This window comes from Agelaius phoeniceus, chromosome 4 (genome assembly GCF_051311805.1).
Source record: "Agelaius phoeniceus isolate bAgePho1 chromosome 4, bAgePho1.hap1, whole genome shotgun sequence".
Lineage (NCBI taxonomy): Eukaryota > Metazoa > Chordata > Aves > Passeriformes > Icteridae > Agelaius > Agelaius phoeniceus.
In genome coordinates this window covers 50,129,839-50,273,112 of record NC_135268.1, presented here as the reverse complement: position 1 = coordinate 50,273,112, position 143,274 = coordinate 50,129,839, and the positions used below count along the sequence as shown (strand labels likewise).

The 143,274-nt window shown below is 42.7% G+C and overlaps 5 protein-coding genes and 1 non-coding gene across 6 annotated transcripts; 5 read left to right on the top strand and 1 right to left on the bottom strand.

Moving 5' to 3' along the window:
* The first annotated feature begins 86,144 nt into the window (after positions 1 to 86,144).
* Positions 86,145 to 90,529, top strand: LOC129120141 (uncharacterized). Its single transcript, XM_077176628.1, has 3 exons — positions 86,145 to 86,179; positions 87,320 to 87,463; positions 89,464 to 90,529. The coding sequence occupies exons 1-3, from the start codon at positions 86,145 to 86,147 to the stop codon at positions 89,861 to 89,863; spliced, it is 579 nt and encodes a 192-aa protein (XP_077032743.1). The 3' UTR covers positions 89,864 to 90,529.
* A 3,263-nt stretch (positions 90,530 to 93,792) lies between these two features.
* LOC143693869 (uncharacterized) lies at positions 93,793 to 98,047 on the top strand. Its single transcript, XM_077176627.1, has 7 exons — positions 93,793 to 93,915; positions 94,112 to 94,360; positions 95,409 to 95,585; positions 95,821 to 96,138; positions 96,386 to 96,488; positions 96,748 to 96,804; positions 97,127 to 98,047. The coding sequence occupies exons 1-7, from the start codon at positions 93,793 to 93,795 to the stop codon at positions 97,312 to 97,314; spliced, it is 1,215 nt and encodes a 404-aa protein (XP_077032742.1). The 3' UTR covers positions 97,315 to 98,047.
* Positions 98,048 to 101,367: 3,320 nt separating this feature from the next.
* Positions 101,368 to 105,622, top strand: LOC143693868 (uncharacterized). The gene is made up of 7 exons (XM_077176626.1): positions 101,368 to 101,490; positions 101,687 to 101,935; positions 102,984 to 103,160; positions 103,396 to 103,713; positions 103,961 to 104,063; positions 104,323 to 104,379; positions 104,702 to 105,622. Exons 1-7 carry the CDS (start codon positions 101,368 to 101,370, stop codon positions 104,887 to 104,889), a joined length of 1,215 nt encoding a protein of 404 aa, XP_077032741.1. The 3' UTR covers positions 104,890 to 105,622.
* Positions 105,623 to 108,959: 3,337 nt separating this feature from the next.
* On the top strand, positions 108,960 to 113,192 carry LOC143693867 (uncharacterized). The gene is made up of 7 exons (XM_077176625.1): positions 108,960 to 109,082; positions 109,279 to 109,527; positions 110,576 to 110,752; positions 110,988 to 111,305; positions 111,553 to 111,655; positions 111,915 to 111,971; positions 112,294 to 113,192. The coding sequence occupies exons 1-7, from the start codon at positions 108,960 to 108,962 to the stop codon at positions 112,479 to 112,481; spliced, it is 1,215 nt and encodes a 404-aa protein (XP_077032740.1). The 3' UTR covers positions 112,482 to 113,192.
* A 3,352-nt stretch (positions 113,193 to 116,544) lies between these two features.
* On the top strand, positions 116,545 to 121,958 carry LOC143693866 (uncharacterized). Its single transcript, XM_077176624.1, has 7 exons — positions 116,545 to 116,667; positions 116,864 to 117,112; positions 118,161 to 118,337; positions 118,573 to 118,890; positions 119,138 to 119,240; positions 119,500 to 119,556; positions 119,766 to 121,958. Exons 1-7 carry the CDS (start codon positions 116,545 to 116,547, stop codon positions 119,984 to 119,986), a joined length of 1,248 nt encoding a protein of 415 aa, XP_077032739.1. The 3' UTR covers positions 119,987 to 121,958.
* A 17,093-nt stretch (positions 121,959 to 139,051) lies between these two features.
* On the bottom strand, positions 139,052 to 139,164 carry LOC129121084 (U5 spliceosomal RNA). Its single transcript, XR_008534368.2, has one exon. It is a non-coding gene; the product is annotated as a U5 spliceosomal RNA (small nuclear RNA).
* Positions 139,165 to 143,274: the final 4,110 nt, after the last annotated feature.

Genomic DNA, 143,274 nt, shown 5'->3' with positions numbered 1-143,274 from the left:
TCTATTTCTGCTCTATTTCAGTGAGCAGAATTCAGAGCTTTGAAGAAAGTTTCAGTTGCCAAGGTAATAGGCACAGGAGCAGTAAAAGTTTTGGAATTAAAAAAAAAAAAATTAGCTTGCTGCAAACCAATAAAATTAACCAAAGTGTTGGTTTGAGTGGGCTTGCTCAGATTTAACCATGAAAGCCTTGGCAATGTGAGGAAATGCTTAGCATGTATAGCATTTCAAATTTTTAATAAGTGATTTATCTTGAATGTTGCAATCAATGTTTTTGTAAAAAAATATTGATTTTCAGTTAAGGAGTTGAAGGGATGTCATTTTGTGCTGTTTCAGCTTCTGCCTAACTCATTATTACATACACACTGGTCTCTGTAAGAGATTTTTAATTTTCAGTAAGTTTTACATGGTCATCTGGGATCAAATTATTCTTACCAAACGATTTTGACAGAATGCAGATGCAAACAATCAGAACAGATTTCAGAAATAGGGCTGATAGTTCATCTTCTCCAACTTACTCATACGCTATGAGGAGTGGAAACATGAGAGAAAAAAATCTCTGTGAAATATCAAAATCAATTGGAGATTCAAACTGACTTTAAGAAATTTTGAATCATAGATCTGTCTGTAGATAGTTGCCTTATAATTTACCTTTTGCATTTCATATGACTCATAAACACTTTTTGAGTCTCAGATCTCAGATGAAAATTTACAGCATGATTGTGCATTCCAAAAAGAGTGTATTAAAAATAATTGAAGAATTTAATAACTTTCTCCCTACTTATCTTTCAGCTGTTGTAGAATCTTTAATTTAGAAACATCTTTAAACATCAAAAATTTTGCTTGAGCTCTTGTCATAAGGTGAAAATGGTAAGTGAAAAAGAATATAGGATCACTTAACAAATATTGCTATAACTAAGCTAAGAATGTATTTAAATGTTCTTTTTGTGAAAATGCATTTTATTCTGTATTTATATTCATATCAGTAAGAACTTATGAATCAATTGAGCTCTTCAGTTTCTGTTTGCATTCTTTAGTTTTCATTTAATAGTTTGTTTTTTATTTTCATTTTCCTGGGAAAGTTCCTTTCGAAATAAATGTTGACCAGGATATGTCTTTAGTTTTGAAGTATTATTATGAGATTAATATACTTATTAAACATATCAGCTTGAAGAGAAAAAGGAAATTGGAGATACCAGTCCTAAAATTAAAAAAATCAACTATGTGTTTGTTTACTATGGCACAGTTGAAAAAAATGTGTCAAATGGATATAACATGTAAGTCTCATTATACTCAATGGAATTTTTAAGGAGAACAGTTGAAAACCAGTTCATGGCCGTGTTTTGGCTTGCTTTTTTCCTGAACTCCTGTATACAGTTTTTCACAATGTGTCAACAGCAAAAAATAAAAGTTAAAGCTGCTTTTAAGGACATAGCTGAAGTGAAAACCAGATTTAATTGAATAAATGAAATTCATTAATTTACTATTTCAAGTGAAGGTAATGCATGTGGGATTCCATCAAGGTTAATCAATTTACCTGTCTGAAGGGACACAACAAAATGGTGTGTATCAGATGATGGCGTTGAAGTTTGTTTCTTATTGTCAATAGAAGTTAAGGGATTTGTAAATAATTTAATCTCATTTTTGTAACAAAATGACAACATTATTGACTAAAATGACAACATTATTGACAAGTGTCAAGGCACCCCATCTCTGCAATTTTAATAGTCCAGGAAAAGTGTTAAATATAATAACCACAAATAACTGATTTATGATAAATCCCAGAATTATAGCAGAGCTCATTATTTGCCTGAACCAATCTTTTATAACTTTGTTTTCAGTTGATTGTCCTATTAGCAATTTTAAAGATGTTCATGCTGGGTGTATCCTCCCCAGTACTTCAATGGCATCTGTTGAGCTTGCAGCCCTGATTGAAAACTTGCATAAAAATGGTTTCTTCACTTCTGAGAAAGTTATATTTAACAGTGCTGCAAATAAAGCTGGTCAGTTTTGATTTAAAGCATTTGAGCTTCCCATTTGGGGCACAAACTTTAATAGGGCTCGATCTGGGGGGTAGGCTGGTGCCAGCTTTTATTTTGATGTCCTGCAAATAATGGTCCAAACCCAGGCACTGGGGGGCTCCTCCCATGCCAGTAACTTTAACTTGCTAGGAGACATCCTCAAATGCTGGAATTCAATCCCTTAAACACGCAGACCAAGACAGTGTCTGTCATGACTTTGGCTTGTGTCAGATAGCATGGGTCAGGGACCACGACCAAGGACATCTTGCTTGCTGCAGCCCTGCTTTGGGGGCTAATACGAGTTAACAGCTTGGACAAAAATGCTTCCATTCCAGTCTGGCCTCTGTCCACGATGCTCTCCATCAAGTTTAAATGTTTTTAGCCTTTAGAAATTACACTTTATGAATGCTTGTACAGTTAAGCAGCCAACAAATCAGATCTCACTAGGAAAACTTAAGCTCTTAATACCTCAAGTAATGAAAAATGTTTATGCATGTGATGGGATTAAAACATTTTCAGGGGTAGATTAGACAAATATTGCCAGCCAAGCATTTTAAAAATAAAGAGTTCACATTCAAACCTTTAGCTACAGTGATTTGCCTAGGAGCTATGGTTCCCTTAGGCAGTGTCCTGTCACCCTAATCACGATGTTATAAGTTTACTTTTCTCTTGTCCTTTCAGAGCATTTTTTTTTCTCATTCCCCATTGAAAGTCTGCAAGAAAGGAGTCAGACATCAGTCTTTTCACTGCACATTGACTGCTTTCCAGAAAGCAGCTTGTCATTCTATGAGGCAGGGGAAAGAATGGCATGACACAGAGACATTTACTGAAAAAAACAAAAGTTAAATTCTCCAAAGCTGTGCAACTTTTGCCTACAGGACAGCATCTTAAAATGTGACCTATATTAAAAAATATTTTAAAATTATGCTTAGCAAAGATCACACCCTAAACCTTGGACCACCTAACGCACAGCCTTAGGCTTACCCCCTAGATTAGTTCTTCATTTTAAATATTCTTTAGATTTACAAGAGTTAAACATACAGAGAGGTTGCATGAGGTATGCATGAGAAATACATAATTTCTGTGTCTATGTGTGTTTATATGGCATGTCTAGTCAGTGGTAAGAAAGACATAAAATGGAGTTTTTGGAACTGTAGCATGGAGTTTTTGGAACTATACCTAAACATTTGTTTCCTCCATTGTTTTCCTCCATACACAATGAACTGAGTGATGTTTTTCCAAAGTTTGGCATTTCGATACTAAGAGAATAAGCAAGTGGTCAAACATATTTTAGAAGGGAGAGATGTAACTGCTTAGTTGTATCTTGCTGAACACATATATGTGCAAAAAAAAGAGATTATTGTCTGTGGTATATAACTTTTTAAGAAAATGGTGTTTTATTACAGAAATTTCAAGCAAAGTCCATGGTATTTAAGTGTAAATGGTAGTCACTCCACTTTCCCATCTTCTAGTTCCAGCATATACTTGGGTTTTTTAAACTGTCCCAGTTCTCCCTCTGCTGCAGAGAAAGGGGGTGGAAAATTTAGACTCAAAGTCAGCCAACTGTTTAGTGCTGATTTACATTGAGTGAGTTACTCTTTACATGAGCAAGATGCTTTTAATTAGTCTTTGCACACAGTTAAATTGTTCCTGTTTTGGACTTACTGCAATGTACCAGATTGATCAGCATCTTTTATTTATATGTACTGTAAAAAAAAAGAAATAAAATATAGGTAGGGCTCATATGATCTGACTTGAGTTCCTGAGAGTCTGAAACTCAGTGTCAATCTGTAGGACCTGTTTGTGTAGAATATTTTGTGTTTACTTTCATTCTGGAAATGTCATGTATTTCCATGTAACAATATTCCTCCTAAAAGTGCCATAAAACACTGGCTGTGCTTGGCATGGTAGTAACTGAGAGCATAAATTAGTTTGCCTTTGGGTATCTTGGGTGTTTTCTGAGTATTGGGATTAAATACATTCTATTTTTCAGAACACACAAATGAACTAACATTTTCTTACTGAAGACTTTCTCTCCTTCAAAGATTTATCTCACTTTTAGGAGTTGTTACATATGGTCTTATTCAGTTCTCAAGCATAGATGTACTTTTGTAGAGGCTTTGAAATTTCTCAAATGCAAGGCTCTTAATTTACTGGGAAGTATAATTAGCAGAGGGGTAATTTCCTTTAGCCATCCTTAAAAATGCCTGAGACACTATGAAACTAAAGGTGTTTTCATAGATTGTAAACAGAATGCATCTAAGTCAGACCTACAGTTAAGTTTACATTCTCTGTTAAGGGAGTATATAAAAATATTTTATATTGGAAAGGCTAAATCTGGGTGTACTGTGAAATGGATAAGGGATAGACATTTAATGAAAGTTTTCACAAAAGATATTAGGGAATGCTCATATAGTTGAAAATGACCAAGGAACCAGGATAAACTGACAGTAATTGACAGTGTAGGTGCTTTGTCCAACTCAGGTTTAAACAGAGCTAGGAGAGAAAGCTGCAGAGATGCCTAAGCCAGGCTAGCTCCATTGCTTTCAGGTGTGCCTATGTGACCTTTTACATGAGAAAGGGACAAACTGTCAATCCACGTGATGCTGTTGTGTCTGGAAAGTTTACTCCTCACTGACCATCTTGTCATTCTATTTTTTTTTTATGCTTGATTTGATATTGCTAGCAACAGCTGCAATATCTGAGCATCAGATCACCAACAAAGCAGTCCTCAGAAGTCTTGATGGAGTCTCTGATATCAGATGTGATAAAATCAGAAGTGTCAAACTTTGACTAACTGCAAGAAATGCTGAGAAAACTTGGGCATCCTAAGGAGGCATTGGTGGCTGTTCACTGAAAGTCTCCTAAGTCTGAACAGAAAGGCAATTTGTGGACTGAACTTGAAAATTATTTATGCTGTGTATTATATTGTAGCAAAACTCTGGGGATCTGGGTACATATCTCTGTTAAAGCTGAACCAGGAAATCCTAGACTTCCATTGTGCACCCTGCAGAAGCATCACTGTGTCTCACTGGCAGAAAGAGAAAGAATTATCATAAATTTCATGACTGATTACCTGTCTGGAGGCACATAAAAATTGTTGCTTGTCAGCCAGATCCACTGCTTTTTCACCTGACTGTGGGTTATTGTCTTCCTTCTGCATTATTCCTAGTTTAAAGCCCTCCTCACCAGGCTGCCCAGCTGGTTGCCAAAGATCCTTTTGTCCCAGGCAGTTGGGTGAATGCTGTCTCTCCCTTTCCAGCCTTGATACACAGGGGTCGTAAAAATCAAATCCCTGTTGCTGACACCAAGTACACAGCTAGGTGTTGACCCCAGGGGCTCTCCCTATACTGTGAATATTCATGAATGTTTTGTACTTTCCTTTTGCTAATAGGAAACAATGATTGCTCTGAAATAAAGAACTGTGTCTCAAGAGACTTACTCAGCTGTCATGAGTTTTTAAGAAAGTAATTAAGATGTTATTAAAATTTTGCTTTGTCATTTCTGAGATTTGAGAGTGTGTCTGGACCACATTTAGAAGTTTTCTTAAGCCTTGAAGAAATAAGGCTAATAATAATAATAAATACTTCCAAGACACTTTGAACAATGCAAACTGTAGCACACAGCTTTTGTATCACTGATGTCTTGAGGGAGAAGGCAAGGAATCCTCGGTCATAAAGTCTGTCAATCAGCTTTTGATTTGCAGCATGATACATTGCTATACCATCAGTAGTGAGCATAAGATTTGCATTCTCCCCAAATTTGAGGGTGTTGTGGGGCAAGTTGTTTTCTTGATGTGGGGGCTTTGATAATTTTGCAGTGAAATAGTTGTCCAGACTGAGGATACTTTCATTGTTGTCAGGTATTCTGTAAGTTTTAAGGTCTTTATACTGTGGAGTGATGAGGTGGAGTGATGTCATCCTTTCACTTAGTTTGTGTCCTTAATTCCTGCTTTTGTTTTTTGAATTCTTCCTGATCTTTAAAACAGTAAACAGCTGTTTCGTTTATTTTTTCCAGTTTTTAAAAACAATTTATTGACCTGGAGAAGGAACACTGTTGGGATCTCCAGTTCATCACATTTGTGATAGCTAGACATAGGTAAGGTTTATTGAGATTGGACTGTTTACTTTTGATCTAAAGTATCCACAAAGTACCCAGTATTTTTACAGGTGTATTACAACTACATTTTGAATGGCAGCTTCACCAGAAGGTCAAGAATTGGAGACAATAAACATAACATGTCTAAAGGGTTTTTCCCCCCACCAAAATGTGATACTTACATATGTTGACAGTATGGAGAAAGCTTGTGCTATTCTGCCTGATGCTAATAATAATAGACATGCATTTCCTTTCTAAAAACAAACTTTTCTTGCAAGAAACTTGGCTATTTGGAGTGTGTTAAACATCTTATTTGAATTAAAAATAAAACATGTTTGCTTATTTTAACTGAGAGAAGCAGGGTGTAGAGACTTAAATTATAATTCATTTTAAATTATATCAATTTGCTCAGAAACAGGTGAAAATAAACCATGGCTTCCTGTTTCAGCCTTTTCTTTTGACTTGAGCAGAAAAAAGGGAAATGAAGTGGAAATAATTCTACCACCACAGAATAATCAAATTCTCTCTGAGATCTGAGATGGCCATCTGGTTTTGGATAACAGGACACAAAGGTAGAAAATTTATGAAGGCAGTAAGAATGAGAGCAAATTTTAAAAAAAGGAAAACATCAGTGCAATACATGCAGACAACTTAAAATGACAATATTGCCTGTCTGTATCTGAAATTGCTAAAATTTCAGGAAGACGCTTAAGATTGAAAGTACTCTGTCTTTTTATGAGAGAAAATAATTTCCACACAGATCTGGATTTGCCTTAAAAGTTGTGGAAAAGTTAACTTTTCTACAAGAAAAAAAGTTTTCATTATTTTTCTTTACTATGTTACCTAAAAACAGTGTATAAAATAGTTTGAGGTAAAGTGTTAATGATTTTATAATTAAAAAGGCATGATATGTCTATATGAGCCATTTAGAGCAGCAATTTTAAATTTTATATTTGTTTTGTGTAACTATAAAAACAAATCAATGTTTCACAGTAGATGCTTTGCTAGCAATGGAAGAATAGTTATTCAAAATAAATGTTTCTTTCTGCTTTCCCAAATTGGTCTATAACCAAAAATATACATGATAGGTGCAGAATTGCTTCCTCCAAATTCCTAAGATTATTCCATATTTATCAAAAGGATTGTGCAAGAAAAGTGCTGTTGATAGAAAAATTGCTCAGAATGCAATAAAAGATTTGAGGGAAAGCATCTCCAGCATTTCAGATACTGACTCTAATTGCTGGAGGCTGAGAAAACAGAAACTGTTGAATTTCAACAGATAAAGACAAAACAGAGATGAATAAAACAAAATATTCTTTTCTCATCTAATTTTTTTCATTTAAGAGCATGTGACAGCTACAATTTATCTTGTGTAAAATAATTGGCAGCTGGTAACAGATGGAACTTTGGTTATGTGTATTCTTTTTTATGCATGACAATTGGGAAGACTGGATGAAGGATTACCAGAATGTGAAGATATTACCTGACTTGCAGCAGAAAAGGGATTATTCTCACCTCCAATTCCCTTTTTTTTCTGTGTTTGCTCATGATAAAGATGGAATTTGAGGTTTGGGAGTGAACAAGGCAAGGCTGCATGCTTAATGTCACAGAGAAGGCTTAAAAGCAGTAGCTCAGAGAATTTCCTAGTGCCTTATCTTCACTCTTATTTTGATTTCCAGTTATTGGCATTATGCATTGATAAAACATACAGCTGGCTGAATGTATTTTTATTTTTCCTGGTGAAAAAACTGTTGAGCTGACCTCTGTTGATACTAACTGCATTTTTTTAAAAATCTTACATACTTTTCTATACCCTAGAATGTGCTGTATATATAAGCAATGCAAATTTTTTTCTTGTCTATACATACATATCATTTCCACTACAGCCATCTTTGCAATCTATTGATGTTGGAGGCAAATTCCACCTCTCCTGAAGAGAACACACTTCAGAGTGCTGCTGCCATTCTCCCTAATCTGTGTTTCTCTTCTCCTCATGACCTGGGTGTTATTAATAACTTTTATGATATAGGAGGATATTCTGTCTCTTTTGCTTTGTGACTCCCTTTCTCACTCTCAGTTTGGGTGGATGTGTCTGTTCCTGCCTCCATGGATCAGAATCTCTCAGGTTCTCCGCTCCAGCTGTGGAAGGGCAACAGAGGGGCTTGGGTGAGGAGCTCATCTGGCAGATAGGTCAGTATGAGCTATCTGTGTTTCACTGAGAAAACCTGGAAGCTGGGACAAGGAGGAAGTAACTTGCAAGATTTGCAGTCATCTGAAGGAACCTGTTTGTTTTGGGAAGGCCTATCCAAGGTCACACACCTGTGGCTGTTAAACCAGAGAAAAGAGATTTCATTTGCCATTCCCCAGCTTAATCTGTTTTAATATTTTTTATTAATAAAGACATCCATTTTACCTTCCAAAAGCTATAAAACCAAAAAAGACAGGCAATGAGAGTCATTTCAGACATCTGTAAGCAGAAGTGGCTATTGTCTATGGCTTGTGTTATTGTCTGACTTACACAAAGAAGCAGGTCTTGGAATTACAGACCTGCATTGTTTTTTAGACTACCTTATAGTCATTTATGCTTTTATCCCCCAGATTTTTTTCTCTGTCATAGATGAATTAAAAATTCATAGCCAACTGTTACTTACATCCCTGTACTGACATGTATAACTGTTTTATTACAATTAGCAATGAAAAGCTCCATGCCAGTAAGTCCCAATCTTGTCTCAGTGGATTCCTGGTAGAAAAGAAAAGCTTTGTCTTGACAGACTAGGGGCTTTAAAAAATGAGTCCTTGCCTAGGTGATGCTGAGGAGACAGTGGAGCAAATGCAAGAGACAGAAAGCTAAAGCAGTAATGGTCAGGGTCAAGCTCAGTGGAGAAGTAGACCATGAGACTCCTTTAAGACAACGTAAGAGCTGTTGATTGCTGTCAGGACAGGAAAATTACTTCAGAAGGTACCTTTAGCAGGTTAAAAAGCAAAAGCATATTAATATTTAGAAATGTTATGAAGGAAGAAACCTTCAGGTTTAGTCAGGCCTGGGGTTGTAAATTCAGAAGCTGAATGGGTTTTCTCTAAATATGAGGCTGTGTGACTAGCTGGTGGTTTCAATGACTGGGATCAGCAGGAATGCAAAATCTGAAGCAGAGTGACTACCAGCCCCCTGGTATACAGTGTACAAGACACTTCTAGCAATGAAACCAGGTGATTTTTAAATTTTTGCCATTACCAGATTAACTTATATGTTTCCTTAACTCTGACCAGCAAGTTGGGTAGTGCAAGACAAACTGTATTTCTATGCTTCAAGCACTAAAGTGTGTAAAATACCAAAATTAAAGAGAGTCCTGGAAAATAACTTGAAATTCAGCATAGTTTTACTTTTAGTTCCTGCCTAGAATAGCCACTATCTGAAGAGGCACAGTGTCTGACTGTACACAGGACCAACAACATTCTGCATCAAAATGTGAGCATGCCCAAATGAATCAGAAATTCTGCAGCTTGGAAAGAAAATACTCTCATTAATTATTCATCTTACATATATATATATATATATTTAAATAAATCAGCTCCTGTTGTCTTTGAAATCATCTCAATTCTCATTCAAATGCAGTAGTTCTTGATTTGTAGTAAGATGACACACAATATGATAATGGTAGAAAAGCTATCATGGGGAACAGATCAGTAAATGGCTTTTCCAGATGACAAATGATCCTCCACTTGTGATTCATCTAAGAATATGTGTGTTTACTGTGTTAGTCTCAACATTTGAATGCTGTATGTACACAGACATCTGGGAAAAGGTTGAATTGTGACATATATTCCAGATTTTCAGTCTGTTCTGGGCATCCTGTTATTTATTGGCACAATATACTGGGCTTCCAGGTGATCTCCTTTAAGTATTTTCATTAAATGGGAAATGGGAATGGAGGGTGATATGTAGGCAGGAACAAATATACAGAGAATAGCATCTGTCATCTGCTGGAAGAGAAGGTGGGGCACAATAGTTCAAGTGAAAGTGACTCCAAAGCTTTCTGAACTGCCATGTTTGGAGCATGAACTTCCTTCTGGTTATTGTGAGAAGGGGCTATAAGAGCTCACTGAAGTGTCTGAGTAGAGAGCAGGAAAACCTTGTAGAATTTGTGCAATTTACCTGACTGGCAGAAGCTTGTTCTTTACTTCAGATTTACCAAGCTCATCCTGGTTTGGTTTTCTTTATCAATTTTGCTGAAGACACTGCAACCTTTGTGATCTTCTGACTATATATAGATATGTTGATACTGAAGTGAAGTGAAAAAAAAAGGAGGTTTTGGAGATTGGGTAGAGGCAGTATGTCAAAATGTGTGATCTGAATACTTTAATTCTCAGTGTTGTTGTGTATTAGAAACTTAAAGGGAAAAAAATCCCCAGATATGTGTACTGGGTGAATCAAAAGGTTTGGCTTTCAACTTGTCTTGGCCCATTCAAGATTTATTTAGATTGTATGGAGTCTGATTTAGAATTATGGCAAAATGCCATGTTAGAGTGCAAACCCTTTCTCTGGGAGATGCTCTGGAGTCTGCTATGTGTCTCCATTCATATATGAAATTTTGGTTAAGGAGAATGAAATCAGGATGGCTGTAGGCTTGAGCACAGGATCAGATCCTACTTGAATAAATCACAGTGCAGAGGGAGCAGCAATTGACTGGCTTTAATTCCACAAGAAGAAAGTTCTCTGTGAGCTGTCTGTTTTCAAGGACAGTCTAGTTTACTTTAAAAGCATTAAAAGAGGTAAAGAAATCTGCTGTACGTTTCCTTTACTGATTTCTTCCCAACAATTTAATCCAAGCAGATTTAGCAGGTTCAAGGTGGGAATTATTCCATGTGCCAAGTGAAGCTGACAGAAGTTAATATGATTGACTACAGACAGGTGCTCCCCCCCAAAAAATGGATGCTTCTTTTCACAATGACTGTGGACAGTCAGGGGTGCAAACATGTTTCACATTTTTAGTATTTCTCTGGCTGTCCATAATAGAAAGAAGATACTTGTTATTGAGTCATGCAGTTTCAGGCTCCTAAACAAAAATGTTAGCAGTCTTGACAACATACTTTTGCTTCTAAGTTAGTTAATTTGTGATATAGACCCACATTTTATTCAGAGGCCTAAAGGAAACTAAAAGTGACCAGTCCCTTTGCAGTAATAGCTTTTCACTATAAAATGCAGACAAGTATAACTCCCTATTAAAATTTAATGCTATGCTTTAGATAGATTTCCCCCTCTTATGTTCTAATTGCACTCATTTGAAAGTACCTTATAGTGGTGTAATAGAATTAATGTGAATGTAAGGTCTAATGCCCTCTCTCAACACCATTAGACAGCTCTACGTGCTTTTGCAGGCAGGCATGAGATCAGTGCTGCCCCTTCAGGGATGCCTGCTGGAGCCTGTCCAGCTGTGCTGTGCCAGGCCATTGGCAGCCTGAGCCACTTTGGGCAGCATTAGGGGAGAGGCAACCTCCCCTTAATGACCTTTCTCTTTCCAGTCACTCCTATTAAATCTACCCCTTTCATTGTCATACGTTTTTAGCAACTCACAGCAAGTACATGAACAGTACTTTTTGGGTTACTGGTGAAGGTTATCCCTGCTTTATAGAGGAAGACCAGAGCTTAAATGATTCCATGAAGGTCACAGTATGTATGATCAGGAAAAGTGGTTGTTTTGTTCCTGTCTCAGCTTTCTCCCTTGCATTAAGGGAAAAGTTCAGGTGAACCTTTTCCTTTCACAGCGCTCTCATTGGGGAATAAGTGTGTTACTCAGCAGTGTTGACCTGAAATCTTGATAAAGAGCTTATTGCAGAAAACCTCTCTGAGGGTAAAAAACAGACTTGAAAGAGCACTTCAGCAGGCAGTTCAGAAGTCAGCTGAACACCTGCAACTCTCCCTTATAATCAATACTTCAAAACATTCAGTTAGAGGAGATTATGCCTGTAGTTTCTACATTTGTCTTTCCCTTGCCAGCTGCAGAAGGAGGCATGGCTTTTTTATTGCCGCCATATAATCTCTGATCAAAAATAATTTAGTTTTCTTTCATCATGCCTCTCTGTACCTGGATACTCTGGAAGGAGGTATGACCACTGTTTAACTTTCTGTGAAAATTTTACATGGATGGCAGGAGGAAGGTTGATCCAAGTTTCACCTCTGTTCTCTCTCCTTTTCTTCAGTGATGCGTCTAGTTATAAACTGGGAGACAATGATGAAATTTTCCCTTTGCAGACCTCTGATTTTTTTGACACAAGGTTGATTTTTCATTGTGTATTTCTAAGGAATGTAATCTAGAAATTGTGAACATTTAGTTCTGCTAAATTTGTCTATAACTAAATAAAACAAGGTGAGTAATTGACTTAGAAAAGTTTAATTGTGGAATGCCAAAATACACGCTATTAGGTTTTTGCTATGGTGAAATAAATAAAGTTTGACTATAGCCTAAACAACTACATTTCTTGTTTTTTGAAGTCTGTGTCATGTGCCTGAAATTAATTTGCAACTGTTTCTAGCAATTTTAAGATTGCTGGTTTATATGCTTTTAAAGATATTGCTATTGATTGTTATTTTTATTAAAAATCTAGCAGAAAAGGAGAGGAAAAACTAGTTAAAACTTCATTTTTCCCCATAAAAGCCACTCATCATTTACAGAATCCCTAAAATTTCTAGAAGAAAATTAATTAATTACAGGTGATATTTATTTTCACGGAGACTATTTGATTTCAGTCCTGTTACCTTAGAAAGTTGGCAACAAGACAGTTAATAAATGCTTTTATTGATCAATATACCTCAAGAAGACAGCAAAAGGCAAGAGCTTTATTTACACATATAAAATTATAGGATTTTGATTTAACAATTTAACAAATAAAATAAAGTATCTGGTCTGGGCTAACCTGAAATGTTACCATGTTTTATAGAAGTCAACGTGAATTTTTTTTTTCCACTAGGAACAAATATTTCCTTACAATATTTGAAAGTGTTCATACTTTTACCCTTAAAACTTCAGTTTTAAAGAATAAAATAAATGTTTGATTGTGAAATGAAATGACCAGTTAAGAAATGAAAAGTCAAAATAACCTAAAAATCAATAAAATATGCTTTCACTTTGTCATTTCTTATTTTATATTTTTGTTAAGTACTTTTTTATTATTCTGCATTTTTTCTTTATTCAATAGAACCCAATTTTCCAAACAATTTTAGAAAATCTATTTAGGTCAAATTTTCCAGCTTCCAAAATTGCTATTCTGCACATCAGTCTGCTCTCCCTTCTCCTTTGTTTTCCAGTCACATGTGTTGTTACAGTACTACCTTTCTTCATACGTTTAAAAACCAGGGAGGTCAAAATGGACAAAGAGAAACTGAAAGGAATTGAGTGTTGACAGGGGGAAGCTTGCCATGCATCCCATGGGATGGGACAGATAACTGTGTTTCAAGCTAAGCTACCTCTGAGGGAAAAAGAAATTTAAAAAGTCCTTGGGAGCAAACTTTCTTTCAGAAGAAGGCAATTTGATTAAACAAGCATCTGGGACTACAAAATAATAAATCTAGACACTTCAGGTCTCAGTAGTGAAGCTGCATTTTTTTTTCAGATCTAATACCAGAATACAGTAGCAGTTGAAAGAGCCACTGCAGCTTGAAGAAGGGTTCCAAGGAGTGCTCTCAGCAGTGCTCTGGTCTGCAAAAGGCAAATATTGTCCTCTCCAGTTACATGTGTATTTTACCAGAACAGCTGCTCCACAGTGCTCTGTGGCTGGTTGGTGACAGCCCTCTTTGCAATTTATCTTAAATGGACAATCTTTGCACTAATTTCAGTTAGAGTTTGTTTAGCTTTCATGCTTCTGGATCAAATGATTTTCCAAGATTTCTAAGCGCTTTCCATCAAAGTTCATTTAAATAGAATGATGTTCAAGATTCTGGACACACCCAGGCGTACACTCATACCTGTCCAGTCACCTTGCTGTGCTAATGATACATTACCCTCCAAAGCTGAATATTCTACTCCTAATACACTGTTCTATGTCAGTTTAATGGTAAAAGTTTTCTAAGTATGTAAAATAAGTCACATTGCCGCTTTGAAATATCAATAAAAGAGATGGAGTAATATGTTTTCTTTGATAATTTTCTTCCTCTGAAGAGAAAAAAAAAAATTCCATCTTCTGTCCAGGTTCTCATCTCTGTTCTTCCAGTTTTACATTGTTTAAAAATGGAGTTATATTCTGAATTCCACGAGGGATGCAAGCATTGCTTCAGGTCCTAACACGGTACCAGATAAAAATGGTAAGTAACTGGAGCAAGAGAACAACAAGGAGAAGAAAGTTTAAAAATCTTGGAGTTTACCACACTTGCAAGTTCCTAAGTTTTACTTCTGTAGATACTGTCAGAGACCAAACTGAGAATTAAAGAAATGGAACTTTCAAAAAAAAACCCCACAAACAAAATAACCCTATCTGAATGTACCTATTCTATTCCTGAGAAACTATTGTATGATTATTGCAGTGAGGTAAAACATTGTCATATTAATACCTTTATTGGCTCTGCGGTCAATCATTGCATATTTTGAATATTCATGTAAAACCCTAGAAAGTTAACATCAAATTATGACTGCTCTTGGGCTTTTTTTCTTTCCTCTTTTATCCATTAATTTTTCCTCTGTGAATGTCTGCCTACATATCTTCCACACACGACTAGTGGTGAAGGAGGTCTCTTCCTTCCCAGAGGCATCTGCTGGTGAGCAGTACTGTCCCACTGAGTCTGGGCACACCAGCTGAACAGCTGTCTTCTTCCCCAGAACTGTGTTATCAACTCTGTGGGTTTGTTTTCTGCAGAGGAGCTGTGGCTGAGGGATGTCTCCATGTAGAGAAGGCATGTTGCACACTTGTATATAGGGGCCTACATCAGAGACATCTCAAGAAATCTTCATCATGTGGGTTTTACAACTTCTATGGCAAATGAACTCTTTGCTGTTTGGTAAGTAGGGGAAGATGATATTTACTTGAGGGAATCTAGCTGAGTGTTATGCAAAGCTAATATTATCTTTTTTCCAGTTAGTATGTAGCTTAAAAGCTTGAATATGTGACTTACTGTGTAATAACCCATCAAGATCATTGCTTGAACTGGCCCATGGTCACCCCTCTGGGCACTCGGTCCCCTTTCAGTTACTGGGTTTTTATGTCACCCAACAGCATCTAGCTGCATCTTTTTCTATTAATAGATAAAACACCATTGAAGTCACACACAGTCATGCAAGATTAGCAGAAATAAAGCTACAAAACTCACAGAATACACTTAATCTCTTACTTGTTTGAGACACCCTTGAAAAAAGTGTCTCAGAAAGAGGTACTGACCATAATGCTTACAGATGAGAGGCCTCTGACCTTTCACTGAACAACAGCATTAATGTATGCGTGTGTCACAGACATCTTTTTCACTAAAAAGCCTTTCTTTAGGATTTTCCCTTCTGGGAAGCTGAGGCCCCAGAAAAAGAATGTAAACAATGGTTATCTGCTGCTGTGGAATGCAACAGGTGGATTTTTGATTGGCCCATCTTGAATGTTTATAATTAATGGCCAATCAAGATGGAGCTATCTCGGACAGAGTCCTAGAGAGCTGCCTTTTGTATTCATTCTCTTCTTTTCTCTTCTTAGCTTAGCTAGCTTCTGAGAAAACCTGTCCTTTTTCTTTTTAGTATAGTTATAATGTAATACCTATATATTATAAAATAATAAATCAAGCCTTCTGATCATGGAGTCAACATTCTCGTCTCTTGCCTCATCCAAGAACCCCTGTGAACACGGTCACATGTGTGTGTACTGCCATTCTGCTCCATCCCCTAACCCTTGTTAGGAAATCCAATGACCAGTGATGCTCCCCTATCCATACTCCTGCTTGGCTTTTTAGCTATTGTAAGGACCTTAAAGCTTGGCTGGTTTCATCCCTTCATCCTAAGCCACAGCATTTCCCAGCTGTGGTATGCAGAGAACTTCCCTAACAGTATGTGCCTTATCTGTTCTGCAATCATTTATCCAGAGTACTGAACAATTTATCTGTTCTGCAATCATTTATCCAAAGTACTGAACAATTACATTCTCTCTAGACAAAGGGGACTTGATATATACTAAACAGAGGGTTGCACTCTCTGACTTTATTGAGTTTTTTATTAAGATGTGACACCTAATGAAATGTTAGGGATTTGGGTTTAGTAGCCTTTTTTTTTTCTGTTCAATTTCCCTCTTTTTTTATTTTGCATAATGAATATTAAACTTCTAACTTTATTTGCTTTATTGATTTTTACATTACTTATTTAAAGCATTTACATGAGTAAATAACAAGTATTTTAAATCCTTTGCTTCTGAATAGGAGTTGTAACAAAGAAGCACACAATGAAAAACAGTGCTTAATAAAAGGAAAATAATTCAAGCTCAACAAACTTATGTTTGTGGAAAATTAAAATCTGAGCAATGGTTATGTATTTCAGCAAGGTGGGATATGATCAGGAGTCAGCACTTGTTTAAAGGCAATCAAAATGGAATTCTTGTTCTTCTCTAGTCTGACACTTGCTTAAATGTGCTCACTTAACTCCCATCACCATGAATAAAAACATTACTGCTCATTTTTCTTATTGCAGGCTGATGTCTGCCCAACTCTGGCTCCCTTATCCCACAGTTCTGAGATCCATGGGAATACACCTCTGGTTTCTTCTTTCCTGTGAACTCAAGAGTCAACCCAGTGTCAACTCAGCAGTATCATATCTCAGAACAAATCTCTGGAACTAGTAAGAAGGAAACATTCCTGAATTACCCCTCCATAGCTTAAACTTTTTTTGAAACTGAGGGAACAACAAGAATTTGTACAATTCTTTTTTAATAGATGATTTAATATAATTTTAATTCATGGTATGCTATCTAAATTATTTTAGTGTCTTTTTATTTTCCCTCTAAGCCATTATTTAAAACTTTAAAATGCTCTTCAGTTAGTAAAATTGCATACTACATTAATCTGCCCTAAAAATGCTGAGGTTCGTTATATAGTTAGGGTAATTAAATATTTTTAATTTCTGCATTCATGGCAGGTGGTTCAGGAAAACAAGAAATGGTGCAGAGACTTCAGATAACTTCTTTCATTAACAGGCAAAAGCTCCTTGAAAAGGTGCCTTTCTGACTTCCCTGCTGGAATGTTGGCAGAAGGTTATCTTCACACACAGAGGCAAGCAGGCAGCAGACACAGGGCAGACAAAATTGCTGCTCCTCACAGGAAGAGCTCTAAGCTGAGCCCTAAGAAAGCTACACAGAGCTCTGTCAAATGTAGGCAGTGGGGATCCAAAGGCCAATTCCAGCCTTTAGAAACACAAGGAATGAGAAAAGAACACCACAGGCACAAAATCATAATGACAGAGTTTTCACTGCCCTGAATCATGTTTCCACACAAGCTGGCACTTTTCATCTTAAGTGAGAATCCTCAAAACCCACAAAGGTGGGTTTGAGAATAAAATGACTTACATCAAAGTAGCAGAGAAACTTCCAAATATAAAGATCGTATTATTATTCTTACTTAGTACAAAGAAATGCATTGGCAATTAGATGACAGGATATTTCTTAAGGTCTCACATTTCCTTTAGTAAATACTTCAATCAAAAGTATTAAGGAGCGCCTAAGAAATTTTTTCAATATTTTCATTTTTTATTCTGAAATTAATATTAGGATTGTTTACTCTTTTTTTTTTTTTTAATAACAAAGTTCATCTCAACAAGTAGACATTTCAAAGAGTGTGTAACATTTCCTATTAATAATGCCTGTGTGCTGTTTATTGCTGTGTGCCACTTCCCTCATCCTTAATGAAGTTCACTTATCTCACCCCCAGCACCTGTCCCTCTAGCTCTGACCTTGCAGGCCACATCTGCTCTGCTCCTACTAATCTGTCAACAGGGAATTTGAAACACACCTGCTAAATTCTGGGGAAGCTCTGGCCATGTGGCCAGCAGTAGAAGTGCTTAGAAAAGTTTTTGTGGAATTTCAGAATAGTCTTTCAGTTAAGACAAATGTCACAAATAAAATAACCCTCAAATCAGATCCAGGTCAACTTTATTAGGATTCTTTTTGCTAATTTTTGTAACTATGGGACACCTCTTTTTGGTATAATCTCTCAGTTCACATTAGAAATCACTTTCCTGAAATAAATTCATTAAGATTAAAACTAAACCACATGAGGTTTTCCTGTAAACAATGCCAAAATGTTTTTTCATTATTTCAGTAATGTTTTATCCAGATTTTTTTAACTTAAACCAAATCCTTTACAGCATAGCAGGAATATAAAATATACAAGTGTAATGCTAAGACCATAAATAATTTTTATAATTTCATCAAACCCCATTTGAAAACAAGTTAGGTTTCCTGACCATCTTATTTCATTTACAAGGTGGTATGGAACTTCTTGCACAAAATATTAGAACATTTTCTATTTCTAAACTGAAAAATTTATAACCACAAATATCAATCTGCTTCAGTCTGTGAAATTATTCTGAACAAAAGCCTAAAAAAAGTACCACTGTCTTTTTCTCTGAATTTAATCTGAAATTCCATTTTTTAAAAACATCTTACCCTGAATATGAATCCATTCTCTTGGAATATAATGAAAGTTTTTCCAGTGATTTTTTGGGAGGATGCACCTAGATACAAGGTTTTCATTAACAGTAGAAAACATATTTAATTTCTTTTCTCTCAAACAGAATTCAATACACAGGAAATATGAAATTCATTCCTTTCTGTCAGCTAGCCATGACAGCAGGTTTCCATTCTGGATCAGAGTGATTGAACCAGATGATGTCCAGAGACCCTTTCCAACCTCAACCCTTCTGTGATTATGTATAAAAATGGCTTCACAAAATTACTGCTGAGTAATCTCCTGTCCAAATCTAAAACCAAGTGAGTAACTAACCAAAAATTAATTCAGAGGAAACATGGTTTTTGAGTCAGACTGTGATCTATGCTTTCAAAGGTAACACTGACTGAGTCCAGTCTGAAAGCTCAAAGAGTTTCCTCTCCAGAGCAGTTTTATTTTGTTTTCTTTTCCTTTCTCTTTTCACTTTATTTGTATTGATCAATTTATCTGCATTGACTAATTCAAAGTTCTCGTTAATTCTGCCCAAAGAGGTTTTACTAAATCTGTCCTGGGATTTATTCAGCACTTGACAGGATATGACCCTGAGGAATGTGGTAAAACTTTGAAGTTGAAACTGACTTTGGGAATGCTTTGGCAAGGCAGTTGGACCCATGGGGATTCCTTCCAACTTGAATTCCGCTAATTTTATTTTTTCCCCTTCAGTTTTGCACTGAAAACTTAGTATGACATTAGAAATGATGTGACATTCTTTGGTACATCCCTTTCTCAACCACAATCACTGACAAAAAAGAATCAGATATTTGTCCTCTCAGCAAAACCAATCCTCTCACAATGCTGACAACTTTTTTGAGATCCTTATATGTCTAAGTTAAGGTATCAAACTATTCCTTACTGTTCTACTGTTTATAATCAGTGTAACTACTGATTGTAACTGATTGTTATAGTGGGGCTCAAACTAGGTAATTTTTAATGTCCCTTTCAAACCAAACCATTTTTTGATTCTGTGATTCTATGATTCTATTCAAAGATGTAGATATGGACTGCCACTGAGCAAATTGTTAGGTATGCCCATTTTATTTAAAGTAATTTTCAATTCAAATGAATGGAAAATGTTCTATTTTGTGGTAAGGAAAATCAAGGCCATCTGTGCAATAATTGGTCCAAGTTATTTTCAAAAACTGTTTCAAAGAGCAAATGATAGAATAATTAGAAACAGATAACATCTTTCTTTTCCTTTACAGGATCATATATGCCATGTTGGCTCAAAATGGTATGAAATAGCCTTGGGATTTCCTAACTTCAGTTTAGCTGCATAGATCTTAGATTAGCCAGGAGTTCTTGGAGAATTTCTGCTTTCTGCTCTGTTTTTGTCTTCCTCTTATGTCCAAATAGTAATAAGGAAGACAGCACAATCCTCAGCTCATGCAGTCAGCTGAGAATTCTCCTTCTGCATTGGAACCGGTAGTTGAACAAAGGCAGAAAAAACCTTCAAACTCCTTGATGGCCCCTTATTTATGAGGATGTTGTTTTAAGTCATTCAATAGAGTTGAATAATTAAATACATACATTTTTGCCATTCAGTCATTGAGGTGTGAAAAAATTTCTAGGCAGTCAGTTTATGTCCAGAAAAAGGAATATTGCAACAAAATATGCAATATGCACACAGAGTCCCTTTTATGCTTGGTTCTTCACCATAAAATTGTGAGGAAGGTTTCTCTCTGAAACATTAATTAAAATGCTTTTTTAACCACTCTAAAAGACAACTCTGAATAAATTAGAGCATACATGGATTTGAAAAATACAGCAAAAATTCATTTGTGCACTTGTGTGTTCCTGGGAGAGGAAGGGGTCAAACCAATTTGAAACGTGTAGAGCATGAAGTCTAAATTATGTAAGCTTTACAATGCATAAAAGCTATGCAGTCTGACTGCACACACCTGCTGAAAGCAGGTGGGAAAGAGATAAAAATGTTGCTTCACTTTTTTTCTTGCAGACTTTTCAATGCTTTTAAAATTCTCCAAGTCCTTTGAGCTATTTCAGAGTTAACAAATGTAGTCTAGAGAAATGGATGAGGAACTCTAATGCCCTGGAGAAGCAAAAAGGATCCTTTTCATATAAATTGCAGCTTATTGTGTTAGCAGTTCCTCTATTTTTTAAAAAAAGTTTTAATAATTTTCTTATTTTTCTACCAGAAAAATAGTTTTATTGTGAGGAGGACAGTCATATTTCCAGCAAATATTATTATTTGCTTTTTACTTCTATTTCAGACACTCTCACAATTTACCAATTTTATTTAATGAAATTACTTTTCATGGGTAGGGTGCCAGCAGTTTTTCTGTCCACACTCCCAACATCAGGCATGGTGGTCCATGTGGTTTTATTTACAAACACTCATATTGCAAGACTGCCTAGAGAAACAGACCCAGGAGGTCAGAATAAGAAAGGAGGGATGTAACATATTCTTTTGTTTCTCAGTCAGGATTCAGGGCCTAAGTAAATCTGACTGCTTTACCTGTTTACAATTAAAACACATATCCAAGTTCTAAACCCTTTCTAAGGGCCAAATTAATAATAAATGTTTTAAAAGGCTCATAACCAGGAGACAGTAGGACTGTGCCTCTCCTTCTTCCCAAAATCTTGTGAAGTTGAGGAACAAACCATGGGGTGGCTTGTCTTTGCTGCAGCTATATTTTCCAGTTCTGCAACCTACCTCAAGGTGATACTTTTGGCTCCAATTTGCCTTGATTATGGGATGTGTGAAAGCTTTAAAATAATGTCCCCATTACAGATGGGTGCCATCCTATCTGTGGTCCAGGCTGGCTGACTGCCACTCATGAAGCTCTGGATGTGCTCTACAGTGGCCACACTCACCTACCTGCCCACTGTCAGAAATGGCAACTCTAAATGGAGTATGCACTAAGCCAAAGGACTATAGTCCAATTTTTTGTGCTACAAGAGCTTTTTTCTTGTGCTTTTACTGCCTTTTTATCAGAAAGGACTCTGCAACTTCTGAAAAACCTCTTGTCCACTGCAAGCACCAGGGTGGGTCCTTCAGTAGGCAAGAAACCTGCTCCTGCAGATAAATTCCCAGATGTTGATTGCTTGGACATGAAATCATACTGGAGAAACAGCAAATATAATTTCCTAATGATAAATTGGCCATTGAAAAGAGACCTCTGGACACTGTGAAGTAAACTTCAGTAAAGAGTGATATGGTGTGAAATAGGTGAGGTATCAGGAACCAAGCATTTCTTCTTTGATGCCAAAGAAATTTGTGTCTTGCCTGCTGAAGATAGAAATTTGTTAGGATGAATTTCTAATCCATCCTAAAAAAAAACTTTAAGGATGTTCTAACAGGTGAGATAAAGGAACTGAAAAATTTCCATAATATTTGACCTCTGTAAAATGTGACTTCTGCAAATAACTCACAGATTCTCTCTGCTCTCTGTTAAATACCATCTTATGTTTTCTGGTTATATTTAATCCTGGCATATACATTCATGTTTTGTTGACAGAACTGCATTTGCACTTGAAGGTGTATCAGGCATTATGTGTTTTTTAAACCTTTTAAACCTACTTTAAGGAAAAAAATTCCCTGAAGGTGAGAGAGGAAGCAACTAGCAGAAACTATCATTTACCCTGGAGGAACCAAATCTTAGAGGAAGTAAAAAACTCCTGGGGCCCTTTCATGAATTTCAGGCTTAGGAATTCTGCAGTCTGGTAGATGACATGATTTCAAATATGGAAAACAGTGGCCAGGTACTTATTACAAATTTAATAAACTTGATTATTAAATGATGCATTATTATTTCTTGTTAATATATTTAAGGTATTAATCAGGTAATCTTTTAGTTTTGTTCAAGTATACTTTTTAGACTATGACCTGACATATCTTCTCTGCAATGCGGTTAAGATAAGAATTTGAAAAAAGGTTTCCTGGTGAAATCAAAGATCCCTTTAGGTAAGTCTGGAAGTGGCTTTACATCCTGTTTGGCAGTGACCATTTGTGGATGCTTAGCCAAAAAAATAACAAGAACAGGACAATTGATACATTGGCACTTTCCCCTGTGTGTCTTTCCAGCTTTCAGCAATCCATAGTTTAGGGACTTCTAAAGCCATCAGTGCAGAGACTTAATAATGTTTAGTGGATTTTTCTTTCATTAATTTGTTTTACCAATTACTTTCTGAGCCTACTTATATTCTGGCCTCTGCAACATGGTGTGGTGATGAGTTACTTAATTATAATGTTCATGGTAATTTCACTCTTCTTTCCCTCATGTTCCCTCAGTTCTTTCATCATGAGAAACTATAAGAAGTGTCAGAAAAATCTTCTGCTAGCCATCTTTTTAATATCTTCTCTTTTCTAAGCTGAAGAGTGTTAACTTAATTTTTCTGGATACATAAACTGCTGTATATATCTGGTAACCCCTGTAGCCTTTATCCACCCATTTTTTAGTTCTGGGCTGTTTTGCAGATGAGATAAGAAAAGCTGGAAGCACTGAGGCTGTAGGTAAACAGCATTTAATCCATGAGCTAACAGCAGAAGGAATTATTCCCCGTTCTTTTCTTAATATATTTTACATTTTATTTCCTTTCTGAATTGCCATTGAGAATTGAACAGATATTTTCAATCCTCCTGTAAAGACTTCATGTTCTGTTACCTGCACAGTAATTGTCATTTTAAAATACATCATGGTGTACATGCAGTTCTTTTACTCCAAGTATTTTTCTTTGCACACAAAAATTTCAAGTCTGCCATTTTTGCTGGTTTTCATTTTTTTCTTTTCTCTGTTTATACAGTGCTATGAGAATGTTTTGCTACACTTCTCAAAAATTTGTTTTCTCCTTTTCCTAATTATTTTTTGTGTTGTCTACAAATACTGTGGCCTCTATAGTCAGTATCTTTTCAAAAATATGATTTGTTAATCATACCACAGGTCCTAACACAAATCTCTGCAGGGCATCTCTGGTATTCTCCAGCACTGAGAATGTCAGTCACTCATTCTTTTCCATAGTGACATGGGCATCATGGTCACAAGCTGGCTGATGTGATACAAATCTTCTAGCTGCTTTTTAAGGTTTGTTTTGTTCAGCATATAAATAATTTAAAAATAATATATCCTTGCAGGAATATTTTAAATGATAGTTTAAAATTCCAAGGAACACATGACCACAATTAATTTTTAATATATCCTGAATCAGTCTGTGTTGAAGAAAAACATCAGATTTGATCAGTCATAAAGTAAGTCTGAATTCAGTTTTAAATGTATCATCTTTGTTTTGAAACTATGCCTGACAAGCATGAAATATATTTTATTGTTCTCTTTAACTAGACAGAAATCATTACTTGAATCTATAGCATGTAATTTCGTGCAGGAAGCTGAGTTATATTTTGAGATTAATGAGGGAGAAAAGAAGCTGACAGTTTTAGGTCCTAATGTCTGGGGTTTATAAGATATTATGACATGCTTAATTTGGAGAATCACTTTTTTATTTATGTGTGTATGCACACACATTTTATCTCTTCGAAAGGACAAATATTCCTTTCCCATATCCAGCAGATGTTTATTATACCTGTTCTTCCAGCATCAGGCAAATGACACTCCATAATATTCCTACAGAGCCTGGTCTGGGACTGATGTATCAATCCTTTTGAAAATCCTTTTTAAAAATCCAACCTACCACTGATTTTGGGCAAGTAAGCCAATCAGCCATCTTATCTCTAAAAGACTTTAGTGTAACTGATAATATTGTCATTATAAAACCCTTTCCAAACAGAAATCTCTTTTTGTTTCCATTTCAAGCTTTCCTAGTGCTGAAGATTGCACTGCAAGTTGTTTTCCATTACCATCTGTATGGCAGATTACCTTTGTCAAGTGGGCAGTTTGCTTTATCTCTCTCTTTGAGTGACCACACTCACACCTCCCTCGGGAGGGGACATTGCTGATAACAGCTATTGAATGTCACTGCCTGACTGATAAGAACTATAATATCCCATTGTGAGATGCTCTGCCCAGAGGGAGGAGCCAAGCATTGCTACCCAGATATAATCCAGAGGTTTTTGAAACACCGGCACGGTTTTCTCCACGGGACTCCCCAGAGGAGCATCAGCTGTCTCTTCTTCCACTGGATCTTCAGAGGAAGAATACATCCTTCTCTACAGGACCCCCTTGCTCCTGATACTTCAGGAGGGCTGCAGCCCCATTTCCAATTGGACTGCCCCCAACACCCTGACCCACAGGGTGTCAGGTTGGGTTTCTGACTCTGTCAGTGTTGTTCTTGTGTACTGCACTGTTTATTTTATCCTTTTTTTTTTTTCCCCTTTCCCTGTTAAAGAACTGTTATTTCCCACTCCCATACTTTTTGCCTGAGAGGCCCTTAATTTAAAATTTATAGCAATTCAGAGGAGTGGGGAAGGGCTTACATTCTCCATTTCAGGGAGGCTCCTGCCTTCCTTAGCAGACTCCTGTCTTTCCAAACCAAGACACCTAGTCAAAAAATATGCCTTTTGTTATTCTCCCTACATTGAATTTTCCAATACTCCATCCCATTCTTAAAACGAACAGTTCAAATCCAGCTGAAGCTTTTCCCTTTTTTTTTTTTTCACCAAGGTTATTTACAGGTCTTACTCCTGTTTTGCATTCACACATCTTCCTATCAGCAGAATGCCATTTTGACCATGAGCATGAATACCATACTGTGACCAGGGTTATTAATGCATTAATGCTCTCTTCACTCTGTGCTATCAATTGACATTCTCATGACAAAAATGAGAGGTGTCATAACACCACATGAAAGTAAAAATTCTCATTTATCATCACAAACTAGTGTAGATCAAGTGCTAATAGTGGAAGAACTAAAAGAAACACACCAGCTGTGCTTTAAAAATCCTTCTCAGTCAGTTCTATATGGAGAAGGAAACCCCAGAATATAATTGACCTTTTCTGTACACCACATTAATACTATTGATGTTGTATAAGGTATTTACTTCCCACAATTTGCAGCCAATTAGAAACAAAGTACATTATTTTTAAACTTTCCTGGCAACACCAAACTTCTTTGCATAGCTTGATTTTGGGAGAGAAAACATCCTGCTGCTAAAGGATTTAATTCTTTTTTTTAATAAGTTCTTCAATTTGATTTCAGAAAAGAATGTTGAATAAAACTAGTTACTGAAGCAGATGATCTCAAATCCTTAATTTTATTTCTCAGTGTATATGTTTGCTTGCTTTACATTTAAATTCCTTCTGCTTTTTCTTACATTGTTTTTAATAAGCTTAATTGTTGATACAAGTTGTTTTCTATTTTTATAGCTTCTTTTAATGGCTTTGTCTGGCAAACATTGTTCATATATTCTAGACTGATAAAAGATATATGTGTACTGATGGGAAACATTCATAACAGTTATTGTAGGTCATGAAAATAAGTTATGGTAGCAAGCAAGACATTTTTATTATCTTAGCTAAACATTTTTGGATTATCATTAGTGCAGGGAGATTTATGACTTCCTGAACTGAAGTTTAGGATGGTTTTTGAAAGTTATTTCCTCTCATTTTTTCCTTCCTTCTTATCTTTTAAGTTTTAAATGTTTGAGATAACTTGCAATATATTAGTTTGTACAAAATGGATTAATTTCCTTGCCTCAGTGAGAGAAGGAAATATACACTAACTATAATTATGAAATGTCATTCATTAATTAGCACAATGTTTGTGGATCCCTTATTGCCACTCTGCAATCTGTATTTTTCTGTATTTTATGATGAAATCACACCCACATTGCTCAATCAGGTTGTAACTCCAATTTAGGAGGACAGGGTGTATCAATTACAAATATTTGTGGGAGAACTGGAGATGCTCTGAACAGTGACACAGCCTCTTATTCTAGGAGATAAATGTGCAGCCCAGTGCAGTAAAGAATCTCCCAATGAAGACTGTACCATTGCCATTTTTCTGTTTCACTTTTGTTAGCTGACATTGTACTTCATGTATATCAAAGCTAATAACAAAATAATTATTTTAGAAATAAAACATGCAAACATTCTCATTCTATTCTATTCTATTCTATCACTAAAAAACTAGTAGAGAAAATGTATCCTAGTAGAATAACAGAAATTATTAGGGATACATAATTTTTCTGTTCTAGATCAAATCCCAAGACTGATTACTGTTTTCATTCAGGGCAGAATGACCACTGGAAAAATTAATTTGAAATATTATTATATTGAAAGTAAGTTTGAAAAACTGTTTTGAAATATTTGAAACAAAAACTAAGATGTCAATCTATTTCTGTTTTCCATTTTGAAACTAATATGATAAGAATGACCAAAACACAGAAGTCTCTTTCATTCATGCACACAATTTCCACTTGTTCAGTCTGACCAGGACCAATGTTCTGTGACACCTGGGAATGATCACATACAAAAACAGTCAGTAAACAAAGAGTCAGTAACAATCTGTGTAAAATGATCCATTATGTATTACTGTGAAATGCTGATTTACAAATTTAGCTTTTTTTGCTAATCATATTTTATCTGTCAAATATTATCAGGCTCTTGTTACATGTCCATTTCAAGGTATCCAAAATATCTGTTAATAATCATGTACTCAATTCTATTGCCTCTGAACCTGCTAAAAAAAAAAATAATCAAAATCCTGGACTGATGTATTGGACAAGAGGAGGTAGAGCAAAAGTTTCTCCAATTCTGCCAAAAAATATCTCTACCATATTCATAGACACCCTGTGAATATACTTACACCTGCCCTTGTCTCAACTGCCTTGCTTCCAGCAAGCACTGAGGTCTGGGCAAAGAAATTCAATATAGCAGCCACTCTGTGTCCTCCCATCTAGTTCTTTAAGGCTCATAATTTATTACAGTTCAGCATAATTACAATCTAGACTTGTACCATATATTTTTAAGATTTTCAGTTGTACTATTTGCTTTACATAGGAGATGTTTGGGTTAAAAAGAGTTATAAAAATGTGTTTTTCTTTAGAGAAGGTAATAGTGGTTCTGCATCTGGGAAGCATCTAGAAGCACAGGTGTAATTTTTTTTTGTGTGTGTGTGCATGCACAGGATACAGCTGAATGTGCTGTGGATTCTCTCCTATACTGTGAAGGGCTTTTCCCTTTCCCTTTTCCTGACTGTATTCATGGACTTCATAGACCTATGGCAATGTTGAATTGATGTTTTATGTGTTCTGGTATAATTCCTGCTATCACACACATACACATGTCTATCCATAATCATGCCCCCAAATTTGGAAGCCTGGCCATGAACTTCATCAGAAGAAATCCCACTATCACTTTCCTTAGCAAGAATGCAGCCATTGCTGTGGGCTGTCCAAGTGCAGGGAGAAGTCAAATCTACCTGACAGGCTCACTTTTTACCTGAGAGTGTATAGTTCTGAGCAGTACAGAACAGCCTTACTGAGGATTTTACTTCTTGCCCCTGCACTTGTGCCCCAATTCTTGTCCCAGAGTTATCTAGCCATTGCAACCAAAAAACAGCATCAAGCTGTCCTGTTAGATTCAGCATGAAGCTGAATCCGTCAAATTGCACAGGTTTTCCCATATATAAACCTCTACAACACCCTTGAATATAACTGGTAAAAGAAAAGGTCTGAAACATAGGACACATTCTACACGCTCCTCACACTGTCACTAGGACTTCTGGTTTGTATGGGAAATGCCTTTAAAATAAATTACTGTTTGCAGCTGCTTGTCTTCCTTGTCACAGCAGGGTGTCTCACTTCATGGGCTCGAGAAAGCTGAAAGAAAGGTAAGGCAAAGAGGTATAAAAAGAGGTATATTTGTTGCAGAAAAAAAAAGAGTATAGCTTATTCCAGCTCTATCAAAAGTTTCTGGAAATCAAAGGAAAAATCTATTGCCTTGAGCTGAATATACATCACTGGGTTTTATGGCCTCTGTGTTATTTCCTGCCCAGTTGTGTCTAATTAATGACAAAAGAAAGTGTTTTATGATTATGATGATGCCAAGGTTCTTTGGTTTGCTCAGACTGGCAATAAAGCTGTGTATGCTGAGAATGGAGAAAAAGGATCAAATGACAAATGATCTCATTCAACATAACCTGAATTTGAATGATTTTGAATTAAACATTGGCAGTTAATGTATTTTAGAAAAAGAATACCTATTGTGCACAACCTGCAGTATTTACTGGTTTTGGATCTGATCCTGACTACTGCCTGAGTAGTGAAAGGTACTCTGAGGCAACATTAAATGGGACAGCTTGGAAGTTTTGTGGAGTTGGGACCCCATGGAGTAGGTTAGGGTGGAAACAGAAGATATGGCCAGGGAATGAGAAGTACTGCACTGACAAGTTCTGCTTCAGACACCTCAGAGGCTGAGGTAATTAGCTCTTGCCGTGTGTAACAGCCAAGAGGGGACTAAAATTTGTGACTGAAACTTAAGATCTGTGTCCAAAACCTTTTCTTACAATGTTAGAGGTAACTTTAAAGCACAGTCAGCCTCCCTAGAGTACCTGCTCCAGGAAACTCAGGACTGATGCTTTCTTTTTTCTTGCTCAGCTCAGTTTGAGCTGCCTCCAGGCTGCTCCATGGCATGGACTGAGCAGCATTACCCTGACTGGCTGAGTCAGCAGCAGACACCACTGAGGACCACAGGGCAGATCCCACACTGCTGCTCTGGCACTGCTCCCCAGCACATCTGTGCTACCAGATGAGGTGTGCTCCTTTGTTTATCAGGGAAAAATTACACAGATTGCACCACAGAAATGTTTATTCCTGATGACCCTAGATAGAATAGAGGGAACTTTCCTGGAAATCCTGGACCACAGGGATCTGAAGACAGAGTCCTAACTCCAATCTTCTGAAAGTGAAATGACTCTGCATTTTTCTTTTTGCTCTAGGTGAAAACTTTGCAGTAAAATGAGTATGTTTAAACATATTTTAAAGACTATTTCAGCTAGATACTATCTTATTACTTGATCTGCATAAAATCAGATTTTTTTTTATTCTATAGGTGTCTCACTCAAAAAAATTCCATAGTATACTGAAATTTCCAGTGACTAGAAACTAAGATAAAGGCTTTCCTCTTTCAAAAAAAAAAAAAAAAAAAAGATTATCCCTTTTTGTCCATAAGGTGAATCAAGGGATTCAATCACTCATCTTCCCAAGAAATGGCATGAGAATATGACAAATCGTAAGACAAGACATGACAGATAGCCTGTGAAGGATTACACCAGAGAAAGTCTCTGCACTTTGGACTTTAGCTGAGATTGTAGTGTTTTAAAGTTAGCAAAATAACACAATTTTAATTCTTAGTTCTTCACTTTGGAAGAACAGTTATTGGAGCCTGATGCAAAATTAAAACCTTCATCATCCTCCATTATACAGCCATACATAATTCATCAAAAATTCTGTATCACATAAGAAAGCTCAGTGTTTAAGTGTATGGCAAATTATCATATGTATTTACAGCATTCCAGGCACTAATGAGGTAATCTTGCTTCATATGTTAGCATTCAGAAAAAAAAGCAGCCAGATCAGAAGTTCATTACCTGAGCCACTTCAGAGACTCATAGTCACAAGTCTTTGACAGGATTTTAAAATTAACTCAGTGGGAATAGGAGAAACAAGGGCTAGAAGGAGAGAAATTAAGGTGTGAACAACTGTTTGTAATATTGACTAATCAGAGCATAGGTTGATTCAATGTTCCTCTTTATTAATTATATAAATAAAGATATTTGGAATGTTAGCAATTTTAGATGGCCAATTGCTGCTTTGAGTGTTCAGTACTGAGCATGTGATATTGCTGCTCTGACTTTACATTGTTACAGCAATATTATCAGTGCCAGATCCAGCCATTTCAAAATAAAACCAACCTTGCTGCCTTATATTTTTTAATTGATTAAAATGATGTTAGACTATAAACACAAAAGTCCATTTTGTAAGTACCTGCCTTACAAACCATATTTGCAAGCTTTGCTCCAAATCTGTGAGCTTTTTCTCCTCCCTGAATATTAATTTATCTAGCAATCTAAAAGGAACAGCTGAATAGCTTTTCTGATGATTAGCACCATTGACATCACTGAGAGAGAGCAGCCTCATCTTAAGCCATGCCCTGCATTATATTAAGCACAGCTGTCAATCTACTAATGGCCAATTTTTATTTTTTTTAATAAATGTTATCCAATATGTTGATTTGTTTAAAATGATCTTACAGGAGACATTATTCATGAGATCACTGGTTTCTCAGGGTGGAATTGGACACCCAGATTCCTGCAGACCTTTCTGAACTTCACAGAAGAAGGAAATCTGGCATCAGGGACAACTCATGACTGCCCTGGAATGGCAGCCTCCAGGATGAGAAGCATTGTCTTGCTTCAGGCCATTTGGTGAATTTATTTGAAGAGGGTCAGCTGAACACCAGGTTCCAACTAAGCCTCTCAAACAGCCCTCCAGGCTGGAAGGCTGCTTTGGCTTTGGAGATCTCCAGAACTGTCTTTCCTGAAATTAAACCTTTTCCATCAGTGTACTGCAAACACCTCAATAGACTAAAGAATTCATTTACCAGGTTTTCTCTGCATCACACCCATATATCTCAGCTACTTCACAGAACAAACAGAGGTTCCAGGTGTTCACTCACTACCCCCCATGCACATGCAGCAATACCATGCCCAAACTGGGGGCTCAGCAAGGGCTCACACCCTCCTGGGAACGAAATGTGAGCTATTGCCCAGAGCCCTGCAGGCTCAGGCCAGCCTGAGCACACAGTGAAGTGCTGCAGGCAGCAGTGCCAAGCTTTGCTCTTCCTGAGCAGCAGGAGGGTGCCTGGAACCCCAGCTGTGACCTGCAGGCAGCATGGAGGGAGGAAACACAGGTAGCAAATCCACAAACACTCTAAGGTCCTTGTTGCTGCTATTTCACTACTGATGGAAAGACAAGCTAAATTTTCATCTGACAGCTCATCCTGGTTTAATTGTGACAAATTAATTTCTGCCTCTCTGCTCCTAGAAATGGAGCTGTGTCCATTTCAAGGTGGATTTCTACACCGAGCCACGGCCTGGCTTCCCAGCACTCATGGCTGTTTGCCAGCCTTTTAACTCCAGCCTGTGGTTGGGAGAGGCTTGAAAAAGGCATTTAGAACCCAGCCAAGGGTAAGACCATGAATGAGGCTTACTAAGCAGAAACCCTTTGCTAACTATAATTGTGCCAAGCATTGATTAGATAGTTTCATGTATTTTTGACATATCAGACTATGCCTCAGTTATATCAGAAAAAAAAGGGCAAAAACTTCACCTTCACTACCTGCAGCCTCATGGCTTGAGTACATACGGAGATGTTCTCCATCCACAGCTTCTACTGTTGGCAGAAGTACTTCAAATTCTTGTTAACTTTAAATATCAAACAAAAATTATAAAGGATTTTTAAAGGATTTACATGACTGCCATTCCTAAGGGATAACATATTGACCTTTTCAAAGGGGGTATGAGAAACATTCCCCTCTTTCTACTATGTTTAACTGCTTTAGTTAATAATAGAAGTTGCTACAAAGAAGAAGAAAGCCTCCTAGGCTACCATCACTAGATTTATGATGCAATGTTAGTTGTTTCTTCATGGCAAAGATTAAAGTACAAATTTGATTGAAAAATGTATTCTTTAAAATATTACTCTTGAAACGTATGGCAGAAGTTTGCTCTTCTCTGCTGGAAACTACACTTGTTACCAGACAACTGCAATTGAAATTTGCAAAGATGTACAGCTCACTTGACATTTGATGGTCCTATGTTTGAAGCCACACCTGTGGTTCCAAGAAACAAATGACTACAACAGACAAGTCCAAAGTTTCCATGTATAGCTTCCTCTATGGGCAGTTCTCTTATTAAATATTCAAGCACAGAGAGCTCATGTTTTATCACAATATGAGCATGAACAATTACATTTACAGGAAGGAAGCTGCAGTGACAGCTTTTCACTAATAATATTTTTTTTTACCTTGCCAGTACGCATACCTCTGCCTCCAATGGAGGCAGCACCAGCTATTTTCCTTTTCCAGACCACAGAGCCACTATTATGCTGCCCATTTAGGGATTTCAATGATTTTCTGTATGAGAGGTGTTATGAGAACAACTGAATTACTGTAACTATGAATTTTTTTTTTCTGTTGAAAAATGGTTTAGGGTCCATTTGCAGGATAAAAAAAACCCAAGATTTTAATGAGTCTGAGTATTAGCTAACATTGCTAATGCCATGGCATAGATGGTGGATTACTGCAAAGTATCTGTGATGATAATCTTGCTCCTCATCTTTCTAGACATGAGAACAGGAAAAATGTTCCTTTCATATTCACATCTGAGAGTGGAAGTCTCATCATTCTTTTCCTCTTTTGGTCTTTGAAGTTTTACTGGTTTTTGCCTTGAAGTCTTTCAGATGCCACAGAGGATGCAAAAACGCACTTTTTTGGAGAGAGTCATAAATATTACAGCAACTTCATACAAAGGTAATGGCACATTTTAGAAGGAAATGTGAAATATTTTCAACAGGTGTACCACCATAAGAATGAAAATAAAGAGCAGAAGGCATTTGTTGTACCAATAATACAGCTTTGTATGTTACCTTTGTAAAAATAATAGCATGTATAAGACACATTCCCATTCCCATCAGGACAGTAGGCAATTGTTCTCCTGCAGTGAATTGACTTTTGTAGTCTCAAATACTCTCTATGTATGCACCTACTGATTTTTTATAGTAGTCAAGAATATTCTTGTGTTAATTGATTTAATCTTTCCTTTAGTAATGGCAAGATATCATATGGGTATAATCTATTGGTTTAGACCTGGCACATTAGCCTCACACTTTGTGCATCTCTAAAGCAAAGGCATTATTTCTCTGATCACAGGCAACAATCTGTGACTGAAATTCTGAACAACTTTCAGCACTAGTAGGAAAGAACTACAGACTATAGCCTTCCTCTATCTGTTCTTGCAGAATCACATCTCCAGTAAGGACACCCACTTTCACCACTCCTGCCCAGGCTGTCCCTTAGGCTCCTTCCAGGGGAATATAGCTGTAACTGAACTGAAATATTCCCAGAGAGCTAGAATTGGACATTTGTTTGGTATTTTGTTCACTGGAAGCCTTACAGATGTCAACAGGAAAATTTAAATACGTGTTGCTTAACGTGAACAAAAATAATGGTGCCATGCTCATAAAGAACATGCTTTAGCTATCTCATGATCATCAAAAGGACAGAATATGAAATATATAAAGTAAATATAAAGTATATAAATAGCCACTTAGATGGTGGGGGCATGGAGAGGAGTATGGTGCCAAAGTTGGATACCACAACTCATTATATGTGTGGACTGCTTGTTTGGCAATCATTCCTTTGAAACTTATTATGGACTGTCCTTTTAATATTTTGGACATAAAAGTCTGCACAAATGGAAATTAAACAAACAAACAAACAAACAAAAAATCCCAAACAGAAAAAGCCCTTTTTCCCTCTGGTACATTTTAAGGAATTAATATCTTCTGCTCACAAAGCATTTAAATATGTAAGATGCCTAAGTATTAAATGAGAAAAGTGTATGAATTTATATTGACCAGAACAGAACTGAATTCAGCAGTGAAAGACATTGTTTATTAGAAAATTTGCTGCAATACAGTTAAGAAACACTGTTTTTCATCTACCAATATTATTATTTTACTTTAGTGTAGAAGTTGCTAATATATAGCCCAAGAAGCACATACTTCTCTTCAAAGAAACTGACACTTGTTTTATTCAGAATAGTTTTCAGATTTAAGCGAATTAAAAAAAAATCTTGATCAGTGTTTTCTTGTGTGTAGAATGTACACTACAATATCGTGGTTTTATTTTATCTGTTAAAAGTAGGTCTTCATTAGTTAGGCTTTTAAAGTTTTGCTGAAGATTATGCTATATGATTCTGACTGGAGAGTAACACAATTTTCCTCAGCATCATGCCAAATGTGATATCTAACAGCCACTTTCTAAGAGGATATTTATAGTTCAGCAGACATATCTTATCATAGAAGGACTATAAAACAAATTGGACAGGGTTGTTTAAGCCTGAAGCTTCACAGATACACCAATAAACAGCAGGTGATGTTTTGCTGCATTCCATGCAGTTTTAACCACTGAGGACATGTAGTTAATTAATGAGTCACAAGTTCAGTGAGATCTGACACTGTGGAAAAGGACTAATAACCATGCCATGTGATGAATAAACCAAACACTAAGAGGCAAAGAAAAGAACTCCCATGGTAAAATTACATAAGGTAATGTAAAAGTATGCAAGGGAACTCAGTGACAGGCCTTTAATATTTTAATGTAAAGTAATACAAGAATGAAAAATACCTAAGAATGCTGCTGAAGAGGTCTCTGGAGAAGGACAGAGTCTATTTTACTGCCCTTACTTTTCTAGTAGGGTCTAGGAAAAGAACATGAGGAAAATAATGTCCAACAGTAAAACAGGGACAGAAAGGCTCCAGGAAACATGACTTTCATTGCTGCAAACAATTTTAAAATTTTTAAGCCTGTAAGTTCTGATCCTACCCAAGAGCAACTTACACATATTTGTGATCTTTTCAAAATGGGGAAAATATTTGAATACAGCAAACTACAGCAGGCAGAGGCAATGCACCTGTGCAATTCTTTCATGAAAAAAGAAAAGGAGAAAGGAAAAGAAGTTCATATGAATAACTGTTCCCAAGAGGAGCCAGGAGACCTGCAGAGACAATTACAGGGAAAGAGCATGTGAACCTTACAGTCGCCAGAGGACCAGCACTGCAGAAGGAACCACATCCCATCTCACAGGGGCAGTAACACTTGTGGAAGTGTGGAGCTCCCCAGACAGCAAGGAGAGAAAATAATATGCTTGGTGCTTCTGCCCAGCCTGCTTCCTCTTGGCATTACTTGAGACAAACTTAGTTGGTATGTCTCAAGTAGAAAAACACATCTGATTCATCATGGAATGTGCAGTCCCCTGCTGTACTTGTCTCTTAAAAACAGCTTTATCGCAATCAGCTTGATAAATAAGGTACATTTGAAAATTTAGAAAAATTGAAAAAGCATGGTTCTTCCAGTTCTTGAAGGACCTCCCTGTCTTACATGGGCAACAAGGAACCTTTGCTGCTTCTTACCAGAGAAAAAGTTTAAGCTGAAAAAAAGGTGAATTGGTGGCTGTATCAGCGTCCTTAGTACACATGCAATGCAGTTCATGCCAAGTCCTGTTCTTTGACACCAGTAGGATGCTTTGATGAAAATTACTTGCTATTTATGTTTGATTATGTTTTTTCAAGTTTTAAATAAGTCTCATGGGATGACCTCAATTGGACTTAGACTCCATGGAGATTTCATGGGTAATGGATGTGAAAGACTTTATTACCAAAAGTATAAATTAACCTTCTCAGGAAACATACATTTATTTAATTGTAAAATAAATTTTAACTATAACACAGTTGCTACACTTCAATGAATTACATTTTCTACATGGATCATGGTAAGATTAGGTCTCCTATAATTGGTATCACATTGGGATTCTGCTTTAAATATTTACCCATGATGAAAAGATTTTTAATAAGACTAAAGATTTTCATGTTAATTCTTAACCTTGCAGTGATTGTTGTTTTCTTTCAAGAAATAAAGGATAAAACATTTCTGGTCATTCTTTAACACTGGGAGATTTTTTTTTCCTGTGTTTCAGTATTATTTTTTTAGGTATTTTTCAAATTTTCTTTTACTTTTTACATTTGCAAGACATTTGTTCTCAAAAGTGAAAGACATGCTATAGCCTAAATTTTGGTTAATTATTTTATGCCATTTGCTTGACAATCTCAAACTGTGTGTACATTGTGAGGCTTCTCTTCTATGAACACACAAACCATGAAAGGCTGGAGGATTCACTTGCAGGGAAGGTATTGAAATGGAGGAGAGAGACCCTGAAATAAGAATATTTTGCCTCTGTAAGTCTGCATGCTTTCCCCCTGTGCTCAGGTGAGAAATGAGCACCTACCTTTTCCAGGTACCTCTAAAGCTTTGTTCTGAAACATAACCAGAACTCAAGCTTTAGAATTCAGGTCTTGTTCTAAGAGGGATTTATTAAGCAGTGCTGAAGCTTTCAGTCTACAGATGAATTACCATTTTTCATCACACTCTCTCTGCCTCTTAAATCTACTAAGCAGAGCTGGTGAAGTCCCTGTCTGATATAATTTGGTTCAGCAGGAAGACTTGCTTTTGAAGGTGCTGGATGAGTGATTCATCATCCATGTTGCTACAAAGTTGAAGTTAATTATATCAAAATAGGTGATGCACCAGTGCAGCCTAATAGTGGTGCACAAGGGAAGCCTTGCTCCTTCTCTTTAAAAATATTCTGTTCCATAGCTCTGATGATCTAGTAATCTTCTGCTTGCTTTCTTTCTTTTTTCCAGTCTGTAAAGTTAATGCTATCTTTGGAGGAGTGGCAGTGAATCTCATTTACTATGAGATAGGAAAGAACAGAAATACAAAATATTGCAAGGATGAGAATAAAATTTACCCATCTAAGATTTCTTTCTTCCCCCCCCCCCCTTTTTTTTTTCTTCTTTAATTCTGGTTATAAATCTAAATATAAATCTTTGTTTATTCTTGGTTTAATCCTTTGTAAATCCTGAAGCTGCTTTTCATTCAATTCATGCTCACATGTATCTGACATTTATAGAAATAGTTCCAACAGCTAACAGTAGTCCCTTCAAAGTTGTGCTTGTATCATTAAATGTTTATTGTTCTCTTCTTTTGTAAAATATAAAGATTCCCTCTCCTGTTCTTCACCAAGATAATTTCATACAACTTAATGAAGCTGACAATGGGGTCATACATGTCATGACTATATCACGACATAGTGACTGTTTTTAATGGCACTTTGCATGCTGTAGAATGAGAATAGATGCAATTACAAATATCTTTTGAATGGAAAAAAAGACTTTCTAGTCAGAATAAGAAGACCCAATCCCTCATCATCAGGCAGATTTTGTCCCAATACCATGAATTGTTTAAATGATGTAAATTGGCTTCTCCCCTAGCTCCAGCTTTTCAAAAGTCCCTCATATTTTCAGCCCTTATTTTGTCTCTCTTCTGTCTGATTTAATCCAAATTTTGCTTAGCAAAAATTTCACCAATGTATCTACTGCAGAATGTCTCTGAAGGCAAATCTGTGATCCTTTTTTTGGTACCTGTCTCTGTTCAACATCCAGGTCTGAGTTGCTCCCTTTTCCTCATCCTACTCCTATGGTTTTTACCTTCTGTCAGAGATTATTTCTTTCATGCCTTAAGCTTTCCTTTACATTCATTTATCTGATAGCATAATTATTTCCTCAAGTTTTCTACGCTTTAGGGAAACAGCGTCCATTTAATTCAAGACTATATCTTGAGGGAAAAGAAAAATCCTACTTCCCCCAATCCAGACATTTCCAAAATGGGTTTATTCTTTACAAGAGTGAGGTCAATAAATACTTTAGAGGCTGCATACCCAACCATTTTTGGGTAGAACATTGTTTACCAACTTTTTTTAAGATTATGCATTTTCACAACAGCTTTATGAGATGCTTCATGAAAATCAAATGAACACAAAGTCATATGTCTTGTACAAAATAAGTGTTCTTTTACAAAAAAACCCTGTAATTTTATTGCCAACTCTGTGGTATTTCTAAATATTAACATTTAAGAACTGCTTAACAGTTACATTTAATCATGTACATTTTAATTCTATGTGCATTGTCTGTAGTGCATCTAAGTTTCCAACAGTTGATGAACATTATTTTTTATACTTTATTAGTGAACAAAAGATGCAGCTGTTTTCCAAAGTCAATATTTTCCTCAAGTGTTTCTTTTTTTGCAACAGTTTTTCTTCTGAATGCTACTGGTCTTCAGTGTTGAGGCAAATCTCTGTATATTTGTAATTCTTTCCCATTGTAAGTTCCATCCTCCATACTTCATCAAATATAAACCTGCTCCCCTTTCATGATTAAAGAGCCAGGGTTATTATTTTACAAGGCAAGCAAGATGTTACTCTAAAGGTTGTTCTGATATTTTTAACTGGAGAGAGGAATTTTTTTCCTTCTGCTCTGGGTTACTATGCAAAGAATCATCATCTTGAAATATCATACCTCTGAGGTTGAAAGCATGCCATAAAAAAGATATGCTCAGGAATGCTGAGCATCATGACCACCAGCAATACCAAAAAAATCCCCCAAAAATATATAAATAAGTAAATTAAATAAGCCCTGAGCCTCCCAAAGGATCTCTTTTAGGTTAAATCTATCAGGAAATGCCACATTTTATTCAATACTAGAGGCTTGGGGAGTGTCTACCTTCGTTATTCTCTCCCTCTGGTTTCCTTTTTGATTTTCTTTTAGTTGGGGTTCAACTGCAAATTCTCTTTCATTTCTATTACCAAAAAATTGACATCATTTACTCATGTCCTGTTCTGTCTGTTCAGAATACAGAACTGTGAGCCCAATCTTTGCCTTCTTCCAGCCCTTCACTTGCCCACACCCAGCCCTTCACCACTCCCCCAGGGACTCTTGCTGGCCCCACTGACAGCCAAAGAGGAGCTTTGGCTTCTCTGCACAGCAGATCCTTGACTCTGCAACTCACCCGACTCTTTCATCTCACCTAGCATTTCTCCTCTCTACATTCTACTTTGTTGAAATCAGAAAGGCAGAAAATAATGTAATTTTCTCTTTTGTTCTTTGCATGTGGTTTTTTTTAAAGTTATGTTTGATGGTTAGAGCCTCTTTCTCACCTCACTGACACTTATCTAATTTTGCTTTCCTATGATGCTTGCTGCTGTTTCAATCTTCAGCCCAGAGAAAACTGAGCAACTTTATCATTATTGTAATGCTAAATTCACATGTAACTGAACATGGGACTATAATAATTTATATTGAATTTTAAATTTTATTATTATTGTCATGCTAAATTTATGTGTAGCTAAACATGGGACTATAATAATTTGCATTTTGAATTTAAGCCCAGATTAGTGTTTGTATTTGCTTTGTGTTTGTATTTGCTTTGTGTTATTGGTATCCATATATAAATCCATTGAAGCTACAGTTTTTTGGTAAATCTCTTAGCAAGTGGAATAGAAACTTTGGACATGTAGCAAAGACCAGTGTGTACCTCATTGAAGGGAGATTGATTTGAGCCATGCAGTCAGTAATGGTGCTGGGTGTCTTTTCAGGGATCTTGTGAAATCTTCACAAAGACCATTGGGATGCTTTCTAGAGAATATTAAAATTACAGGTGATATTTAATTTGTCAGTCTTGAATATGAAGCAAATTTCTGACACCACAAAGAGCTGTTGAGTTGTTCTGTTGTACTTCTGTGTCCAACAGCCAGGAGAGGGGAGAGAATTCCTGCCAGGTTTGATCCAGGAATGCCTCCACCACAGCTCCAGGGGGAAAGCTAAAAGCACATGGCCAGGGCACAGTGCTATGCTCACAACATACAGTGCTTTTTGTTTTAGGGACTTTTTGCATGAGAGGCAATAACTTCATATTTAGCAGTCCTCAGTGGACTTTCCTTCCCTGAATGTGCTCTGTTGTTTATGAGCCCATGTACATTTACTGTAGGAAATGTCCCATGGAGGTTTCAGAGCTGGGCACTGCACTGTGTGAGAAAATACATCCTTGCTTTGCTTTGAAGCTGCCTCTTGCTGCTTTATTTGATGGCCATTAAGTTGTGTATTGGAAGAGACACTGAGTGGGTCCCTACTCATCTTCTCAATGTCTGTAATGATTCTCTGAAGCACTGCTGCATTCCCCTCCAGCTGCTCTTTTCAGCCTAATGTGTTCTGATCTTAATAAACTCAGTGGCTTCTCACACAAAGTCATTCCATAACTTTAGACATACCTATTTATTTTTCTGTGATTTCCCAGCCCGGATATGGGAGTAAAGCAATATTCAAGATAAAGGGCATCCTGGTTTTATAGAAAGGTATAACTCTTCTGTTGTTGTTGTTGTTGTTGTTGTTTTTTGTGGTGTGGGTTGTTTTGGTGGTGGTTTTTTTTTTTTTTTTTTTTTTGTTTTGTTTTCCAATAGATGCTAAAATTCCATTTTTTTTTATGGGACTACCAAGGACTGAAATTGTGTTTTCACGGTTCTGTCTATTATGTCTCAAGGTCTTATTTCTTAAATATATTTTTTCCCCCCTGAGGAATATTACATCCCTTTTCATGGAATTTCACCTACAATTTTATCATCTCTTTGTTATTTGTACTCATCTTTTCCACTCTAAAAGTGCCAGTATTATTAGTAAACTTTTTCAGCTAACTTTTGAAAACTCTGCAATGTACATATTGAGTAAACCCTGGTTTTGATTTTGGATTCAGTCAGAGGAAACATGCCTTTAAAATATGTAACACCAAAAGCTTGGAACTAACTAGTAAGTCCACATGTATCATTGTCTTGAAAGAGCACTGAATTGTAATGTGAAATAAAATCATGCACACAGCTTACCATTTGTGAATTTGGTTAAACAAATCAAAGTTCAGTTTTTCTTCTTGATGCTGTTCAAGAAAATGTCATGAAAGGGAGAAAATTATGATCCATCAGTGTCCATAAGTAATTAAGAGTTCTGTACTAGTGAAGAACATAAGAGGGTAATGAAAATTTAAAATCTGTTTTTCAGAATAACTCAAGCTCACCAGAAAGAAATATCAGGAGTACCTTAAGCACTTCTCCTCTTGGGATGCAAACATTTTCTGCCTTTATAGATTTAGAGCCAGATAACCACTCTTACATGAACTGCCAATGAAGAACACAGAAAGTGACCAAGATCTAAGGGTAAGGGAAATCATTTCCTAGTTACTTTCACACAGATGTCTGGCTTGTGCTGGTGGGAATGACTGGACTGGTGGCACTCACCAGTAAGTCAAGTCCCTTCTGATTTAGACCAGACCTTGCATTCTCCAGAACTGAGAGAGATGCTTTTGCAAGCATCGGTGAAATACAGAGCTTGCTATAGCATTTACATAACTTTTCTTATTTACCTCCTGTATATAAGATGTCATTAATGCTGTTATGAAACATATTTTTAGAATAGCTTTTTCAAGTACAATTCCTGAATTTTTAAATTTGCAGTCTATTTGAATATAACTGTTAAATATGGCTAGTAAACAGCAGAAATGTGCCAAGATATTACTCTCACTTATTACCTAAGTCACTCAATAATGGTTTTGAACCATTATCATTCCATTCGAAGTTTAAAGAACTGTTAAGAGTGTTCAGAAACAGGAATGATTTGAACTTGGGAAGTACATTCTTTTTTTGACTGATGATGAGATACTAGAGGAGAGGTCAGTCTGTACAGTTTAACAGGGCAGAAAAGAATGATTACTTTCTCAGGTCACATTCTGCACGGTACCAGAAGACAGACTATAACTAAGTTGTCATTTTCTCTTAAAGACTGCACAAGGGAGTTCAGGTTTCTCTATTAATGAAAGAATTTTAGAATTACAGGTTGTACTTTTTTTGACATTCTTGAAGTCAATGCAAGACTGAAGCATTTCTCCACAAGATAATTATTCCCATATTATGTCAACAAAATGATCTGAAACCATGTTTTTTGCTATTATCAGTTTAATTGATTAGCAAAGTGTATATTACATGCTTGAGTCCTTTAAATTTTATATTTTTAAAAGATTTTTAAGTTAGGACCGTTTGAGCCTATAGGTACTGGTGGTTATGAAAAATGTACCTTGTATGATAAAGTATAATAAATAATTGATTACAAATGATCTGATCACGTGTCACTCTAAAAACATGTCCTACACAGAGAAAAACAATTTGAATATATTTAATTCTGTGAAATGCCCTCATTTTGATTTCAGAAAGTTAGATTAAATTAACCTAATTCACTTATTCTGAAAATATATTTAATTCTATAAATCTGCTGAGCATTTTTAATGAACCGATATTTGAAAGAAGAGGGAGCATAGTCAAATTTTAGGAGAAATATTTTTCTTTAAGATATCTGGTAGAGTGTTTATTATTCAGGAATTCTGTATAAAAAAGTAATAAATTTCTTGGCATTCTCATTCTATACCATTTTAATAGAAAAAACAAAACCCAAGCTTGTGTTCTTTCTTTCTTTATTTGCATTTAAAATGCAGCAGTAGAAAAATATTTTCATGAGTAAATAAGTTTGGAAGAATTTCAGAAATCTCATAAATATTAATTCTGTTAAGGTAAAGTCCCAAATAAATTGCAGTTGTAACTGTAGACTGGTTTATGAATTGGTTTAAGGAAAAAAAGTATCAGATTTGTTGAAATCATTATTATCATTGCACTATTTTGATGTTTATGACGACTGAAAGCATAGAAATGTTTACCCGAGAGAAAAACACAATCAACATCAAGAAAAATAACATGCAGTTCTCTAAAATGCTCCTTTAAAAAAAAATTATTCATTACATTTTTTCAGTCATCTTTACCCCTAAATAAAGAAAAAGGAGAGAGGGATATGCTATGTCTCTAAAAAATATGTGCATTTGAGATCATTTCTTCATTAGTCATTGAGAAATCTGTTCAAATTCCTTTGTTTAAGTTATTTTCTTTAGAAGCCCTGTTCTTTCCCATCTCCTATGATGTACAGGCTCTTAGTCAGAGCTTTTGGGCTTAATGATACTGATTTCACCACCTTGATGGAGCCTGCCCAGGTGATATGTTCTCCACCCTGTCACAAACACAAAATTTAGGAGGAGAAATCTTAGTTAAATTTTAATAAAGAATTGCCTGAAACAGAAAGAACTGAGTTTAAATTTGAGGCCTTTTTTCTTACATGTTAAGCTGCCTAAAGCTGCTATCTCCTTTAATTTTTCACCAAGGACTCACAAATAGCTTTTATCTCACACACTAATGCACAGTGGACTATTTCCTTAGATGGATTTTATTTCTTCAGTGAAATTGATTTTTTAGTATTTTAACAATAACAATAAGAAAAATTTATTCTGAGATCATGGTGAATGAACTCAGATTTAGTGTGGTGCAACAGAATTTTTAAGAAGCAAAAAAAAAATCTAGTTTTGTTTCAAGAACTATGTTTTCAGAGAAATACTGATGCTTGAATGTGCAGTTATCAAGCTCTTGTGTGGGCTTAGAAAACAGGATAAATGGCACATATGAGTATGTTACTGGATAAAATCTTTTTACCTCTGATGTTTTCATGTATCTTGTCTCCAACAATGGCCAGATGTGAAAATCCAGGACAGGGGTTTAAGAAATAGTGCCTGTACAAGCTGATCTCTTTTCTGATGCAGCCCTGCAGAAGTTTAAGGACTCCCTGTGCTGCTGTACCTGCTCTGGTTTTTGTGTTTAATGTTCCCTGATTGTTGTGAACGGCGGGAGAAATGCAGCACACAATATGCGTGAATGGCAAATCCCGAAGTTTATTGAAAACTCACACATATTTATATTGGTGTTAATGAAGCTTATACATATTGCAAAAGCTGAGCTCATTGTTGGTTAAAGTACACTTGGATCAACCACACCTACTTCCATCTTCTAATAATTATTTTGCTTCTATGTTTGCATTCTTCTAGCTTCTCTACCTAAGATATCTACATTCTCTGGCAAGCGATTTTCTCCCCCATCTTCCCGTCTCAGAGAAGGTCACTGTGACCTTTGTCAGTGATTGGTTACATAATCCCCAGCTTGTTTCCCCTATCTTTATCCATTGGTATCACATCGAAATGGCCTTTCTCAGCTAACCAATTATCCAAAAAGCTCTCTACACCTGATGAGTCAATCTTTCAGCAGTTTTCTAAATTTTGACAGACAACATCCCGAAGCAGAGAATTTCAAAGTTTAGTGTAAATGGTGAGAACAGCTTGTGTCAGTTTTCAGTCTGGAGCTTGCTCATTTCTCTGGGCACCACCAGGCAGTTGGATCACAAGGAAGGGAAGATTTATCTGCCCATTCTCTGTCCCGTCTCTCGGCCCCCTCCCAAGCTGTGGAGCTCTGGAGTATTTGGCTTCATCCTAAAGGGGAGACAGGGAGATGTATCATATATTATAGCACATTTCAGTAGACTTATGCTGCTGCAGCTGGACTGATACTAAACTTCAGGGCTTCTTAACTAAAGCTGGCATGACTTCACTGCAAAGTCAAACCAGATACTGCAATGCAAAGCTTCTCCAATAAAACAGCTTCCCATTCCTCATGGTCATCAGCTACAATGGAGCTCTTGACATTTCTCTCCAAAGAATTTTGTATTTCTAAAAGCAATCATTTATTCATGACAGCTTGAACCTTATTTTTTCTAGCTGTATTAAACCTGAAAAATTAGCTCCTACAAAATGAAGTTGAAGTAAAATCTATTCTGCTTCGTAGAACCTACTCTATATGTAGAGTCATATGATTAGTTCCTGATTTAAACCTCAATTCCAATCAAGAGCTTCAGGCCAAAATTGCTCCTTCAAGGTAATTGTGCCAGGAATTTTGAATTCTAGTGGTAGGTTGGAATAGTCAGTGTGCAGGAATTAATAAAATCTAATCTTTTTATGTGTTGGCACTGAAGAGGAGACTTCAATCTCTGTAGTAGAAACATTGAACTGAGTCTAAATATTCTTAATTCTTATAAACAGACCATTTTTAAAATGTATGTGTACTAATTTGAATTAATAGAAATCTCTCGTGGATTTATTTTGAAAGAGCACTGTATATGCAATTTTTGAAAGACTGGATTTACTACACCTGACACCAAAATCTCACCAATCTGTGAGATTTTACAATCATAGAGTAAGTGTATTAATTTCTGTTCTTCTTGTGTCTCTGGAAACTATTTTGATTTTCTATTTTTAAAATATGTTTTGAACTGACAGTGAATCCTACAAGAGAGCAAAATGCTCCCTGAGTTAAACTGAACAAGATATTGTGAGGAGCATGCTGGGCAAACAGTCAGCTGAATGCTCTTCACAGAGATTCAAAACCCCTCCTTGATTACTGTATTTGGGTAATGTTTTGTAGATGAAAAACTACCTCCAGAAGAGAGGCTCTCCAGTGCTGCATGGACTCCAAGGAAAACAGAGGCTTGGTGACCTTCAGAAAGACTTTGTAAGCCATAAAACTAACTGCTTAAAACAGTGGAAAGTCTGAAGGAGTAAAAAGTTGTATGAAACAGATCATAACTTTCTGAAGAACAGAATTCTGTTCAGCAACTGAAAAGTATTTGAAGCCTGACAGGAGGAGAAGAATGAGCTGCACGGGTTCCTGCTGCCCAAGGGTGCATCTTGAGTTACTGCACGTCCCAGGCCCTTAACCCACACTTCACTGCTCCTCTGTTGAACCCTTGTAAGCTGCACTTAGCTAAGGACTAACGTGGATAAAGCTCATTTCCAAGGAAGTTGTTGCAGTAAGACACTGATCTTGTTCTGTCCCACTGGTTAGGCACTGAACTTGCAGCAGGGATGGGACAGGGGGGCTGCAGAGCCCTTCAGCTGCTCCTGGGGCTTTGCAGGAGCAGATGCTGCACCCTGGGGTGCACAGAGCAGGGAGTGACTTCCAGCTCTTGTGAAGTAAATACACTCTTTCCACTCACTAATAATTGCTGCTTTTCAGGCTCTAAGATAAACAGACTGCAGAGGCTATCAGGTAAATGGGAAAATAATTCTTGATCTGTAATATGCTTCTTGTTTAGATTTAAGAAATGTTTCACCCATTAACTTGTCAGAACAAAATAAATTAAAATAATGTGTCTGGAAATGTCTGCCTTTGTTCCCAGACATTGAGGACTCACTGTTCCTAAGTGCACTGAGCACATCTGAGTAGCACTACATGAGTAGTGCTCCACTAGGTTGCTAACAAAATGAGATTGCTTGCATGAGGCCACCCAAGAGAAAACTATTTTTAATAAATAAATGTGTTCTGAGGAAAAAATTTCTTATTCTCTGTCATCTATTATCTATCCTGCCCAGGATGGTGAGACAAGTAGCAGTTTTTGTCATTTAATGATACATTTATAAAGCACACTCAGCTTGCAAAGTTAGAATTTAGAAATTATGACATTTATTGTAGGTGCTGTGGTAGCAATTTTACTTGCTTTTTTAAGAGATAGATTTTCTTTACTTTCAGCTTTCTGAAAAACTGATTGCTGGGAACAAAACTGTCTTTGTTTAGTATCTTGTCATGCTTCCAAGGAAGTTAAGATTGTGATTGTTCAATAGCAGTAGTAGCAGCAGATAATTTTACATTTAAAGTGCCAAAAACTACTTAGAGGAAAGGTTGAAGGGAAATGTTTTCCATTTGTTAAAAAGAATACTTTAACTATCTGCAAAATATCAAGACACAGGAAAATACCCAAGGAAAAACTTTTTAGAAATTGTAAATGTTCAATTTTCCCTATTTCTCCACTTGTATTATGTTTATAAAATTTTGAAGTAATATGAGAACTTATTTACCACTGGTTTTTGATTTATGGGAATCTAGCAGCTCTTCCAGTGTATTTAAAGACAAAGCCCTTGAAAAATAGCATAAAAATGAGTAGAAAATAAAGAAATGAAACATAAACCACTGCTGGATTTGCAAGATGTAAAGCACACAATACACTAAATATGCATCTTCTTAAAAACTCTTGTTACCTTAGCAACATCAATATAAGTGTTCATTTTTTATAGTAAGATTAACAAAGCAATCAAAGTGTATCCAATATTGAACAAAGAGAAAAAGTCAATACTACAATTTCAGAGAAATAATCTCAAAAAAGGACAGTTGTGTGATATTTGGACTAACAAAAGCAGCATTTAAACTTCAGGAAAGTGTTCAAAATGCAGGGAACTGGAAAAAAAGAAAAAAGGTGTGTGAATGAATGCCATCCTCAGAAATGCAACAGTTGTAGCTGCCTTTGGTAACAGCTAGCACAGCACCACTGAGGTGCACAGGAAGACTGAAGGAGATTTGGCACTTATTAGGATGTGAGTAGGACATGTCACCTTTGTATAACACATAGAACTTTTGACCTGGAGCTCAATTAAAATGAATACTTTCTCTACAAGGAGCAGAGCAATTCAGCAGAGGATTTGTATGTTTGAAGAAATCTCTTTACCACAAGGAGTGATACTGAAAGAGAAACAGCATGTTTCTCCATTTCCTTTTGTTTTGTTTTTTCCTTCTAGAAGATAGTGACCTTAAGACCTCTTTTGAATGGAACTCTGGAATTGTAGGAACTATGTTTTTAAACTATTTTTAAAGAAAATAAAAATATAAATGATGTGTATGGCTAGCCCAAGGGATTTAAATTATGCTCTGGATAAGATGTTGTGAAGAGACCAACAAAAACAGAGTTCTGTCTCTGAGATAAATAGACTGAAACGGATGAATGACAATTCTCTCAAAATCAATCAAAATTGATTTGAACCATACAAAAAGAAAACTGGAAATGTATGTTTCTTGAGTCAGCCTAATTGTAGTTTTTCGAAGCTTTATAATACATTATAGAAGCATGAACAAAACATATTCCTCTTAACATTTTTGGTCTTCCTAATTTAAATATTCTGATACAACAGTATAGCAATTATAGCAATTTGTGGCAATTTTTTATGCATGCATTAAAATGAGGGGTTTTTTAATGTCTGAATTACATTGTAGTAACAAATATTTAAAAGCCTGACTACAGTAAGGTCTTGGTACATTTGCTGTAAGTCATTAAGATAACCCAAAGTATTTATTAACTCACCACTCTGTGAAACCTGGGATTAACTGAGAAGTAATCAGTGAACACTTTATGTACCTGGGGTTTTTGAGACCAAGCACATTTTGGTTTTTATCTCAGACAGATGTTCAGCTCAAAAATGTGTTAGGAAATGTAAAGGCCCATGGAAGGGATGACAAATGGGAATGTTTCCTCATTTCAAAGTGTTTTCAAATTTCACTGAGCATGGGCACTGCATGCTTTCACTAATAGAACTTAGGTAATGTATTAATTATGAAACAGCTGTTCATTATGCTAATTAGGAGAGTAATCATGACATGGTTTTAAAAATCAAAATTTTCTTCTCTTTATACAAAAGCCACTGGTGAGGATCAGTGAAAAGACCTGACTTGACTCATTTCCAGCAAACTGACTGTGGGTTCAAGACTAAGGAGGCACCTTCAACCTGTTAGAATGCTATGGCAGTTTTGTTTTTGCATGATTTTCTTTAATATGAGGAACTATGTCAGTTTATTTATACTTTCTATTAATCATTAGGAAAGTTCTCAGACATCCCTTTGGCCTAAATTCTTTTGTAAACTGTGGGATGAATGGAGAAGGGAAACAGTTGTATTCCCTGGGATGATTAGGACCAAATGAATCCATGTTTAACATCCTTACCTTATCAGAAAGAGAAATTGTATCTCATGTGCTATCTGCTTAGGTTTCCTTGGCTGTGCAAAGCAGGAGGCATGGAAATGCTGACCATAGACTAGGTATGAGCTTTCCATTACATTCCTCCATTACTGCTTTTCAATCCCATGCTGGAGACTGGGGAAGACTCAGGGTATTTCAAGAATTCGATCCATTTATGAAAAATGTGGAAAGAGAGACCACTGATTTCAGGTAATTTGCAGACATATACTGGTCCATTTGTATAAGAAATGCTTATTGAATGGCAAAAATATTTTTAGCAGCTCTCAGGATACTATGAATAATTTTAATTGAAACTAGACTGCTGCATTTACTGCTGCATTTCTTGTACTGAAGTCCTCATGGTGCACCTGAGATCTGCAAGCACTCTATCTTACCTTATGGTTTTGTTCTTGAGAGAGAAGAGAAAAAAAATAAAATCTATCTATCTAGACATACATTGTAGGTTGTCATTCAGTGTAATTTAGAAATTTAAACTGCTAGAACATAATATGAGCATATGTCAGGTTGTCCTTGCTCAACAGAAGACTGTGCACTGTTTACAACCAGTGAAATTATTTTGGTTTTACACAAGACACGTGGTACAACTTACGTGCTCCACCCTACAAAGTCCTCAATGCAGATTACTGACAATTATTTACATCCTGACCCCCAATACACTGGAATATTATTTTTGAAGATACAGGGAATAAAATACAATACTATATGAAGCATTCAAAATCACTATATTCATAAATCACATAACAGGAAATGGCAACTTTTCCTTATTCACTTTCTCTGCTTATTTGTGCTGTGTCTAAACAGCAAATGAATAACTTTTTCCACTAGATTGCATCCAGGACACAGGAAAAGGAAAGCTGTGAGCAGGGTTTTTTTATTGTGATTGTTAATTATTTCTTGAAATCTGTTTCCAGGGATCACTGCTTTCTAAGAGCTGTAACTCAAACAAACTTGCTGATAACATTAATATGTTATTTGGGTTCATAAAACCAGGATATTCTAATTATTTCACATTAATGAAGAGACAGTAAAATTCCAGACAAGCTTCCTATAAATAAAAGAACAACCCCCTATTTTTTTCATGGTTCCATTTATTCTACATTCAGAATCCTATATTTATCTAGTTAATACCAAATTTTTTTCTTTTAGAATTAGATACTCAGCTCACACTCTGGCTCTTAGAAATGATCGATAAATCTATGGTGAGTTTGCATAAGTATTTTTCTCAAATGAATCAAGTCCTTGACTGAGATATTTTAATTGCTATAATTTGAATAACTAATTCCAAGTTCTGAAAATTAGGTGAAGGTAGTATGTGATTAACTTCTGGTAATGAAGCCATTACCCGATCAAGTAACATTTCATTCTTGGAGCTGATTAACTCTAAATGCAAATGAAATTGATCTGAATTGTCAATTTTTTTGCTGGATTTATAATACATCTTTTAAATATCCTGCAATGTTATGCAGCATACTTTGCCATTTTTATTCTTCTGGAAGTTCAGTAAGCTTATATGTCTAACACAAAATCAGAAAAATTCTGCTCCAAACAAGAAGAGTGATCATTCACATGCAGAATTTTCTTTGCTCAAAACATTAAGCCAAGATGAAATTCAAACTAACTTTTAGTGAAATGGGAGTTAGTAATTATGCTAACAATTACTTACATTACTTCACACAGACTATAAAAAAATGCAACAAATTATCTAGTGACAGGATAAAAAATTATTGATGAGGAAAGTTTATGATGCTGTAGTATTCATTTGCTTAATTTAAACAACTGCCGATTTATTTTCATCACTTCTAGACTTTTATTTAGTTCTAATGTAAAGAATGGTGAGAAATAAAAGTGATGGAGCTGTGCACAGAACACTGAAAATTTTGGAACTAGAGGGATCTTTGCCCGATAAAATATAAAAAAATGTGAATGTTGATTTTATGTTACCTATGTTATTATGTGTACTGCAATATCCCCCACCCAGGTCATCCTGCTGTCACAATGACCTTTCCACAATCATTTGTATTGACACACAGATCTGCTTCAAAAAATTCTTAAATTAATTGAATAAGACAAAAAAAGATTTGGAAAAAGAAATGAAAAATGTGTTTGCGGTAGGAGGGGTGGGAAGGGTTGCCTGGTGTCACAAGATGCCTAAGGGTGTTAAGCAGCAGCTATCATAGAAGAATCTTAAAGCCACTGAAACCTATATTTTCCTCCATTTTCTACCTCTTGGTCTCATCTTTAACTTTGCCTTCTTTCATTTTGTTCCCCAGAGTTTTCTGCTCCATACCTTTGGTGCCACCACTGGTTTGACTCCCTCCTGCTGTCACTCTGTTCCTGGGAAGGGAAAGAGGGGTGACATAGGTCAGTCACCATCCCAGAACACACTACCTGCTACCTGGCAGGTCCAGATAAGACTTGTTTTCTAAACCACAGTAAGGAAGATCTCACATGCACAATTTTTCCCAGTTATGTTTCCTCCCTGCACTGAGAACCAACAGCTGCAAGGGAAGCCTCTATTATACAGTGTGGTACCTTCCCTTCCCTTCCTTGGGAATGTAGCACTTACCATCTGATACATTTATGTTAATCTAGCTTAAAAAACAATTTTCCTTACACTAATGCCTGCTAATAACTTTTGCCTTTATACATTCATTTAAAGACAATCAACTCTGATCTTAAGTGTATCACCTGGTTTAAGGGGTAAAAAATTTAAAAAATAATTCAAAAGTAGACAAGCTGTATTTGGAATCTAAACAAACAAAGTGGTAAAACATATACATTTGAATAATTTTAGAAAGTAAAAAAAAATGTGATAAAGTACTTTACATTTGTTTTTTTATGGAGATCCAGACTTGGGGGTTAGTTGCAAATCCTTGTGCTCTCTTTGTAAAACTCCTTCATACCCACAGCCAGCTACCCACTCACATTTGTGGTCACCACACCTGCATGCTCACTCACACACAAATATACGTCCAGTTTACAACCTATGAACATTTCTGCTTTCTTTTAGAGTGGGAAATAATATTTTCAGTGATTCAATGTATATATTCAGATTTCCCCACCAGACGGGGCCACTGCTGAGTCATCCAAACCGTCAAACATCACTGAGCGTGTTAGGGAGGCCTGCGCAACTTAAGATAAAACATTTCAACATCTGATGTCTGCTCTTGCATTTAGGAATAATTCTGTCTTTAGAAAGCCATAATTGCATATATATCTAATAGTTTGGTATTTATCACCGAATTCTAACACAAGTAGAAAATCAAAGTTCTTAGAATAAAAATAGCAGTTAGAGTCACCTCTTGTACAGTTTGGCACAGAACTTTCAAAATGATGCTCAGTGCTGGTAAATCCAGGCAACTCACAAGAATGTTAAAGAAATATATTCAGCACTTTACTTATTGTATTTGTTTCATCCAATCCATTTCTAAAAGTTAAGAATGTGTTTGTAGATAAAATGGGGGTACTAAACATGTCACATCTTGAGAATGCTGGAAGAATAGAAAAAATGCACTCTTAAAAGTGATATTAAGAGAACAGGGTAATTTATACTAAAAATTACAAGCATTGAAAAAAGTGTTCTACATACTGGAAGGGAGATTTTAGTAATCTTACTAGTTTTGAAATGTGAAATTCCTAACTGAGAAACATTCACTGGCAATACTTAAATTGATGGAACAGGAACCTTGGGCAAGTAACACTGATAATATCCTTCATTGTTTGGTTGGATTTAATCTATATATGGAAAAAAACAACAAAAAACCCCTCAAATTCCATTGATCAGAAACATTGGAGAAATTGCATGTTTGCCTACATGAAATGTGTTCTTTTTCATGACAAGTCCAAAATTGTTCAAAACAGAGGTCCTTCCTGAGATAGGTGGGGATGCCTGGCAATAACTTCCCATAATATCATGATTGACCTACCTACAATGATGATTTCCTTAATTTTTGTTTTAGAGCTGTGTTTTTATCCCTACTTACCAAAAGTAAAAATAAAGAGAAGGAAACCTAGTTTTGAAAAGGAGATTAAATATTTGTGAACACAAGGAACTGAAAGTCTTCCACAGTAGCAAAATTAATCCTAAGAATATTAATGACAGAAAAAAGGATAAAGTTTCTATCTTCATTATGCAAATAGAATAACAGTACTAGAACTATTGAAACAATTTATCACATGAGGGTATTTTCATGAGAGGGGAAGAGAATCATCATGGCATTATGTGGGCTTTGCAAATGATCAACCTACAGAGATTCTGTGACAATAATAGCAAGCAGGGACATAGCTAACTGTTCTACATCAGCCTGGCAGTAATCATGAAGAATTGCTGCACGAATACAGATAATTACACAGGAGAGACCTGTGCAGTCTGTAAATAAGGTGGGTAAGCCTATCTCAGGTTCTGAGCTGTACAGATATTCTGTTACATACCAAATGTCAAATTTAAGAAATGGAATGGAAGCCAGACAATATATCCTGACCATTGAATTTATAAAAAGGACATAGTTTTTTCTCCAAGAATGATTTCTAATTATGTAGCTAAACTATAAGCATCTACAACATGCTTCTCTAAATAAGCTAAAAATATGCAAGAAATAAATCAATTACCTTTTACTTTTATATACTTGTCATCTCACATTCAATCTAGAGTAGGGTTATGATTAGGATGATAAAAATTTTTGCCAAACTGAAGGAAAAAAAGTTATTTTTCTAATAATTTACAGGAGACAGTAATGCTGGTCTACAAATTATGCAAATATCTTAGATGAGCATGCTGGTTACAAGATACATGCAGTTTTCTTGGGCAATAGTTTTACCACTTGCCATTGCCATAAAATGGCAAAATGATTAGGTCATGTCTCAGTATGCTAAACATCCATGAAGTAAAACAATGCAGAATTCATTATGTTAAATGTGGTTTGGTATCACATCAGCATTTCCTTGACAAATCCATATCCCTATGTTCTTGCTTGCTATAGAGTCAGGCATCCCAGAAATGCAAGTGTTCCCTAACACAGGTTCTCCTTTTGCCACTTATATTACTATGTTCTGCTTATAAGGGATCTATTTCAAAGTGGTATGCAATAAGAATAAAGCTGGAAGAGACTAGGCAGTGCCTCCAAATTAATTCTGAAAATTACTAAGCTTCTTCCAATATTAGTAAATTCTAAGAAAATATGTCTTTCCTGGATAATAAGAAATCCCCAGGCTGGCTAAGATTAGCCAGCAGCACTGTACACTCATTTTCAAAGGAGGAAATGTACTAGAGACCTTTACAAAGACCACACTGAAAATAAACAATATAAACTTCTCTGAAAGTCTGTGCTGAATAGGTGTTGATATTTTCTTATCTAATGCATGTGACAACAGTTAGATTGTATAGTTTCTGGAATTACAAGCTGCTTTCTTCTTGCAAGGCTTTAATGTGAGCTAATCCTTTTCATCTGGAGCAAGTAGTCAGTATGACACATAAATGGCTAATAAGTGCAAGAGTAGGACAAGATGAATGTGTTTGTTGAAATTAGGACTATATCAAGCACTAATTTTTGACAAGGTGTGAAATAGTTAATACTTTTCCAAAGCAGATTTTAAGTGCAGAAAACAGCACGGCTCTCTAAACTGAGAATCCTCTGGGAACATATCTGGTTCAGCACTAACAATATATAAAAAATAGAGAGCCCAGCTACAGAAATGGAGGTATTTAGAGCTGAATCACTAGAATGTGTGTGTATGATGTTGGTTTCTCCAGGTGTGGACAGTCACATCTTTTGATACAAAACCAGAGATGATTGGAAAATGACAGATACTGTACCTGTTTGCCTCATCTGTCCTCTTGGGTCAGCACTGAATTTCTCATTTAGAGTCATTCTAGAAAATCCATCATTTTATAACGTTTTATGCTCACATGGTGGATACCCTGCACTTGAAGTGTTATAAATACATAAATGCTTTCACAACATAAACCTTTATAGCACTGCACCTTGGGTCTTTAAATATCCTTTACTGTCAATGCAGGTAATTCTTTGAGTCTCACATGCCCACCTATGGAATTATACAGCAATATTACAATGCAGCAAGAAGTTCTAATTATTCACAGTTTTCAGGAAGTTTTCATAAAATATGCGCGTTTATTCTAACTTCAACTATATTTTCTCCTTTTGTTGGCCCCCTCCTTTTTTGATCATGGAGTCTTGAAATAGTCCTTCATGTTATTCCATTTTTCAGATAGTTGCCAAGTAGGGATGTTAACAGTTGCAGTGACTCAAAACAAAAAAGCTTCAGCAGTGTTAACAGGAAATTGTATTTTGGAACCTATATGCTCTCTGGGTCATGAATCTCAACTAAATTTGCTCCCTTCAGCATCTGATTTTGGAAATCCAGTGAAAAATGCTGTAGCTTAATAACTGCAGTATAAAATGTAAGGCATTCTCAGTTCTGCCTTATATTAAGTTCTGTGACCTAGGGTAACTATTTAAACTCTGAGAGTTGTTTTTTTTTCCCTTTCCCACATTTTTTTTCCTGTTAGAGTTATTTAAAAAGTAAATATAGATGTAAATATAGATATAAATATAGATATAAATATAGATATATAGATATATAGATATAGATATAGATATAGATATAGATATAGATATAGATATAGATATAGATATAGATATAGATATAAATATAAATATAAATATAAATATAAATATAAATATAAATATAAATATAAATTGTGTGGGGGTGTGTGTGCACATACCTGTGAATTTATTTGAGCTCCTAAACTAGCAAATCTTATGGTTCTTTTTGTAGAGGAAAGCTGATAGGGTGATGTAATAGTTTTTTTCAACTTTCACATCTATGAATATATGAATAATTTTGTACTTTACTGAGTTAACAGGTTTAGTTCATTAACATAAGTGGGCCCAAATGAGAACACAAGTATAGAGAGGGAACAGGAAATACAATCAGGATGTCACTCAGTGTAAACTGATGTTGACTGATTCAGGACACTGGTCTCAGGAACACTGGTGCCAGGTAACACAGAAGTTAGCATAGCCTGGGTATATTTGTGAAATAGAGTGGATATAACCAATGCAGGAACTCAAGACTTATGGCAGGAGAAATTAGAGGAAAGTATGTTCTTTTCTATAAGCAGGAATACAGGTGAATAATTAATAACAAATATTTCATTTGTTTATTGTATTTGATCTCTTTTTCTGTGCAATATTCTCCAATGTATTCATCATTTACTGTATTCTTTCTCCAAGAAATTTTTTACTCTAAAGATTGTGTGTTAGAAGTTTATTGCAAGCATTAATTATTCAAAATTAGTGCTGTTCAATATATAATCATCAAAATATATCACCTAGTATATTTTTGCTTCTTTGCTTGATGACTGGTTAAGCATAATTCTTTGATTTCCAGTGTGAACTATGAATTGGAAACTTGCTTTCCAAGTTTACTATTAAATACCATTGATTTGTTGCTGTGTCAATAAATTTTAAAAATATCGTAAGACCCATGAAGATCTCAAACAAATGGGTGGAGCACTTTATGTGATATAATTTATCACTGAAGCTGCTTATCTGTGAAGACATTCTATTTGCACTATGGCGAGCTCTGTGTTTATCAAGTTTACTTAGAGAGATGTTTGTCCAATTCTAATGTTACTTTGTTGGAGTTCCTTGGAAGATTGTCAGTAATAAAGGAAATCATATGCATTGGTCATTTGACTTGTTTTACCTCTGTTGGTGACCAAAACAGGAATTTTCTCAAGGTGAAGAAGGCCTGCATTAGCAGCACATGACAAACAACCCTTTAAGCTCTATCCCATCCTATTCCCTAATACACATTGTTTAGTGCCAAAGCCTAATTTTCTTTACTCATATGAAATTTAAACTGAAATTCTGACTGAAATTTCTGAAGGCAATTCTGAAATTTTTAGCAACTGGCCAAGAAATAGACATTAAGTCTTCATGGAAGAAAAGCAAGTAGAAAAGAAGCCTCACAGCTACCTATGCTGGTAGACTTAATAATCACCAGAATTAAATGTTTTGCCTTCATTTTGTCTCATGATATTCTTCTAAAAAGCTTCTTGTGGAACAGCTTGATTTCCATGACTTCTGCCATATCCATCAATATTTTGACAGTGCATTTTAGTTGTATCATGTAAGTGATAACCCAAATTGAAGTCAACCCAAAGGTTTTCTATGCCAAGTAATTTCCTGAAGTCATACTCCAAAACTGCATATGCCAGGTTCTTCCTCCAGCATTTATTCTGTGCCAGCTCCTCAGTGCTCTTGGATTTCAACAAGGAGCTGGGAAAAGCTTTGTGTTGGTGGCCTCTTTCCTCACTCCTGAATAGTCACTAGGTGTGGGACTGGGCTCACTGCAAAGTGTGAAAAATTGTACTGCATTTGTGATAATATGTAACTAACCTATGTTTGAGGATCAAACTGGGATAACTGCATCTCCTGTGGCATTCCATTTTTATTAACATGCAGCAGGACTGGATATAGACATTGATTTCTTGAATAGTCTTAAGGTTCTTTTTGGACAAATGATTAAGAAAATGGCTTATGGCTTTGACTATGTTTGTGTAGCAAATGCTGCTTGAGGGCATCTATTTAATCTTTCCTTTAAGACAATTAAAAATAAAACTGTATTTTTATATGCCTACACATTGAAAACCTAGGAAGAGAGTGTTCTGAGGAAGAAGCTGCCATTAATGGCATTTAGCGCTAAAATTAGCACTAAAATTAGCACTAAAAGTCTTTTTCTGTCATGGCATATTCTTTTACCATACTTATCATCTCCAGTAGCAAAGCAAAATGAGGAAAAATTCCTGGTTTGGTGAAAAATCAGTCATCCTTTCCCTGGGGCTTGATTTTTAAGATACTTTTTATGCGTTTGAGAGAACCTGGTTTTATATTCAAAGACACTGAAGTTCCTTATCATGTATACTTATCAGTGTAACCCTGAGTAATCTTGTTGCAAGCAGTTGCAGAAATTATGTACACAGCAGTTTTCCCTGGCAGGTCTAACTGTAGCTATATTATAACAGGAAGAAATCAGTCCCACAGTAACAGTGACACTCATCCTGGAGCAATGCACCAACTTCAGAAGCTCAGCTCAGCCTAAACATTGTTCCTCTGAGTCATCTCAGCTGTGAACAAGCTGTCAGAAGAAGTGAAAAGAACTGAAAATTTTCCCATCGTTTAAAAAATACATTATACATTGAATAAAAGATTTTTATTCTATATCCTTTAAATTCTGCATGAAACCCATGCATTCAAGGTAAGTATATTATAGAAGCATGCTAATTCCAATTATATTATATCTAATTATATACTATAATCTTGTCACATATAATTTATTTAGATTAAAAAACATTGTAATTAAAAGTGGTTTTCGGCCTACCCAGGAACCCACTTACTGCAAGGACTGAATTACCTATATAAAAAACTTGAAAAATTGAAGAAATGTGACACACAGAGAACACTGAGAAGGAAAAATACTGTTTTTTTGTTTTTTTTTTTTTTTTTCTGAGATTGTAAGAAAAACCAAGAGCTAAAAAGCTAGAGAGCAGGTTTTGTTTCTTCATGTCCTCTTTTTTTCGTCTATACAAACTTTCTTCCTCTTTGGGGCACCATAATCCTCATCTGTACTTCCCCTCTGATCTTAGATTTTTTCTTCATTCAGGTGCTCCCTGTAGCAGAGGGCTTGGTGGAGGGGCTGCTGGAATCCCTGTGAGCTGCAGCCAGCCCTGGCTCCCTGCTGCTGCTACTGCTCTGGGAAGCACCATGGGTTCAACACGGCTGGAACCCCCAGGCATCCAGAGGGACTGCTTGTGCTGTGTTGTTGTGTTGTGTTGTGTTGTTGTGTTGTGTTGTGTTGTGCTGTGTTGTGTTGTGTTTTGTTGTGTTGTGTTTTGTTGTCTTGTGCTGTGTTGTGTTGTGCTGTGTTGTGTTGTGTTCTGTTCTGTTGTGTTGTTGTGTTGTGTTTTGTTGTGTTGTGTTTTGTTGTGTTTTGTTGTGTTGTGCTGTGTTGGCAAAGCAAATATGTCTCACTGATTTAGGCTCAGTGCTTGCTGCTTGCCACAGAAAGGGGTCTTGTGTCCTTTCTGTTGATTCTATTTGGAGTTAGGATTACTCTACAGCATTGAAAATAGCTCTTCATGCGCTGTATTGTGCAATTCTTTTGTGCCTTCTTTTGCCTAAAGATCAAAGAAAGCACCTTTAACTGTGTGGTACAGGTGTAAAAGCATTATTACTGTTTTCATGACCATCAGTACAAGCTTCCAATGAAACAGTTTTAACTTATGAGTAACACATATACAAAATTATTCTAACATCCCAAGTTTTTCAAATGGCTGGTCTGAGCTGCCATAGGATTTTAACAGGCAGCAGCCTCTTTGATAACTCTGTGTATTCAGATCCTTTTTTCCTCTTTTCTTCTCATTTTCAAACAGTGCAGCTCTTTAGTCTCCTGCTAAGTCTCCCACATCTCATTTTCCATGATTCCTCACATCACTTATGCAGTTTCTGCCTTCACCACCCCCTATTGTTGTGCTGCAGTCATTGGGCCTTCCTTTCTTGCTGGTCATCTCTGTGAAGTCTTTGCCTTTCAACTGTCACTTTTGGAACTCTTCTCCACTTGGAGTTAGGTTTTTTTCCACTCCAGTGTCTGTTTTGCTCTCAGGGAAGACAGTTCTTTCATCTCTGTCGTCCGGTCAGCTCCCCACTTGAAAGAGCAGTCTCAGTTCTCACTCCCACAAAGTCTTTTGAAGGAACAAGTTCAAACAATGACCTTCCATGCCCTGCTGTTGGGCCAATCTCTTTCCCAGATACCTGGATGCTTTTCTTCTCCCTCTATGCTGATTTTATCCACAGAATATTTCACTCTTCTTCCACTGACTGATTTAACTGATGCCCACCTCCCAACACCCTGACTGTTCAACCTGCCAGTCTCAAGAGCACATATCCACAGTTTCACTGACATACATTGGTTAAATGTTTAGGAAAAGGTCATAGCAGCTATTACTGGTTAAATGTTTATGAAAAGGTCATAGCAGCTATTACTTAATGACCCCTGTAGCTTGCCAAACAACAGAAGATAATTTGTGCCAGATTTTTCAATAATAGAAAATAATACACATCAACATGTAAAATCATGTTGTGATCACACCAGAAAAAAGATGCTTGTTTCAAGACTTGTGTCTGAGGCAGAGGTATTGTTTGCTTCAAACTAACCCAGTGTATGCCATAGAGTATGTTCCCTTAAACTTTAATGAAACCCCTAAAATCTAGAATAAAACCTGTGATGATCCTTAATCAGAAATAGCCTAAGAAGTTTTGCTGCAGGAATGCTATAACTTAATTTAACAAGTGTTTTCAGCTCTGCTTCACAAAAATAATATTTGGGGGGGGTTAAGTGTTTACCATATGTGTGTGGAATACATAAAATATTTTACTTTTTTCTCTAAAACTTCAATATCTCTGTCAGTCACAACTAAAAACCAACAGAGTTTAAATTTATTAATTTTATATTATTACATATGTTTCAACAATGAACAAAGACTTGTGAAAGAAAATGCAAAATAATAAGTAATCATAATCACACTTCAAAGTGATCTAAAAATTTCAAAAATGGTCCAAATTACAGAATCACAAAATCATTAGGGTTGAAGGACACCTCCAGATACGATCTAACCCCCCTGCCAAGACAGGGTTACCTGGAGCAGGTGACACAGGAATGTGTCCAGATGGGTTTAGAATGTCTCCAGAAAGGGAGACTCCATGATTTCCCTGGGCAGCCTGTTCCTGTGCTCTGCCACCCTCAAAGTAAAAAAGTTCTTCCTCATGTTGAAGTGAAATTTCTTGTGTTGTAGTTTATGGCAATTACTCCTTGTCCTGTTGCTGGGCACCACTGAAGGGTTCCTGTCAGCATCCTCTTGGCACCCACCTGTGAGATATTTGTATGCATTAATGAGATCCCTTCTCAACCTCTCCAGTAACCAAATCAGTTATCTTGATCTGGAAACTGTCTTAGTAATCTCACAGCCAAAGTTCTTTCTCCTATTCTTTCACTGAACAGGACTGAAAATATGAGGCTCTTAACTATGAAAAATGACAGGTGGACATCTGGGGTGTATTTATTTTCTTTCCCATTTACAAACCCTAAAAAACCCCTTTGCACTGGGATTACCATTGTTAAGAGGAAGAAAGGTCTGTTGCATATACAAATGAGAGGATGACTTCTGGGCTAATCTGAGTTGAATTGCAAATGAGAAATTTGAAACACTTCAGTAAGAAAGGATCTCTTAAACTAATGGTGAGAAAAGTTTTGTTTCAACAGCACTAAATTGTCTAATTCTTTCACCTTTTCCTTTTACAAATTCAAACAAAAACATTTGAACTTTTGAAAGATCTTTTATTTCAAATGTGAAAATAGAGTATTCTGCTTATTCCAGAAATTTATTATTGTTTAAAAGTAGATTTTAGCAAAATGTATGTGTTTGCACAGCACTTCCATGGAAAACTCCTTCTAAATGTGAATGTGTTATGTTTTTCCTTAATCCAATGAGAAAATTTCTCCAAACTTGAAAAGGTACTTAGATAGTCCTTCAGACTACTCAGAAAAGGTAATCTATTAAAGGTATTAAAAGGTAAACATTAAAACCAGTAGGGGCACTCTAACTTCAATTTATTCCATGCTAAATTCAAACTAATGTAATCCAGGGTTCTGAATATAATGAAGAGTACGGCAGGGCTAAACCCTAAAGATTAACCCATGGTAAGTGTTGTTCTTGGACAAAAATAAGATATTTTCAAGATGTGCTTACAAACAAATAACTTTGTATTTTATATTCAGAGGTGTATGTGCACAGAACTATAATACTGTCATGAGTAGGGAGTCCAAAAGCATTATATTGAGAGGGAAAAGGGTAAATTAATACACAAAATCTAAAATATTTTAAAAGTGCAAGTAATTCTGCAGAATTTTTTTTCTCCAGAAGTACAATTTGTTTTTTCATTTACTCAAAGGCTGTTCATGCTGAACTTCCTTCCTCCTGTTAATTCTATCCACATTCAGAACATGTATCCACATTCAGAACTTGTTCTGCTATGTAAGAATCAGTTTTACATTGGATTATAAGCAGAACTGAAAGTGCAGAACAATCTCTTTTCAAATTAAAAGCAACTTAAATTCTCAAAATGTGTTAAGATGTCATTGTATATTTGATAGAAAATAAATGTCAGTTTGTTTTAGTGTATTTTTGTGAGATTTCTTTCCATTAAACCTGAATATGTGTTTAGGTTGTGAGTCAATTTTTTAGTACAAATTATAACTAGATAAATGAATTCAAAAAATACTGATTAAAAACTTTTGAAGACATTGTTTGTGTTTTTAAATGAACTTGTTAAAAGAATTAAAAACTTATCCTACTTTTTAATCATGAACATATATTTTAGGACATACACTGGTGCCTTTGAATCATTTCCTTTCCAGACCCCTTCATTTCCAATATTATAAAATTAAAATTACATCTTTTTGTACCCATGATAGCAGACAGTTGGGGGGGGGGGGGGCAGGAGGCGGTCTAAATTTTTACATGGACCTATTATTATTAAAAATAATAATTAAATTATATAATTAAGTTTAAAATATTGATGTGAAAATTATACAGAAGTGATTAGGCCATGGGGTTTTCCCTTCTATAAGGTTCTGTTATTAATTTTATCTACCATTTCCTGATGCAATATTCAAGGAAATACTTGGGTAATGGAATACAGACTGGGGATGGTTATACCATGCATTATATCCACACACTCTTTTATGAAGTTTTGAGGAGAAGTCAGGAAAGTCATTGGCAGAGATGGGAAGAGTTTCTTGGAGCACTGCATGCATTTCCAATGACATTGCTGAAGGGAGTTTTACCTGCTGTGTGGCAATTTAAAAGAGATGCCTGGAGCCTGAAACTGGGCTGGGTGTGAGGGTCTGGGCAGGGAGCACTGGAGAGGGGCAGGACAGGGGCTGAGCAAGGGCTTTGAGTGGGGACATGAGAGAGGACACTGTCCTGAGAGGAAGGATGTGGGACAAGGAGAAGAGCTGGAGAAGGCGCAAGGGGAAGGAAGAATTAACAGTAGAAGAAGTGGAACAAAGTATCCTTCACTGAAGATATTAGGAATATGTCCTGGTCTCTCACTTAGATGAGTTGTGCCAAGGAGCTGATGGAACTGCAAAGGGAAAAGCAAGAAAAGCTCTTCCCTTGGCTGTAGTCCCCTAAGCCCCATCATTTCATCCCTCATCACTCACTTTCACTTGAGCATCTCTTTTCTTTAGTCCACTTTCCCACAATCTCAGAGGTGTTCTCTGGGCTCTGGACAAGTCCATCAGGTAATGATTGAAAGGGAAGAAGCTTTGTCACACGCGCCTGCTCATGACATTAACACTGTCCTTCCCATGTAGCACTCAATACTTAAAAAACCCCTGAGTCAAGCAGATTTATTTTATCATACAGGTGGTCTATGCAAGACAAACATAGAAGCCAGCTCGATTTTGCTGCTCAGACCCTACACTCACTTCAGGAAATCACACCAATTTATTGCTGAAAGGTGTGGTTCAATGTCCTTGTCCCTTTGCTAGCGTACAGCCTTGCAACAGATCTTTGTATCTACATCACACCACAAAGATAGCATGATAGTACACAATGGATTTCTATACTGCTACAGAAATGGCAACTGAACTGCCAATACCTTACACCAAATCAATTCATGATCGTTGGGCTGGATTTTCCTTTCTTTCCATCTACTTCATAGGCTCTCAGTGGTGTCTGAATCCTGTGAGTGTGTCAAGAACAGCAAGCAACAGCCAGCAACCCAGGGAAGGCCTCAAGTGAGGATTGATTCTGAGGCCATCAAGAATGACCCCTCTTATCCCCAACACTAAAAGAAATGACCTGTGGAGATGGAAAGAGACCAGGTCTTATTTTTTCAAGCTAAGATGAATGCCTAACTTCATTGGATGCTTTCAGGAACAGCAGAAATGAATGAGTAGAGTACTTGTAAGTGCTGTAAGGCACCATACCTCTTATTGAACAACTGTATTAGAAATTATGAGAAAATCATTGGCTCTCTGATTTCCACAGTGGAGGGAGGGAGTGCAAGTTCTATACACTCTGTAACAAAGATTTCTGAGGTAGACATGACCTTGCCTTGACAAATGAAGTGTGTTATTAGAGATAACTAATAGGGGGAGGGGGAAGGATAGTTCATATAAACATTCCAAGCCTTTGATAAGAGCCACATATTGCAATGTGCTTGTTACCTGCACCTGTGCCTGTGTTGGGGGAGAGGCTGCCCCAAATATTCACAATTTTCATCTCAGACACAAATGGTGGTTGTAGTCTCACAAGAATGTGCAGTTGCTAGCTGTTTATTAAAACACCTGTCTTGGAGTGTCATGCTTGCAGCTAACAAGTCTGAGTCCAATTTTGCATGTCTCTGAAAAATGTTAAACAGCAATAAAAGCTTGCTCAGATGAGGGAACACAGCCATGAGGTAACCTCACAAAAGAATGCTATGAACAATATGAAAGAGAATAATAACAATAAAAAAAGCAGATATAATTTGTTTGGGGTTTTTTTTCAGGAGTCTGGCACAGAACCTTACCCAGAGGGAAAGCTCTCTATCACCAATAAAACTGGTCATTTCTGTGCCATGAAAATACCTTTGCATTACTTGTGTATTTGAAACAGTCTTTAGTGTACTTGGATTTATTTGCAGTTTTTCTTCTCCATCATGCTAGTCACTTGAGCACAAAAATAAGAACTTTTGTAAAGATTTTAGCTCATTTATTTTGTGGTTCCATTTATTCATGGTTTCTTTTCCCCTCTGCCCTAAATTTTCTATCAGAGTGAATAACTTTTCTTTGTTCTACCATGTAAGTAGGTTGTAAAAAGGCTCTGAATTTACAGAAGTAGTGTATTGTCTATATAGAATCTATATCTGTTTAATGTATAAAAATGTGTATTTTATACACACATATTTGTATACATTAAATCTTTATACATTCAATATATGTTATGTCACAGTGAGTTATGTTCTGAAGCATGCACTCACCAAAGTTATTTTAGATGGGTTTTATAATAACTGTTCTGTACATTTGATACCACCATTGATTGTAGAAGCAGCTCTGAACATACCATCATTGCATGTTTCCCCTGTTATAATACTTTTAAACTGAGTAATTTCATGTTACTTAGTGTCATCCTACTTCCTTCAGAAGAATAAGCTTCAAAAGGTTTGTTTCATCTCTGCCAAAAGCAGGGTGCAGGGAAAAATGATTTCTGCACAGCACATGACTCAATATAACGTGATACAGCCTTCAAGGAAAGAGTTAATCCCAGACACCAAGTAAAGAAAGAGCTGAAAATGTGCCTGACTTTTCAGAACAGAATAAAAATGAAGGTATTCTTTTCACACAGATAGAGTTGAAAAAAAAAAAAACCCAAAAAACCCCAAACCCTACTGTTTTGGTTTTTTTTCACAGGACAGAAGAATAAACTCTGACAAAGCAGTTATTTGATGGGCTCAGGGTCCTGTGGCAAAGGCTGATTAGAGATGATATCTTTGTGTAGATGAAAGGAGCCCATGTTCTTTTCTTCATCCACTTGGCTATCTGCATTGGTACTGAGGCAATAAATCAGACTATGCACAGGGGAACTCCTGAAGGAATAATGTCTTCCAAGGCAGAGGTCAAGGGCCTTGACACGTGACAGTGTTACTGTAGTAATGGGGAAAGTGGCATCCACTGTCAAAGGAAGGGACATCTTTTAGCTTAACTAAGACCAAATGAAGTGTGGATATTTTAGTTTTTTAGTGAAAAAGGCAGTACTTAGTGAGAGAAAGGAGTCAGATCCTGGACCAGTATTCTTGCAGTGATGATGTCAGAAGATAGATTTTGAAAATAGAGAATTGTAATCCAATCCTTTCATGTTTTAATGTCAAAACTGAATGTTTCAACTGTGAGATAGGATTTGAGGATGCACCCATGGTCACCAAATAGTCTCCTACTACTTATCCCTTTGAGCAGCTCACAGACACAGCTTATGAAGAGGTGATGTCAGAACTAAGATCCATATAAACCCCTTGAAAACATTAATAACATTTCCACACATAAAATTTCACTTACAGTGTTAACACCGCATTTTTCATGTTGTGTTTGAGAAACATCACCATGAAACTAAGCCATGTCTTTTTGGAGCAAAACAGATAAGTCAAATCTGCTGGGATCCTGTGATATCTGAATATATATTTCTATGTGTAGTGTTCCACAGACTATACAATCTGTTCATTTGCATAAAAGTATTTAAAGTGAATTGCAGTTAGGTCAAAAGCCTTTATTCTTTAGTTAAACCTTTAGCTTTTCTGTGTGTTACAATAACTATAACTTTGAAACCTTTTTCATAACTGCAGTCTAATTAAAACTGGACAGCCCTGATTTTACATTTTGTTTCCCAAAGATTATTGCTTCCTAAGCAGAATTATTGTCTGGGCTGCACTAAATATGGTGCCTGTCTGCTTCTGTCTTCTTGCATTACAACAATATGAACACTGATGTTACCAGCTCTGAAAAAAATGGACTTTTGAGTGTTCCCCTATTGCATATGGCATCACCTTACTTCAGGCCTTCAAGTCATTGAAGGAAATGTGCACTATGCATAAAAAGCTTTTTAATAAAATGTTTAGGAGTTTTAGAATAAATCAGAATATAAAGAAATAGATGATTTTTAACATACAGGGTGCTATCTTGTGCACAAAACAAACTGAAGAATAACCTATTCCCACTTTAATATATCTTAATTGGATTTCTCTAACTCTTTTTAGGTCAGAAGAGGTACATCCTTACACATGTGTAACTTTTCTACTGACTGTTTTCTTTAGGCTGACTGTATTCTTTAGACTGACTGTAAAATAGAGTCATTTTATGATCTGTTAAAGTCATTACTCGGTCTTGCTGAAAATTGGGGTTGCTTTCAGAAGGCCTTGGACACAGTCTCATTCTGTATTTTGACAGTACTTTTTTATTGTACATTTGGACAATTGCACGGACTGCCTGTGCAACTGTAATTCTTACCTCTTTTAAGAAAATAGAGACCTTACTTCCTGCCATCTGCCTTAAGCAGAGCTGCATATCTGCCTTCAGCTGTACTATGTCTGATTTGGGAACTAGCAAATCTGTCACTTGTCTCCACATCCAAACTAGTGCCAGGAACATGCTCCACAAGAAAATATTTATTTGTGTGTGTGCTTGTGCATTTTCTGGTGAACATGTCCTTTGCTTGATGAAGGAAGATAAAGAGTTACTTGTGTTTCCAACAATGAATTAAGACTATCAGCAGAAAGATTGATGTCTTTCTCCATGACAAGGGAGCTTGAAAGGGCACAAGGCTCCTGAGGGAAGCATCTGGATTTGTACTTAACACAGAACAATGTATATTTTTCTCAGGTCAGTTTCTTGACAGAGCACAGCAAAAAGAATCTTCTCTCACTTTACTGTGGCTTTGGAGAGGGCATGAATTTTGTTGGCTGATGTCTAACTTAAAATTTTGATATGTCTTAGGCATCTTAAATTATATTGCCAATTTTAATGCATTTAATGATGCTTTGAAAATGATATTTCTACTTTACCTGACAAGGAAATAAGTCTCCTAAAGACTTCTTAGTTACTGCCAAACTCCCTCTGCGGAGCTTGAGAATGCTGAGAGCGATAATATGATATAGTAGTCTTTCCAGTCTCTCCTAAAAGCTAATTGTTTCCTGATAAAAACATTGCCTTACAAGAGTCCTACTCTTCTGAAAAGCTCACCCATATTATGCATTCAAATTAAGCAGGAGATTTGAATAGGAAGCATTTTAAAATTATATTCATGCCCTAGCTACTCGGTTTTGATGTATTTCTTGGAGCCCAGATCCAGGGAAAGGAATTTGCAATGTCTTGTCTAAATGGTTCCTGGGAGCCTCACCAGCCTTACTATTCTGCACATTAAAAGCTATCTGAAATTTGGAATTCAAAACACTTCTAACTCAAATAGTTTTTTGAAAATTGTTGAGGATAAATTTTCACACTTCTCTGCTTCTTTAAGCAGATTTATGGGGGTTTTGCATATCTAGATACACTACTGTTATCTGAAGGAAGGGGTTTTTTTAGGTGAAACTGTCAGCTGTGATTACTATTAAAAAACTTGTTAGCCCCAATAAATTCATCTTTATATATACAGCAGGAATCTACATAGTTTTATTTGAACAAGTTTTAAAATTAGTTCATACAAACCCACAAAACGATATCATGAATTTTTTATGTAATTAATATTTCAGGCTAAATGCATAATCCATCCAAGAAGCAGGGAGCAGAAATCAGTACCTACCTTCTTTCCAGTAAGTGCTCTCACTGAGGGGTCACCACACCTAATTCTTTCAAGCACTTCTTGATCACGTAAGTCCTAAACTATTTCCATCAGTGTCTGAATTTCAACAGGAACTTGTAGGTCAGAGTATTGCCCCAGCTGCTGGAAGTACAGATCTGTCACTGTGAAGGAATTGAACATAGGTAAGTGCTATAAAAAATGACAGGAAGAAGCACTGTCAAGCTCTCTTGATTCTTACATGATTTAGAAGAAATTCATAATTGCCCCTCTGAGGGATTTCGTCATTCTGTTTTAAAAACAATAGTCAGGGTTGCAATTCTGAAGCAAACTTTCTAAACTCCAAAGGATGCTGAAAATAATGATTGACACCAAACTCAGGGTTCAAGCATAAAGCTAGCTGGGATCAGTTGCAATTCTTATCTTTCCAGGACAAGTGTTTAGTTTTTTTTAATCTAACTCAAAGCATTTTGTATCTAAACTAAATCTCTTCACTGACTGCTGTGAGCATTCATCATTGCAGTGAACACCAATCATTGTTCAGTTGTACCTCTAAACATTACTCTAAAGAATCTTGGTTAAGTATATAATTATTGCTTTCTCAAAATCACAGTGGATTATATCACACTGCCTCTGAAGCACATTATCTATTTGTTTTAAGATGGTGACTTCCATAAAAAGTGGTGTGTGTTATAACCACAGCAGTACTTATTCACAATGAGAACATGGCTATTGCCTGACTGGTTGCTGTTATCAAGCTCAGGTTCTGTGGAGGATGTTATTACCTGGCAGTTTGATATCAGGATTTCCTACAGCCATTGGTTCCTGCATTAGGATCCCCATCATTGGACATTATTTTCCACACTTTTGTCTTATTTCTGTCTTCCTAGCCTCCAGCCAAATAGCTCACTGTCCTGAAAGCTGGATTACAGTACCCCACCTGTAACTCTCCAGAAAAAATTTGGAATTGAATCCATGAAAAGCAATGACTTCCACTGTCATGGCTGCAAAACAGCAGCTTCAGCTCTATCAATTTTAGAAAGAAATGAGGAAAAAAAAAAAGACTGGCCAGAGAATATTTTCCTGCCTTTTACTCTCTCTTTCTTCACAGTTCAGTTTAAAAAATATATTTACCATGAAAACTTTTTCACTTGGGAAGTTGTTTTAAATTTTGAATACAGGGGCTTAGTCCTTGGAAAGTATATCTGAATCATATTTTGATATCTGTTAGATCTCTTCTCCTTATTTCCTTTGTGTTAAAAATCTAGCCTTATTTTAAAGAAAAGATTGGTCATTGTTCAAATGAAGATTGGTGGACATATGAATTATTATTTCTCATAACTGATATGAGAAGCAAGAGAATGGGACCATGCTTCTTCTCATCCTGTTTTATAGCACTTACCCATGTCCAATTTCCTCTCAGTGACAGATCTATACTACAAAAAAAATCATCTACCTGAAACCCACCTTTTTTCTTTTCTTGTATCTTTCTGTTTGTATCCTGTTCTATTCTCTTTCACTATCTCATTTTTTCTTCAACTAAGAAGTTTAAAGGCATAAGAAAATGCTGCCTAGAGGGTACTTTCTCCCATTCTTCCATGCCAACAGACCAAGAGCCAACTTCAACAGAGTTGATGTTTTCACATCTTACAGTCTTGATTGCTTCATTTTATGCCATACTGCAGGAAAGAAAAATTATTCTACAGCTGTATTTCTGCTAAGGATTTTAATCTTTACTAGCCAGCCCAAGAATGCTTCTCATCTCTAAAAACAGTTTTGCAGAACTTTCTCATTAAGCAACTGTTGCACTGTGCTGTCAGTACTACTTCTCAGCAGTCCCTGACAATTCTCTCTTCAGGGAAAATGGGATAAGGTTTCTTCATTTTCTGGAAAATGTTCTATAGCTCAGAACATTTGGATCCCTTTTTAGACCTGGCCTCAAAATGAATGCCAGTAAGAGAGCTTGGCTCTTGCTTCAAGCTTGCCACACTAAGGATGTGGTAAATGACTATTGTCTGAGGAGACATCTCAGATACTTGGTATCTGAAAAAAATACTGTAATAACTGGGAAGTGTCTGACACACAGGGAAGCCTTCCACAAAACCCAATAGAATGCTCCCTGAAAGAGGGAAGTTATTCTTGGATTTCACTTGTTCTGCATAGGTTCTTCTTGTAATGGTGCGACAGCCTAGCAAATAATTTTTCAATGCCTATATGTATAAAATGCACTCTATACCATTGAGTGGTTGATCACTATAATCACTGAAGAATTATAGGGGCAGAACTGCAGGAGGATATATCAGGCCTTGCTAGTAGCCTAGTACCACCCTGCAAAGCATTTTTCTGGCTTTCATTTATCCCTCCTGTGCAAATTACAAAAAGTAACATTTTCTCGGTAGATTTTATCTTTCTCCATTTTATTTTAATATTAATAAGGATCTGGACTGTTTCTATAGCAAGTAGTTTCAGAGATGCTAATCATGGCTATTCATCCAGAGGTTATGGTAGATAATCAGAAAAATGCTGATGAAGCATCTTCAGATATTACTTGAACTTTTATTCAGTAGATTTTATTACTCCTATTCACAGCAGTTACTGAATAAATTACATTCATGGTTTTAAGAGTGCACTGATGCTGGATGTTAATTCATGCTTATTGTAGGAACTTGTAAAATATCTTCTTGATAAAGTGACCAAAGAGAAAGAGTGACTAATTTTTGAGTTTGGTGAAGTGTTGATCAAACAAAGCATTGATTCTTTTTACAGCATTTTTATACTTTTCAACTGAATCTATTTGTAGCTCTGAAAAACTGTCAAAATAGCAGCCTGTAAGGAAATAACTGCCTTTCCTTACTAATTAGTGTGACGTATTATGGGTGGCGATACTCACAAATATTCACAGAGCCACACCTAAAGTTTTATAAAGACATCCCAAACCTCTGGTCAGACATTTTTCAAGCATTAGACTGGTTTGAATCTGTGTTCTGAACACACGGAGATCCTACCTTTAATGGATCACATAACAGCTGGAGCTTTATAGAAGACATGCATAATGTGGATTGAGTAACTCGAATTACTGATATAATTATGACTGTCTTATGATGTATAATTATCTGCACAAAGAGCCCATATAATACAATAGATCTGTCCAAGGGGCTCCAGCTTGTCTTTAATGTGACAATAATGTTAAGTACTTTACTTTTATGAAGCTCTTTCTAAACACTAACTAATTAATCCTTACAACACTCTTGTGAAGTGCATTTGTGAAGAGTCTTGAGCTTAAATTGTGAGCAATTAGGGTTAGGGTTAGGGTTAAGGTTATATTTTTTGTAATATTATCTCACATTTCACAGTGTGTTCTTGAAGGATTTAATTGAAAGAACTGTATTTAAAAATATATTTTTATATTAACAAAAAGTGATTTTAAAAAGTATTTTTGCCATCTTTGTACAAAAAAAGGAAATTTCGAAACCAAGCATTCTGGCCTGAAGTAGCTTGCATTCACTTGTTGGGTTGGAAAAATGTATGAAGATCTTGACAGATCTCTAGCAGAATACAAAATATATTCATGTCAAAAATTGAGGATAATAGTCAAAATCTTCTGGGCAAAGAATTGGGTCATAAACCTACAGGGACTGGCTACCCTGAGGGAGAGAAATTGCTCTTAGATTTTTTATAGTTTTGGTTTTAAGCTTCAGTAGCAGAAAAGTTTCTAAAGAAAGGGAGGAGAAGAGAGTGCCCTGCAACCCTGGCTTGCTTTTCATGAAAGAAGGATAAGGGCATATTCTGATTAGCAGGAGAAATAATTAAAGGAATTCTGTTTTCTCAGAGGTCACAAGATCAGACTTATATGATCCCAAATGCAATCACTGAACAAAACCATTAGACATCTTATTCAAGGAAGATAAATGAATGCTATAGCTGGTGATGCAATCATATGGATTACACTCTTAATTATTTTTATTTTCTTCCTTGAAATTTTGTGGATTTTATAAATTTTCTTACAAAAAGGAGGGAAAAATAACTCAGTAGAGTCAACAGCTAGTTTAATGTCCCTTTTGAAGACCTTAGCAGCTTTCTAAAGCCTTACTATGAATCACCATGAAGGAAAGAATTCAATTTGCATGGGAGAGGGTGTATTTTAATTTAATTTTATTTTCAATTGACCCTTTCACTTGATAGATTTTAGTGCTTTCACCATGAAATAAATTTTATTTAATCGAAGCATAAGGACTCTTAATTATATTGGAAGAGTTCTTAATTATGCCATTTCAAATAATGGTGGAACTTCTTTTTGTGTGAGACTAATCAAAGGTAAAAGAAGTCAGAGTGTACTTTGGAATGAAATTGGAATGCTTTTGTGCTCTGGTGATTTCACACCAAGCAAATAGTCCTCAAAGAATTCTTGATGATCTTCCTCGATACAATTTTAAGGTCTGAAAAATTAATTTATACCAGGTGAATGTTTATTATGTCTACTTATTCATGTCTAATCATACCCATGTGTTCCTGTACAAACTCAGAAGGGATGAGGAGACATAGATATTAACCATGATCAACCACTTGAATTGCCCACTGCTTCCCCTAAAAAGCAGCTACCAAAAATAAATGTTTCTTCAGATAGTTTACATCTTAACCTTGTTTTTGTCAGTTTTTTTGATGTCCTGAGAAGGAGACCATGCTGGTTTGGGATGGGGTAGGATTCATTTTCTTCATGGTCACTAGTATGGGTCTGTGTTTTAGATGTATGCTAACACAGTGGTAAAAATACAGGGATATTTTCATTACTGCTGAACAGGGCTTGCACGGCATCAAGGCCATTTCTGCTCCTCCCCTGCAAGAAGGCTGGGCATGCCAAGAATTTGGGAGGGGACACAACCAGGACAGGTGACCCCAACTGACCCAAGGGATATTCCAGACTGTAAGGGGTGATTCTCAGTATATAATGCTGAGGGATGAAGAAGGAATGGGGGCGTTTGGGGTGGTGGGGTTGGTTTTCCCAAGTCAGCGTGACGCGTGGGGAAGCGCTGCTTTCCTGGACATGGCTGAGCACACACCTGCCCACGGGAAGTGGTGCAGGCACTTGTAAGGTTTTGTTTGCATGCATGGCTTTTGTTTTCCTTATTAAACTGCCTTAAACTAAACCTAGGAGTTTTCTCACTTTTGCCTTTCTGATTCCCTCCTCCATTCTGGCGTGGGGGCAGTGAGTGAATGTCTGAGTGAGGCTCAGTTGCCAGCCGGGGTTAGACCTTGACGAGGTCAGTGCATGTGCTTATAGAAGTTGATTAGAGAGATGTAAAAACATTTTCAGAAACAAAAAACCCTTAACACCTTATTAAGCAAACATGCAAAGAAAATACTTTCCTCTTCACTGGAATTTGGTTTTAAATGTAATGCCAGAAGTCAGACTGTACAGACAATTAGGATGAAATGCTCACCCCCTGTAAAACTACCAGCAGAATTGCTCCTAATTTTCTTTGAGGCAAAGATATATGGTAAGTAGCTTTCTTAGATAAACACAGGGGATATTCACACAAAAAATTTGAGATTTCAAGTCTTAAAGGTGCTTTAAAGAAATTTAATTTTCCCTATAATATTCAAATTTTTTTCTTAGGGGCATGCTTATATTGCCTTCCTATGTGCTGTTTCATCTTTGTAGGTTTTATTATTTAAGAGTGTAAATTAGTTCTTATATGTTTCAATAAATCTTGTTCTTATTTCAATTAATAAAAGAATATATGTAAATTAAATAAATCTGTGGTTCAAGCATAGCACTTATAATATCTCACAGGATGTTCTACAACATCCTGCTTTCTTTACACAGAGAAAATATCACAGCTTCCTTTGAGATAGGGAGGGGCATAGTAGATTTACAAAATTTAAAGCTCCTAATAAAACTTAGAATTGAACCAGGGACTACCGAATTCTTGAAGCATCCACGGCCATGTCCAAATCCTTTTCATATGATTTTCCTTACCAAAAAAAACCCCCCAAAACAGCTGGTATCAGTTCTATTCTCAGGCTTCTATTCTTCTGTAACTATGCAGCTATCTGGAAATTCAACACTTTTTCTGGAAAAGGTGGATGGATTAGGCTAAATAAATATATTTTTCTTTCTGAATGAAAATGCAATGATAAATGTTTGAGAGTATGTGTCTTTCTGGATACAGTCATACCAGTGTTTTTGTGGTTTTATGTCAAAGTTACATTTCTAACAAACACTTTACTGGTGTTTCGAATTACCTTTCAAATAATTCACAACTCAAAAAAATATTAGTTTATACAAAACCAGATTGTGTTCTAACTGTAAGACTGTATAACAAACAATATTTGCACCTTGTTAAACAAACATAAACAGTACTTCGGTCTGGGTAGCTTCTTTTAGCCACCCTGCAAGGATTATCTTCTTGCAGAAAGGGAATTGGCTTGGCCACTGAGGAGGCCCAAACCAACAGCAAAATAATTTTTTAGTGTTGGAAAAGAAGAACCTTGCAAGGTGTGACATTTGGAAATAATCTGCAGGTTATAGACATATAAAGTCTTCAGGATACAGTGATCATTGAGGGTCTATGCCTTACTGTTTCTGTGAATTTGGGATGAACAAAATTAAATCTCCCTTATAAAGTGGAAACACTGTTGCACCCATGAGGATATGGGATTTACATATTCTTATCACTCAACCTACAATAATATACCCTAAACAGGCTGGTTAATTAGCTGGGGGAAAAAACAATTTCCTCCTCTTCCTGTAATACTTAGAGTCATAGAATTATGATTTAGACAAATTGTCTATTACTGATTTCTGCATGCTGGTTTGGTTTTTTTTTTACCTGCATTAGGAGTGTCAGAAAAAATGCCTCTGGTAATGTTTGTAACTTACAAAGTCTCAGATGTGAAGCCACAGATTTAATTTAGATGTGCAAAAGGTCTGAGTTCTAGAAAAAAGGAAATTTTTCTTGAGATCTGCAGTTAGTTTTTACTAAAATATTAAGTTCTTTAAACTAAATTCAGCACCAGTAGAAGTTTCATTATTTTACATTTTTTGGTGTTGCTAGGCTTGACTATGATATAGCTTTTCCACGATTAATTCCACATATCCATGAAACACAGGATGCTTATTAAAGCTTGGCTTGAATGGCAGTCCTGGTCAGTATTGCTGGAACAGGACAAAGGTATAAAAGAAAAAAATTGTGTAAAAGGGCTGTAAAATGTTCTTTAAATCAAATAATAGCACTACAACTGGTACAAAAGAAGGTGAAAATATCCTACAGGAAAAACTGGGTGTCTTGTAGGTGAGAATTATACAAATGGAGTATCATAATTAAAAGGTCATATATTCAATGACTGATATGAATTTCTGCAATAAAGTCATGGCTAGCCAGCAAAAAATGTCAAAGGAACATTAAAAGATGACTGTAAGTGATTTGTCTATGTGAGACTATGACCTATTGCTATGCAAAGGCTGTGGAAAAGGTAGATAGGGATATTTCCCCTCATTCTGCCTATGTAGCTGTTCTGAGGCATACCACTAACTTAAAAAGTGGTGCAAGGAGCTTATTGAGAAAATCCTATGAAAAGCTGGTCATGACACTTAAAGAAAGACTGAACTCTCAAGGAACTGCTTTTAAAAAGACCTAGAATGGTGCCTGGTGGCAGGGAGAGAGAAAACTAAAAAGGCCCAGTTGGCTTATCTTGGTAAAACTAAGGCTGAGTAAGTGTATGAGCATTGTCTCTAATCAATATACCAGGAACCAACTTTAGAAATGTTAAACAAAAAAAAAAAATCAGCAACAGAAAACATGAATAAAAGAGGACTGCAGGACAGACTCTGTGTAAGTTATAATGTTTCCTCCCACAACTAAGATTTATGCTTTTTTCTGATATATTCACACAAAAAATTCTAACTTGCAGTGCAATGACCAGGTTGTTCTATGGTAACATACATTTATGGATCAGAAAATTCATGTATCTCACCAGAAATTGAAACAACTCTCAAAAGATCAGAGATAAGCAATTTTATCCTGCTACCTATTCCCTCTATGTTTCAAATCAAAGATAGCAGATGACCCAGCTAAATATGGGAAATTTAAATACCGAGTAAACATCCTAATAAATTGCCTGCCAGCAACCATTTAAAAAATTATTGCGCTTGGAAACACTGAAATCACCTATGTTGTCAAGAAAGCAAAATTCATTCATAAATGATTTATCAACTCTTAATCTATCACATCTATTATAGATATTAAATAATTTTTCTGGGTTTTACATATTCATATATTATACACACTTTTAACTGATGGAATTCCATAATTTCAAAAAGATGGAAATTACTTAAAATCCACATTAGAGTAGTATTAATGTAGAAAAAAAATAGGACTTTTTAAGACCAGCAGTAAATGCATTCCTAAAGGAGCCAATGGGCAGAAAGCCTAGTATTTCACATTTCTGTAGTAAACACCGTAATGAGGTCCCAGTTCAGGACAAATATTTATAGAACTGCCTTACACACTTGCTAATCCCTTCCCCCATAGTAGTCACAGCACAGCTCTTCATGTATAATGGATGGCTCTGCAAATGTGGATGAAATTCTTATGTCTGTGTGTGAGAGACAATAGCTTTCAGAAGACTGTTAAATGATAGACGAGACCTGAAATCATCATGAATAAAATAAAAATTAGTAATGAATTCATTTGGTTTGAATATTTATTTTGATATCAGTTTATATCAGACAAAAATATTAAAACCCTCTTTCCCAAAAAATATCTTGAGTAGAGAATACACTCCTATGCCTTTCTTTACTTACAGAGTTCTTTGTGCAAAATAAGGTGTTTAACAGAAAACAAAAAGCCTGTTTTTGTCCAAAAGCTTTTTAACTATTCTGGCTTGTACCTGAGTGCCTGCTTTTATTTCTTTGCTGTCAATGCATTTTTAATGTTTTTAAATTGCCTTGTTCTTACTGACTTAGGCTGAAATTCTGCTGGCACCACCATCTGTAAAAGGTTGCCAAATAGTGGTTAATTTGCCACTGCTGATTTCCCAGTGGAAGAGACAGGTTTTCCCAAAGTAACTTTATGCATGTAAAAGCAAGAGGTCAGGAAAATCAGGAAAGTGGGCAATTCAACAGAGCTAACTAAGTGGAGTAAAGTGAAGAAATAGATATTTTTGGTGTAGGTGCAATAATCTTCTGCCAGGAAAGCAGAGACACTTCTATTTCCTCAGTCTATTCCTATTATGTTTCCAAAGGATGAGAGTAATAACTGTCTCATATCTATGGCAGTACCGGTTATTTGCCATACATGGCCACAAACCAGCTGATTGTAATTGATTCTAAGTCTTTATAATAACTTTTTTTTTAATTGGAGTTATTCTCCAGTCTTCCTCTGCGACTCCATGCCAGAAAATTATTTCCTAGATCTTAGGGCTGTAAGGGGACAGAGATCTAGTTAGATCCCATTGGCCACAAGATATTAAATTTTGTCCATATAACCAGTAGGAAGCCTAAATATTTTAGACTAAGTTCCTGAAACTGAGCTGTGAATCAGAACCAGGGTATGCAACTTGAAGATCTGCTTCCAGCAGGGAACTGATTAGGCAAGCTGCACATAACTGAACAGGAAAAGAAAATCATATCCCACACTGAAACAGAAAATATTTCATGGTAACAAAAAAATATGGCAATTAATAGAAATCCAAGTATGCAGATAACTTTAGTTGAGGAGGTAAGGAAAGTCCTTTCTCCTGCCTTATTTCATAAAGACTCATGTTCTACAACATCAGAATTTTCTCTGAAATTCCTGATGATGTATAGCTTCTTTCAGCCCCCACTGATTCCTGTAAGTTTTTGTGCATTTAAGAATTCAAAGAGGCTGTGGTGGGTTGACCCAGCTATCAGCCAGACACCAACACAGCCACTCACAAAATCACAGACTGGCTGAGGATAGAGAAGACCTATGGAGGAAACCTGGTACAAACGCTCTGCTCAAGCAGGGCCACCTATAGCCTTTTTCCCAGGATGGCTATTAAATATGTCTTAGAAGGGAGATCCTAGAACTTATCTGGGTAAACTGTGCTAGTGCTGAGTCACCCTCACAAATAAAAAGTGTTACCTGACTTTTAGAGAGAGCCTCCTTTAGGAGATTTTAGTTTATGTCCGTTGCAGCTTGCCCACAGTGCTTGGGCACTGCTGAAAAGAGCCTGGCTTCCTCTTTACACATTTCCTTCAGGTATTTACATACATTGATAAGATTCCTCACTGAACCTTGTCTTCTCCAGGCTGAATAGCCCCTGCTCTTTTAGCTTTTCCTTATAGGAGAGATGTTCCCCTCTCTTAGCCATCTCAGGGGCCACCTTTGCTGGACTATCTACAGTATCACTACTCTGAACACTGGGTAGCCCAAAACTGACTGAGATCACACTCGCTTCCATTTGCTCTGGAATGGGGAAAAAAGAGAAAGAGGTCAAGAAATCTCATTGATCAAGATAAAGTGAAGCAAAGGATGTACAACTGAGCAAAGAATGAAAAAAGTCACTTTTCTCTACTTCTTATTAACACACAGTTGTCCAGCCACATCTGGGAAAGATAGACCTCTGTATTCACAATGGTTACCTGGAAAAAAACTGTAACCAAACATATACCCCCACATCCCATCCTTTCCTTGAGCTTTTATTGTGAGGGATGACATCATATGGAATGAGATGGGATGGGATGGGATGGGATGGGATGGGATGGGATGGGATGGGATGGGATGGGATGGGATGGGATGGGATGGGATGGGATGGGAGACTTTAAGATAACCCTTTGATCACGTTGGGTCCTGGTTTTGTCTCTTCTAGTCTTTCCCACTCCCAGCCTACTCATGTGGAGTGCAGTGTGGGAGAAGGAGAAGACCTTGATGCTGCATGAGCACAGTTCAGTAACAGCCAAAGCTCTTAACTGGTGTATTTTCAGCACTGGTTTAGGCACAAAGCCAAAATACAGCAGCATATGGGCTTCTCTGAAGGACATTAATGCTATCCAACCAAACCCAGGATCAGTTGTAAATGGAGAGACTTTTTACATGATCATTCTTGAAACCAAAGCATGAAATAAGGGAAGATAAACAAGAGAAGGGGGAGTTATAACATGTTTATTACATAAATGAGTGCATTTTTCCTTAATATAAATCTGAATTCTGTGGGATTGAGAACATTGTGAGGAATCAGACCTGATTGCAGCATGGAAAAAGACACAAACATCTACAAAGGTTACAAAGGTTCTAGTAGATCCTGAGAATACTTACCAAAAAAAATTCTTCCTCCGAAGTCCTGCTTTTCATTCTGACCTTCACTTACCTATCTGATTTCAAAATCAAATAAGCTTATTAAAGTGTTTGACTACACAAGACTATTCTCCTGGTATTTATGCTTGATTAGATATGACTGGGCAAGCTCACAAATAAAAATCTAGGTTCATGTTTACCTATTGCTGCTGGGAGCCTAAAAGTTCCTGACACAAACACAGTCTCTAGAATTAGACATTTCAGTAGCAATCATAGGGAAATTTTGCAAACTGACCAGCCAGTTTTTTCCTTTTCACCCAAATTCTGATGACTAAGGGCAAGGCCATCTAAGTCTCATCAAGAAACAGATGCAGACTGAATCATCAACCCCATACTGATGCCACTGCATTTCCTTTTGCTTTTTTATTTCCTCCATTTTTATTCTTCTAAAGTCCTTTCTTCTAAGCTCAAAGTGTTTCTTTTACAGAGCATTATGACATGACACTCCTAGGAAATGCACTTGTGATTCTTACCTAAAAAGTGCATTTCTGATTGCACTTTACAATGAATAGCTGCTCTAATATCACAATTTATATAAGAACGATTCAGCAGCACACATTAAGACAGGTCTTTAAACTAAACTGAACCAATGTGTGATTCAGAAATTTAGAACCAATTACAGCCTCTCTATATTAAAATCTGGTGCTTGGTCATTAAATGAAATATTTTAGTCTGACAGAATTGATGGAATGATCTGTTATGAGCTGTGTATCCTCTCATTTGTGACAGACTTATTTTGCACACCAGAGAAGTCTTGGCTTGTAGATTATGGAATTCTTAGTTCAGGAAACATGAATGGAGTAGTGTCAAATATAAATTTCTGTTTTATGATTAATGAAAGAAAATTAGGTTGAATAAAATTAACTATCAGTTTTAAGGACAAAAATATGAGTCTATTACAAATATAAAAGCTTGCATTTTGTGAAACAGGTTTCAGCATTATATGTGAAACCGTAAAAAAATTAGTGATCCTATAACTGAAGGCTCTGCCACGAGTAGAGCAGACAAAGAGCCCAAAATATATTGATTTAAATTCCTATATTTTAATAACTGTATTTTCAAAAGTTATTCATATGTGGTTTGCATTTGTTTAAGTGTAAATTATTTTATTTTTCCATACCTTTTGTTGGTACCTATTGTACCAACTTTATAGCTACAATAATGATCACTTTGGGGACTGTCATAGATCCAAAACCACTAAATCAGGGAAACTACAATAATATTATTAAAACACATGTAATTGACATTTGTACATTTCCTTTTTTTCTCTCATTTGTATATTTTATAGGTATGTTTAATTTGAAATGTCTAAATCTTTTGAAAACCACTTAAATTCAAATAATTTTCCACATCTTGCTTTCCTTTTTCTGGTTCTTATAAAGAATGAAGTTAAACTTATATCTCTAAAATTAACCTTGAACTAAAAATATTTCTTACAACTAGTGGCAAATTGTAAAAGTCAGAACTTCATTAGATGAAAAGTACCAGTACCAAAGAGGCAACAATTGTGCAGTCAGTAATTCATAGGGTTGTTGTCAATTATTTATGAGGTAATGTAAGAATAACAGTGGAGAGAGACAGAAATTAAAGCAAGATGTGAAGAGAAAATTTTTCAGTTTCTGCTCAGTGTAGCACTGTTCTTTAGCTAAAAACTGTTAAAGAAACTTCCTCACAATAAATAACTTCCACTGTTAAAAGCTCTCTCTGATGCTGGAGATTCGGATGAAGTAAATGCTCCTCTGACTCAGTACAAAGACAAAAGACACTTGAGTCAAACCTCTCCCTTTAATAATTCAAAGGTGTTCTCTTTTATTTAGAAACAGCTCTTTCCTTTTCTAAAATCCATCTTACAGGTAATGTTAAAGCTGTTTATCTAAATACTGCAGCTTTCTATGGAAGGTTATTTAACTCTTTTCCTGTTACTACTGTGAAATACTCATAAACAACCATTGCTACATGTAGAATGCAACACTATGTGTTTCCCAGATAGATTAATTTATTTAAGAGGAATAAATTAGAGGAATTAATAAATCAGATCCTTCAAAATGGTACTTATTGAGACTATTACAGGTAGATATGATTTATTCTCTTTTGATTGTAGTCTGCATCAATTCCTTCATGTAGGTCCAATAAATACCTCTGTCTGGAAGGTCTGACACAGTGTGAGGGAGAATAATGAAAGCACATGTAGGAGCATGAGATCATTGCTCATAAAGTGAAATTTGCCTGCTTATGGAATGAAAATAAACATGTAAGATTGGGTATCTATCTTTTTGTTTAGATCAATCAAGCTCTCAAACAACCAAATTCACATTTAATTGGAAAGAATATGAATAGATAGTTGATGATAGTAATTACATACTGTCATAAGCTTACAGTTGCACTCAAGTAGGATATGACATGCAATTGATATTTTATGAATACAGTTTGCCACCTCTGTGAAAAATTTGAAGGTTTGGTTCATTGTCAAACACTAGTCTTTATATGGTGGCCTCTGTGTTTGTGGAGTTGCAACCATTACACAACTCTGATATTGATGGACCAATTTAAGTATCAAAATATCAATCTGTAAATTCTGAATGTGGTAGGCATTCCTTTTTTCCTCTTTATATTTTCTGGTCTTCATTTAAGTTTCTTTTAAATTATGTAGTAATAATACTATGTAGAAAGATTTCCTTTGAGGCTACCAAATTGCAAGCATCTTACAATTGAAAATCATCCCAGCTGTTATTCTTGACCTCTTGATAAATGTCCCTTAGGGGTCTGTATTGGCACCAGTGATATTTAATGTCTTCGTTAACAACATAAAGGGATTGAGTGCACCCTCAAAAAATTTGCTGCTGACACCAAGCTGAGTGGTGCAGATAACACTCCTGAAGGATGAGATGCCATCCAAAGGGACCTGGACAGGCTCGAGAAGTGACCTTTGGGAATTTCACATGGTTTAACAAAACCAGGTACAGGGTCCTGCACCTGAGCTGGGACAACCCCAAGTATAAACACAGGCTGGGGGATGCACAGATCCAGAGCAGCCCTGCCAGGGAGGATTTGGTGATGGTGGTGGGCGAGAGGCTGGACATGACCCAGCCATGGGCACTCCCAGCCCAGAGAGCCAAAGGTGTCCTGGGCTGCATCCAGAGCCCCGTGGGCAGCAGGGGAGGGAGGGGATTCTGCCCCTCTGCTCTGCTCTGCTCTGGTGAGACCCCACCTGCAGGGCTGCAGCCAGCTCTGGGGTTCCAGCACAGGAAGGACATGGACCTGCTAGAGGAGGGCCACCAAGTTGATTAGAGGGATGGAGCACCTTTCCTATGAGGAAAGGCTGAAACACCTGGGATTGCTCAGCCTGGAAAAGAAAAGGCTTCAAGGTGACCTAATTGTGACCTTTCAGTACCTGAAAGGGAGCTTACAGGAAAGATGGAGTGAGACAATTCACAAGAGCATGTAGTGACAGGACAAGAGGAAAGGTGTCAGACTGAAAGAGGGTTGGTTTAGATTAGATTTTTCACCTGTGTGGGTGGTGAGGCACTGAAACTTGTTGCCCAGAGAAGTTGTGGAAGCCCCATCCCTGGAAGAGTTCAAGGCGAGGTTGGATGGGGCTCTGAGCAACCTGCTGTAGTTAAAAGTGTTCCTGCCCATAGCAGGGGGATTAGAACAAGATGATCTTCACTGTTCCCTTTCAACCCAAACAATGCTATGGTTTTATGATTTGGCAGTCACATGACATTTAAAAAGATGTGTCAATGTGAAATGCAGTTTCTCTTTGTTGCTTTTCCTGTTCAAGACTAGTAGTTCATGTTACAAAAGCAAGAAATTGAAAAAATATATACCTGAAAGTGCTCAAAAATGGAGGAGAAATATTAAGTTCAATGTCTGTACTGCAGCTGAGGCATAGAGACTTCCTTTCAAAATTTCTAAGTTGTATATATATGAGAAATAAACTCTCTGCATTCATTTGTGGGGTATGGAAAGAGGAGTTTGAGAATCCAGAGTCAACTATCTACATTGTTGCTCCACACATGAGGGTTTTTTCATGCTTGAGCTCCTGTTTTAATTTGGGTTTAGGAAAAGGTACCAAATTAATTAAGCAGGAGCATAATACATCCCTTGAAGAAGGCAGATAGGTTGAATACTTCCATAGCAGTCATTCTTAGGACAGCAATTGCTGCTAATGAACTTTGAGCTAAAGAAACCTGATAAATACCATGGCAAAGTAATTTCTTTCCACTAGGGAATTATTTACACCTCCTGTCTGCTTTTTGATCATTGCAGAAGTAAAAAAAAAAGTAAAAGGAGAATATAGATACTGAAATTTCTTACATGTTTTTCTTACAAGTTCTTTTACTGGAATATAAGTAGCTATCCCAGGATATACTGTTACATATCCAGGATTCCTGCCCACTTCTTATAGTAGTTAATAGGAAAAAGGGAGAGTCGTATTTATAATTTTCTCAGATCCTTACAAGAGCTTTTGAACTTTTAGAACTCAAATATTAGAGACCATCTTCTGCAAAAGAATAAAATTTCAAAATCTACCAGGAGATTATTAATAGCAACAGACTAATTAGACATATAACAATTAAATATCTTTTTATTAGGCCATATTAACTGTTAGCATTGAGAGGCCACCAGGTGAAACAGTCTCTGACAAAATCTTTTGTATTTTTCTGAAGTGATTCTTCTATATTTTAAAATTAATCTGATGGAGATTAAGAAGAGTCAGGTTAAACATCTAAGTGAACAGTTTCTCTATCTTTGTAGTAAGGATATCATTGGGTCTTCTACAAATTTACTGGAACTTTTCTGCCCTTAGAATATGTTTAGGTAGCTTATTCTCCAGAATTCAGCTGATTTCAGTTATCACATTCAGGGTCATGCTTTCTTGCTAGTTTTCACCAAAGCAATTTTCACATTACGTATTTAATTTACTTTGAAGCCTGGCTGGGCTAATACAATGTTTGGTATTAATGGTTAGAGGCTCCATCTCCCATTGATCTTATGAATTAATAATTTCAAGTCTTCTGCTCACACTTTAATTCACATAGAAAGGTAAGAATGCTTTTTGAACCACAAATAAGTGTACTGCTGCTTGCCTTTTTAATTGGATTGTATTTGGAGCTGGTGTACTACTACAGAATATCCCTAGGAACAATGATAAGCTTTTTCCCCTCATTACTCAGAAAATATGTACATATTCATTTCTGAAAGGTTGTACTATATAAGCCATAAAGTTTCAAATCATCTGACAGTTAGTCTAACAACTACCACAGCAGGACCATGTGCCAGTTCTCAGGAATACCAATATTTACTGGTCAAAAATCACTCTTAGTGTGTAGAGAATGAGCAGCAGCATAAAAGCTTTCAATTGCTGTCCACTGATTTTTCCACTCCGTTTTTCTTCCAGAGACAGTGACTTAGCAATAATGAGTGAAGATAATAGATATTATGGCAGGCAAAGCTGATAACTTACAGCTTTGAGTTTTACTATGGAAATACAAGTAAATAAAACATTTTTTATATTTTTTCTCCCCTTTCTGAATATCACAGGAAATGATTCAGCTGTTCCTGAACCAGCTCCCAGAAACTGTCAGGTCCAGTGCTCCATCTCCTCTGCCGGGAGTTGCCATGGCAACATCTTCAGCTGAACTAAAAGGAATTACAGATAAATACTTATTTATTTTTTCCCCCTGGCTCCCCCCTTCCCCTCCTCTCTGTGCCAGTTCAGAAAAAGTGTTGCTCTCTAATCTTTGGGGCACTGAGAATCGGCATTGAGACACCCAGCTACATTTGCTCTGTTTGTTGCATTTGAAAAATCTGTCCTAGTTCCTCTCTGTCTCTTGGGTGTCTGATTTATGACATCAAACCAGAAAAAAAAAAGGCAAGAGACTTTCAAGAGTGGAAGTTCTTGTTGGGGGGAAGACGCTAGCCCAGAGCTGTCTTCAGTTGCAGTGCTTGAAAAACAGCATATTTAATTGCTTTTTCTTCTTTGACTGCAATTTTCCAAGGAGTGTGGCTATAATCCTTAAAGATAAGACATCATACATGAACAGTGGCATCTAGAACTATGACTGCAGAATATTTGCAGCTGCTTGGATTTGTGTCAGTGAATTGCACTCTGATGAGATTGGTGGTTGCTTTGGCCACATTTGGCAGCTGATAAAGGTTTATAACTACAGCAATTATCTGTGAGAAAATAAGCTAGACCTAGGTGAATTTAAAAAAAATGCAGAAATATTATCAAACTGTCACTCAAGAATTAACTAACTTTTCTTTTTTTTGCAGCATGCAGGCCTACTGGAAAGAAAAGCACAGTGACAGGTATGTAACACCCAACTCTTGCTCAGGCTGTAATTTCAGTGAGAGCATAAATGCTGGGTGCTCTTGCACAAAAATGGAACCAGTTGCTCATAGTTGCCCTGCTGCCAGCTGGGGTGAAATCCAGGAGCATCCTCTGAAAACACACTCAGCTTTGAAGAGATCACATATCCAGGAAGAACACAAGCATGGCCCAGACCATGGAAAGGACCAAAGCTATCTGTGTCCATGGTGTGAGAACAGAAAATTATCCTCTTTCTTTCTTTTTGGGTCTTTTCAGTCCTGCAGTGGACTTCAGATTTCTGCTCTGCTCCTGGGCCAGGGTTTACTTCAAAGTGGTATTTGAAGATGTGAGGACAGATTGCCAAGACTTAGATGTGGAGATGCTTAAGCCATGATCTGTCCTTCAGAGAGCTGGAATCCCAGGTTCCCAGGTTTCTGCAGTGTGGTCTGGAACAACCAACATCAGGGACCATATTTTGCTGAATCTAGTCTATGCTAACAATGAGGATGATTCAGGCTTATGTTTCTGAGAAGTTACTTAGATGGAAGGAGAGGTTATGCAAGAAGTAGCCTTACATCAGAAGTAACTCTTACATCAATTCCTGAGACCCAGAGTTTCATTTTAAAAATTATAGAACAAATAGGAAAACAGAGTATCATCAGTACTGTACCATCCTTCTCTGCAATGTTTCTCTGTGATGATGCTTCAGGTAGCTGTTTTCATCGTTCCATTGGGTGCTCAGATGTAACTCTCACATCCCCCACAGATTGTGTGTAGTATAGGGATGGCAGCAACAACTTTTGTTGACCTCAGCCTCCAACAGACATGAATCCAAGCACATATATTTATTCACATATATATTCAGTATTAAATTGCTGACCTACAAAGCAATTTAAGATGACAGAGCCTGGAAAAGATAAATGAAGAATTTTGTAATATATATTAGAAATTGCAAAAAAAGTATATAATCAGAGTGGTAGCATCTACAAGTTTTTGTAGAAATTTTAATACTTTCAACTTAAAAGTATACCTGAAATGGGACTGCAGGAACTGTATGAAATAAACTAATTTGTTGATTTTGTTTTTTTAAGAACTCTTCCTGAAACTTTGGTAAGGTCTGGAATTGCTTTCATCCCTAGAAAAGAGCTTCTGCCATCATTTGTTACCTCAATGGATAGTATGCCTCTCCTCTTTACCTCTCTAAAACCAGTGAGAACTTGTTTTGGAAGCAAGCCTACGGCAAATACCAGACTCCAGAGACCTCAGCTGAATCCTGGAACTTGGTAAGTAGACTTTCTCCACCACTGTTACAAGGAATGAAGAAATATTTTTTTGTAAAATGAATGAAAACCACTGCTGATTTAAATGTTTCAGAAATTCTGAAAGAAGTAGTAATATTTGAGTCTTTTCTTGCAGGAGAAGCATTCAGTAAATCAAATATGTGTATCCAGTTCATACCATAGCTTAGCTGTTTATGTTCTAATTACATAAATATGATCATTAATAATCTTAAATTCAGAATGTCCCTTTCTTCAAAGGTGTGAAAAAACAGCCCTATAGTCCAAGTTATCTTCCTTGTTAAAACAAAAGGTGAATGTGTCCCTAACCTGATCCTGCTTTGAGCATCTTAAAAATCTCCCTTGCTTCTTTCAATACATTTAGTGGCAAAAGCAATTGTGCCTTCAAAATCCTATACAGTTGTTTTTGTATTACTGTTCCGGCTTTGTATTTAAACTAATTATGAAGTGAAAAACTGGTATAATCTCTCATGGCAAACAGTTTGCTTTTTAATTATGAAGAAGCATGTCACCTAACAAAGTTTCACAGGTGAAGGATCTCCTCTGATCCTCCACAGACTCAATGTTCTGTCTGTTCCCATTCCAGTTAAAGAGAGCTCTTGGAATGATACAATACATTGAGGTTTTCCACTTCCCTTGATAACTGTTGTGGAACAAAGACCTGCTGTGGGAAGAAGATTCAAAAATAATAATGTGATGATAAAACAGATGCTAGCAGTGCAATAAAGATCTCATGTACTCTGGATCACCAATAATAATGATGGATGTCTGTGTGATAGGAACATCTCACCATCCTATGTCAAACATTCTGCTTGTCTCATAGTGCATATAATCGAAATTTTTTCTCCGATATAGTTCACTCAAAGTTCTTATATTATTCATGTATGAGCACTAACTGGAATGAATCAAATACTTTCACACAGTAATAAAACTAATGAATCATGCAGTAAGGTTTAGGTACAAGAGTTTAAGCATGCTAACCAGTTACCATGAATCAGCTGTTTCATGAGAAGTATGCAAAAATACACAATTAAATGTCTATACAAATTTAAACCTTTTTTACAGATTCCCATAGAATATGTTAATTTAACTTTTTCAATAAAAAGTATCTGATATACTTTTTTTTCTTAAAAGAATATATTTTCAACTTCTTTTTTGAAGGAACTCTAAAATTAATCTAAAGTCTAAAATTTCTTTGAGTATTACCCTGAATTTCCTTAGATATCATGTTAGAAGGAATTTCTTTTCTTTGTAGTGTTAGTAAATACAGCATTTCCAGAACAAGCACACTGCTCTTTCCAGCACCTAGCCACTGCTTCTGCATGTAACATGCTGCATTCCTACTTCCACTGGTTTATTTTGAAGAGTATTGCCTTAAACATTTTCGATTTCAGTAAAGGCAATCCTGCATTTTCACTCATATGGTTATTTTTAACAAAAACTATATGGTTCACTCATATAGTTTTTGTTTAAGATCTCTCTATATAAACTACAATGTATTTAGTGGCATCAAGTATTGAGGTTTAACTTTCTATAACATTTAATAGGGAATTAAGATGGTGAAAGAATCTGAATGCTTATGAACGGAGTTTATCCATCCCAAACTTAAAAAGTCCTCTTAAATAGACACTTAAATAGTCCTTTTATTCCTAAATTGCCTGTGCATTATATACATTTTTTAAATAAAAGAAAGAAAAACAATTTAGTAACACAAGACACTTAGATAACACCAGAAAATGTGGATATATATTGGACATAAAAGGAACATTTCACTAAAAGATAAAAAAAAAAAATTCATAAATGCATTTTTCCTAGTGATGTTTTCAAATTTATGTGAACCAACAAATTTTCTACTTTTTCTTTTATTATTTGTAAGATTTTTTTCTTTCCAAAGTCAAATGAATATTAACCATTACCGATATTTTTGATTCCAGGAGAAAATTATAAGTGAGGTGTTTCTTTTCTTCTCGAAAATTTATGTCTAGGGCAATGGCAGAAGTTTCCACCAAGAGCTTCCTGAAAGCACAGCGATGCTCCATCCCTACACAGGGACAGGAAGAGGGCAGGACAAGAGACCACCGTGGCCTAGCAGTGAGCTTTGGGTGTGCCGTAAAGCAAAAGAAGCAGCAGCGGCAGCGGAGTGGCTGGGACTCGGGAGCGCGACCGTCCCAGCGGCCGCAGCGCTGTCAGGCAGCGCCTGCACGCTGGGCACGCTTCCGGCAGCTCTGGTCTCCCCAGAAGCGGGGAATCAGGCAGCCCCTGCCTCAGACCCAGTCAGAAACCCAAGCAAGTGAGACCAGAGGCAGGGGCCCCTTCCCATCCCTCTGGGGCACGGCTGCAAAACAGCCGCTGTGTCTTCCTGCGCCTGTGTCTGGGCTGTGCTGAGCCCAGAGCCAGCCAGCTTGGGCTCTGCTGTGCCAAGAGCGTTCTGGGCAGTGTTATAAACAAAAAATATGTCAATTTTTTTTGTGAGAAAAAGGTTACAAAAACTAGTCAGACCAGTGTTGCTGCTAAAGTGCTTCCTGTTTGTTATGAGAATTACAAGTCGTTGTCGTTAATGGTTCTTTTTTGTATCAGTAAAGACCCTGGCTAGGGCTAAGTTAATGGCTCTTCTCCCGAGACAGTGAAGGGAGAAGACCTCCCCAGACAGTGAGGAGAAGGGACGAGAGGTAGGAGGGGGGCACGCAAAATAACCTCAGGACCAGCGTGCCATGAGAAACTACTACTCCAAACTTACTGAGAAGACCGCCAAAACAACAAGCCAATATAGAGTTGGGAAATTGGAGTGATGTCTGGGCATGAGGAACAGAGTGCTGAGCCTGCAGAGATGCTAAAAGCCTTCATTGCCCCTCACCCTGAGCAAGAAAATCTTCTCAAACCCAGGACATGGAGAGAGAAGCTGTAGAGATCAACATCTGGATCACGCTCAACAGGCTCCGACGAGGACTGGACCTCTAGTTCTGCTCCTCTGAGTCACCCTGGGAGAGACAACAGAGACTGCAGACCCATCAAGCTTCTCAATCTTATGCTGATCAGTTTTATTAAAGGCATTAAAAGGAGAAAAAGTCTCCTGCCCTTCTTATTTCAGGCAGGCAGGTGGGAGCGTTGCGTGCACAGTGGGGAAGGGGCTCACGAGAGCCTCCTGCGGGAACAGGGCTCCGCTCCCTGGCTGGGAACAGCCTGGTTTTGCTGCCGTGAGCGCAGGCAGGAGTTCAGGCACTTGAACAGGCAGCGGACACCTCTTGTTTCTAGGGGGCCAGGGGCTGTGCGCCACAAGGGGCACGAGGAAAGAGACTCGGGAGAAGGACGATGAGCTCGAGCTGCAGTGCCTGTGCTACAAGTGCAGAAGTAATTCAGCCTTGCCAGGGTTTCTAAGGTGTGTGTTGGTGTTCCCCGGGAAATGGACACATCTGGGGAAATGGACACATTTGGGGAAATGCCTTTGGAAGAGAGGGGCTTGCTTCTCAAGCAAAGTGCTTCCCCAGGAGCCCCCAGTGAGGTAGGTGCAGCTGTCTCCCTTTGGCTCCCTGCCCCCCTTTCGTCCTTGAGGCCCCTTGCACTTGGCTGAGGGGCGTGGGAAGGGAGAAGGCTGTGAGAAGCAGCTTTGGCATCTGCCTGGGCCTGAAGAGACCAAGCCAAGCACCAGTGGCAGCAGGGTGTGTCCCGCCCCTTTCAGCACAGGACAGAGAGGGATCATCTCTGTCCAGCCAAGAGCCCCAAATGCCTCTCAGAGAGCTGTGAATTCAAAGGCCTTTATGCACACATTGATGCCATCTTCCCTATCTGCTGTGTTTGAACTCTTGGCAAGAGGCATTTGCCTCTTGCTTGCTGGAAGCTGCTCTGCTCCAGGGCCGGCACCGAGCTGGGCTGTGCGGGCACCGTGGAGAGTCCTTCCCCGAGCACTTGGCGGGTCGTGGTGTGTCCAGGGCTGTGTTAGACACTCGGGGCAATGGATTTCTTCCAAGCGGGGGCACCTAGGGTGGGGAGGGGGTGGCCCTGGGGCACGTGGAAGCATGTCCCTTTGTGACACGGTGCAGCAGGGTGACCGTGGAACCGAAAGGGACAGCGTGTCTGAGCAGCCCTTTGTGACACACGCTGACATAGGGGCTGGCACGGTGCAGCCACGCCACAGTGCTCGGTGCACGCGACGGGACAGGAGGTGACAGAGCGGTGCTGTGAGGTGTCCCCACACAGCCAGCTCGTTGGTTGCTGACCCAGAGCATTTCCGAGGCGTTCCTCCTGTGGCTGGCCTCACGGCCAGACCTCGGGATTCGGTGACTCGGAGCTTTTCCGAGTCATCTCCCATCCCTGCGGCCGGTGCCCTCGTGGCCAGGCCGTGGGACTTGGTGACCTCCATCGTTCACCAGGAGTCTCCTGTCATTGTGACAGGAGACCTCGAGTGCAGGACTTGCTGTCCTGTAGCCTTCCTGAGGCTCCTCTGTTGCAGGTGCCCGCAAGGCACAACTGCAGCATTCGCTGACTCTGGCCTTGGCCGAGGCATTTGAAAGTGCCCTCAAGGTCAGACAGCGGGATGGCGGGCAGACTGCTCAGCCGGTTCAAGGGGCTTCGGGGCAAGAACAGCAAAGGCCCTGCAGCTGCCCCAGCGCAGCAGCCTGCACAGCCGGAGCAGTTGCAGCCGCTGCAGGATGGTGAGTGGCAGAGCCGGGCCGCAGGGCCGGTGCCTGCAGCCGGCCTGGGCCCCATCCCATCCCATCCCATCCCATCCCATCCCATCCCATCCCATCCCATCCCATCCCATCCCATCCCATCCCATCCCATCCCATCCCATCCCATCCCATCCCATCCCATCCCATCCCTGTTGACACGCCCATGGACAGGATGGGACAGGGGCTGGGGCTGCCTCCCCGTTGGCCATGCTCCATGCCCTGGGCACCCGGGGGGCTGTACCTGCCTGGGGAGCGCAGGGCTGGGCTGTGTTCTCCAGCCTCTCCCGCAGCCCCTCAGCTCTGGCTGTGCTCGCTCTTTGGCAGATGCAGCCAGGGACCGGACTCAAGAGCAGGAGCCCACCCGTGGCCGCTTCCGGAGAGCAGCGCAGGTACCTGCGGCCATCCCCACCTGGGCCGGGCCTGCTGGCACTGCTCAGCCGGGCCCCGCGTTGGAGCAGACCATGGAACGTCCCTCTCTTCTTCCCGCCCTTCCCTTCTGTTGCAGACACTGCGGAGGTTCCTGCGCCTTCGGCGCACAAAGACCAGCGGCCCTGCGCCCGAGGGCACGGCCGAGCCCGGCCCTGCGCCCGAGGGCCTGGCCGAGCCCTGCCTCGAGCACGAAGGCCCGGCCGAGCCCGGCACCGCGCCCGAAGGCCCGGCCGAGCCCGGTCCCGCGACCGAGGGCACGGCTGAGCCCGGACCTGCGCCCGAGGGCCTGGCCGAGCCCTGCCTCGAGCACGAAGGCCCGGCCGAGCCCGGACCTGTGCCCGAAGGCCCGGCCGAGCCCGGCCCCGCACCCGAAGGCCCGGCCGAGCCCGGCCCCGCGCCCGAGGGCATGGCCGAGCCTGACCCCAGGCCCAGCGAGCTGCGGGCAGAGGCTGCTTCCAGCACTGCATCCTCTGACCTGGCTGCCAGCTCTGACTGGGAAACCGACGAGGGCTGGGAGGAGGCTGACATGGCCCCCACGGAGGGCATGGCCACCACCAACACCATCACCCAGGGCATCCCAGAGACTGAGGCCATGCCCATGCTCACTGTGAGTCCTGGACCCACTCTGGAGTTTTTCCAGAAGGGTTTTTATTCTCTGCAGCAGCCTGGGGCCAGGGCTGAAGGCCTCTCAGGATCACGTGGCCCCTCAAGCCATGTCTGCTGGGCCCCCTCAGCCCCATCACAGTGGGCTGGGAAGGCGAGCACTTCTTGGGGGAAGCTGGGCAAGTTGCTCCCTTGGACAGCACTCCAAGTCTTCCCCATGCCGCTTCCTCCAGGTGCAAGCCGTGGTGAGTGCCATCCTGCAGAGACTCACATCCCGTGAGTCTGTGGACGCCGGGCTGCAAATGGCCATTGTCAGCCTCACTGAAGAACACCCTGCCCACGTTGTGATGAGCCTCCTGCGCTGTGCCCCAACGTGTGACGGGTACGGGGCACAAGTGCCTCGAGAGCTCGGTGCTCACCGGCCCGTACGGCCCCTCGCCCTGTACAGCCTGTCCGGCGGGGTCTGCCAGACGGGCGGAGAGCACCGGCACCCTCGGGCCCCTCTGTTTCCTGAGCCTGCTGCCATGCTCCCTCCCGGCCCCACGCAGCTGCACGGGGCACGGTACTGAAGCACAGCTCTCATCCCACAGAGCCACTGCGCTGCTATGGAGAGCCATGGGCACCTCAGAGGTAGCCGTGGAGGAGGTGCTTCCAGCGCTGCTCTCTACGATAGAGGAGCAGCCACCGTACGGCGGCTTCCTCTGCAGCGGGGACAACGAGGCCGTCCTTGCCCTGGCTGTGAGTTTCTGGAGATGGCCTACGCTGGCCCTCCAGGTCACCTTCTCAGAAGCTCTCCATGCTCTCCCCACCCTGCCTGGGCTGAAAGCTGGGCTAGGGCCAGCAGGCCAGGTGCTCCCCCTGCCTCTCACCCCCGGCCCTGCCTCATGGACACCTCGGCACTGAGCGCTGCCTCGGGGCGCTTTGTCTCTTGCAGGCAACTCTGGTGCTGTGGAGGATTGCAAGCATGCCCGAGTGGCACTACGCAATCCTCCTTCATTCTCCACGCCTGTTGGTGGCTCTGCTCTTGCAAATTGTCACCGCCACGGAGCAGAGGCCAGAGGACGTGGAGACCCAGCGCTTCTGGAGAGCGTGCCGGGAGGAACACGGCCTTCCCAGCGAGCCCAACAGGTGCCAGTCGCCCTGTCCTTCCCACACCCTTGCGGCCAGGGCCAGTGCTCCCAGAGTGACCTGGCCTTGGCTTGGCACACAGGTTTGCAGTGCAGACCATGAAGGCTCTGCTCTCGCGACTGGGCTTTGGAAAGAACCTGCTGGCTCTGGAGCACAAGCAGCTCTGGGACACCCTGCTCTGTGCAGACACCCAGCACTATGCAGCGGGCCTGCTGGCAAGGTGAGATCCCCTACTCCCAGCCGCCACCGCCACCGTTTGTGCCCCGTGCCCGGAGTGCCCCACACAGTCCCGGGGGCTTGTAAGCGAGAGGGCCTCGTCACCGAGGGAGGGCCGAGCAGACTGCAAAGGGCCGGGAGAGGAGGATGCCCAGCAGCAGCTGCCACTCAAGGGGCCCATGTCCCCTTGCGGAGTGCTGGGGAAAGATGGGACCTCTGTGAGTCACTCCTGGGAGAGGTCTGCACGCCCGGCTCAGGGCCTTGGTGCCTTTTTCCCCTGCCAGGGAGATGCGCTGTGGCTTGACCCCCTTGTGTCCCCACATGGCCTCGCACCTGCTCAGCCTGCTCGTCGGGAAGCAGCTCCGCTGGCATCTGCCTGCCCTGGCGTTCTTTGTGGAGGTGAGCCTGATGGCCAGCGCTGCCTGGCTGAGCTGCCTCTCAGCTCTCTGGCCTCTGGTAGCTGCAGCCGCCTGGGAGGCTGCCCGCGCCCGCTGCTGCTGCTGCCTGGAGCCGGCCCGCTCCCCTGCCACTGCCCTGTGCCTTTCAGCTCCTGGAGTGTCTGGACCTGAGCAAACACGGTCCCAGTGCCCTGTTGGTGCTATCCCGGCACCTGCCGAGCCAGCACAGGGACAGGCTGCGCCTGGAGCTCAGAGGCCTCGTGGTGCTCAGCAAGGAGCCCTCGCTGGTGAGAAGGGGGCAGTGGCTGAAGCCGCGCTGGCAGCGTGGGGCTGGGGAAGGGAGACCTTTGGGCTTGGCTGGCTGCTTTGGCAGCAGAGGCAGCTGCTGCCAGCTCTCCCGACTCCCGCTTCAGCTGCCCGAGTGCCCCAAGCAGCTGTTGGTGCTGCGGCCAGTCACGGCTTCACAGCATAGCCTGGTCTTGCACACAGGCCGGAGGAATACGAGGCCTCTATCAACACCTGGTGGAGCTGCTGGCCCATCCAGATGCAGAGATGGTCGGGATGAGCCTCTCTGTGCTCACGCATGTGCTCCAGGACAAAGACCTCGAGATACCCAGCACCGCCGCCCTGAAGCTGGCTGAGTCCCTGCTGCCACACTTTGAGAAGGTAAGGCTCTGCGCCCCCAGCCAAGGGCACTGGACGCTGCCTGCCTGGAAACTTTGTGCCCTGTGCACTTTAGAGCCTTTGCCCCAGTGGGCCTGGAGTAGTTGATGCTTAGGACTTTTCCTTTCCTCCAGGACAACAGCCATGTGCAGCTGCTCTCCATTCAGCTCTTCGGCAAGGTGCTGGAGCTGGGAGTGGAAGAGAGGGAAAATCCCCTCACGACAGTTGTGAGCCAGAGCCTGCTCCCTCTGTTCTTGCGCTGGCACCACGAGGACGTGCAGGTGGCCGAGGTGAGGTTTGGTGTGATGCTGCCGCATCCCTGGCCGGGGGCTCGGCCGCCTCCTGCCCCGGCGCCTCGCGGGCTCCAGCCTCCCCTGGCCTTGGCACAGGGAGCCGGCTCCCGTGTGACTCACCTGGGCTCTGGTGCCACCTGCGGCTCTCTGCTGCTCTGCAGGCGTCTCGCGAAGCCCTGCGTTGTGCCGCCCGCTTCCTGAGGAGGAGGGATCTCCAGGAGCCGCTGAGGAAGAAGCGGCGGATGAAGTTCGCCGAGAGCCTGGTAAGGACAGCCCGGGAGCCCCAGCCGCAGGCTGGACTGGAGAAGCCCCCCCTGCCCCCGGTGCTCAGTGCGGGGGGCTGGCAGCTGCGCCCCTGCCCGCCGCCGCCGCCGGGCCCGCCAGCCTGCATCCCCCACGCTGCTCGCTGCCCTGGGCCGTGCGCGCCGGCTCGGCCGGTGCCGGGCGCAGGGAGCGCCCGGCCGAGGGGCAGAGCCCGCTCCGAGCCTTCCCTGCCGCCTCTCCCCGCAGCTGCTGCAGGACGAGAGCCGAGCGGCCGAGCACCTGCGCTGGGCCCTGCCGCACCTGCGGAGCCCACAGAGGCCCCTACGAGAGGCGGCCGTCAGGTTCCTCGGTGAGCCAGCAGCCCGGCGCCCCTCCCCGCCTCCCGGCCCGGCCGCTGCCCCGGCAGCGGGAGCCGCGCCCGGGCCGCTGCAGCCCCGCCCGCCCTGGGCGCTGCCGCCGCACTCCCGCAGCCGTGCCCTCGGCCGGCAGCGTGCGGCAGGGGCCCGGCACGAGCTCTGCCCGGCAGGAGGGCGTGCGGCCGCAGGGCTGGCAGCGCCCGTGTCGGGCAGCTGTGCCGCCCGGCGCCGCCACATGCTCTGTCTTAACAGGGGTGGCCGGAGTGCTCATGATGGGGCAGAAGGAGGAGCTCCAGGTCCTCAGTCAGGGTGAGTCAGGGCAGCCGCGTGGCAGCGAGTACCGCCCGGGGGAGGGGGGGCAGCAGCTGCAAATCCCGGCCCCGCAGCTACAATCCCTGACCGGGCTGCCGAGGGCTCTGCTCCCTGTGCGGACCGGGGGCGGCGGGGGCACAGCCCGGAGACCTTTCGGGGACACGTGGCGGATCCGTGGCCAGCACCTTCTGCCCGAAGCCCTTGTCTCCCGCTCCCTCCTGGCCATGGCGAGAGCCGGCTGGCATGGCCCTGGCAGGAGGCTTTCCTTGGATTCCCTCAATTTGGCTTCTGACCGTGGCTCTGTTCCTCTCTCTTCCAGCTCTTCAAGCCCTCAGGGAAGACGAGAGCCCATCCTCCATGAACACATGGATTCAGATGAAATTCGAAAGAAGATCTGCAGAACTTCGTTTGTCTCCTGGACCAGATGTACCTGTACCGGCCTCCTTCGATGATTTCCAGTTGGGACCGCCTGCAGCTCCAGGCACGGCTCTGGCTGCTCTCAGCTGAGCCTGTGCGAAGCTCCAGCAGCTCCTGCCATCTCTCTCCCTGTTGGCAGCTCCTTCCCTGCAGCCCTCAGGCCCTGCCCATGCCCTTTTTTACCTCCCAGCTCACCCCTTCGCTTTGCTTTCCCTTAATAAACTGTTTGTGTTTTTCACTTTACTCACGTCTCCGTGGAGTTGAAGCGGCGCAAAACCTGAGCCCGGGGACACGCAGGGCCCTGCTGCCGTTCTCCTCCCCGCTGTGTTCCGTGCACGGGCAGAGAGGAACAAGGGCAGCTCAGGCTGCAAAGGTCCCTGTCCCGCTGCTCCAGCTGCACAGCAGCATGGAGTTAAAGGACGTGCTGAGCACGCTGAAGGGGAAAAGGACCCTGGGTTTTAGAAGAGCCAACTCCAAACCCAGCCGTGAAGGATTCCAGTGCAGGCATCCACCGAGGGCAAAGGAGCCTGTAATGGCAGAAGTTTCCACCAAGAGCTTCCTGAAAGCACAGCGATGCTCCATCCCTACACAGGGACAGGAAGAGGGCAGGACAAGAGACCACCGTGGCCTAGCAGTGAGCTTTGGGTGTGCCGTAAAGCAAAAGAAGCAGCAGCGGCAGCGGAGTGGCTGGGACTCGGGAGCGCGACCGTCCCAGCGGCCGCAGCGCTGTCAGGCAGCGCCTAGATGCTGGGCACGCTTCCGGCAGCTCTGGTCTCCCCAGAAGCGGGGAATCAGGCAGCCCCTGCCTCAGACCCAGTCAGAAACCCAACCAAGTGAGACCAGAGGCAGGGGCCCCTTCCCATCCCTCTGGGGCACGGCTGCAAAACAGCCGCTGTGTCTTCCTGCGCCTGTGTCTGGGCTGTGCTGAGCCCAGAGCCAGCCAGCTTGGGCTCTGCTGTGCCAAGAGCGTTCTGGGCAGGCAGGCAAAAGTGCTGCGTGCACAGTGGGGAAGGGGCTCACAAGAGCCTCCTGCGGGAACTGGGCTCCGCTCCCTGGCTGGGAACAGCCTGGTTTTGCTGCCGTGAGCGCAGGCAGGAGTTCAGGCACTTGAACAGGCAGCGGACACCTCTTGTTTCTAGGGGGCCCAGGGCTGCGCGCCACAAGGGGCACGAGGAAAGAGACTCGGGAGAAGGACGATGAGCTCGAGCTGCAGTGCTTCTGCTACAAGGTGCAGAAGTAATTCAGCCTTGCCAGGGTTTCCTAAGTGTGTGTTGGTGTTGCCCGGGAAATGGACATATTTGGGGAAATGGACACATTTGGGAAATGCCTTTGGAAGAGAGGGGCTTGCTTCTCAAGCAAAGTGCTTCCCCAGGAGCCCCCAGTGAGGTAGGTGCAGCTGTCTCCCTTTGGCTCCCTGCCCCCCTTTTGTCCTTGAGGCCCCTTGCACTTGGCTGAGGGGCGTGGGAAGGGAGAAGGCTGTGAGGAGCAGCTTTGGCATCTGCCTGGTCCTGCAGAGACCAAGCCAAGCACCAGCAGCAGGGTGTGTCCCGCCCCTTTCAGCACAGGACAGAGAGGGATCATCTCTGTCCAGCCAAGAGCCCCAAATGCCTCTCAGAGAGCTGTGAATTCAAAGGCCTTTATGCACACATTGATGCCATCTTCCCTATCTGCTGTGTTTGAACTCTTGGCAAGAGGCATTTGCCTCTTGCTTGCTGGACGCTGCTCTGCTCCAGGGCCGGCACCGAGCTGGGCTGTGCGGGCACCGTGGAGAGTCCTTCCCCGAGCACTTGGCGGGTCGTGGTGTGTCCAGGGCTGTGTTAGACACTCGGGGCAATGGATTTCTTCCAAGCGGGGGCACCTAGGGTGGGGAGGGGGTGGCCCTGGGGCACGTGGAAGCATGTCCCTTTGTGACACGGTGCAGCAGGGTGACCGTGGAACCGAAAGGGACAGCGTGTCTGAGCAGCCCTTTGTGACACACGCTGACATAGGGGCTGGCACGGTGCAGCCACGCCACAGTGCTCGGTGCACGCGACGGGACAGGAGGTGACAGAGCGGTGCTGTGAGGTGTCCCCACACAGCCAGCTCGTTGGTTGCTGACCCAGAGCATTTCCGAGGCGTTCCTCCTGTGGCTGGCCTCACGGCCAGACCTCGGGATTCGGTGACTCGGAGCTTTTCCGAGTCATCTCCCATCCCTGCGGCCGGTGCCCTCGTGGCCAGGCCGTGGGACTTGGTGACCTCCATCGTTCACCAGGAGTCTCCTGTCATTGTGACAGGAGACCTCGAGTGCAGGACTTGCTGTCCTGTAGCCTTCCTGAGGCTCCTCTGTTGCAGGTGCCCGCAAGGCACAACTGCAGCATTCGCTGACTCTGGCCTTGGCCGAGGCATTTGAAAGTGCCCTCAAGGTCAGACAGCGGGATGGCGGGCAGACTGCTCAGCCGGTTCAAGGGGCTTCGGGGCAAGAACAGCAAAGGCCCTGCAGCTGCCCCAGCGCAGCAGCCTGCACAGCCGGAGCAGTTGCAGCCGCTGCAGGATGGTGAGTGGCAGAGCCGGGCCGCAGGGCCGGTGCCTGCAGCCGGCCTGGGCCCCATCCCATCCCATCCCATCCCATCCCATCCCATCCCATCCCATCCCATCCCATCCCATCCCTGTTGACACGCCCATGGACAGGATGGGACAGGGGCTGGGGCTGCCTCCCCGTTGGCCATGCTCCATGCCCTGGGCACCCGGGGGGCTGTACCTGCCTGGGGAGCGCAGGGCTGGGCTGTGTTCTCCAGCCTCTCCCGCAGCCCCTCAGCTCTGGCTGTGCTCGCTCTTTGGCAGATGCAGCCAGGGACCGGACTCAAGAGCAGGAGCCCACCCGTGGCCGCTTCCGGAGAGCAGCGCAGGTACCTGCGGCCATCCCCACCTGGGCCGGGCCTGCTGGCACTGCTCAGCCGGGCCCCGCGTTGGAGCAGACCATGGAACGTCCCTCTCTTCTTCCCGCCCTTCCCTTCTGTTGCAGACACTGCGGAGGTTCCTGCGCCTTCGGCGCACAAAGACCAGCGGCCCTGCGCCCGAGGGCACGGCCGAGCCCGGCCCTGCGCCCGAGGGCCTGGCCGAGCCCTGCCTCGAGCACGAAGGCCCGGCCGAGCCCGGCACCGCGCCCGAAGGCCCGGCCGAGCCCGGTCCCGCGACCGAGGGCACGGCTGAGCCCGGACCTGCGCCCGAGGGCCTGGCCGAGCCCTGCCTCGAGCACGAAGGCCCGGCCGAGCCCGGACCTGTGCCCGAAGGCCCGGCCGAGCCCGGCCCCGCACCCGAAGGCCCGGCCGAGCCCGGCCCCGCGCCCGAGGGCATGGCCGAGCCTGACCCCAGGCCCAGCGAGCTGCGGGCAGAGGCTGCTTCCAGCACTGCATCCTCTGACCTGGCTGCCAGCTCTGACTGGGAAACCGACGAGGGCTGGGAGGAGGCTGACATGGCCCCCACGGAGGGCATGGCCACCACCAACACCATCACCCAGGGCATCCCAGAGACTGAGGCCATGCCCATGCTCACTGTGAGTCCTGGACCCACTCTGGAGTTTTTCCAGAAGGGTTTTTATTCTCTGCAGCAGCCTGGGGCCAGGGCTGAAGGCCTCTCAGGATCACGTGGCCCCTCAAGCCATGTCTGCTGGGCCCCCTCAGCCCCATCACAGTGGGCTGGGAAGGCGAGCACTTCTTGGGGGAAGCTGGGCAAGTTGCTCCCTTGGACAGCACTCCAAGTCTTCCCCATGCCGCTTCCTCCAGGTGCAAGCCGTGGTGAGTGCCATCCTGCAGAGACTCACATCCCGTGAGTCTGTGGACGCCGGGCTGCAAATGGCCATTGTCAGCCTCACCGAAGAACACCCTGCCCACGTTGTGATGAGCCTCCTGCGCTGTGCCCCAACGTGTGACGGGTACGGGGCACAAGTGCCTCGAGAGCTCGGTGCTCACCGGCCCGTACGGCCCCTCGCCCTGTACAGCCTGTCCGGCGGGGTCTGCCAGACGGGCGGAGAGCACCGGCACCCTCGGGCCCCTCTGTTTCCTGAGCCTGCTGCCATGCTCCCTCCCGGCCCCACGCAGCTGCACGGGGCACGGTACTGAAGCACAGCTCTCATCCCACAGAGCCACTGCGCTGCTATGGAGAGCCATGGGCACCTCAGAGGTAGCCGTGGAGGAGGTGCTTCCAGCGCTGCTCTCTACGATAGAGGAGCAGCCACCGTACGGCGGCTTCCTCTGCAGCGGGGACAACGAGGCCGTCCTTGCCCTGGCTGTGAGTTTCTGGAGATGGCCTACGCTGGCCCTCCAAGTCACCTTCTCAGAAGCTCTCCATGCTCTCCCCACCCTGCCTGGGCTGAAAGCTGGGCTAGGGCCAGCAGGCCAGGTGCTCCCCCTGCCTCTCACCCCCGGCCCTGCCTCATGGACACCTCGGCACTGAGCGCTGCCTCGGGGCGCTTTGTCTCTTGCAGGCAACTCTGGTGCTGTGGAGGATTGCAAGCATGCCCGAGTGGCACTACGCAATCCTCCTTCATTCTCCACGCCTGTTGGTGGCTCTGCTCTTGCAAATTGTCACCGCCACGGAGCAGAGGCCAGAGGACGTGGAGACCCAGCGCTTCTGGAGAGCGTGCCGGGAGGAACACGGCCTTCCCAGCGAGCCCAACAGGTGCCAGTTGCCCTGTCCTTCCCACACCCTTGCGGCCAGGGCCAGTGCTCCCAGAGTGACCTGGCCTTGGCTTGGCACACAGGTTTGCAGTGCAGACCATGAAGGCTCTGCTCTCGCGACTGGGCTTTGGAAAGAACCTGCTGGCTCTGGAGCACAAGCAGCTCTGGGACACCCTGCTCTGTGCAGACACCCAGCACTATGCAGCGGGCCTGCTGGCAAGGTGAGATCCCCTACTCCCAGCCGCCACCGCCACCGTTTGTGCCCCGTGCCCAGAGTGCCCCACAAAGTCCCCGGGGCTTGTAAGCGAGAGGGCCTCGTCACCGAGGGAGGGCCGAGCAGACTGCAAAGGGCTGGGAGAGGAGGATGCCCAGCAGCAGCTGCCACTCAAGGGGCCCATGTCCCCTTGCGGAGTGCTGGGGAAAGATGGGACCTCTGTGAGTCACTCCTGGGAGAGGTCTGCACGCCCGGCTCAGGGCCTTGGTGCCTTTTTCCCCTGCCAGGGAGATGCGCTGTGGCTTGACCCCCTTGTGTCCCCACATGGCCTCGCACCTGCTCAGCCTGCTCGTCGGGAAGCAGCTCCGCTGGCATCTGCCTGCCCTGGCGTTCTTTGTGGAGGTGAGCCTGATGGCCAGCGCTGCCTGGCTGAGCTGCCTCTCAGCTCTCTGGCCTCTGGTAGCTGCAGCCGCCTGGGAGGCTGCCCGCGCCCGCTGCTGCTGCTGCCTGGAGCCGGCCCGCTCCCCTGCCACTGCCCTGTGCCTTTCAGCTCCTGGAGTGTCTGGACCTGAGCAAACACGGTCCCAGTGCCCTGTTGGTGCTATCCCGGCACCTGCCGAGCCAGCACAGGGACAGGCTGCGCCTGGAGCTCAGAGGCCTCGTGGTGCTCAGCAAGGAGCCCTCGCTGGTGAGAAGGGGGCAGTGGCTGAAGCCGCGCTGGCAGCGTGGGGCTGGGGAAGGGAGACCTTTGGGCTTGGCTGGCTGCTTTGGCAGCAGAGGCAGCTGCTGCCAGCTCTCCCGACTCCCGCTTCAGCTGCCCGAGTGCCCCAAGCAGCTGTTGGTGCTGCGGCCAGTCACGGCTTCACAGCATAGCCTGGTCTTGCACACAGGCCGGAGGAATACGAGGCCTCTATCAACACCTGGTGGAGCTGCTGGCCCATCCAGATGCAGAGATGGTCGGGATGAGCCTCTCTGTGCTCACGCATGTGCTCCAGGACAAAGACCTCGAGATACCCAGCACCGCCGCCCTGAAGCTGGCTGAGTCCCTGCTGCCACACTTTGAGAAGGTAAGGCTCTGCACCCCCAGCCAAGGGCACTGGACGCTGCCTGCCTGGAAACTTTGTGCCCTGTGCACTTTAGAGCCTTTGCCCCAGTGGGCCTGGAGTAGTTGATGCTTAGGACTTTTCCTTTCCTCCAGGACAACAGCCATGTGCAGCTGCTCTCCATTCAGCTCTTCGGCAAGGTGCTGGAGCTGGGAGTGGAAGAGAGGGAAAATCCCCTCACGACAGTTGTGAGCCAGAGCCTGCTCCCTCTGTTCTTGCGCTGGCACCACGAGGACGTGCAGGTGGCCGAGGTGAGGTTTGGTGTGATGCTGCCGCATCCCTGGCCGGGGGCTCGGCCGCCTCCTGCCCCGGCGCCTCGCGGGCTCCAGCCTCCCCTGGCCTTGGCACAGGGAGCCGGCTCCCGTGTGACTCACCTGGGCTCTGGTGCCACCTGCGGCTCTCTGCTGCTCTGCAGGCGTCTCGCGAAGCCCTGCGTTGTGCCGCCCGCTTCCTGAGGAGGAGGGATCTCCAGGAGCCGCTGAGGAAGAAGCGGCGGATGAAGTTCGCCGAGAGCCTGGTAAGGACAGCCCGGGAGCCCCAGCCGCAGGCTGGACTGGAGAAGCCCCCCCTGCCCCCGGTGCTCAGTGCGGGGGGCTGGCAGCTGCGCCCCTGCCCGCCGCCGCCGCCGGGCCCGCCAGCCTGCATCCCCCACGCTGCTCGCTGCCCTGGGCCGTGCGCGCCGGCTCGGCCGGTGCCGGGCGCAGGGAGCGCCCGGCCGAGGGGCAGAGCCCGCTCCGAGCCTTCCCTGCCGCCTCTCCCCGCAGCTGCTGCAGGACGAGAGCCGAGCGGCCGAGCACCTGCGCTGGGCCCTGCCGCACCTGCGGAGCCCACAGAGGCCCCTACGAGAGGCGGCCGTCAGGTTCCTCGGTGAGCCAGCAGCCCGGCGCCCCTCCCCGCCTCCCGGCCCGGCCGCTGCCCCGGCAGCGGGAGCCGCGCCCGGGCCGCTGCAGCCCCGCCCGCCCTGGGCGCTGCCGCCGCACTCCCGCAGCCGTGCCCTCGGCCGGCAGCGTGCGGCAGGGGCCCGGCACGAGCTCTGCCCGGCAGGAGGGCGTGCGGCCGCAGGGCTGGCAGCGCCCGTGTCGGGCAGCTGTGCCGCCCGGCGCCGCCACATGCTCTGTCTTAACAGGGGTGGCCGGAGTGCTCATGATGGGGCAGAAGGAGGAGCTCCAGGTCCTCAGTCAGGGTGAGTCAGGGCAGCCGCGTGGCAGCGAGTACCGCCCGGGGGAGGGGGGGCAGCAGCTGCAAATCCCGGCCCCGCAGCTACAATCCCTGACCGGGCTGCCGAGGGCTCTGCTCCCTGTGCGGACCGGGGGCGGCGGGGGCACAGCCCGGAGACCTTTCGGGGACACGTGGCGGATCCGTGGCCAGCACCTTCTGCCCGAAGCCCTTGTCTCCCGCTCCCTCCTGGCCATGGCGAGAGCCGGCCGGCATGGCCCTGGCAGGAGGCTTTCCTTGGATTCCCTCAATTTGGCTTCTGACCGTGGCTCTGTTCCTCTCTCTTCCAGCTCTTCAAGCCCTCAGGGAAGACGAGAGCCCATCCTCCATGAACACATGGATTCAGATGAAATTCGAAAGAAGATCTGCAGAACTTCGTTTGTCTCCTGGACCAGATGTACCTGTACCGGCCTCCTTCGATGATTTCCAGTTGGGACCGCCTGCAGCTCCAGGCACGGCTCTGGCTGCTCTCAGCTGAGCCTGTGCGAAGCTCCAGCAGCTCCTGCCATCTCTCTCCCTGTTGGCAGCTCCTTCCCTGCAGCCCTCAGGCCCTGCCCATGCCCTTTTTTACCTCCCAGCTCACCCCTTCGCTTTGCTTTCCCTTAATAAACTGTTTGTGTTTTTCACTTTACTCACGTCTCCGTGGAGTTGAAGCGGCGCAAAACCTGAGCCCGGGGACACGCAGGGCCCTGCTGCCGTTCTCCTCCCCGCTGTGTTCCGTGCACGGGCAGAGAGGAACAAGGGCAGCTCAGGCTGCAAAGGTCCCTGTCCCGCTGCTCCAGCTGCACAGCAGCATGGAGTTAAAGGACGTGCTGAGCACGCTGAAGGGGAAAAGGACCCTGGGTTTTAGAAGAGCCAACTCCAAACCCAGCCGTGAAGGATTCCAGTGCAGGCATCCACCGAGGGCAAAGGAGCCTGTAATGGCAGAAGTTTCCACCAAGAGCTTCCTGAAAGCACAGCGATGCTCCATCCCTACACAGGGACAGGAAGAGGGCAGGACAAGAGACCACCGTGGCCTAGCAGTGAGCTTTGGGTGTGCCGTAAAGCAAAAGAAGCAGCAGCGGCAGCGGAGTGGCTGGGACTCGGGAGCGCGACCGTCCCAGCGGCCGCAGCGCTGTCAGGCAGCGCCTAGATGCTGGGCACGCTTCCGGCAGCTCTGGTCTCCCCAGAAGCGGGGAATCAGGCAGCCCCTGCCTCAGACCCAGTCAGAAACCCAACCAAGTGAGACCAGAGGCAGGGGCCCCTTCCCATCCCTCTGGGGCACGGCTGCAAAACAGCCGCTGTGTCTTCCTGCGCCTGTGTCTGGGCTGTGCTGAGCCCAGAGCCAGCCAGCTTGGGCTCTGCTGTGCCAAGAGCGTTCTGGGCAGGCAGGCAAAAGTGCTGCGTGCACAGTGGGGAAGGGGCTCACAAGAGCCTCCTGCGGGAACTGGGCTCCGCTCCCTGGCTGGGAACAGCCTGGTTTTGCTGCCGTGAGCGCAGGCAGGAGTTCAGGCACTTGAACAGGCAGCGGACACCTCTTGTTTCTAGGGGGCCCAGGGCTGCGCGCCACAAGGGGCACGAGGAAAGAGACTCGGGAGAAGGACGATGAGCTCGAGCTGCAGTGCTTCTGCTACAAGGTGCAGAAGTAATTCAGCCTTGCCAGGGTTTCCTAAGTGTGTGTTGGTGTTGCCCGGGAAATGGACACATTTGGGAAATGCCTTTGGAAGAGAGGGGCTTGCTTCTCAAGCAAAGTGCTTCCCCAGGAGCCCCCAGTGAGGTAGGTGCAGCTGTCTCCCTTTGGCTCCCTGCCCCCCTTTTGTCCTTGAGGCCCCTTGCACTTGGCTGAGGGGCGTGGGAAGGGAGAAGGCTGTGAGGAGCAGCTTTGGCATCTGCCTGGTCCTGCAGAGACCAAGCCAAGCACCAGCAGCAGGGTGTGTCCCGCCCCTTTCAGCACAGGACAGAGAGGGATCATCTCTGTCCAGCCAAGAGCCCCAAATGCCTCTCAGAGAGCTGTGAATTCAAAGGCCTTTATGCACACATTGATGCCATCTTCCCTATCTGCTGTGTTTGAACTCTTGGCAAGAGGCATTTGCCTCTTGCTTGCTGGACGCTGCTCTGCTCCAGGGCCGGCACCGAGCTGGGCTGTGCGGGCACCGTGGAGAGTCCTTCCCCGAGCACTTGGCGGGTCGTGGTGTGTCCAGGGCTGTGTTAGACACTCGGGGCAATGGATTTCTTCCAAGCGGGGGCACCTAGGGTGGGGAGGGGGTGGCCCTGGGGCACGTGGAAGCATGTCCCTTTGTGACACGGTGCAGCAGGGTGACCGTGGAACCGAAAGGGACAGCGTGTCTGAGCAGCCCTTTGTGACACACGCTGACATAGGGGCTGGCACGGTGCAGCCACGCCACAGTGCTCGGTGCACGCGACGGGACAGGAGGTGACAGAGCGGTGCTGTGAGGTGTCCCCACACAGCCAGCTCGTTGGTTGCTGACCCAGAGCATTTCCGAGGCGTTCCTCCTGTGGCTGGCCTCACGGCCAGACCTCGGGATTCGGTGACTCGGAGCTTTTCCGAGTCATCTCCCATCCCTGCGGCCGGTGCCCTCGTGGCCAGGCCGTGGGACTTGGTGACCTCCATCGTTCACCAGGAGTCTCCTGTCATTGTGACAGGAGACCTCGAGTGCAGGACTTGCTGTCCTGTAGCCTTCCTGAGGCTCCTCTGTTGCAGGTGCCCGCAAGGCACAACTGCAGCATTCGCTGACTCTGGCCTTGGCCGAGGCATTTGAAAGTGCCCTCAAGGTCAGACAGCGGGATGGCGGGCAGACTGCTCAGCCGGTTCAAGGGGCTTCGGGGCAAGAACAGCAAAGGCCCTGCAGCTGCCCCAGCGCAGCAGCCTGCACAGCCGGAGCAGTTGCAGCCGCTGCAGGACGGTGAGTGGCAGAGCCGGGCCGCAGGGCCGGTGCCTGCAGCCAGCCTGGGCCCCATCCCATCCCATCCCATCCCATCCCATCCCATCCCATCCCATCCCATCCCATCCCATCCCATCCCATCCCATCCCATCCCATCCCATCCCATCCCTGTTGACACGCCCATGGACAGGATGGGACAGGGGCTGGGGCTGCCTCCCCGTTGGCCATGCTCCATGCCCTGGGCACCCGGGGGGCTGTACCTGCCTGGGGAGCGCAGGGCTGGGCTGTGTTCTCCAGCCTCTCCCGCAGCCCCTCAGCTCTGGCTGTGCTCGCTCTTTGGCAGATGCAGCCAGGGACCGGACTCAAGAGCAGGAGCCCACCCGTGGCCGCTTCCGGAGAGCAGCGCAGGTACCTGCGGCCATCCCCACCTGGGCCGGGCCTGCTGGCACTGCTCAGCCGGGCCCCGCGTTGGAGCAGACCATGGAACGTCCCTCTCTTCTTCCCGCCCTTCCCTTCTGTTGCAGACACTGCGGAGGTTCCTGCGCCTTCGGCGCACAAAGACCAGCGGCCCTGCGCCCGAGGGCACGGCCGAGCCCGGCCCTGCGCCCGAGGGCCTGGCCGAGCCCTGCCTCGAGCACGAAGGCCCGGCCGAGCCCGGCACCGCGCCCGAAGGCCCGGCCGAGCCCGGTCCCGCGACCGAGGGCACGGCTGAGCCCGGACCTGCGCCCGAGGGCCTGGCCGAGCCCTGCCTCGAGCACGAAGGCCCGGCCGAGCCCGGACCTGTGCCCGAAGGCCCGGCCGAGCCCGGCCCCGCACCCGAAGGCCCGGCCGAGCCCGGCCCCGCGCCCGAGGGCATGGCCGAGCCTGACCCCAGGCCCAGCGAGCTGCGGGCAGAGGCTGCTTCCAGCACTGCATCCTCTGACCTGGCTGCCAGCTCTGACTGGGAAACCGACGAGGGCTGGGAGGAGGCTGACATGGCCCCCACGGAGGGCATGGCCACCACCAACACCATCACCCAGGGCATCCCAGAGACTGAGGCCATGCCCATGCTCACTGTGAGTCCTGGACCCACTCTGGAGTTTTTCCAGAAGGGTTTTTATTCTCTGCAGCAGCCTGGGGCCAGGGCTGAAGGCCTCTCAGGATCACGTGGCCCCTCAAGCCATGTCTGCTGGGCCCCCTCAGCCCCATCACAGTGGGCTGGGAAGGCGAGCACTTCTTGGGGGAAGCTGGGCAAGTTGCTCCCTTGGACAGCACTCCAAGTCTTCCCCATGCCGCTTCCTCCAGGTGCAAGCCGTGGTGAGTGCCATCCTGCAGAGACTCACATCCCGTGAGTCTGTGGACGCCGGGCTGCAAATGGCCATTGTCAGCCTCACTGAAGAACACCCTGCCCACGTTGTGATGAGCCTCCTGCGCTGTGCCCCAACGTGTGACGGGTACGGGGCACAAGTGCCTCGAGAGCTCGGTGCTCACCGGCCCGTACGGCCCCTCGCCCTGTACAGCCTGTCCGGCGGGGTCTGCCAGACGGGCGGAGAGCACCGGCACCCTCGGGCCCCTCTGTTTCCTGAGCCTGCTGCCATGCTCCCTCCCGGCCCCACGCAGCTGCACGGGGCACGGTACTGAAGCACAGCTCTCATCCCACAGAGCCACTGCGCTGCTATGGAGAGCCATGGGCACCTCAGAGGTAGCCGTGGAGGAGGTGCTTCCAGCGCTGCTCTCTACGATAGAGGAGCAGCCACCGTACGGCGGCTTCCTCTGCAGCGGGGACAACGAGGCCGTCCTTGCCCTGGCTGTGAGTTTCTGGAGATGGCCTACGCTGGCCCTCCAGGTCACCTTCTCAGAAGCTCTCCATGCTCTCCCCACCCTGCCTGGGCTGAAAGCTGGGCTAGGGCCAGCAGGCCAGGTGCTCCCCCTGCCTCTCACCCCCGGCCCTGCCTCATGGACACCTCGGCACTGAGCGCTGCCTCGGGGCGCTTTGTCTCTTGCAGGCAACTCTGGTGCTGTGGAGGATTGCAAGCATGCCCGAGTGGCACTACGCAATCCTCCTTCATTCTCCACGCTTGTTGGTGGCTCTGCTCTTGCAAATTGTCACCGCCACGGAGCAGAGGCCAGAGGACGTGGAGACCCAGCGCTTCTGGAGAGCGTGCCGGGAGGAACACGGCCTTCCCAGCGAGCCCAACAGGTGCCAGTCGCCCTGTCCTTCCCACACCCTTGCGGCCAGGGCCAGTGCTCCCAGAGTGACCTGGCCTTGGCTTGGCACACAGGTTTGCAGTGCAGACCATGAAGGCTCTGCTCTCGCGACTGGGCTTTGGAAAGAACCTGCTGGCTCTGGAGCACAAGCAGCTCTGGGACACCCTGCTCTGTGCAGACACCCAGCACTATGCAGCGGGCCTGCTGGCAAGGTGAGATCCCCTACTCCCAGCCGCCACCGCCACCGTTTGTGCCCCGTGCCCAGAGTGCCCCACAAAGTCCCCGGGGCTTGTAAGCGAGAGGGCCTCGTCACCGAGGGAGGGCCGAGCAGACTGCAAAGGGCCGGGAGAGGAGGATGCCCAGCAGCAGCTGCCACTCAAGGGGCCCATGTCCCCTTGCGGAGTGCTGGGGAAAGATGGGACCTCTGTGAGTCACTCCTGGGAGAGGTCTGCACGCCCGGCTCAGGGCCTTGGTGCCTTTTTCCCCTGCCAGGGAGATGCGCTGTGGCTTGACCCCCTTGTGTCCCCACATGGCCTCGCACCTGCTCAGCCTGCTCGTCGGGAAGCAGCTCCGCTGGCATCTGCCTGCCCTGGCGTTCTTTGTGGAGGTGAGCCTGATGGCCAGCGCTGCCTGGCTGAGCTGCCTCTCAGCTCTCTGGCCTCTGGTAGCTGCAGCCGCCTGGGAGGCTGCCCGCGCCCGCTGCTGCTGCTGCCTGGAGCCGGCCCGCTCCCCTGCCACTGCCCTGTGCCTTTCAGCTCCTGGAGTGTCTGGACCTGAGCAAACACGGTCCCAGTGCCCTGTTGGTGCTATCCCGGCACCTGCCGAGCCAGCACAGGGACAGGCTGCGCCTGGAGCTCAGAGGCCTCGTGGTGCTCAGCAAGGAGCCCTCGCTGGTGAGAAGGGGGCAGTGGCTGAAGCCGCGCTGGCAGCGTGGGGCTGGGGAAGGGAGACCTTTGGGCTTGGCTGGCTGCTTTGGCAGCAGAGGCAGCTGCTGCCAGCTCTCCCGACTCCCGCTTCAGCTGCCCGAGTGCCCCAAGCAGCTGTTGGTGCTGCGGCCAGTCACGGCTTCACAGCATAGCCTGGTCTTGCACACAGGCCGGAGGAATACGAGGCCTCTATCAACACCTGGTGGAGCTGCTGGCCCATCCAGATGCAGAGATGGTCGGGATGAGCCTCTCTGTGCTCACGCATGTGCTCCAGGACAAAGACCTCGAGATACCCAGCACCGCCGCCCTGAAGCTGGCTGAGTCCCTGCTGCCACACTTTGAGAAGGTAAGGCTCTGCGCCCCCAGCCAAGGGCACTGGACGCTGCCTGCCTGGAAACTTTGTGCCCTGTGCACTTTAGAGCCTTTGCCCCAGTGGGCCTGGAGTAGTTGATGCTTAGGACTTTTCCTTTCCTCCAGGACAACAGCCATGTGCAGCTGCTCTCCATTCAGCTCTTCGGCAAGGTGCTGGAGCTGGGAGTGGAAGAGAGGGAAAATCCCCTCACGACAGTTGTGAGCCAGAGCCTGCTCCCTCTGTTCTTGCGCTGGCACCACGAGGACGTGCAGGTGGCCGAGGTGAGGTTTGGTGTGATGCTGCCGCATCCCTGGCCGGGGGCTCGGCCGCCTCCTGCCCCGGCGCCTCGCGGGCTCCAGCCTCCCCTGGCCTTGGCACAGGGAGCCGGCTCCCGTGTGACTCACCTGGGCTCTGGTGCCACCTGCGGCTCTCTGCTGCTCTGCAGGCGTCTCGCGAAGCCCTGCGTTGTGCCGCCCGCTTCCTGAGGAGGAGGGATCTCCAGGAGCCGCTGAGGAAGAAGCGGCGGATGAAGTTCGCCGAGAGCCTGGTAAGGACAGCCCGGGAGCCCCAGCCGCAGGCTGGACTGGAGAAGCCCCCCCTGCCCCCGGTGCTCAGTGCGGGGGGCTGGCAGCTGCGCCCCTGCCCGCCGCCGCCGCCGGGCCCGCCAGCCTGCATCCCCCACGCTGCTCGCTGCCCTGGGCCGTGCGCGCCGGCTCGGCCGGTGCCGGGCGCAGGGAGCGCCCGGCCGAGGGGCAGAGCCCGCTCCGAGCCTTCCCTGCCGCCTCTCCCCGCAGCTGCTGCAGGACGAGAGCCGAGCGGCCGAGCACCTGCGCTGGGCCCTGCCGCACCTGCGGAGCCCACAGAGGCCCCTACGAGAGGCGGCCGTCAGGTTCCTCGGTGAGCCAGCAGCCCGGCGCCCCTCCCCGCCTCCCGGCCCGGCCGCTGCCCCGGCAGCGGGAGCCGCGCCCGGGCCGCTGCAGCCCCGCCCGCCCTGGGCGCTGCCGCCGCACTCCCGCAGCCGTGCCCTCGGCCGGCAGCGTGCGGCAGGGGCCCGGCACGAGCTCTGCCCGGCAGGAGGGCGTGCGGCCGCAGGGCTGGCAGCGCCCGTGTCGGGCAGCTGTGCCGCCCGGCGCCGCCACATGCTCTGTCTTAACAGGGGTGGCCGGAGTGCTCATGATGGGGCAGAAGGAGGAGCTCCAGGTCCTCAGTCAGGGTGAGTCAGGGCAGCCGCGTGGCAGCGAGTACCGCCCGGGGGAGGGGGGGCAGCAGCTGCAAATCCCGGCCCCGCAGCTACAATCCCTGACCGGGCTGCCGAGGGCTCTGCTCCCTGTGCGGACCGGGGGCGGCGGGGGCACAGCCCGGAGACCTTTCGGGGACACGTGGCGGATCCGTGGCCAGCACCTTCTGCCCGAAGCCCTTGTCTCCCGCTCCCTCCTGGCCATGGCGAGAGCCGGCCGGCATGGCCCTGGCAGGAGGCTTTCCTTGGATTCCCTCAATTTGGCTTCTGACCGTGGCTCTGTTCCTCTCTCTTCCAGCTCTTCAAGCCCTCAGGGAAGACGAGAGCCCATCCTCCATGAACACATGGATTCAGATGAAATTCGAAAGAAGATCTGCAGAACTTCGTTTGTCTCCTGGACCAGATGTACCTGTACCGGCCTCCTTCGATGATTTCCAGTTGGGACCGCCTGCAGCTCCAGGCACGGCTCTGGCTGCTCTCAGCTGAGCCTGTGCGAAGCTCCAGCAGCTCCTGCCATCTCTCTCCCTGTTGGCAGCTCCTTCCCTGCAGCCCTCAGGCCCTGCCCATGCCCTTTTTTACCTCCCAGCTCACCCCTTCGCTTTGCTTTCCCTTAATAAACTGTTTGTGTTTTTCACTTTACTCACGTCTCCGTGGAGTTGAAGCGGCGCAAAACCTGAGCCCGGGGACACGCAGGGCCCTGCTGCCGTTCTCCTCCCCGCTGTGTTCCGTGCACGGGCAGAGAGGAACAAGGGCAGCTCAGGCTGCAAAGGTCCCTGTCCCGCTGCTCCAGCTGCACAGCAGCATGGAGTTAAAGGACGTGCTGAGCACGCTGAAGGGGAAAAGGACCCTGGCTTTTAGAAGAGCCAACTCCAAACCCAGCCGTGAAGGATTCCAGTGCAGGCATCCACCGAGGGCAAAGGAGCCTGTAATGGCAGAAGTTTCCACCAAGAGCTTCCTGAAAGCACAGCGATGCTCCATCCCTACACAGGGACAGGAAGAGGGCAGGACAAGAGACCACCGTGGCCTAGCAGTGAGCTTTGGGTGTGCCGTAAAGCAAAAGAAGCAGCAGCGGCAGTGGAGTGGCTGGGACTCGGGAGCGCGACCGTCCCAGCAGCCGCAGCGCTGTCAGGCAGCGCCTGCACGCTGGGCGTGCTCCCGGTGGCTCTGGTCTCCCCAGAAGTGGGGAATCAGGCAGCCCCTGCCTCAGACCCAGTCAGAAACCCAACCAAGTGAGACCAGAGGCAGGGGCCCCTTCCCATCCCTCTGGGGCACGGCTGCAAAACAGCCGCTGTGTCTTCCTGCGCCTGTGTCTGGGCTGTGCTGAGCCCAGAGCCAGCCAGCTTGGGCTCTGCTGTGCCAAGAGCGTTCTGGGCAGGCAGGCAAAAGTGCTGCGTGCACAGTGGGGAAGGGGCTCACAAGAGCCTCCTGCGGGAACTGGGCTCCGCTCCCTGGCTGGGAACAGCCTGGTTTTGCTGCCGTGAGCGCAGGCAGGAGTTCAGGCACTTGAACAGGCAGCGGACACCTCTTGTTTCTAGGGGGCCCAGGGCTGCGCGCCACAAGGGGCACGAGGAAAGAGACTCGGGAGAAGGACGATGAGCTCGAGCTGCAGTGCTTCTGCTACAAGGTGCAGAAGTAATTCAGCCTTGCCAGGGTTTCCTAAGTGTGTGTTGGTGTTGCCCGGGAAATGGACATATTTGGGGAAATGGACACATTTGGGAAATGCCTTTGGAAGAGAGGGGCTTGCTTCTCAAGCAAAGTGCTTCCCCAGGAGCCCCCAGTGAGGTAGGTGCAGCTGTCTCCCTTTGGCTCCCTGCCCCCCTTTTGTCCTTGAGGCCCCTTGCACTTGGCTGAGGGGCGTGGGAAGGGAGAAGGCTGTGAGGAGCAGCTTTGGCATCTGCCTGGTCCTGCAGAGACCAAGCCAAGCACCAGCAGCAGGGTGTGTCCCGCCCCTTTCAGCACAGGACAGAGAGGGATCATCTCTGTCCAGCCAAGAGCCCCAAATGCCTCTCAGAGAGCTGTGAATTCAAAGGCCTTTATGCACACATTGATGCCATCTTCCCTATCTGCTGTGTTTGAACTCTTGGCAAGAGGCATTTGCCTCTTGCTTGCTGGACGCTGCTCTGCTCCAGGGCCGGCACCGAGCTGGGCTGTGCGGGCACCGTGGAGAGTCCTTCCCCGAGCACTTGGCGGGTCGTGGTGTGTCCAGGGCTGTGTTAGACACTCGGGGCAATGGATTTCTTCCAAGCGGGGGCACCTAGGGTGGGGAGGGGGTGGCCCTGGGGCACGTGGAAGCATGTCCCTTTGTGACACGGTGCAGCAGGGTGACCGTGGAACCGAAAGGGACAGCGTGTCTGAGCAGCCCTTTGTGACACACGCTGACATAGGGGCTGGCACGGTGCAGCCACGCCACAGTGCTCGGTGCACGCGACGGGACAGGAGGTGACAGAGCGGTGCTGTGAGGTGTCCCCACACAGCCAGCTCGTTGGTTGCTGACCCAGAGCATTTCCGAGGCGTTCCTCCTGTGGCTGGCCTCACGGCCAGACCTCGGGATTCGGTGACTCGGAGCTTTTCCGAGTCATCTCCCATCCCTGCGGCCGGTGCCCTCGTGGCCAGGCCGTGGGACTTGGTGACCTCCATCGTTCACCAGGAGTCTCCTGTCATTGTGACAGGAGACCTCGAGTGCAGGACTTGCTGTCCTGTAGCCTTCCTGAGGCTCCTCTGTTGCAGGTGCCCGCAAGGCACAACTGCAGCATTCGCTGACTCTGGCCTTGGCCGAGGCATTTGAAAGTGCCCTCAAGGTCAGACAGCGGGATGGCGGGCAGACTGCTCAGCCGGTTCAAGGGGCTTCGGGGCAAGAACAGCAAAGGCCCTGCAGCTGCCCCAGCGCAGCAGCCTGCACAGCCGGAGCAGTTGCAGCCGCTGCAGGATGGTGAGTGGCAGAGCCGGGCCGCAGGGCCGGTGCCTGCAGCCGGCCTGGGCCCCATCCCATCCCATCCCATCCCATCCCATCCCATCCCATCCCATCCCATCCCATCCCATCCCATCCCATCCCTGTTGACACGCCCATGGACAGGATGGGACAGGGGCTGGGGCTGCCTCCCCGTTGGCCATGCTCCATGCCCTGGGCACCCGGGGGGCTGTACCTGCCTGGGGAGCGCAGGGCTGGGCTGTGTTCTCCAGCCTCTCCCGCAGCCCCTCAGCTCTGGCTGTGCTCGCTCTTTGGCAGATGCAGCCAGGGACCGGACTCAAGAGCAGGAGCCCACCCGTGGCCGCTTCCGGAGAGCAGCGCAGGTACCTGCGGCCATCCCCACCTGGGCCGGGCCTGCTGGCACTGCTCAGCCGGGCCCCGCGTTGGAGCAGACCATGGAACGTCCCTCTCTTCTTCCCGCCCTTCCCTTCTGTTGCAGACACTGCGGAGGTTCCTGCGCCTTCGGCGCACAAAGACCAGCGGCCCTGCGCCCGAGGGCACGGCCGAGCCCGGCCCTGCGCCCGAGGGCCTGGCCGAGCCCTGCCTCGAGCACGAAGGCCCGGCCGAGCCCGGCACCGCGCCCGAAGGCCCGGCCGAGCCCGGTCCCGCGACCGAGGGCACGGCTGAGCCCGGACCTGCGCCCGAGGGCCTGGCCGAGCCCTGCCTCGAGCACGAAGGCCCGGCCGAGCCCGGACCTGTGCCCGAAGGCCCGGCCGAGCCCGGCCCCGCGCCCGAAGGCCCGGCCGAGCCCGGCCCCGCGCCCGAGGGCATGGCCGAGCCTGACCCCAGGCCCAGCGAGCTGCGGGCAGAGGCTGCTTCCAGCACTGCATCCTCTGACCTGGCTGCCAGCTCTGACTGGGAAACCGACGAGGGCTGGGAGGAGGCTGACATGGCCCCCACGGAGGGCATGGCCACCACCAACACCATCACCCAGGGCATCCCAGAGACTGAGGCCATGCCCACGCTCACTGTGAGTCCTGGACCCACTCTGGAGTTTTTCCAGAAGGGTTTTTATTCTCTGCAGCAGCCTGGGGCCAGGGCTGAAGGCCTCTCAGGATCACGTGGCCCCTCAAGCCATGTCTGCTGGGCCCCCTCAGCCCCATCACAGTGGGCTGGGAAGGCGAGCACTTCTTGGGGGAAGCTGGGCAAGTTGCTCCCTTGGACAGCACTCCAAGTCTTCCCCATGCCGCTTCCTCCAGGTGCAAGCCGTGGTGAGTGCCATCCTGCAGAGACTCACATCCCGTGAGTCTGTGGACGCCGGGCTGCAAATGGCCATTGTCAGCCTCACTGAAGAACACCCTGCCCACGTTGTGATGAGCCTCCTGCGCTGTGCCCCAACGTGTGACGGGTACGGGGCACAAGTGCCTCGAGAGCTCGGTGCTCACCGGCCCGTACGGCCCCTCGCCCTGTACAGCCTGTCCGGCGGGGTCTGCCAGACGGGCGGAGAGCACCGGCACCCTCGGGCCCCTCTGTTTCCTGAGCCTGCTGCCATGCTCCCTCCCGGCCCCACGCAGCTGCACGGGGCACGGTACTGAAGCACAGCTCTCATCCCACAGAGCCACTGCGCTGCTATGGAGAGCCATGGGCACCTCAGAGGTAGCCGTGGAGGAGGTGCTTCCAGCGCTGCTCTCTACGATAGAGGAGCAGCCACCGTACGGCGGCTTCCTCTGCAGCGGGGACAACGAGGCCGTCCTTGCCCTGGCTGTGAGTTTCTGGAGATGGCCTACGCTGGCCCTCCAGGTCACCTTCTCAGAAGCTCTCCATGCTCTCCCCACCCTGCCTGGGCTGAAAGCTGGGCTAGGGCCAGCAGGCCAGGTGCTCCCCCTGCCTCTCACCCCCGGCCCTGCCTCATGGACACCTCGGCACTGAGCGCTGCCTCGGGGCGCTTTGTCTCTTGCAGGCAACTCTGGTGCTGTGGAGGATTGCAAGCATGCCCGAGTGGCACTACGCAATCCTCCTTCATTCTCCACGCCTGTTGGTGGCTCTGCTCTTGCAAATTGTCACCGCCACGGAGCAGAGGCCAGAGGACGTGGAGACCCAGCGCTTCTGGAGAGCGTGCCGGGAGGAACACGGCCTTCCCAGCGAGCCCAACAGGTGCCAGTCGCCCTGTCCTTCCCACACCCTTGCGGCCAGGGCCAGTGCTCCCAGAGTGACCTGGCCTTGGCTTGGCACACAGGTTTGCAGTGCAGACCATGAAGGCTCTGCTCTCGCGACTGGGCTTTGGAAAGAACCTGCTGGCTCTGGAGCACAAGCAGCTCTGGGACACCCTGCTCTGTGCAGACACCCAGCACTATGCAGCGGGCCTGCTGGCAAGGTGAGATCCTCTACTCCCAGCCGCCACCGCCACCGTTTGTGCCCCGTGCCCAGAGTGCCCCACACAGTCCCCGGGGCTTGTAAGCGAGAGGGCCTCGTCACCGAGGGAGGGCCGAGCAGACTGCAAAGGGCCGGGAGAGGAGGATGCCCAGCAGCAGCTGCCACTCAAGGGGCCCATGTCCCCTTGCGGAGTGCTGGGGAAAGATGGGACCTCTGTGAGTCACTCCTGGGAGAGGTCTGCACGCCCGGCTCAGGGCCTTGGTGCCTTTTTCCCCTGCCAGGGAGATGCGCTGTGGCTTGACCCCCTTGTGTCCCCACATGGCCTCGCACCTGCTCAGCCTGCTCGTCGGGAAGCAGCTCCGCTGGCATCTGCCTGCCCTGGCGTTCTTTGTGGAGGTGAGCCTGATGGCCAGCGCTGCCTGGCTGAGCTGCCTCTCAGCTCTCTGGCCTCTGGTAGCTGCAGCCGCCTGGGAGGCTGCCCGCGCCCGCTGCTGCTGCTGCCTGGAGCCGGCCCGCTCCCCTGCCACTGCCCTGTGCCTTTCAGCTCCTGGAGTGTCTGGACCTGAGCAAACACGGTCCCAGTGCCCTGTTGGTGCTATCCCGGCACCTGCCGAGCCAGCACAGGGACAGGCTGCGCCTGGAGCTCAGAGGCCTCGTGGTGCTCAGCAAGGAGCCCTCGCTGGTGAGAAGGGGGCAGTGGCTGAAGCCGCGCTGGCAGCGTGGGGCTGGGGAAGGGAGACCTTTGGGCTTGGCTGGCTGCTTTGGCAGCAGAGGCAGCTGCTGCCAGCTCTCCCGACTCCCGCTTCAGCTGCCCGAGTGCCCCAAGCAGCTGTTGGTGCTGCGGCCAGTCACGGCTTCACAGCATAGCCTGGTCTTGCACACAGGCCGGAGGAATACGAGGCCTCTATCAACACCTGGTGGAGCTGCTGGCCCATCCAGATGCAGAGATGGTCGGGATGAGCCTCTCTGTGCTCACGCATGTGCTCCAGGACAAAGACCTCGAGATACCCAGCACCGCCGCCCTGAAGCTGGCTGAGTCCCTGCTGCCACACTTTGAGAAGGTAAGGCTCTGCGCCCCCAGTCAAGGGCACTGGACGCTGCCTGCCTGGAAACTTTGTGCCCTGTGCACTTTAGAGCCTTTGCCCCAGTGGGCCTGGAGTAGTTGATGCTTAGGACTTTTCCTTTCCTCCAGGACAACAGCCATGTGCAGCTGCTCTCCATTCAGCTCTTCGGCAAGGTGCTGGAGCTGGGAGTGGAAGAGAGGGAAAATCCCCTCACGACAGTTGTGAGCCAGAGCCTGCTCCCTCTGTTCTTGCGCTGGCACCACGAGGACGTGCAGGTGGCCGAGGTGAGGTTTGGTGTGATGCTGCCGCATCCCTGGCCGGGGGCTCGGCCGCCTCCTGCCCCGGCGCCTCGCGGGCTCCAGCCTCCCCTGGCCTTGGCACAGGGAGCCGGCTCCCGTGTGACTCACCTGGGCTCTGGTGCCACCTGCGGCTCTCTGCTGCTCTGCAGGCGTCTCGCGAAGCCCTGCGTTGTGCCGCCCGCTTCCTGAGGAGGAGGGATCTCCAGGAGCCGCTGAGGAAGAAGCGGCGGATGAAGTTCGCCGAGAGCCTGGTAAGGACAGCCCGGGAGCCCCAGCCGCAGGCTGGACTGGAGAAGCCCCCCCTGCCCCCGGTGCTCAGTGCGGGGGGCTGGCAGCTGCGCCCCTGCCCGCCGCCGCCGCCGGGCCCGCCAGCCTGCATCCCCCACGCTGCTCGCTGCCCTGGGCCGTGCGCGCCGGCTCGGCCGGTGCCGGGCGCAGGGAGCGCCCGGCCGAGGGGCAGAGCCCGCTCCGAGCCTTCCCTGCCGCCTCTCCCCGCAGCTGCTGCAGGACGAGAGCCGAGCGGCCGAGCACCTGCGCTGGGCCCTGCCGCACCTGCGGAGCCCACAGAGGCCCCTACGAGAGGCGGCCGTCAGGTTCCTCGGTGAGCCAGCAGCCCGGCGCCCCTCCCCGCCTCCCGGCCCGGCCGCTGCCCCGGCAGCGGGAGCCGCGCCCGGGCCGCTGCAGCCCCGCCCGCCCCGGGCGCTGCCGCCGCCCTCCCGCAGCCGTGCCCTCGGCCGGCAGCGTGCGGCAGGGGCCCGGCACGAGCTCTGCCCGGCAGGAGGGCGTGCGGCCGCAGGGCTGGCAGCGCCCGTGTCGGGCAGCTGTGCCGCCCGGTGCCGCCACATGCTCTGTCTTAACAGGGGTGGCCGGAGTGCTCATGATGGGGCAGAAGGAGGAGCTCCAGGTCCTCAGTCAGGGTGAGTCAGGGCAGCCGCGTGGGGGGCACAGCCCGGACAGCTCTCTGGGACACGTGGCGGATCCGTGGCCAGCACCTTCTGCCCGAAGCCCTTGTCTCCCGCTCCCTCCTGGCCATGGCGAGAGCCGGCTGACATGGCCCTGGCAGGAGGCTTTCCTTGGATTCCCTCAATTTGGCTTCTGACCGTGGCTCTGTTCGTCTCTCTTCCAGCTCTTCAGGCCCTCAGGGAAGACGAGAGCCCATCCTCCATGAACACATGGATTCAGATGAAATTTGAAAGAAGATCTGCAGAACTTCGTTTGTCTCCTGGACCAGATGTACCTGTACCGGCCTCCTTTGATGACTTCCAGTTCCCATCGAAGATGGGACCACCTGCAGAGCAGAAGGGACCAGCTGCAGCTCCAGGCACGGCTCTGGCTGCTCTCAGCTGAGCCTGTGCGAAGCTCCAGCAGCTCCTGCCATCTCTCTCCCTGTTGGCAGCTCCTTCCCTGCAGCCCTCAGGCCCTGCCCATGCCCTTTTTTACCTCCCAGCTCACCCCTTCGCTTTGCTTTCCCTTAATAAACTGTTTGTGTTTTTCACTTTACCCGCATCTCCGTGGAGTTGAAGCGGCGCAAAACCTGAGCCCGGGGACACGCAGGGCCCTGCTGCCGTTCTCCTCCCCGCTGTGTTCTGTGCACGGGCAGAGGAACAAGGGCAGCTCAGGCTGCAAAGGTCCCTGTCCCGCTGCTCCAGCTGCACAGCAGCATGGAGTTAAAGGGCGTGCTGAGCACGCTGAAGGGGAAAAGGACCCTGGGTTTTAGAAGAGCCAACTTGAGCGTGCTCCAAACCCAGCCGTGAAGGATTCCAGTGCAGGCATCCACCGAGGGCAAAAGAGCTTGTAATGGCAGAAGTCTCCACCAAGAGCTTCCTGAAAGCACAGCAGTGCTCCATCCCTACACAGAGATAGGAAGAGGGCAGGACAAGAGACCACCGTGGCCTAGCAGTGAGCTTTGGGTGTGCCATAAAGCAAAAGAAGCAGCGGCAGCAGAGTGGCTGGGACTCGGGAGCGCGACCGTCCCAGCGGCCGCAGCGCTGTCAGGCAGCGCCTAGATGCTGGGCACGCTTCCGGCAGCTCTGGTCTCCCCAGAAGTGGGGAATCAGGCAGCCCCTGCCTCAGATCTAGTCAGAAACCCAATGCGAGTAAAGAAGTGCCTATAAATTTAGTTTAGAATTCAACTTAATGGCTACTATACATTCGCACTGAATATTGTAAATGTCTTTGAAATTAATATTGGCTGTGCGGATAGAAGCAGGTTTACAAAACCTGAGAGGTGATTGTTCAATTAAACCTCAGCCCAAGTTTCTATCAGCTGAGTGCATGATCTAGGCAGGATTTTCGTCATTAAGGAAAATCCTGTTTATAGTTGAGTGAATGTTTTCAAACTTGCCCTCAGGGGAACATGGTTGATATCAGGGCTGGTTTTAAATCGACAACAACACCCTCTTTTTGCAGAGCAGGTGTAAGGTAACTGATGTCTGTCCCATAAAAGGGACTACAAATGTGCTACAAAACCAGTCCCATGTTAACTGCAGAAAATCATCTGGTCTACTTCTGTACCAACACACATTTTTACCAACCTGCTTCTGGTCTTGAGTCACAATGTTGTGTGGCCATCTAAAAATAAGTCTCTGGACAAAAAAAAAATAAAACTAATTTTCACTTTTGACAATCACACTAAAATATGGGTAGGAAATCAACTTCATCTTAAAGTAATGAAATCGGATTTGGTTCAGACATAATTTAAGAATTAGCAGCTGAACCTGAGGCCATCATATTTTCTTTTAATTGCTAATCATCAGATATTGCCCTCAATTCATCATTATTACTCAGTTAAATCGAAAATATGCTAGCGGCATAAACTGACATTCGATCATTGTATCACTGTCTAAGTAATTACTTATGTCCAGGAATCTTTTTTTTCTGTAACCCCTTGTGTGAGATATGTAGAACAGTAAGATATGCTGTATGTTTGCCACTCTATTTTTCCTTATGTTTACAGTTTCTTTAAGTTCTCTATAATTTCACATAACATAAATATACAGAGTTTAGACATCACAGTAGACTTTTTTATAAACACCTGCCTTTCCTAAACTCTCCCCATTATTTAAGGTAAATATATCCTCCCTGTTTTGAAAGACAACTTTCTTTAGACAAGGGAAGCACTGCTCTTTCAAGAACTCTTGAAACAATTTTTTTTTGTTCACTGTCTACTTACCTATTTACATACTCCTTCAGTTGCACCAAATAGAAAAGAGAAGCTGGTAATTTCTTTCTGAAAGATAATGTGAACCTTAAAATAAAATCTAGTTTTGGAAAACTTTGAGTATTTAAATAGATTTATTTCCCAAATTCCTTTATAATGTGTTGGTTGGCTCTGTTTCCAGATTTTAGGGAAAATGTAAGAGATCTAGCATCACTTGCAGAGACTCAAATATATCATTAAACAGGGGAAATGTGTTTGGAGCAGATTATTACTCCAAAAAGTTAAGTGGGATCACTTAAATTTAATAAACAGCTCACAAAGACTATGATCAAACTTCTTTATAGTTCTCCTTTTCCCTGGAAAAAGTATTTCAGAGGCCATGGCTAAAGTGAATGACAAAATCAAGCAATAAGAAAGAAAAGTAGATGAGTGACTCCGAGATGAGCTCTTGGTCAAAGCAGGGTGCTATGAACACTAAGGTGCTGGTTTTGATCCCCACCATAGGCCGTTCACTTCAGAGTTGGACCTGATGATCGCTTTGGGTTCCCTCCAACTCAGGCATTAGGGTTTTAGAAGGAAACTAGCCATGGTTTTGTCTAATGGCTGAGTGCTGTCAGCAAGCTCCCCATGAGTTATCGAGCAAGAAACTAATATGTGACAAAAGAGGAAGGTCATTCCCCACAACATCAGCAAATGCTCAGAAAGATTACACATTACCCTGACAGTTGTGGACACTGTACTTATTCCAGGGGTGAGCAGTGAGGCAGCAAGGTTTCGTTAAAACCAGAGTGATGCTATTAAACTTTTATAATTTGACTGCAATATGCGCAGCAGCATTTTACATAAGCTGAAGCCTGTGCAACATGCAATGAGGGAACCAATAAGTAGTGAATTACAATAATCAATACGTGAAATGACAAAAGCATTAATCAACTTTGCAGTGGTGTCCCGACCTGGAAAGAAATTAGTTTTATATAGATCACATAAATAACTAGATAAATTACTTACTGGGCCAAATGAATGGCTCATGTAACTCAACTGTTGGTATATGCAGCTGGTGACACATTTGGATCTAGAGATGAATTTGGATGATTACATTTTGACATGATATCATACTGAGTCAGGCAATTAGCATAACAACATTTTCACAAGGACTTATTTTAATGTAAAATTTATGTAGATTCAGCTATGCTCATGCATTTTTCTTGCTTGTAAGGGGCATTATATTGCTCCACAAGAAAAAGTCTTCGCTGCAAAAGTTTTGCTGGCTAAGTTTAGGTTTGTGTATTCCATTATTGGAAACAGGAAAAGAATGCTTTTTTTATTATTATTTTTTTAATTGAAAGGGACATTCCTTAATGTATATAAAATAAAATGATAAATCAGATGGGTCCATTTACGAGTTTTCAAAGATTTTGTAGCACAGCAAGAAAAAATTAGTGTTGAAATTTGTGTGTTGCGTTTATCCTTTTTGGAAACTGGTTTTGTATGAGCTATTTGGTAGAAATCATGCAGATGTAGCAGAGAGGGTGTTTCTTACCTCTCTGTCTTTAATCTCATTACAAATACCTAGAAACACATACATGTTTATTGCAATTATTTCTATTAAGTAAGAGACCTATTGGAAAGGATTCTTACAGAAATGTTTTCAGGATGGGTTTAAATTTAGCAGCCTTCAGTATATCTCTTAACTAATGATTGTGTAGAATAGCACCAGTGATAACTATACTTATCCATTCTAATTTTCTCAGCTCACCATTTGGATTGATGAGAAGACTGTTTCAAGTGCAAGTATTCTCCTTCAAGAGACAGGAACAAGTCGACTTGCTACATCCTCCAATACTGAGATGAATGACTGAACACATACACTGTTAGTGCCAGCTTCTTACGGAATGTGAGCAGGGGGTGAAAATGAATGGCAGCATGGCTTCTTACCCTAGGTGCATCTCTCTCAGGAAGTACAGCAGTCTTTGAAAAGGAAGCAAGAGAACAAACATAAATGGTAGGCAAGAGAAGATTTTAGGCTAACAAGTATAAATAGGTGTTAAAATTAAGAGAGACTTCCCTTGAATACTGTTGGTTCAGAAGAATATCCAGTGTACAGAAGAATAGCCCTGCATAGATACCCAAGTTAATTTACCAAAAACAAAATAAAAATTTAGAAGGAAAAGGTAAAAGGGTGAATTTGAAACATCTCCAATACACCTTCATTAAATCCTCAACATTTCTGTATTCTGTAAGTAAAAAAAATATGAAGAATAAATGAAAATGGCAGGTTGCAGACACTGTGCTGGCTGACTAGAAAAGATATGTGTTGATCCTGCCAGTGTCTCAGAGTTGTTCACATGCAATGATTGCCTTTTTGACTGTTCACTCAATTCTTGTTAGCAAAATATCACAGTAGGACATTGAGATCCATTAGTCTCCTCAAATGCTAGTGACTATCAATGAAGAGTTTTGTTTTCCCTTGGACTAACTCTGTCTTGCATGGGTGAGGATACCCATGAGATCACTGAATAATTCAGGTATGACCCAAAACATGACAAACAGCATTGAACCAAATTTATCCAACAATTCAGGCAGAGCCATAGTAACCAAAGTTGATTTAGTATTCAAACAATGAATGGAAAGAACAATGCTTTCCCAAGAAATCTGCATAGCAGAGGTAGATAAATTAATCTCATTTCTGACCAGAAATCCTATGGTTCCCACTTGACATGGAGGAAATATAAGATGGACACTAACATTGTCCTAAAGGAAAAAGCTTATGAGCAAACAAAAACCATATTAACTTTCAGTCACATTAGTAGAGTTCTCTGTCAATAGAACTAGGGCCTGTTACTTCAGTGTCTGAATACTCACCTTTTTTCATACTTACTAACACATTGAACGGATTTTATAAGAGATAGTCATACTTCTGTGAAAATGGGGATTGCCTTTGTTTTCATAGCTAACACCAAAATAAAATGCCATGTCTAAATAAAAAAAGAAAGCATGATTATTCCAAAATTGTGGACCCGAGGAGAAGATCCAGGCTACAGGGAAGAAAAGACAAATCTTAGATTTAGAAAACTGATAGGTCAATTGAGTCACACTGAACTGTTTTCTGTTTCCACCATCACGATTATAAATGCTGAAGTGTTAAAGCAATGAAAGAGTAACAATTCAGAACAGACTGGGACTCATTTTGAAAAAGCTGTGCAGGCATATATAATAAAGGGCAATATTAGTCCCAAACCACCACTGATTAAAACTGCATTTCTCAGTTTTTCTAGAATTTTATGCATGATTGTTAGAGTCATTGATTGAAAACCTGTCTTTATTCCACTATAATCAAGTTACTTTGCCCAGTTTCTCTAAGTAACTGGAAAATAATTAGGAGTTAGAATGTTGAATAAAATGCCCTTTTCATGTATCAAAAAGGTCTTGTAGGCAAAATTCTAAAATGTTAACAAAGAAGGTTGTATGTTGGGAAAGTTTTAAATACATACTCCTATTTTTTTGCCTCAGTGAGTACACTGTGTGCTGGGCATTAGCACAAAGCCTGTCATTATAAATAACACTTCCAGACAACAAGAAGAATAAATTTTGCCCCATCTTTATTGTTAGTTACTCTATAGTTGCTTGTTGTTTTTCATCAGAAAATATTATGTACCTATCATTCCAAGAAAATATATTTGTTCTATTATCTCAGCCTAAAAGTTAAAAGCAGTAAAATAGAACAGGCTTTGACATTGTGATTTATGGTACAAAAGTACAAACAGAAGAAAATGTGTGCTTCAATGTGTGCTTTGGCAGCTCTTGGTTTATGAGAAGGCTACATGAAGCAGTTTACTGGTCTGGAAAAATTTCCTTATTTTTCAACCCTCTAAATTTTTTCCAGGTAGTTTATTTGTTCAGTCTATCACCAATATGTATGTCAAAAAACTTACTGTACTACTGGAAAGTGGAAATAGGGGTTTTTTTACAAGTTCATGCATGAATTCCTGAAAAATTGACATTGCCACATAAATAACTGCTTCAGAAAGTAAACTAAGTGAAGTCTGAGAGGTTTTAGCTTTTGTGTTCCAGGATTTCACTTTCACTAGTCCGTAAATGATGGTGAAAATTTGCATGTTAGGCTTATGGAGAGAATTTTACAAAAAGTAGAGGAAAAGGCGGAATTGCTTAAATCCAAAATAAAAGTGTTCTTATTGTCTAGGGCTGTATATTTAGTTGTGGGGGAGATATTTTTCTTTTGATCTGACAGTAACTCCTTAACTGCTTTAGAATAAGCTTCATCATGCAATAGAAAGAGCTGTACTGTTTAATTAGATTTACACAACAGGTTCAGAATATATTTTGTTCATTCTAAGAGCTGATTAAAAACCATCCCAATGTGACCTTCCAGGCCTGGATCTTCCTCGAAGAGTACTACAAATCCCCCTATCCCATTGACCTGGGTAAGAACTGAATACAAGTACATTTTTGTAGAATGTGGAACCCATCTTGGAAGTTTAGTTCCATTGTTGCATTTGAATTTCTATAATCCGCTGTTACAGCTTTGCTCTCTCTTTGCAGGAGTATTGTTTGTTTGCAGGGGTTATGTGTGGGTTTTATTGTTTGTTCATCTTATCAGTGCTCAGCTGTCAAGCACTTCATAGGAGGAAGCATGACAGCTTTTATTACTAGAAGACAGGAATCAGCATTATGGTGCAGCCAGTGAATAGTATTTCTCCAGACTTAATGAATGCTGATCTCATTTACAAAGTGCATTACTTTGACTCCCATTCTAATAGGAATACATTAATGTTTTTGAAAATGACATTTCATGATTAGCTAAGCATGACACCTACACAGTCATTTCAAATGATTGCCTGTTCTCAAAATTGTTTTACTATGTCAAAGGAAACAATAGACTTTCTTGCAAGTCTGTTAAAAATTGAAAAACAATTATTTAAATTCACTTTGACTCGCAGGCCTGACTTTTTGGTAAAGAAATAAGCTCATCTCTGTATTTTCTTTTATAATATTCTTTATTATATCTTATTTTCCAAAGACTTTCAACACTCTGTGGATTTGGGAAGCAATTTTCATTACTATAAGCATTAATGTTTCTGGCAAAGGATTATTTAAGAACATTGAAAAGTTAATTGACCATACATTCATGGGAAATATTTTGCCTTTGACATTAAATATGGTTAGAATATCAATGAATTAATACAGGGTAAAAAAAGAAGTACCTTTCTAAGGTTTTATCTATGATGTTGTGACATTTACAAACAAAAATAACTGAAGAGAGGATTATTTTCAGTGCAGGGCAGCATTTACAGTATGTAAGGAGAGCAGCTGAAAGCACTCTGCTGAAAATCAAAGGAGCATACTCTGTTCTGTGACATGGAAGTCCAACAGTGTTCAAAAGGTGAGAACTCATTGCATGGCCCCAGCCCTCACCTGAGGTCAGTCAGGTGTCTCCTGTAAGCCCAGGGATCTGGGTCACAGCTGGGCCAGATGTTTCCCCAGCCCCACTGCCTGCTCAGTCCCTCGAGTCTGATCACCTGCACTGTACGTGTCAGCCTTCAGTGCAGCAGCAGCTGCAGTGCCAATTACAGGGGCTCCCTTCAGAGAAATGAGAAATGAGAGGTTCCCAGAGAAATGAGCTCCCTGCTTTTGATGGTGACAGCTACAGCAGCCCAACATGAGAATATTCTGCATAATTTTGATTGACTCCCTAGTAGGCTGGACTAATCTCCTTTGCAAGTGCTCACACTCGTTTGCATCACCATGTTTGAATTCTGTATAGGGGTCCAAATGCAAAAATTGCAGAGAGCTGCACTTCCCAAAAAGCAACAAATCAGGGAGCATACAGGAAACCCACCACTACAGTGTAAATTCCCAGAGATTAATATGTGAAATGGCAATCTTTCTGTAGTTTTATCCAGAACACGTATTCAGGTCAGTAAAATACACTAATGTATTTTCCTCACAAGGAAGGAAAGGTTAGTCCAAGGGAAAAAAAAAATGTAATTTTTTTTTTTTGCTTTGTGCAAAATTTACATCAGCAGCTGTAATGAATTTAGTGTTTGTAATACTTAATTCTGTCATACGAGATGTTTTAAAATAAAGAAGATGAGGGAAAAAAAAGAAATAGAAAACCCATTAACATGCTCCAATGACTGAAGAAAGAATTTCAAAGATAGTCTATTCACTCTTCAGTGTCAGAAATTCATTTGTTTCTAAGTTTCATCTCTCAGAGACCTTTGATCTGATTCCCATTTCCCATCTTGCAACTTCAATATGTATAATGTTGCTTCATTATTTTCTGACATCTTGCCTCATGGTGAGCAGGTGTGACTTGAAAATAGTATATAAAAGCAATCTCTGGTGCTTTTTCTAAAACCTGAAAAGTAATCTATGCCTGAACCACTCATTTGAAAGAAAAAGCATTTCTTAGGTCCTTGAAACATGGAACAACTTTCTCTCCTGCTTTGGGATTTTGTGTGTGAAGTTATTTGGCTCTCAGGGACATTACATTTGATCTACCTACCCTATTTTGATGTAAGTGGTTACATATATATTCTTAGGGCAATTCCTAAACTAGACTAAGGCCAGCAAAGGAAAAGGAACTGAGGGGAGAAGCTTACTCTGCTTTCATTGCAGACTACTTGTGACAGAACACAGCTGTACACAACAATGTACAGAACTTGTACTATTTTACCTTGTTTGTGTAGCTGGAGCTCAGGTTGCTCTGGCAGCACCGGCCTTCTGTACTGGCACTTGGACTGGCCAACAGGCTCCCTTCTTCTGCCTCTGCAGTGATTCTGCTCCTTAAGCCATCTCACGGCAGGCAGTAAAATTAAAATAAAATAAAATAAAATAAAATAAAATAAAATAAAATAAAATAAAGTAAAGCAAAGGAAAAGGGAAAGGAAGGGAAGGGAAGGGAAGGGAAGGGAAGGGAAGGGAAGGGAAGGGAAGGGAAGGGAAGGGAAGGGAACTGGGGAGAAAAAAAGGAAACAAATCTCTTTGCAACTAGGTCATGGATCATTGTGACAGTAAGAGCTGCTTCTCTGAAGTCAAGGCTTCTGAAATTAAAAATATTTTGACAGCTTTATTGTAGCAGATCTAAAGTATTGAAGCACTCCAAGATTATTAACCTCCAAATAAACTGCATCTTCTCTTCAAGATGAGTCTTTGATCAAAGCCCTCCTTTTTTTATTAGCTTTTTCCCAAATCATATCAGCAATATATGAAATATTTTGCCCATCATTTTGCAAATTATTGTTAGGAACCGATGATAGGGATTTGGGAAGTGGAGAGAAGACAGATTTATTTCATTTCCTGTACTTTGAACCCAAGAAATATATAAGAAACTAACACTAGAGTCTTTAGGTACATTAGCATAATATTTACTTTTTTTTTTTTTTAATTGGAAACTGAACTGATTTCTCTAAAATGTAAATATAATGATTCAGTCTGAACTAGCATCCTGCCTGCAGTGCTTTTTGACCCTGCTAAAACAAGTGCTTTCCCTGAGCCAAAATACGTGAAAGGAAAAATGTTTCTTAACATGGTGTAGATGATACAGGCATACACAAAATGTCTACATGCTTCACACTGTAATCATAAGATACCAGCATCACAAATATGCTTAGTTCAGATTTGGCAATTACTTAGCCAAACTGTGAACAGAGAAGACTGAAGAATAAACTGAAGAAACTGGTATATACTACGACTATCTTAAAAATATCTTGCTTTTAAGTGCTTATATTTTTGAAGCAAAGTGAATTTTCCACAAGCATAAGGCAGAACTTCACTTGTATTTACAAACACATTTTCAGTGTTTGAGTTGATAGTTTTCCATGTGTTTATTTTGCACCAATATTTTCTCATGCTGGAAATATTTTCTGAATCTGAATATAACTTTGCATAATGTGCATGGAAAAGTTAGTTAAACTGAATTTCAAACTTAATGATCAAGTTGCCCACAGCAATCTCACAGCTTTATGTATCATACTCTGTATTAAATGGTTTTCCTGTTTTTTGTCCTTCAAGCAAAAATGAGTAAAAGTGGGGTTTGAAAATGAGTCTTACTACTATGTAAACCAAAAGATGCAATAAATTTCTTTCAGCAACAGAACAGTTAGTTATTTACAAGAATTTGGGTTTCTAAAACACTACTCACCATAGTGTTTGGAAGAATAGCCGGTCATGAAACTAGAAGACAGTGTAGTTGCAGTAAATTCTGTTAAAATATCTCCCCAGCATTTCATTTATTAAATTGCAGCATATTTTCTTCTATTAGATAATTTAAAGTTATTTCATAGGCTTTTGGAAGGGCTTAATTTGAAATTAAAGGTAATTTAACCTGCTTCATCAGCTAATTAAGCAGTTTTCAGTGAAAAAAATTATTTTGTGATTTTTATGGTTTCAAAGTTACATTCCAAGGATGTTATTTGACTAAAACAAAATATTATATTAACTTTTTTTTTCAGTTCAATAAGCAAACACATAAGGCCAGTTCTCAGTACTCATTACTGATGAGTATTTCAAAAGTAACATGAACATTTTTTGCAGAATTAACTGTTTAAAAATTCCTATTAGAACTGTTTGATTGAGCATTTCAAAGAACATTTTAATATTTCAGAAGTAAAGCAAATCATTTCAGATTGGGATAACATTGCCTTCTTAGCAGCAACATTTGGTATAAGTTAATTTGGTTTAAAGAAAAACCTTAGACAAAATCAAAGCTTTTTGCATGAAAGGAAGCAATATTGCTGAAAATAACCCTCATAAATAAATAAATAAATAAGTAAATGTCATGATCTTAGTAATCCACTTTAATATTAAACTTAAAAAGGATCTTCTTGTTAATTATTTTTGCTATGAACAGATGTAGAGATATGGGGCTTCTGTATAAGGGAGGATTTTTTGGCTGTTCTGCATGCAGAAGTGATAGAGTAAACAAATGAGGCAGATTGAAGATGGAGACAGTGAATAGGTCATGTACAGGCCATGTCCAAACTTAGCAGTGTGGCATGGGCATGGCAGTGCTGCTCCATTCAATGCATGTTTGAAAAAAGATTTTTCACAAGAAAAAAGCAAGTAGAGGGCTAAATTAGACAAGAATCACCCATTTTATATGTCATACACCTGCTTGCAGGGAATGTACTAGAGGATTACTAAAAAGAAACTTTCAATTAAGGATGAGGTTTTGTGCTTGTATAGGAGACACTCTCTTGCATTTCCCCTTGAATAATTTCACACAAGTCATTGTCAAAGATAGGAGAGATGTATAAATGGGCAATTGGCCTCATCAAATAAGGACATTTCTGCCTGGTTTCAACCACTACTGCTAAGCACTTCTCAGAAAAGTTGACAATTTAATAAGTGTTGCCCAAACAGCCAGAAACTTGTTTAAATTAGCAGGTAGTACAACCACCACAAAGTAAGTTTCAGAATCTGATTTTCTACAGACAGGGCAGCTTTTTGAAAGGCCTTACCGTACTAATTATAGCGAGTGTTTTGTAATGCTTCATCAAAACCACCGACCCACACTGCATAGCAGGTGCTCATTAAATGTGCAAGATCTGCTATTAATAATCATTTACCCCTTGTGGAAACTGTGTAAAGCATATAATAAAGATAAAATTTAGCTTCCCAAGAACACTACCTAAGAAAATGCTATTTCAATGATATTGAGTTAAAACTCCTAATTGTTTCTTCACACTCAGTGAATTGAAAAAGAATAAAGTGACCCTGCCCTCTGCTGATGTCTCAGAAACTAAATACTATTTCTCAATAACACATGTATGCACTAATCTTTGTGTCAGAAATACAAAAGCCATTGGATGCTCTGCTGTAACATACGTATGCTTTCAGTATTGCTGTGCATAAATACTACATCATGTGTCTTTCCATCAGTGTTACTGAGCATCCCAAAGGCAGAATATACACATGAGTTCAGGAAACATAGGTAATTGTCTGATAATGTCAGTAGGACAAGTTATAGTCCCAGCCCTATTTTCTGCTTTCCCATTAAAGAAGCATCTGCCTTCTCAGCTATTTTTAACCATTGACAAGGACAGACCTAGAGTCCTGCTTCACAGAAAGCAAATACAGTTGTAGTGTGCTGAGTCCCTGCCACAAAATAAAGAAATGAAAAGTCAGTAGCTTGTGCAAGGTAAACTACCCTGTGCTCCCATCACAAGTAAGCACTATCCTGCAACTGTAAAACTGTAAGCACTGCTAAACTTGAAGTTCATTTCAAGGGCTGATAAATATGATGCAAGTAAGCTTTTTTTTTTTTTTTTTTTTTTTTTTTTTTTTTTTGCCTACATAGTTGGAAACCTAGAGATATTACCACAGGAGGAGAAACAGGTACTGTCTAGACCCATTTCCAGTAGCTTATAAATATCTATGCTCACGATTCCCAGGATTTATCTTTTTGTTTGAGAGCAGCTAAAGGTGAAAAAACTGGAATTGTAATCACTGCAAACTTGGACTTTGAGAATGCATTTTTCTGATAGACAATTTCAAAGAAATGCACCAACTTTTTTGAAACACATTTATTTTAAAATACTTCAGAAATATTATTACAAGCCCAGGTGGCTAATGCAGCTAACAGATGTGCAATTTTGTCTAGGGATTACAAAAAATGCAGTGTATTAAATTGTGTCATATGGCAGATGGGTAGGAGCTCTGTGGAGTGTTCGGTTGATTACCCCATAGTTTCTGCAGTCAGAGGAAAAGCCCCAGCCTGCGTTTTTGCATACACACAGTTAATGGAGAGTGCCAGTTTGCATTTGTTAAAGTAAGGGTATTGAAACAAAATACCTCAGGGCTTCTTCAAGATTGTCTATTCTGTATTGTTTAAGGGTGAACACTGTCTTCTTGTGTCACAGAAAAGAAATGAAATAGGGATACAAGCCCTTCCAGCTAACCAGCTACTTCCTCTGATAAAGGTGGGGTTTATCTGACTATTTCATTTGCTCTACCCAAATAGCCCTTTGAACTTTCTTTATTAGCTGTAATTACATTACAACAGTTTCACGAAGATTCAAACAATGCTTATGATTTTAGAACAGCTTCCATGCCTAAATGGAAAAGCTCTTACAAATCTAATTTCCTATTCCATTTACAGAGGTCTGCTGCTTGGTGACTCATAATCTTCCTATGAGTTGCAGCAGTCTAGAGAAAGAGCAAGCAGTTTATGTTGATTCAACAAAACAATTACCTTAAAAAGAATAACCTGTTTTTCCTGCTAACACAATTTTTCTGCAACAGTGTTTACACATTAGTATGAGTAAAATCAAACAATACATAAAGTAGAAAAAGCAAAGAACTTGACTACCAAAAATAACACATATTCATAATAACTTAAAAAATGATCATGACTACATATTGATTGGACTATTGATTTCAGTCCAAAATAGTGTTATGCATTTCGTCATTAAAAGTGAAATAAGAATATCCTGAAACCACCAACACATTTTATGTGAAAAAATTGATACACTTAATGTAATTATTCCATTTATAATTGCAAGAAAATGATGAAAAGTTGAATAATATTTTTCTCATCCATTACTGTAGCAATTGAAAAGTGGCACATTATAAATGGAGCTGAGTAGGAATATGAGCATAAAAACGGCTGCCATCTAACACTTTCTGTATAAAATCCTGCATTCAATTATCTACCAGTTTGTCAAATTTAAGCTGTTGCTGCTAAAATTTTCCCTGTCAGCAAATGCACTTCAGACAGAATTTCTTTTAGAAAGTTTCTTTAAAAAAGTTTCCAACAGTATCAGCAAGGACTAGTAATTGGTCTATGTTCCATTGAGACCAAGACTCTGTGGAATAAGGCCTTCCAATATATTCCTGCTTTGACTAAGGAAAGCAGCTGTTTCAAAGAATGCCTACTAAATAATGGTCAACTTACTAACCTGCAAAAAAAATCCTTACTGTTTTTCACATTTTCGGTGCTCCTCCTTCTGAAGAGTGTGTAAAGTGACTCTGAAATAGAATTTTTTGCTTATTGAAATTATTACTTATGATTGCTATGAGCAATGGGTCTATGAAAATGCCTGTTCCACTGCCCTAAGTGTGGCTGTTGCTGGAGCCCAGGAGAAAGCACGGCAGCCTCTGAAATGGGGAAATGCAGCCTTTCAAGGCAAAAGACCTAGATGAGTGAGAAGTGTGCTGGGAGAGGGAAAGGAAACACACCGTGAAACTAGGACAGCAAGGCTGAAAATAGTGAACGCATGCAAAGAGATGAATAAAGGATGCAAAGAGTTGAATAAAGATCTGCAGATGAGAGTATGGCATTCAGGATCATAGAGAGAGAGCCTCTAAGAAGTTCAGAAGAGGACTGGATAGGAACAAGCTAAAGGGACAGGGAGATGCAGGCCTAGGGGAGGGCAAAGCATCTCTCCAAGTGCAGAAATGGACCCACACATGCTAGAGACACAGCAGCCATCAAAGCTGGAAAATCCTCTGCTAAGTTGTGAATCTCATCCTCCACTGGTACTGGTTCATACAGAGCATGAAGACTCTGGAATGTTTATCAGCTGCTGCCCCAGCCACAGGAGCTCTGCTCTGAACATTCAAACCCTGCTCATGTGTCTCATGGCGTTTATAGTTTTCTTTTATGTCTGTAATTTCATTGCCCTTTATGTCCTGATTAGTAAAAGGAGAACAATCCTACCCTCTCATCTCACAGTTGGATTGGAAAATGATATGTTTTCTGCACTTGGAGTAGGGTCTGAAGAGTTGGCAGTAAATAAAGCAAAAGACTACAGGTTGACAGAGAGGCTGGCAGGAAAAATAAATAAGTACTGACACAGGCTGTTTTTCCCTTCAGTGCATCCAATGAGGCAGAAATCTGTGAAATAGAAAGTAGGTGATTGTTCAGTAAAAAGCCCTGCAATGGGAAAGTCCACAAAGGCTAACTTTAGTACTGAAGATTTTAACCTCCAGGCCTGTCACCAGCTGACAGAGAAGGCTCCTTTGGGAGAAGATTTATATGCCTTAAAATGGGCTTTCATTCTAGAATTGCTCTTCAGAAAAGTTTGCCTCTCCCCCTCAAATGAGGAGGGACTCAGAAGAGGTAGCACCTCTCAAGCTCATCTATGCTCTGTGAATTTTCCTCTGTGCCATACTGCAAGTGTACAAACTTGTTCTGCAGGAAAAAGAACCATCAATTATTAAAAACAAGAGAAAACAACCCCACCAGTAACATTGAAATAAATCTTTTAATGGTTCTTCTTCCATAAATGCTCTGTGAATTTTAATGATACAGGAAGTTTGAAGAGCTGTCTCTCTGTTTCTAAGCTTAGCTGAGACAAGTGCATGATTGGAAACAGCATGAAAAGTCCCTAAAGGATTGATTTTCAAGTGAAAGACTAATTAATTTATTTGCAAAAGAAACTCAACACTTCCTAAAACTTTGGATAAAGCAATATCATTCTTTATATATAAGGGTGTTTGAATTCTTCTTTATGGACAAGCCCATATAGAAATAAGAAAAAATCTTAATTTAGTATTTTGATATCCAACAGCAGAAGTCTTGAATGTGTTTGAACAGCTTCAGGGGGAGAGCTGAAAGCATCAAACTGACATTTTCTATCTGCAAGCTATTTTCCACACGCAGCTCAGCAGAGAAACTGGAGACATGCTTGAGACAAACAGCAAGTCAAAGGTTGGCAAAACCCAGACCAAACAGGGGCTAATCCTGCTACAAGGCAGGTGGCAAAAGGCAGAGGGGCAGCTCTGCAGGTCATGGCACAGGGATACCATAATATGGCTTTAGGGAGGAAACCACTGAAGAGGCTTTGAAGAAACTGGCGTGGTCAAATTGCAATTTCACCCAGTTTGCAACATGCAAGCACAGGTTTTTACCAGTATAGGGGAAAAGCAGTTTGGACAACTAAATTCAGCAGATATATTGAGGTAACTGTAGTTTCCTGGCTGACAGTTTCAACATGGGGAGGAGAATTTTTGAGTGAAGCTCCTCAGATTGTTTGTGAATACATTGTGCACTATGACAAAGCTGCTTCTCAGGGCTCACTAACTCCTTGCTGTACTACTGGTGAGCATATTCTATGGCAAAGGCTTCCTTTGAGATGCTGTGAAGGGGAGCTTATCCAGGCACTGCTGCTTTTCCAAGTAGTTAGGAGGAGGAATGTCTCACTGACTGAACTACAGGAATAATTGAACATTTTAGGAAGAGGATTGCTGTTCTGATTCTATGTGCATCTCAAGTCCATGATTCCATAAACAGTGAACAATTCAACCTGTGTGAGGGCCTGTAAAGCCCCCGCAGTATGAGCAGGAGGACTTTTATGGATGAAGCTCTCTGTTAACTCCTTTTTCACCCTCTGTTGCTGCAGATTTTGAATTGACTGAACCAGATCTGCAGGCTTTAACCTTTTCCAGCAACAGCATCACAAAGGAGTGATAGCAAGCTGAGCTATGGATACCAAGCCAAGGACTCACCATATGGTGTTTTTGTTACACACAAGGGGAAAGATTGCTTTAAAGACCAAGGGCCGAATTCATCCCTGCTATAAGACTACTAAGTTCAGTGGTGTTAGATCAAGCATAAAGTCAACAGCACACTAATTCTATGTGATGGGGAACAGAAGTCAAGGTTGTTTTTCTAATAGCCCAAGGATGTCTATAAGGTAAACTCAGTTGAGCCAAGGGGGTTTTTTATGTGTAGCTGACATCTGTTCTCAGAAAGCTTGCAGCAGACTGGAACGGTTTCCCAACATTTTTCCTCTCTATAAACACTGTGAACTTCTGTGACAGCCAGAGATGGTGAAAAAGCATGTTTCATGCAAAAATGGGCACCACAAATGACCTAGGAGATAGTATGCTAAAATACCCTGACACTTCTTTAGTGATTCTATATTCAAGAAAGAAATACAAGAAAACATTCTAACAGCCAGTTGTTAATGGTTGTTGAAATACATTGACACATGACAGCAGATGAATTTTAGCCATTGTTATCACCATGCACATTAAAGAAATTAGAGTGGAGACAATACACTGTCAGCTAACCCTACTACTGACAGTCTAAGCCCCTTTTTTACATTTTTCAGAGCATTTGATGTGAAGATCAATTAAAGGGCTTATTTCAAGTCATCTTCTACTAGCACAGCAGCTCTGACATGCAGAACCCCCATAATGCAGACATTCAGTAAAGTGCATATTGGTACACTTTTATCTTTACAGCATGTTATCTCATTTTTACAGGGAGACGTTACCAGAATGAATTGGCTGAAATGCAAAAAGTAATTGAGGAACCTGGCTTTTAAACTTCACGAGCTATTAAATAGATGGGGAAAAAATTGGTTGTTAACATGAGTCAGGCTGTCTAACCTGTCTGCTGCTGTGGGTTAACTTTGAAATACCTGAGAGAGATTTTAGAGGATATTTCTGAAGCCTGGGATAATGGCTGGTGAAGTTGGACTCAAGGTAATGTAAATCAGCATTTATTTAACAGAAGACAGTTAACAACTATAAATCCAAAATAAATGTAGCTGGAGTCAGGCCAAATGAATATTTTCATATAGCAGGAGATATTACATAGGTATTTTAGAACTGAATTCAAGCAGGAAAGTGAGAAGAAAAATGATGTGGCTAAACTTCCTACAATATCAATAAGACCCATCTGCAGAATCAATTTTTTATTGACAAAGCAAAGACAGCTGCAATACACGTTTCAAGAAGTATAGGTTGTCTCATGACTCTGGCTGTTGTGAAGTGGCAGAGTGAGTACCCAAACCTGAGAGATGAGTTTACAAAATGATCCCTCTTATAGGCTCCTGTGGGAGACCAAAACTGATCTTGGTGGATATAAATTATTCATGCCTTACCTATATTATTGATTCTGGTTGTAAACTCAGTGTAACCAGAAAAGATAGCACTGATTGAGAAGAGAAAGGGGATACCCTAAAGATGCTGTCTGGTAGAGCAGGACATGCTGCTACTGTAAGGACTGAGGCAAAAGGATGCCAGCAGGAAGAGAGTTCATTAAAAAACCTGACATTTTTCTGGGAAAACAAGAAATTCAAAAGCGTTTTCACTGGTAGTGCTTACTTTGCAACTACCAGGGATCTTTTATACTCAACTTCTGGCTGACCACCCATGGTAAGAAACAATTACTAGAGCTGCCTTTCTCTGAACCTAGCAGTCTCCTAACACCCTCTTTGATATGAATATTGATAGTCCAGCTATAGGTTGCTTGATCCTCTGGAGTTCCATTGCTCCCATCTGCCACCGTAGAAGCCCCCCACACCGTCCCTTCCCATTTTCCTGGAGCTGTTTTCTTCTCACAAGCTCCCCTCCAGAAGGTGGCTGTGACTCCCAGTTACTGGACCTGCCTGGCATCCACAGGCCACCTTTCTCAACTCAAAGATGACAGGGAGCATCCCCTTTATCCTAGATTTCTTAAGGGTGTAGCAGATACTTTTACCCATCAGGAAATACCTGTGAGGTGCAGGACCCAGGCAGGCCATGCCATATTTCTAGTTGAGACTGAGAAGAAGCTGCTGCAGCAGCAGACTTGTACTGACAGCATTTGTATCTGTTTGCAGCTTTTCCCCTGTGGAATGGGGAAATGCAGCCTTTCAAGGCAAAAGTCCTTAGTCTTTCAGCTTCCTCCCTATGCTTGGCCACTGGTGAAAGGCAATCATTCACCTGCTCACAACACAGGCAGGCTTCTTCTGCAACCCCCCCCAGTACCACTGATAAATTCAAACACTCTGCACAGGAATGGGTCTGGACAGACACATCCTTTTCAGAGGGCTCCATTTGGTTACATACACTGCTAATAATCACAGGTTTTGACCCTGTAAAAATCATTACTAACAAAAAAAACCCCTGTAAAAACAACCAACAGAAACACAACAAACAACTAAAAACACCACTAGCAGGTGAATACCTGCAACCCTGCCGGTTTGCTCTGCCTGCATGAACTGCTGGGCAAACTGCTGTGCCACGCCCTCAGAGCTGTGCCACGCCCTCATAGACATGCCACACCCTTAGAGATGTGCCACACCCTTAGAGATGTGCCACACCCTCTGAGACATGAAACACCCTCAGAGATGTGCCAGGCCCTCGGAGCTGTGCCACACCCTCTGGGATGTGCCATGCCCCTGTTTGCCCCTCCTGACTCACTCCCACTTGCCCCGCTCTGGGTCCCCATACTCCCTGGAGGCATCTCTTAATCACCCTGCTGCTCACCAGAGGAGAGCCCTGCCCTACACCTGTGTTGCTAATGAGAAAAAAAATAAAAATTCTTGGCACTTGTGCCTGTTCATCTCCATGGAAATCTTTAGTAAAAGGCAAAAGATTTATACAAGCTGAAGAGAAACCAGAGTATTAATTAAGGTAAGTATTTCCTGTTAAAGCCAGGACATGAGGACCATGAGTTTACAGCAGCATTATATTTTTGTAGCATTTGTATCTAGAAAAATGTAGAAACAGATCAAGAAATTGAACAAAGAGTTGTCATCACCCTACACATGAATCTTTGGAGTCACCTTTTCACATACTTCTTTTATCATGAATCGTCTGACCCAGATTCAGCCATCTGGGAAATCTGGAAGGGAAATTTGAAGGAAAACATTCCCTTCAAACTGAAGAGGGGTTATCAGTCAGGGTGGAAATTGTGAATACCTCTATTCTTTCTAGCAATGGGTAGCTGCCATATCTGCTTCTTCTACTTTTAGAGTCAACAATATATGGTCATGTTTTAAGCACCTCTTTCTTGCAAATTTCTTTTGTGATGCTAGAAATTAAAAGTAACCACATATTAGGACGCAATCTGCTATTTATGTGTTGGCCCACATGAAAGGATTGCTTAGGTACCTAGAAATTTCTGTTTTTAAATGTGATTTGCCAGTTTTATTGTTTATCATGTCTGCTTCTGATTCCCATCTTAATAGTGTACACCATTCTAAAGAATTATGCTTATATATATATTTCTTTTTTTTTTTTTACTAAGCCCTTTTTAATTCACTGAAGAAATTGTATTCAGTAACAACTGAATAAATGTCATTTGATTTGTCCTTATCAGTGAGAGAGGTTAAGACATAGACATTTTATCAGTCCATGATTAAGCTGTGAGCATTCTGTTTAATTCGGCTTGTTTCAACTTACTGACAAACCCCTTGTAGACAAACACCTCATTCTTGATTACATAAAGAAAATACTTTTACTGTAAGGCCATCATTTGACATCCAGTTGTGCTGGTTTTGGCTGGGGTAGAGTTAATTTTCATCACAGTGGCTAGTATGTTCTGCCTACTGTCAATTTAAGATAGAAGTGTCTGTGTCCATTTACACTTCCTAGATGTAGAAACTATGGAATGGTGCTATTTTGACCAAATGTCTTGAAAATGAATGAAAAAAAGGCAGTGGAGTCAGATATCTTCATAATTAACTGAGAAACTGAATCTTTTTCATAGGTTTATGTCTACTGATAGTCATTGGTACTGGAGCATTTAATCATGACCTAAATCTTTTTAGCTTCTTAGCTCTGGCTAGAGAATGAATTTACACTACCAAGAGAGGAAAAAAAAAGGAAAAAAAAGAGAAATTAAGCAGGAGATGATAAAAAGTGCAGTGGAATTAATGAACTATACTCAGGTGCAAATTAGTGCAATATATGTAACCTTCGACAAAATCTATTTTGTCCTTTGCATAATTGCTTTTGTTTCTGTACTCTATATAATAAACTAGGTGCTAGGTGAGGAAAAACAAATGGCACACATTTACACATGCTCTGTCTGTTCCCTGGTTATTGTTTAAAAAGTGGCAAATGTTCTGCTTCAAAAGATTATGCCAATTAAAATGGCATTTCTTTAAATGGAAATCTGAATGAAAAAGCAACATAAATATATTTCTGGAAGAAGGAAAGAAATCTTTTCTTCAGTCTTTGCTTAGTTTGTTTTAAATATAGCTATGGCTGCTCAGACTTTTGTTCTACATGACGGGTGAATTTTGGAAAATAATTATGGTTCTTTTGCTTTTTATATTCCTTCTTTTGTCTTCAGTCTTTGCATTGGAAAACATGTATGTGATCAAATGTGCATGGAAATTTTACCTAGGTGAGTTCACATTAAAAAATAACCCAACCCAACATTTATTACATTATCAAACCCAGCTAAGCTTAGATTCAGGCAAATTGTGCATCACTCAACATCATAGTCTACCTTAAACTGCAGCTTTTGTTTCTGTTAACTCGTAGTTGAATAATTTTTGTTGTTATTCCAATACCAGTTATGAAAGTTGCCTCCATTAACACTGTTTTTTAGTGTTATCTGCATTTTCATTTTCTGTTTTCTTTCTGCAGTTAACCATACAGTGTTTACTGCAAATTGTGTCTCTTCCCTCATATTCTTATAGGTCACAAATTTCCTGAAATTTTTCTTCTTGAAAGACTGCAGTGTATCAAAGGACATCTGTATATTGGGAAAAGATATCTTCCCAAGATATTTGTTGGCAAAAGCATGATTTCTATTAATAGAAAAGAAAGTTTGTATGATGGAAAAATGCTTTAAAATATTATCTGAAGCACTTTAATAATAATAACACTTGGGTTGTCTTCATTCAAAATGGTACTTCAGCTCCTATGTCCCATTAGACTGATTAAATAAAAATTGGAAGACAAAGGAAATACTGTTGTAGCTACTTATCACTCAGTGAAAATAGTTTAGAAAATCATAGAATTATAGAATGGTAAACATTGGAAGAGACCATAAATAATATCTTGTTCCATTTACCACTAGACCAGGTTACTCAGAGCCCAATACAACCTGGCCTTGAATGACTCCAGTAAAGACTCAATGGAAGTGTAAAGCTTGTTTCTCCTGATCCTCCCTTAGACCCAGAGAGAAAACAAACAGTTTTGAAATGAGAGCCAGCAAAGCAACATTTTCTGCATGGTCTCTAGAGTTTATAGGATATCTACTTTTAGATACCTGGCCAATGAAAGTTAGGGTGCTATAGAACCCTGAGCACTTTGGGAGAAATATCTAGAAATGAAAATTGACATTTCAAAAAGTGAGGTACAAAGCAAGACTATTACGGAGCACCAAAGACAGGATCAGCTGTGTAGACAGATGCAACAGTCTCACATGGTATATTTCGAATAAACACTTCCAGTTGTGTCAGGTTTATCACTAGTTAATATGCTATTAAAGCACTGCATAGAGAAACTACTGACTCCAGCAAGTCATCTAAATTGCACTCGGACACGATGGCTTTCTTGCTCCTTGCAAAATCTTGTTTGACTTGTATGACTTAATATGGGTTTTTTTCCACAAATTTGGAACCACATACCAAATTACATAATCTATTGACCAACTTTCTGTGTGATATTGTGCACAAGCTAGAAACTCCTAAGATACTTGCCAGGCTATTGTGCAAAGAGTCGGTCCATCAGCAAAGAAAATGGGTGAATGGTTTGAGAAAGAAGACAAAAGCTGGCTGAAACAAAAACCAAGTATTTCAGGAACACATAGAATTTCTAGTGGTCAAAACTGCTTTTTAGGCATAGGAAACTGCAACAATGCCAGAGAAGAGCTGAGTACAGAGAGTTGGTCTGGAACTGGTATCTTTCACATTTACTACCAAGTATATATTATCTTGTATTTACAGAACAGATTGGTTTGTGCTGCAGATCAATCCTTCTATTCACTGAAAATAAATGTAGACATGTACAGCATAATTTATTCTTCGGCACATAATATTCTCACAGCACTTCAGCTGCCCTAGCAAGTGGCCGAACCAACAGTGATGACAGGACCATAAAGTTTGTCATATATAAATACCCATATTACTGCTCAAAAAAACCTCTTGCCAGAAGCAGTTTGCTTGACAATCCTGGCATTATAGGATGCCAAGAAAGTCAGCTAACAACACAGCCAAGTGTCTTTGGTTTCTAATGCCCATTCCATACAGGGTAAAACTTCTCAGCTGCCCACTACTCTGCAAAGCTTGAATTCTGTCAGTAAGTCTATTCTTTAAATCTCATACATCTCACACAACTTAAAGTTGTTAATTTCTGACAAATTTTCTTACCATCTTTTCCAACAATTGTGCTGTATATCACTTGTATATACGTCTATGAAAGCTGGATGAATCATGAAGAAAAGTCCTGCAGAGAGATGCTACAGTGACTTTAATACTACAGATTGTGTGCACCTGTTTGTATGATTTAGTTCTTCAAATAAAAGTTAATTTTTCCAGCATCAGTTTGCCCCTGTTGTGACACATTTGTTGCAAATTGGTTTGCTTTTTGGAGTTTTTGTGTAGATCCAAACCCATGGTTTTCACCAATCCTACTGCTGCTTATCTTTCTGAATAATTTCAAAGAATGCCATGTAATTAATTTTAAAATCCTATTGAAACCTCACAGTAAAATTTTTTTTACATAATTTCATCTTTATTTCCCACTGTCTCAACAAACATCTTAATAAAAATATGCT

Coding starts and splice junctions, on each gene's coding strand:
- LOC143693866 (XM_077176624.1), top strand. CDS start 116,545: ATGGGCACCTCAGAGGTAGCCGTGGAGGAGGTGCTTCCAGCGCTGCTC. Junction 118,338..118,572: donor TGCTGCCACACTTTGAGAAG/GTAAGGCTCTGC, acceptor TGTGAGCCAGAG/CCTGCTCCCTCTGTTCTTGC. Junction 119,557..119,765: donor GCTCCAGGTCCTCAGTCAGG/GTGAGTCAGGGC, acceptor TCTCTCTTCCAG/CTCTTCAGGCCCTCAGGGAA.
- LOC143693867 (XM_077176625.1), top strand. CDS start 108,960: ATGGGCACCTCAGAGGTAGCCGTGGAGGAGGTGCTTCCAGCGCTGCTC. Junction 111,306..111,552: donor TGAAGTTCGCCGAGAGCCTG/GTAAGGACAGCC, acceptor CTCTCCCCGCAG/CTGCTGCAGGACGAGAGCCG. Junction 111,972..112,293: donor GCTCCAGGTCCTCAGTCAGG/GTGAGTCAGGGC, acceptor TCTCTCTTCCAG/CTCTTCAAGCCCTCAGGGAA.
- LOC143693869 (XM_077176627.1), top strand. CDS start 93,793: ATGGGCACCTCAGAGGTAGCCGTGGAGGAGGTGCTTCCAGCGCTGCTC. Junction 93,916..94,111: donor AGGCCGTCCTTGCCCTGGCT/GTGAGTTTCTGG, acceptor TGTCTCTTGCAG/GCAACTCTGGTGCTGTGGAG. Junction 96,805..97,126: donor GCTCCAGGTCCTCAGTCAGG/GTGAGTCAGGGC, acceptor TCTCTCTTCCAG/CTCTTCAAGCCCTCAGGGAA.
- LOC143693868 (XM_077176626.1), top strand. CDS start 101,368: ATGGGCACCTCAGAGGTAGCCGTGGAGGAGGTGCTTCCAGCGCTGCTC. Junction 103,714..103,960: donor TGAAGTTCGCCGAGAGCCTG/GTAAGGACAGCC, acceptor CTCTCCCCGCAG/CTGCTGCAGGACGAGAGCCG. Junction 104,064..104,322: donor GGCGGCCGTCAGGTTCCTCG/GTGAGCCAGCAG, acceptor CTGTCTTAACAG/GGGTGGCCGGAGTGCTCATG.
- LOC129120141 (XM_077176628.1), top strand. CDS start 86,145: ATGCAGGCCTACTGGAAAGAAAAGCACAGTGACAG. Junction 86,180..87,319: donor AAAGAAAAGCACAGTGACAG/GTATGTAACACC, acceptor TTTCATCCCTAG/AAAAGAGCTTCTGCCATCAT. Junction 87,464..89,463: donor CAGCTGAATCCTGGAACTTG/GTAAGTAGACTT, acceptor ATTTATGTCTAG/GGCAATGGCAGAAGTTTCCA.